The 144,179-nt window shown below is 37.3% G+C and overlaps 2 protein-coding genes and 1 pseudogene across 4 annotated transcripts; all 3 read left to right on the top strand.

Annotated features, from left to right (window-relative positions):
* Positions 1-9,889: 9,889 nt before the first annotated feature.
* On the top strand, positions 9,890-15,224 carry Ripply2 (ripply transcriptional repressor 2). The gene is made up of 4 exons (XM_003474745.5): positions 9,890-10,017; positions 10,180-10,255; positions 10,546-10,610; positions 13,707-15,224. The coding sequence occupies exons 1-4, from the start codon at positions 9,899-9,901 to the stop codon at positions 13,852-13,854; spliced, it is 408 nt and encodes a 135-aa protein (XP_003474793.3). The 5' UTR covers positions 9,890-9,898; the 3' UTR covers positions 13,855-15,224.
* Positions 10,059-105,702, top strand: LOC100725594 (cytochrome b5 reductase 4). 3 transcript variants are annotated; one of them, XM_063233163.1, is made up of 17 exons: positions 10,059-10,252; positions 10,546-10,610; positions 24,362-24,515; positions 40,573-40,673; positions 50,495-50,576; positions 70,410-70,439; positions 71,252-71,312; positions 72,545-72,602; positions 74,059-74,152; positions 76,151-76,183; positions 77,533-77,655; positions 85,080-85,220; positions 86,731-86,883; positions 89,263-89,413; positions 89,796-89,882; positions 96,788-96,952; positions 102,293-105,702. In XM_063233163.1, the coding sequence occupies exons 3-17, from the start codon at positions 24,389-24,391 to the stop codon at positions 102,345-102,347; spliced, it is 1,461 nt and encodes a 486-aa protein (XP_063089233.1). In that variant the 5' UTR covers positions 10,059-10,252; positions 10,546-10,610; positions 24,362-24,388; the 3' UTR covers positions 102,348-105,702. The 3 variants fall into 3 exon arrangements, with proteins under 3 accessions (XP_063089233.1, XP_063089232.1, XP_005006001.1); XM_063233162.1 differs by having other exon boundaries at positions 10,191-10,255; XM_005005944.4 differs by lacking the exons at positions 10,059-10,252; positions 10,546-10,610 and adding an exon at positions 16,158-16,373.
* LOC111758282 (eukaryotic translation initiation factor 5-like) lies at positions 98,066-102,320 on the top strand (annotated as a pseudogene).
* Positions 105,703-144,179: the final 38,477 nt, after the last annotated feature.

A 144,179-nucleotide genomic window follows, 5' to 3' on the forward strand; every position in this document is an offset into this window, starting at 1 on the left:
TTAAATACATCTGGAAGTCTTCACCAACAACCTTGTATTGAAGAGATTTCCTTCTAATTTCTTCTACAGAACTCTTACAGATCGGTAATTATCTCCTTTGTATACTTATTTTCTGTCTCTTCACTAGAATATAAGCATGGTAAGAGCTGGAAAATATGTACATTCAAAGCTTACTCAATGCCTTGCTTATAATGGCTAGTAAATAAGTATTTGTTAAATGAATTTAGTTTTCTTCTCTATATCATCTTTCATTGAGATTTTATATTATATTCTGAAAGCAAAAATGTAAAATAGATAAATCTTGATGTGTATCAGATTCTAGTCAATGATATTTAACAATATAAAATAGTAAATTTATACAGCTAATAGACATTAATATGAAATGTCTGATGTGATAAAACATGATAAAATAAAGTTTTATTATGGGAAAGATAAATCTTCATTTAGTTCACATGGTTGCATTTATATACACTGTATTTTTATTTTATTTAATTTGTTAGGTGTAATAAATTAACTTGTTTGAAGGTAACTCAGAGGGTTAAAAATGTCTAGAAGTTAAGCCCATCAAAAATAGTTTATTTGTCCAAACCTGAACTTCTGAAAATATTTTATGTATTCAGTATACTTGAATTAGAAATATATCTTATGAAATCTGTCTTTGTGATTTTAATAACAGATATACAGTTAAAACCATAACATGAAGCATGAAGTATTTCAGACCAATACATATTATATTTTATTGTAGTTATTATCCAAGTAAAACTACATGAGAAGCACAAGATTAAGTATAGCTGTTTTTCATGGAGATATTCCCATGTATGAGTGTGATTAGCACAGACTTGCTAAATCTCTCTCTGAGCCATCTGTGAGCACCTTCTTGGTTTAAAACAACACATGCCAATTCTGCTCAGTTCTGAGTCAGTTTTTCCACAACTGTTATCTTCATCTTAAATCTGGGAACATTCTCCAGTGTGTGAAGCTTGGAACTGCCACTTTTAATTAAGAATCCAATCCTTGAACTAAAAAAGATTTCTATTTAATGAAGTACCTTAAAATTTTATTGGCATAAAGTGTTGATCATGGTTACAAATTCCAATCCATCTGTAAGAAAAATTAGAATATTTTGGTTTACTGAGTTTCTAAAATATTCATGTGTTTAATCTCCCAACAATCCAAAATGAAATTCTTAGTTACTTGAGCTCACTTTCTAGGTCTTTAGCTCAATCTCTAGTGAGAAGGGTACAAATTTTCCTCTGTAACTACCACTCGGGTCCTGTCTTCGGAAATTGTAATATTGGAGTTTTACTAACAAATGCCTGACAGTAGCTAATGCACTGCATAGCCTGGTGACAGATGTCTTTAGAGCAGATCAAATACAATCATTTCTGCAGGACTTGTTCTGATCATCGTGAAGCAGGACATCCACATGGAGCATTTGGAGGAACGCACTGCAGCAAATCTACCCTACTACTTCCCAAAGACCAGTGCAATGCTATGTGTACTTGAAGACAAATATAACAAGCATTACAATCATGTTCTTTACTAAAGATGCATTTATTAAAAAATAACATGCAGGTAAGAAACAATTAAGATAGGTTTATTTCTGATTACGGTATTTAGTTCCACAATTTGAGTATGGCCAAGAACCAATCCCTTAATGTTGCGCTGAAGATTTTTATATTCAGCTGTACTCTGATACAATAAAAGTTATGAAGTTTCTGTAATTTGATGACATTTAGTAATCTTATAGAATTGTGCTGCTATCATCAAAATCCAATTCTATCACCTCAAAAAATATATAGTATATCTAGTTTTTTTTTCTTTACCTTTAGCTGCACACACTGGCAGAAAATTCACTGTAGGGAATTGGTACATGTTCACAACATATTTCAATTCTTTTCCTTTTCCTTCCTGTTTAGGTTTTTATGTTGAATTTTTATCCAATTTTCTGGGAAAACATAATAATAATATATAAATTGAAACAATTCTAAAAACACTAATAAATTTGACTTTGTTGGCATCCAGACCCACCTGAAGCATATTTTCTATGTATAATTTTAAAATAAGAAATATAGCTAATTAGGTAGGTATTATAGTCTTCCTTAAGTAATATTCAAAACATTATGAAAAAGCACATTTTATTGAGGTAGGATAGAATAAATAAAACATAGAAAAGAGACAAGGAAATCGTAACTAAAAACTGGACTCCCAAGGAGACTGCAACTTTTGGACCTCAGCTGGTTACCAAAGCAGTCTGTAGCAGCATTCCTTTGGTTGAATTTACACTCCTTTGCTGCCAGATCCATCACACCCAAAATGCCCCAAGAATACTAAAAATCCATAAGTCAGTTTAATTGAGAAAAAAAAAGGATCCTGATCCTAAGATAAAGGATCATGTTGAGAGAATCCAAAAAATCTTAGGATCCTGATCCTAAGATAAAGGATCATGTTGAGAGAATCCAAAAAATATTTACATAAGGAAAAGCAATCCATAGCTGTAGAATAGATTAACACCTTCTGGGGCATTGGTCACCTTTTCCTGGACTTTCCACTCCTTCAAGAGAAGTACAGATGTCCCCTATTGCAGGAAATAGTGTGTCTAGTTTTTCTGAGTGTATCCTAAATCTCTGCTTAATAACCACTTCCATACCTCTTACTGATACAACCTAAAAATTCTTGTTTTCTGCCAAGGGAGTCAACAAACATGCACACTTTTTCTACAGAAGGGTGGGTTAAATTCCTTTATTTCAACTTTGGGAACCTCCTCAGACCAAGCACAGTGACATTACGAACTTTGCTCTTGTTACAAGAAAACTGGTATCATCAGGCAGCACACGGTGGCAATGCCAGCTGTGCGTCATTATAATCCCTGAATCCTTTCACACTTGGTTTTCACCTTAGTTTCTAAGTGGGTAATTAGTTCTGCCTCAGCTGAGGTCATCACGTCAATCAGAAAGTGTTGAGAAACACGATGTCACATTCAAAATGGGAACCTAGTTCAAGCTGTCATTTTTAAAATTGTTGATTGCTATTTTCTGGATAATATATGGGTAATACATATCCATGTCTTAGAAATATGGCCATAGTTAGGTATGGTGGTGCATATGTGTAATCAGAGGAGTTGGTAGGATCACAACTTAGAAGTTAGCCTGTATTATATAATGAGTTCAGGGGTAGGGCCTGGCCTAACCTGCCTGCTAAGAACCTGCCTCCATGAATCCATGGCCTTGATTCCTTCCCTGCTTTCTCCCCAGGTGTCATCCAGAATTTTTTTCCAGGATACATTATTTTTCTCACCGCCCACCTAAATTGCAAGATTTTTTTTAAAAAAACACATTATTTCATATGTACAATGTAAGAGGCGAATTTTTAATACTTTCTCTTAGTAAAAAAAATTTTTTTTGGTACCAGGGATCAAACTCATGACCTCCTGCTTGCCAGGCAGGTGCTTGTGCTGCTGAGCTAAACCTCCAGCCCTCTCTTACTAAGATATGGAAGTTTGTTAGAATATAGCTTCATGAAAGTATCATAATCACGTCTATTTTGTTCACAGATGAAGCCCAAGGTCCTCTTATGGACACATAAGAGCTGTCCAAAAATACTTGTTTAATAAATGAGATATATTAGTCAACTTTCTCCTTCCTGTGGCAAAGTACCATACATACCTAACTATAAGGAGGAAATAGTTTATCTGGTTTCAGAGGATTTAGCCCATGGTAAGCTGATTTCAAGAATGTGGTGGAAGGGTACAATGGAGCAAAGCTGCTCAATTCATGTTATCTGGGAAGTAGAAGATAAGGGAAGAATCCCCAGGGAAACATACCATCCAAAGGCATGACCCTGGGCCCCACCTCTAACCAGAGCCTATTTCCTAAGAGTACATTCATTGTGAAGACCACTGGATTAATCCACGAATGAGCACATTGCCCCTATGATCCAGTCATCTATTCAGGAGTCTCTCAATCCAGTCAAGTTGACAATTAAGATTAATGGCGCAAGACATTTTATGTATTTCATTCCTAATGGATTATTGGTCAATCTAACTCACTGATGTGTTATGAAAAGTATGTGATGTGATATATAACGTATGTATTTTAAGTATATAAGTGAAATTCACTATAAAGTAAATTTAAACTGTACGATATGTCATACTATGTTTTATATTAAGATTCTATACCTCTTTAATTTACAAAACTTCATATCCTTGTACTAAATCAATATTGCTTATGAAATATATATATATATATATATATATGTATATGTATATTCATTCATTCTAAAATAATGATGTCCCTGAAAATTACATTGATTGCTTTGGTCTTCTGGTACTTAAAATTAATATTCCCTTCCATGTTTTAGCTAAAAGATCCCATTTTAAATTAGAAAATGATAAAATATATGGAGCCCTTCACAGCAAATTAAAAGATATATAGCACTTTAACACAGCCTCAGTAGAAATCAGCTTCAAGATCTGTGCAAACTGATGACATAAAATAGAAATTGCATATACATGGAAGAGCTAGGATCTCTCGTTCTAGTAGTCCACATTTCTATTTACCAGCTTACATTAATTGGATCAAGTATAAATCTTGCTATATTTTTATTAATTGTCCCCTTTGTTTCTTTACAGTAATATTCTTTTTTTCCAACTTTAGGACAATTGACGTTCCCTCCTCACACCAAATTTAGTTGAACTTGATTGAGCTGACTTCTCAGAAGTTTCCAGACCTGCCTTACTATTGTTACTCCTCAACCTCCTGAGGACCCTCCAGGGCTACTGCTATTTCTTCTTTCCTCTTTACAGACCATGAGCCCTCTGCCGGCCCCTAACTCCACACCCCTCTCCTCTCTTCATTTTAAAAGCATATTTTTGTTTCTTGCACCCAAGAAGTGATCCAGGACTCCCCTGCTTCTCTTTCCTCTTTAAGAACAGTAGCCTCAAGTCACTTAATATACAATTTAGTTTGCTGTGAAACAAATTCTTCTGTACGTATGTACTCAAATGGTGTTCTTCTAAAGTCACTTGTGAGGCCTTAACTGCCATGTCCAGTAAGATTTATCTTATTTGGGATCTTGGTAGCACTTAATGTTTAATCTCTTTTTTGTTGGAATTATTTTACCCCACTGTTTCCACAACAGCTGACCTATTGATTCACTTTCTACTGCTATCATCTTTCTTTTTCATTTTTTTTTTATTTTAAAGAGAAAAAATTACAGTTAAACCATTTCAGAACAGGTCAGTAGGAGAGTTACAATAATTACTATATTGTACATTGTTGTCTTTGTAGTAGTTATTCAGAGTACAAAACATAGGCATGACATCTTGTCCAGATAATATTAGCGCAAACCTTTCCTTTCAATGAACTAAGAGAAACTAGCTGTATAACTATCTTAACTATCTTGTGTATAGATGTCTCTTTTTCTCTTTCTTCCCTTTCCTCCTTCACAGTTTGTCTTTTCTTTCGAACAGTTTCTTCCCAATTCAAAGTACCTGTAGTATGTTTTGGATTTTACTTACTTTTTCAGTTTCTTATATTAGTGAGACAATACAATGTTTACACATGTGGGTCTGATTTATTTCATTTTTGAGTATGCTCTCAATTGCATCCATTTACCTATGAAAGCCTCCAGTTTATCCTTCTTTATGACTAAACATACTCCATTATATTAAAAAAAACCCACATCTTTTTTATTCATGCCTTTATTGATGGCATTTGGGTTATTTCCAAGAGCTAGCTATTACAAACTGTACTACTATATACATGGTGCACATATGTCACTGTGGTATGATGTTTTGAATTCTGGGAAAATACCTGGAAGGGAAATATCTGGATCAAATGGGACCTCTAATCCTGTTTTTTTAAGGACTCTCCACACTGATTTTCACAGTGGCTGCACCAGTCTATACTCCCATCAATAGCGGAGAAGGATTGCTCCCCCCCCTTGCCCGCCCACAGCCCTGCCAGCACTCTATTTGTTTTCTCAATGATAGCCATTCTCTCTGGAGTGAGATGGGTGAGATAAAATTTGCATCTCTGGAATGACCAATGATGCTGAACATTTTTTCATGTATTTATTTGCCATTTGTATTTCTTCACCTGAGAAGTGTTTATTCATTTCAGATGTCCATTTTTGGATTGGGTCTTTGAATTCAGTGGGTTTGATATTTTTTTCCATTCTAGATAAAAGTCCTTTGTCTGGGGGACAACTGACTATAATCTTTTCCGACTCTGTGTTTGGTCTTTCACTCTGTTGATGATTTTTTTGTTGTTGTTGTGAAAAAGCTTTTTAGTAAGGTAAGGTCCCATTTGTTGTTTCTTTGTAATACTTCCCTTATAATATGGGTTTCATTCATGAAGTGTCTGCCTATATCTATGTTTTTGAGATTTCTACTTATTTTCTCTTCCAGTAAATTTAGTGTTTCTCTTTTAATATTTAAATCTTGAGCCAGGCGTGGTGGCTCACGCTGTAATCCCAGCACTCGGAAGGGAAGGCTGAGGCAGGAGGATCCTTGTCAGTTCAAGACCAGCCTGGGCTACAAAGTGAGCTCAAGGCCAGCCTGAACTGCATAGCGAGACCCCATCTCAAAAAAGACAAAAAAAAAAATTTAAATCTTTCGTCCATTTTGACTTTAGTGCATGGTGATACACACAGATCCAGTTTTAGTCCTCAGCATGTGGAACTCCAGTGTTTACATCAAGCACCATTTATTAAAGAGACTGTTTTCCTTCCAGTGAAGATGTTTGGCTTCTTTGTTGAAGGTAAGGTGGTTGAGGGTTGCATCTGCATCTTCTATTCTGTTCCACTAATCCTTGGGCCTGTTTTTTTCCCATTACCATGCTGATTTTATCACAGTAGCTTTGTAGTATAATTTGAGGTCTAGGATTGGGATGCCCTGACTTTTCTATGTTTCCCAGAATTGCTTTTGCTATTTTGGGTTGCAAATGAATTTTAGGAACATTTTCTCTAGATCTGTGAAGTATCATCTTTCCTTTTCAGTGAAAAAAAAATTTGGTGTGCTTTTTTACCTGATGATCAAATGCTGAATCGCTGAAGCTCTGTCTTTAGTCCTGTTCTCAAGCTGCAAAATCTCCCTGGGAAAAACAATCAAGTGGATTATTTTAATGGTCACTTCTTTGCTGATATTTTCCACATTTAAATCTTTAACCCAAAACACTCTACTGAAATCCAGAACTTGTGTCTCTTATTGGTCTCTTATTGGTCTCAGAATATCTTTTTTGCATGTTACTAAGCCTTCTGAAATCATTTAGATCTCTTCTGGGTTCCTTTCCTTGGGGTGACTGCACATAGGAAGGAAAGAAACCTGAACATTCACTCCATACCCAATGGTGAGATTATAGTACCTTATATGTTACTTATTTATGTTTCTTCTCTTTGGGGGAACATGCAGACATGCATTTTCCTACTTCTTTGCAATTGGGTCTGTCATAAAATTTGATTTGGCCAGTGAAATGTATTGGACATGACGTGTGTCAATTTAGGCAAAAACCTTTAAAAATGGACATAACATTTTATTCTTTTTTTCCATGTTAACTGACAATATTCTAGAAAGGCCCCAAGAGTTTAATCCTTAAGTGAACATGTTCTAGAGGTAAGAAATTAAACTTTGCTATTTTAAGCTTGTGCGATTTTAGAGTGATTTTTTTTTACTGCCATATAGGTCCTGACTGATTGAAAAGCCAAACCAAATTTATTACTTTTTCCTATGCATTATTATCAGAATAAACATCACAAAAGTATCTCACTTGCTTTTTCCCCAACATCCCCTGTCTCTTTGTTTTTCTTAGCCATTTATATCTATTCACCTAACCAGGATAGAAACTTGGAAGCAAATCAAAACACTTTCATGTTCCCATGCTTCTCATAACTCAGAAAATTCTTTAGATTCCTACATTCTAAGAACCCTTCAAATCTATCCATTCTGGGTATGTACCTTACCGTATCTTGCATAGAGAACTGCAGTGATCTTAAAATGTTCTCCTTCTCTCCAGTACTAGACTCCCTAATTCTACTTTCTGTGTGGCTTTCACGGTTACTTTTATAAGATGTAGACTTTGACCATCACACTCTTGTATGTTTCCACATTGTTTTTAAAGTAAAATCAAAATGTCTTAGAATGGTATGTTAGTCTTTCTATCTTTTTAGCAATATCTCTGGTTCACCAATACATTGTTTCCATTTTTTCGGCCCCTGTTCCACACACATATGGAGACTATAATACTCTTTGACTAATCTTTCTAAGCTTAGGTTTCATTTACTCTAAGAAGATTGTCCCCAAAAGACTTCTTAAGTCCCTCCTTGTGTCACTTCTCAGCCTAAGATGTGCTTTTATTACTATATGTGTCCTTTCTAAAAAAAAAAAAAAATCTTTGCTTATAGGGTCACTGTAATGGCCAGAGAGGGTAGTGATTATAATCTTCTTGAGGATGGGGGACTATATTACCCACCATTCTGTCTTGAAAGTTCATTACTGAATCATATTACAGACATCAAAAATGTTATGAAATTGAAATAAGAAGTCATTTTATCAGACAACCTAATATTTGTAAAGAGCTTATATTTTTTACATAGTTTTTAATTTGTTGAGGACTAACTGTGTCGGGCATGCAGAAACTTTCCACACACTTCGCTTTATTTAGTGTAACAATAACTCTCAGCTATTGATACATGCACAAGGTATCTATCCTCCTTGATTTCATTATTCTGAGAAAATCAGACCTCATTCTCTTGGCATGTGAATGTTCTTGGCATGCCTATGTTCTTAGGCAGTAACTGGATGTATTATTTTCTTATGAAGTATGTAAGTGGATGTGTATCAGAGACACTGTAACTGACATTCTCACCTACAGCCCTTAAGGGAAAATTCAGCTCCATTATATATATCATATTTCATCTGAAACAATTTTTTAAACTGTTTAATGTGCCTTTATAGATAAGTGAAGGTTTACTTAAGAGACGCAAGAACTAAATTTTTTTAAATTTTAAAAAAAGGAGAGAAACAGGAGCAAAACAGAATGACCAACTTGTTTCATATAACTTCCCAAGGTTCATTATTAGTTCAAATATCCCTCAAAGAACTTTCAAATTATCCTTAAATGACAGAAATGTATACAGGACTTAAGGGCTTGACAAGATTTGAGGAATTACATAGTTATGGGAAGATATATTATTATATGACTAACTCACACTGTTTTAGTCTCTGTCGCTGCTGGCTAGAAAATTCAATCTCCCAATTCACCTCTTGTTGCCTATGTTTTCCATTATCCTCAAATAGCAACAAGCATGTGTGTACCTAGCTTATTAATATTTTAAAAGCCCAATATTTCTTTCTTAAAGAGTTCATGGATTCACCCAATATTCAAATATTGTTCCACAGAGAGAAATTCAGTCCATTGCTATTCATTTCAGTGCGCGTTTAGCGTTGAGAATGCGGGATGCAGAACCAGCTGCGTTTGCCAAAGACCAAAAAGCCCTGCGATGAGCAGAGTCAAGCAATTACCAGCCACTTGGTCTTTCTGCAGAAATACACGAAAAGTGTAGAATCGCTTAATTTTATCCCCTCCTAACCTGTTCACATGGAAATTGGCTGCTCGGGCGAATGTTGTTTTTCACCGCAGCCATGTGTGGAAGGGCGATTAACATGAGCTCGACAAAACCCCTTCCAATGCCATTTGGGAGTTGCACGCGTTCACACCCTGGGTTCAACTCGGTGCGCCTTCACGCGCAGCCTTTTTGTTTATTCGAGGACAGAGGGGCGGAGAGGGTGTGAACCTCTAAGCATGCCGGAGACTGCAAGGGTTATATAAAGCCCGGGCTCGGACCCGGTGGGAGAGGGCAGGACTGCCCGCGAGCTGCTTCTGCGGACCCTCACCGAGCCATGGAGGCTGCAGGGAGCGCGGAAAACCGGGAGAGCCGAGCTCCGGAGCGCGCACGCCGCAGCCCGCAGCCGCTCCAGGTCCCCGAGCGCCCTGCGCAGCGCGGGGCTGCAGACTCCGGGTACAGCGACTCCGCGCGGCCGGGAGCGCCCACCCTGCCCCCCTCCCTGCGGCCAGGCCTGGCTCCTCCCCCTCTCTGCACCCCGCTCCCCGCCGGGCTCCGCTGGACTCTCCCGGGTCTGGGCTCACGGCCCCTCCGTGTGCTTTGCTCCCCGTCCCGCAGATCTGCAGGCTTCTGGAGGCCGTGGGAAGCCCGAGGCCGGCGGGAGGACCGGGCGCCGCGCCACGCTGCGGAGGTGGTGAGCGCGGGGGGCCGGCTGCGCTGCGCGCTGCGGAAGGTCCGCCGGGCTGGGGACGCCGGCCTGAAGGACACGCGCGCAGCCTGCCCAGCTACGGGGGCGCGGGAGGGCGGCCTGGCGGCTTTGACGTGGGCGGGTGTGTCCTCCAGAACCACTGGTTCACGCGAATCGGACAGAGATTGGGGCTGCTGGGAGGCCCCGGGTCACAGTTCCTAAAGGGGCGCCCCACATGTTTCCAATTTCTTAGAAGGACGCGTGGATAACGGCGATTCATCTCCTTTCATACCCAGATGCCCGGTGGCCATGGAATGATCGCAGCCCCAGGAAAGCCTTCCCAATTCAGACACCCGCTCAGGTGAGTGACAGGCCTCACCCTAGGTCTCCTGCTCCTCCGGCACCAGGGAGGAGCCAGCAGCTTCCCCCACAGCCCAGCTCCAAAGCTGGTCCTGCAGTTTTTCTCTTAGAATATGTTTCTTCAAGGTTACTCTTGTCTGATTCAAAGAGGTCGATTATTGAACTGTTAATCAGTGAATACTTAGAATGTGTTATGAACAGAGGAAGTAAGTGATATAGTAAAAGAACTGTGGCACCTTCAAACTGAACAGTTTTTTAAAAATCCTAACGGTCCCGATGAAATTGAACTTGACATCAGCCTATGTATATTATTCTCTTGCACAGCAGAAGGAAAAATGGGGCTAACAGTTGCGATTTTACGGCAAATCAAAGGTTGACAAGAGAAAATGGAAATGTAATGAAAACCATAAAGATTACCAAAATAACCCAAAAAGTATTCAAAACCTATTTTAAATAAGAATGAGCAAATGTTTACTGTTTTTGTTTTGTTTTTGCCACAGGGAGTCAACCTTTCTATGAGTTTTTCTGTAGATTTTATTCATGCAAAATGTTAACTATGCAGTCTTCCTGCTCATGAGAACTTTACACGGTCTTATAATCTCTGTGAAGTGTTTTTAAGAAGCATTACTAGTCAAACATATTAATTTTCCACTAGCACTAGTTGAAGGACACAGAGAACAATAATCACAGCACCTAGCAAGTGTTGCAGTGGAGTTTACATTGGTCAGTGTTTACAAGTATGGACAGGGCATGAAGTGGCCAACTCTGAGGACCTGGAAGTTGCAGGCAGTGTATTTCATAGGTTGTGGTTGACTGAGTCACCACAAAGGTCCCTGGAACAGCATGGTTAACGAACAGCAAGGTGCTGGAATTTGGGTGTATGAAGTTATCACGCTAGTGAGGTAGCCAGAAGTCAGACCCTGTAGCCTTTATACATAAAACCCATGAGTTATACTCTTATCTTAGGGTTTTTCAAGGAATTTTAGCCAGAAGAGTAGAGTGATCAGGTTTGTCTTTCAGAAAATGCAATACTGACTTAGAAGCTATTGCAATTGTTCAGGTTAAGAGCCTTTCAAAGATATTGGAAGTGGGGGATGGAAATAAGTAAATGTGGGAAATATTTAGGAAACAATTAGGCTTTATAACATATTTGATATAGTAGGTGAAGAAATAAAATCTAGAATTTTCCCCAAGTTTGTGGATTTTGAGTGCATGAATGTTGTACCAAAAGGATGAATATTAAATCTTAAAACACACTTGGGGAACAAGTTACTGAGTATGATTTTGTATTTGACATATTTAATATACCTGTGAGAATCCAGGTACAGATATCAGGTAGAGAGCAGCATAATATGTCAGGAATCTAGAGTTAAAATCTCGTAAATACAGGTTTGGGAGTCTGTGGTGAATAGAAGATCAAGGAAATCATGACTGTAAGGTCATCCTAGACAGTGCAGAGGAAAGTGTTGATCATTCCCAATGAAATGGTGAGGGAAGGTCAGCCTCTCGCCATTATGTGGAGAAAGTCAGGTCCATGAAGGAGACACAAGAGTTGGAACAGGGAAGAATTCAGAAAGGATGGAGTCCCTGGAATAAAAATGATACACAGTGAGAAATTCTGGACAAAGTATGATGATGATGATGACAACTAAACAGCATTCCTTGTTTGGCAATTTTAGTTATGTATTAGAAGTATAGTTAACTTGATAAACAATTTCTTTTTTTGTCCCGGGGATCGAACTCATGACCTCACTCTTGCCATGCAGGTGCTTATGCCTCTGAGCTAAACCCCCAGCGCAGCAATTCCTTTCTTAACAATCACTGTTACAATTTAATTGTGCTTAAGTTTATTTTGCTTTTAAACATTTCTAACTTGGCTAATATTCTGTTTCTCATTATTTTTACTCAATTGACAACTTCTTGACAGTAGGAAGCTTGATATAATCATTCTTCAAATTGTGAATTATTGGCACAAGAAATTATTATTTATCAGACAGTTATTTAAGCATCAGAATTATAAAATTTCTAGATGTTCATGCTAGAAACATCTAAAAACTTCACTGTCTAGTTTTCTTGCTTCTCAAACTGAACATACTGAAAATAATATATGAGGCTATTCACTCTACACTAAAATGATTGCACTTTAGTTGATTCAGCCTGTCTCTATTCTTTTCTTTTCCTTGGATGAAAAACAGAGGAATGACAAATTAATATTTGTCAGATTTTTAAAACTCTGAGGTAATCATACTTATACGCCAATATTTTTATATGAAGCCTGTATCGTTAGTCAATATCTTAGTATAATGCTTCCACATTTGGTTGCATGGGGAGAAGAGAGAGAGATGGAACCAAGATTGGTGCCACAGGTAGCCTTACTGTGTCAAGCTGTGAATATGTAAACAGACTTAAAACTGCTCTTAGTATGTTTCTAAACTTAGATTACCTACATTTGTAACTAAGAGTTTTATTTGTGAATTTAAAGCAAGACAATAGGTGATTACTGCCTTTGTGGAGGGTGCATAATATTTGGTCATCTTTATTAGGCTGACTTTATCAGACTTTTTAATATAGAGGTAGAATTCATATTTTTCCTAAAGAAACTTGAAAAATGAAAGAGAAGCCAGGCATGCTTGTAACCCCAGCACTCAGGAGGCCGAGGCAAGAAGGATTGCTGTGAGTTGGAAGCCAGCTTGAGCTACAAAGTGAGTTTAATGCCAGCCTGAGCTGCAGAGTGAGACCCTGTCTCAAAAAAGACAAAAAAAAAATAGAGTTCTCCTATACTTTGTAAGGCTAAGAATACACATAATGCTAGAAGTCAGCTAAACGTTGATCTTATGCTTATGCAAGGTATATTATGAATTTGATCTAATTTGTAGATCGAATAAAGATTTAAAATAATCACATATTTATGGATACTTTGGCAAGCTGATTCCATAAAAGTTATAATAGTAGCATTTTAAAACTTTCTATATAAAGGCTGTATCTAATGCATAATAAATTGTTAAACATATAAAATACTTGAAATTTGAACATATCATAAGGATAAGGATTATGAATGTAAAAAAATAAAACATACTATGTTGTCTGCATCTTTCAGACTGTTATGGCCAAAATCAAAATGTTATGATTACTTATATCAAGAAGCAGAAACTCTTCTGAAAAATTTTCCAATTCAAGCCACAATTTCATTTTATGAAGATTCTGATAGTGAAGATGAAATCGAAGAGCTGACCTGTGAAAATTAAGCTAATCCTGGTGATATTTAAGGCTTGTAGGATTTAAATTTAGTGTAAAAATGTATCATATTTTTAAAAACTAATTTATTTGTATATAAGTTTTTAATAAAAGGAAATCTTTTGAAATTACTATGGAAGTTGACCTTTTTAAAACTCCCTACACTAGAACTTGATGTTGGAATTTAAAATAGGTGACATTTACAAATATCTTAATTGTGTTATAATTATGTAGTTAGGGCTTACAAAGCATAGTTTTGGTCTTTTTATTAAATTACAGATTTATCTTTAAAATTTTGCAAAGAATGACAGTGTTTAATTTATCAAGACCTGATCTTGTAACATCTGCACTTTCCTATTGATCTTATTAGATGTTGTAATTGCAGATAAAATTATTCATACAGACTATACTATGTATTTTAGATAATGAAGAAAATCATCTTATGTTACCAGTCACACATTTATTATTACGTGTTTGCTAGCAGATAGTAAAAAGTCATTATCTATAATTGAGAATGTAAGTGCATTTTAGGACTCTTAAATTTTAGAAGTTATAAATAAATAATGAGTTAAGTAATTCTCATTTCCTACTTTCTACTATTTTAAAAGTAAAGTAGCATGGGTGTTCAATGTCCATTATATTACTTAAGGGATCTTTATAATTAAAAAGAAATGTTTCAAGAGTTATTTACATAGAACCTAAAAAATTGGAGCCTAATGACAAGAATTCAAAAATATTTTTTATGTGTGTTCAAAGAAGAGCTAAGATATTTGGTTGATATGAAATATTCTTCAACCTTATCAACTTTCATTTTGTTCTGGTTACCAGCTCTTGATACTCACATTTGAAATTTTTACCATGGGAAGTGAAAATAAATGCTCAGTGATTAGTTTTTCTTACATATTTGCAGAAAAATGCTTCGTTTAATGAGACAGAAAATGAGCATTTTAAAAGGTTAAGGTTATTATGGGAGGGGTGGGGATACAAGTGGCACAAGCACCTGCCTGGCAAGGCAAGGTCGGGAGTGCGATCTCCAGTACCAAAAAAAAAAAAAAAAAAAAAGATACGGTGATATCGTAAACTACTGTCGTAGAGTTTGATTCATATACAGTCTTCTCACAATAAACAGTTCAATGCAGGTAAAAATATTCCTATAATATTCTAGAATGATAATGGGTAGAAATGACACCAGAAGTAGCTAGATAGCTAAGATATGCTTCTTGCTTGAATGACCACAATATTTTCCTTATACTATAAAATTATGCAAATATAACTTTGATTTCCAAGCACTTTGAGGACTAGAGAGTTGTAATAAATTTCAAATCGTGACAATGTGTTGAGTCAGGAAAGTTAATAATAAAAAGAATTTGTTTTAAAACTGTTTTGTTTTTCTTCTGAAAACTTTCTGTGTCTAATGGATTATACTCTCAAAATCTGTGCTTTTCCTGAGGGACATGCAAAACAGAAATCCCAGCAGTTCACCAATACGGGCTTTGAGCGTTATGGAGTGGTGTTTATTTGAGCAGCGTTCATATTTTTCTTTTAATATACTGGAATTGTACAAAGAGCCACTGCCATTTATTGAGTGCCTATGACAAAAACCACACACTACTGTATAGTTTAAATATGATAATTTGGTCTTTATTAAAACCTTTAAGCCATCATACGAATGTGGAAATGAAGCTTTAAGAAACTACTTGCACAAGAGAGCTAAGTTATTAAGTACAGGAATGGCATCAAAATCAAGTCTGTCTCAAACATAGCTGTTCACCACCACAACTAGAAGTGAGCCCCATCAGTGCACAACTCCTTGTATGTTTCAATGAAGATGTAAAGTTACTGAGGAGGAAGAATTTGTGAGTGACTGAATTAGAGAACAAAGTGATTAAAACATCTTTTACTCATCTGTCAGTCATCCGTGGAGGTATTTAATGGTAAACTTTTTTATGCTCTTGTAGTTGCTATTTGCATTTGATTCATTAGCTTGTAAAGTTGTGAGATTTTCTTTCCTGTACAGCCTAGTATCTTACAAGACATAGTTTTACAGAAATCAGAAGATTTTAATAACGTTATTGTAGTCTATATTTCAAGTAGTGTTCTGGGTTAGGAGGTCTGTGTAAGAATTTATTCTCCGGTTCTATCAGCACCAGGGCTAAAGAACAGCTTCACTCTAATCTTTCCCCGAAATAGCTGTCACCGGCTTCTAGTGCTGAAGTTCAGGACGCAAAACTCACTGAGCATGCGTACTTCTCACCGCCACCCTAGCGGGCGGCTCCTTGCATCTCGTTGGCTCCACCCCTCACGGACGTGTCGCGTCATGACGTACCTCACCCTGGCGACCCCGGAAGTGGGTCGGGGGCTTGGCCTCTCTGGGGCCTCCGAGCGGGAGCGGGAGGTTCTTGCCTGAGGTTTTATAAAGAGTGCCCGTAGGGCAGCGGGCCCCAAGAGATTTAAGATGCTAAACGTTCCTTCCCAGTCTTTTCCGGCCCCCAGTTCTCAGCAGCGCGTGGCCTCTGGGGGGCGTAGCAAGGTAAGTGGGTGGCACCTTTAGTGTCATCCAGTGCTCTACTCACGCCGGGGATTGGCGCTTTGGCACCCGCTATTCTTTCTTTTTGTCCTTGCTCCCACCTCCTGGCCCCCTGTCAAGTCTTCGTTCTTTCCTGCCTTTGCTGGCGTCCGCTTTCTGATCCCACGCTGTCTCCAGTTTGTCTCGCCCGCCCATCCTCTCACTGCTCTCTCCACTTTTCCGCTGCCACGACCCTTTCTTCTCGGGCTTTCCCCGCTAATTCACATCTGTAGAACAAGACCCGTGCTAGTCTTATTGTAAGTACTCAGTATCAGCTTCCTTCCTTAACCTGTCCGGTCTCCGATCTTTTATTCTTACCTGTCTGCAGGAGTTGTAGATGATGTGGGTTCCATGGCAGAAGGGGAGGCTGAGAAGTGGCGACAAGAGATTTCCTTGTAGGGGCGAGGACTTGTGGAGCTAGGGAAGTTTGGCGAAGCGAAGACAAAGGCCCGTAAACCTCCAGTCAGGTTTACAGAGAATTTTCTTCAAAGTCATACTGCTTTTCTCTGGTACCTGATTGTTTCAACATCACCTTTTCTACTGGTGGTAGTTGCTGACTTTGAAGTTAATATAATATTTATTCTTCAGTATTGTTGGGAATAATTATTGTTAGCACACATGGAACATAAATGTATTTCATATTTTCAAATCTTAATAAAAACTGTGTTCACGACAATGTGGATCCTGCTTGGTTCCGTTATTTGGTGCTTCCTTTATCAGTAACCACATCTTGTTTTGTTTGTGAGACTTCCACCTACTTGGGCCACTTATTTTTCTTTTCTCTCTGGACTCATTTGAGTCTTGGCATCATTTGAGACTTTCACCAACTTTCTTGTTTTTCTGTACTTAGACCTGAGGTGCTGATCCTAGATTAGAACTTAGGTTTAGGGAACTTTATAATTTTCTTTTGCTTTCTATATGTGTGTGTGTGTCCCTGACTATAATAATAATATTGAGATTCATTAAATGCTTATTGATGACCATGTATTTTTTAGTTCTTTTCCTGTATTACCTTGCTTACTCTTTGCAATGATCCTGTGAAATGGGAGATGCAGTATCCACTTCACAGAAAAGGAAAGTGCTTTTAAGAAACATTGCCTTAGAAAATACAAGCTTGTGATGCAATTTTTTCTGTGACATTTCACTTATTGCCATGTGTGTCTGTTATACAACTATTCAATCTTGCTGTCTTTTCCTTCCTGATCTTTGAATTGTTTTTACCTTAAAGTCAATACTTGATTGGGTAATATATACTTTGCAGAATTAGAGTACAAGTTGCTGCCCTTCTCCATTAAAATTGCCAACCATATTTAAGGGAGACAGTTTGGAGACAAAGACACAAAGTCACATGGGTGGTGAGTCCAAAGAGAGAGAAATTTATACTGAATTATCTTGACTTATTAAAATGTGAATAATACCTCTGCCTTAGTCCATTTTGTGCTGTCGGACACTGCACAACTGATAAAGAACAGAGATTATAATTCTGGAGACTGGGAAGTTTAAAATCAAGGGCCCCACACCTGGTAAAGATCTTCTTGCTGTGCTATATAATATGACAGAAAATGTCACATATTGATGAGTGCCTGGGATAGAATTTGTAGCCTCCAGCCCAAGCCTTTTATAACATGCAAACCACAGCAACTTCTCATCTAAAAACTTTGAAAATATACTTTGTGAAACACAATGGATACTGCAAACATCCAGTTATTAAAAGGAATTGGCACACTTTTCTACAAAATACAGTAGTGCCTTCTTACCCATTTTTTCACGGTTTGGTTTATGATTTCAGTTCACAGGCCCCTGTGATTCAGTTACCCATAACCAGCTGCAATCTGAAGATATCAGAACGTTCCAGAAATACAGAAATAATATTTTTAATTAATTAATTAATTACAGAAATAATTAATATTAATTAAATACAGGAATAATATTTTTTAAATTAGATGCTATTCTAAGTAGTATGACAAAATCTTGTGCTGTCCTGCTCTGTTCTGCCTGGCATGTGAATCATGCCTTTGTCTAGTACATCTACCCTGTATGCATCACCCACATGTCCGTTACGTAGTAGTAGCTTTCTCAGGTATCAGATTGACTTTGGCAGTACCACAGTGTAAAAATTGTTTTTTAATCAGTGATGGTCCCAAAGTGTAAGGGTAGTGATGCAAGCAATTTTGGTATGCCACCAAGTCCTTCCTTTAAGTGAAAATGTGCAGGTTCTTAATAAAGGAAAAAAGTGACATTTTGAGATTGCTAGCATCTAAAGAAACTATGATCAGGCCAAGGATTTAGTTCAGCAGTGTAAGTGCCTGCCTGGTGAGCGTGACAGCTACATCATGAGTTTGATAGTTTGATCCCTGGTACCAAAAAAAAAAAAAGAAAGAAAGAAATTGTGATCTATCCATGACATTGTTAAGAAGGAAAAATAAATTGTGTGTGTGTATGTATGTATAAACATAGTGTATTTTGAGGTTGAAATTAGCCTTTATTGCAGGAGCTATGTCTTGGAATGCATGCCCAGTGGATAAGGGAGGCTACTGTATTTTGGGCTTTGAAGCCCTCCTTTCTCACCACTCCATATAAAAACTATTCTTAGCTCAGGACTGCATAGAAATAATAGCAGAGTTGGCCCCCCCAAATTTGCCAACACTTTTTCTACAGTTACTTTCCCTTATTTGACAATCTTTGTTACTCATTGGTGTCTTATTTTCTTGTTTCTGGGACACAGTACTTAACACTTAGAATTTAAAGGAGGAAAGGTTTATTGTGGCTCACGGTTTTAGAGGCCCAGGCTACAGTTGGGTGGCTCCAAGTAAAGACAGCATGGCTGAAGGTGTCACTGAAGAGAAGTGGCTCATCACATGTAGTGGAGAAGCCGAAGGAAGCGTCAGGGAAGGAAGAAGGGAGGTATACCCTTCCAGGCCATGCCCCCAGCCTGACCAGGCTTCATACTACATTTAGCTAGAAACCCTACTGTGGAGTCATCCAGGGATAAGTGTCAGGCCCCTGTGATTCAGTAACCCTACCCTGAGAGCAGTAGTGGCTTTCAGGGGATGTCTAGACATGAATTATAATCCAGCCTAGCCTCCAAAAGACTCATAGGCATCCCTTTATGCATTTAGACCCTCTCTAAGAGATTCCAAAGTCGGAACAGTTTCCATATTGCTGAGAAGTCCAAGTCTGTAATCTTTGAGATTTAGGGCAAACTCTTAGCTGGGAGTTGAATGCTTCCAACACATAAACAACTCAGAATAAATATTCCCATTCCAAATGGGAGAAATAGGGAGATAGGAGTAGTACTAAAGCCAGGCTAATATCCAGCAGTGTAAATATTAAATCCTGTAGTTCTGTGTTCAATACACTGTGCAAATTGTGGTGAGATGTGATCTTCAAAGAGATTGGGTGAGTGGACCTACCCTGTTGTAATGTCTATAGTCATAATCGTCATGGCTTCTTTCTTGCACTGGCTTTGCCCACTCCTGTGGTTTTTCTCAGATGTTCCATGTTTCTAGCTTTTTGAACATATTGAAATCTCAACTGCACTTTTGGCTTTACCTTCACAGCTTCACATACTGCCCTGTCATCCCCGTGGCCTGACCTCCCAGGCCTTCTGAAATCTGGGTGGATATATAACTCTGGCATTCTTACATTTATCATGGGCATAAAACCAGCCCTGAATGGAAGGTACCAAGATCTGCCACCACCAAAAGCAGAGGCCGAGCCTTTTTGCATCTTGCTGTGATTACAGATGCCTGTCTGGCTGGGTAAAGGAGACTGAATCCCTGGAATTCAGTTCCCTAGGCAGCCTTCTTCAACAGAGTACCCTGGGATACTCTTTCAGAGCCAAGTCTTGGTCCAGGGATATGGCTCAGCACTGCTGCTGAAGTCCTGAGTTTGATTCCTGGTACCTAAACAAACAACAAACAAACCCCAACAAAACAAACAAAAAACAGTGAAGTCTTTCACTGTTAGAATTTAGAGCCTTGGAAAAGTGGCCTTGATGGTTCTGCACATACCCCTTAGCTATTTTCTTACTGTCCTATTCCAAAGCACTTGACTTATTTTTCATGCTAATACTTTTAGCTCTCCTTTGCCGCGTTTTTGCTGGCCCCGGCTTTACTAGAGCTGCTTTTCCAGCCGAACACAAAGCTTTCTAATCATTCTCCTGGATTGTTTGCTCCTGATTCTCAATGTAGAGTTTACTAAAAGTCTCCTACAGTACCTAAGCTTACATACTTGGCTGCCTTGAAATTTGCTTTGCCAGATTAATGATCCTTAATCTCAGTCTCCATCAAAGTTTTGGGATGTGAGCAAAATGTAGACAGGTTTTCCATCAAAGCATAACGTACAGGACCTGGGTCCAACTGCCAATGTAGACCTTATACCAAACTCAAACCTCTTTAGCCTGGTCTTTATAAGCTGCATTTCTGTCAGCATTCTGGTCTTCTGAATTCTGGCCAGAAGTTTCCATCAAGCGTGGCTTACACTATTCTAGGATTGCTTCACCAGCCCTGTCTCCAAATCTTACCAAGTTCCTTCCAGTTCCTGGTACCCTGTTGTAGTGACTTTTGTCATCACTGGGACACGGTACTGGAAAATACTCATCACATTTCATGACTCTTGGAGCACAAAGGATGAGTGATTACTTGGAGTCCATGGCCAGTTTATAGTCCAAGAAGGCCTGGATGGACTGTTAACTGAGACCCACCTGCCTCCCCAGCATGAAAGGGTCTCAGGAAAAAACAGCCCCAAATGGAAGTTTCTATGCCTTTTTATTTTTACTAGTACCAGGGATCAAACTCAGGACCTCACACTAATCAGGCAGGCACTTGTGCCAGTGAGCTAAATCCCCAGCTATGTCTTTTTATTGATAAAATGAAGCAAGACAGAAGGATGAAAGAAAGACGTCTGGCAGAAATTCTTGTAGGGGACAGGGAAAGAACAGGAAGTACAGGGTGAGTCTGTTGCATGAGTAAATTTAGAGCTAATCTGTCTTGGTTACTTTGCTCTTACTACTGGAACAAAATACCCAACACCCGAAATTAAGAAGGAAAGATTTATTTAGCCACAATTTGTGGAGGTTTCAGTCCATAATTAGCTGACTCCAAGGCAGGATGGCATGGCACTGGGGCAACTTCAAGGCAACAGCAGTGCAAAAAGGGAAAAATAAGCCTCTTCTCTTCCCTTATATTGTACACAGGCCACCCCACCCTCTTCCGGGTGGATGCAGCACTCACAAAATCTTCTTGCCCTCCTTTGCACAGGATGAGGATATTTATAAAGAACCCTGGCTTCTTGCTGAGTCTCTCAATTAAATTTCTAAACTTCTCAAGTTGACACAATGTATAAACTAACAATCCACTCCTTGTCCACTTAGCAACCAGACATATTTCTTAGCCAAACTCAAAACATTTTAAATCATCCGGCTGGGCTCTTTGCTCTTGATTCGTAAATCAACATAAATCTGGCAAAAAGCTCCCAATAGTAGACATGCCACCACCTCAACATTAGACTGCCATGAAATTTGTTTTGCCAGGTTAGTTAGTCCACAGTCCTTAATCTTAGTCTCAGTCAAACTGGACACTAGCAAAATGCAGACAAACTTTCTGCCAAATTATAACACACATCATCTGGAGTCCAGCACACAATGCAGTTCTTCTTCCCAGGCTGGTCTTTACAGGCAAGATTTCTATCAGCTTTCTGGTCTTCTGAGCTCTGACCAGAATCTCCCATACAGAACAGCCTAAGTCCTCCCAGCACTGTGCATTCATGCAACACCTCCAAAGCTTTCTAAACTCTTCCCACAAGCCATTCCCAAAGGCTCTTGAATCACGTGGTCAGGTATTGTCACAGCAACAACCACTCCTCTGGTACCAAATTCTGCCTTGGTAACTTTTCTGTCATTACTGGGACTAAATACCCCACACCCAAAATGAAGAAAGGTTCATTTAGCTCACAATTTGTGGAAGTTTCAGTCCATAATCAGCTGGCTCCAAAGCAGTATGGCATGGCATCGGGGCAACGCTTCAAAGCAGTAGGCAGAGCAAAAAGGGAAAAACAAGCATTTTTTCCTGCCTTATATTGTACATAGGCCACCCCCCAACCCACCCTACCCCTTTCCCCTCACCTCCCACTTCAGGGTTGGTGTGTAGCACTCCCAAAATCTCCTTGCCCTCCTTTGTACAGAAAGGATATTTACAAAGTAAGACCCCTGGCTCCCTGCTGAGTCTCTTAGTTAAACTTCTAAACTCAGGTTGACACAATGAATCAAACATAACATAATCCAAGTAATTAATTGGAGTATGGGAAGAACAAGGGCCAGAGCATACATTCCTTAAGGTAATGTGTTTTCTTCCTACTTGGACTTTGGCTCTATAGGCTATCTTTTTAATTTTGAACCATGGGTTCTGGGTGGTCTGGACTTTGGGCTCCAAATGACTTTATCTCAGTGTATATACCTTACACACATATGTCTGGCTGGTGCCTGCACAGACACCCACAATTTAAGGGTGGAAGCTTTATTTTGGCTCTTGTAAAGGTTTTAGTCCATAGCTAGCTGGCAGAGAAGTGGCTCATGACTTGATGGTGGGAAGCAGAGAGAGAGAGAGAGAGAGAGAGAGAGAGAGAGAGAGAGAGAGAGAGAATGAGAGAGAGAAAGAGAGAGGACAGAGACAGAAGACAGAGACAGAGACAGAGACAGAGACAGAAAAAGGGAGAACAACCCTTCCAGGCCATGTGTCCAACCCATCTCTTCTAACCAGGTTTTACTTCTCATGATCATATTTAACTATAAACTCATTAGTGTACCAATCTATTGATGAGTACCATGCTCCCATGATCCAGTCACCTCCCAAAAGCCCCATCTATGAGTGCATGAAGCACTGGGGGACAGGTAGGTATAAACCATAAGAACTGGATTCTTAGTAAACACATTGCTGCATTACTACATAGTAATTTCTAGTGTTCTATTTAAATTGATGATTCAGAAAAAGTCAACTTATGCCAATTGTTTGATATATTTTATTCTACAAGTCTCTCTTTTTTGTGTGCTAGAGATTTAACCAAGGGCCTTTACACTGAGCTACACTCCCAACTCTCTCCTCACTCCTTTTTAATTTTGAGACAGGGTCTCAATAATCACTCAGTTGCCCAGGCTAGAGTTAAATTTGAGATTCTCGTGTTTTGGCCTCCTGGTGTGGGGAGATTACATGCACCATTACACCCAGCTAAATTTCTTGTTTTTTAGTGTGAAGAAATTGTGGTCCATATTGGTGACTAGTGTAATCAGTGACAGAGCCAGGAACAAGATGTGTTTTTTGACCTTAGATTCAATTCTTTCTTGTTACACTATAATACCTCCATTAATGACATTTTGTGAAACAGAATTTCTGAGTTCTACTTCTTTGCCCAGTGTCTTAGTTATTTTTTACTTGTCACTAAGACAAAATACCTGATGCACCAAGTTGGGAAAGGAAAGGTTTATTTCTTACAGTTTTTGGAGTTTTCAATCCATACTCAGTTGGCTCTAAGGAAGGGTGGCATGGCGGGGCCACAGTTCATGGCAGCTGCAAACTGCAAGGTGGAAACTGACAAAACAGTAAGACACACCTTCTTCCTGCCATTAGATTACATCCTGGCTCCACCCCTATGTGGGTGTAGCACTGACACCATCAATCCAAGCACTAGACAATGAACCAATCACAAATACACAATGCAAACCCATGAGGCCGGGGGACACAGACATAAACCATGACAACCAGGTTTTTTATATACGTCCTATTTATAATTCTGATAGAAAAATAATTTTGACATGAGCTGTGAACATTTATAGAATTGATGGATTTGAATTCTGGTCTTTTAAAATAGTAATAAACATAATGAAGTAGCCTGAAGACAAGCAGTAGGAATAAAAGACACAAGAAGAAGAAATTATGTTTAATTTTTTTACTTTTTAGGTACCTTTAAAACAAGGCAGAAGTCTTATGGATTGGATTCGATTGACCAAAAGTGGGAAAGACCTAACAGGATTGAAAGGCAGGCTAATTGAAGTCACTGAAGAAGAACTTAAGAAACACAATAAAAAAGATGACTGTTGGATATGTATAAGAGGTAGGTCTTATCATTAAATATTTTTAAATTTTTGTGTTGACTTTTCAATTGTAATGCCATATAACCCTGTAGGCATGCTATTTTGTGATAGGATTCAGAATTAGATTTAAACACATGCCTATATAGGACAATGAATGAATAATGTAGTTCTGAATTTGGACAATGCCTTTTCCTTTTATAGGCATTTATATATATATATATATATATATATATATATATATATTTTTTTTTTTTTTTTTTTTTTTTTTTTTTTTTTTTTTTGTCTTTTTCCTGTTTATCGGTACCGGGGATCAAACTCACGACTGCCTGCTTTCAAGGCAGGCGCTTATGCTGCTGAGCTAAACCCCCAGCCCCAGGCATTTATATTTTAATGCAGAAAATAGTGAACTTCAGAAATAGATGTTTTTCAGCATCTCTGTATTATATTCTCTTTAAAAGGAAGTAAGTATCTGCCTGGCAATTTAATATCAAAGTTGTATAATAAATTATATAGAACTTTCTATCTCAGGGTCTTTAATTCTGTTGGAGAAAGAATGAAAGGAGACCAGAGAGCGAGCCATCATTAAACCAAAATTTTCAGTTTTCATTTATAGCAAGGCTTATTACTTACTGTATGTTTCTTAGAAATATTATTTTCCTGCTTTTTTTAGTTCATAGTGTATTAAAAATTACAAATGGGAATGTTGAAAGAAATAAGTAGAGAGACAGGAGCAGGTAATTGTGCAAGTTAATATTAATTGTCAGCTTGAGTAAGAGACTTTTGCAGGGATGATTGGATCATTGGGGTCCCACACCTATCAGTGGATTACTGAATGTCCTTCATATTCATAGCTGAATATGCTGTTAGGAGGTAGAACTCTGTTGGAAGTGGGTGTCTGGGATTTTTCTTTGGAGGGTATAGTCCTCCCAGTTACTCTTCCCCTGTACTGTGTTTCCTGGCTGCCATGAAGTGAGCAGCTTTGCTATCCTGTGCCCTTGAAACCATGAGCCAAATTAAAACTCTTCTCCTTTAAGTTGGTATTGGGTATTTTGTTTCGATGACTAGAAAGCTGACTAAGAAGAAAATTACTATCAGAGAAGTGGAATCTTTGCTGTTACTGTACCTTACTATGTGGTTCAGTAAACTTTGGACTGGTTTTGGGAGGAATTTAGAAAAGTTTGGAGATGTGGATTAGAGAAACTCTAGGATGCAATATACAAAGACTGATGTGTGGTTCTCGTCAGAACTCAGAAGACAAGAATGTTCATAAGCATGTGGATAGGGAGGGCCAAGCTCATGATGTTTCAGATGGGGACCTTACTGGGAATTGAAGTGGAGTTCATGCATGTTGCAGTCTGACAAAGAACTTGTCTGCATTTTGCCCCTGTACTAAGACTTTGCTGAAGGCTGAGTTGAAGGGATACAAATTAATTGCTCTGGCATAGGATATTTCAAGGCAGTCCACATTTTACACTGTGGCATGGGTGCTGCTGACTGCATTTAGCCAATTTAATGATGAGAATTGGGAGCAAAAAAAATGCTGAACAATTTGGAAAACTTACATTTTAGCTCAAAAAGAAGCAGATGTAAAGTTGGAACCAAAGAGGTGTGATTGCTGAATAGCTTGGTGTTATTAAAATGAAATCAAGCACTTTCAGCGAGGCTGAGAAAATAGATGCAAGAAGTCAGCATTGACCCCACTCATCACAGGTTCAAATGTGCAAAACTATAAACCTTTCATTTGAGAAGACAGTCCCCAACCCAAACTTTCTGCTTCAGAAGGGCCACTAAGGGAATTGGTTCTCCCAGGTTCATTTCATGGTGATCGGCCATCCAGGTACCCAGAGGCCTCTCCTATCGTGATTGAAGGAGACCTGGCTTCTTCTGGCTTCATCAGATCTTTACATGTTTTGCTTGCTAGACATAATGCTTTAGCCAATATTTTGGAAAAAATTTTCTTATGCAGAAGTTTGCTTAAAATATTTAAAGAGAGATATTCGAGGTTTTTGTTGTTTCTGCATCAATTATGTTTTACTCAGTGAATTTATTTCTTCTCAATTGTCAAGTATTTTGGCATAACATTGTTTCTAATACTTTTATTATCTCTTCAATGTTTAGATTCTGTAACATACTCTGTATCCTCTTTCATTCTTGATACTGCTAATTGTTTGGTTTCTTTTTTTTCCTTCATCATTCTTGCCAGGAGTTTTATCAGTTTTATTAATTTTTTCAGAGTACTAATTTTGGTTTTGATTTCTCTCATTTTCTACTTCTTATTTGTACTCTTTCTCTTTCTCTTTATTGGGTGATACAGGTTTTTGTTTGTTTGTCAATCACTGCTGTGAATCTTGGACTGATGTTTTCCTGCAAAGAGAAATTCTTCAGTCATTTGCAAATGCATAGCCTGGGATTCTCTTCCGGAATGCTAGAGGCTGATGATGTTGGGAAGTGAATTTTGACTTGTAGAATTTTGCTTTTGGTTCAGAACTCTCCTATTCCTATTTCTGTTTTCCTCGGTGTAGTGTCTTTCTGGTTTGTGCTTTCCAGGAAACGACCCTATACTTCTCAGAGGGTTGCTTTAGGAGTGTTGTCATCTGGTTGTATGGAGTATGAAGAGGAGATGGGAATTATACTGTTTCTTATATTGAAATTGAGATCTTCTCAATACCTGGACTTTCACACCTACCTGGAATTTTAAGATTCTTGCACCTTTCAGGTCTCTGATGGAAAAACTGGCTTTTAATAGTATGGCATATTAACTAGCAGTCAACTTGTAACACCCAGCTGATCTGAATCTGTGTGGTTTTGGGTGTTGAAGACCCACCTGAGTATTGTTGCCAATAGCATGAAAGGAAACCTGGAGGAGAACTACTGTTGATTCTCTTGGAGAAGTTTGTCATGCTTGTTTTCCTGATATGAACTCAGCTATTCTGATGAGAATAGCTCAAAGGAGCTTGGGTCCTCTCTGTTGCTGAGCTTTGGGCAAGCTCTGGTCTTTACCTTGAGCATCGCTTCCTGGCTTCAGTGCAGATCTCTCAACCTGTGGCACAGATCCTTTATCATGCTGATGCAGACTTTCCACTACTGACCTTTGATCCTTTGCAGTACAAATCCATGAAATAGGCTCACATGAGATATTGTCCAGGACATTGGGTTGAGGACATTTCCACGGGCTCTAGGCCTTCTCTGGACTCTTTGAATTTCTGCTGTATGGACTGCTCTCCTACACTCTTCTGCATTTGACTCTTTGGGTGAATAATATAAAATAACACTATAAATTATGTGGCCTGTATTAAATCTATTCCCTTGGTAACCCTGACGACAACAAATAGATTCCCCTCTAACTTATACATGACTTAAGTTTTCACCTTTCTTCATTCTGTGTTATGATTCGTCTATTTGGCTTTCAAACTTCTAAATATTGTAAGTAAAGGCTAAGGATATATACTGTAAATCTCAGAAGAATCACTGAAAAGTCAATAGATGAACTGAAAAAAATTTGATTAATCTAAAAGAAGTAAGGAAAAGAGGGACACAAACAGAAAACTTGTGGCCTGGAGAATCAGTAAAAAAGGCATAAATTCAGTCTCAGTAATTAAGTTACATGTTAGTGGACCAAACATTCTAATTAAAAGGTAGATTGTTTCTCTGTGTGTACATGTGTATTTATAAGTATGTGTATTATCAAGTTAAGGGAAAAAAAGATCTCCATGATGTCCGTGAGAAGCATACCTTGAAGACAAATAAGTTGAAAGTAAATGTGTGGGAGAAAGTATAGTATACAAACAGTAAGGTACATTACTGATTTGACCTTTTGGCTGGCTTATGTTACACTCAGATAAAAACTGTATGTCTATGGCCCCCAGGTCTCATGAGTTTGCATTGTGCATTTGTGATTGGTTCACTGTCTAGTGCTTGGCTTGATGGTGTCAGTGCTACACCCACATAGGGGCGGAGCCAGGATGTGATGTAATGGCAGGAAGAAGGTGTGTCTTGCTCTTTGCTGGTTCCTGCTTGCTGTTTGCAGCCACCATGAACTGCGGCCCAGCCATGCCCGCCTGCCTTGGAGCCAACTGAGTGTGTACTGAAACCTCCAAAAACTGTAAGAAATAAACCTTTCTTTTCCCAACTTTGGGCTTCAGGTATTTTGTCTCAGCAATGAGTAAAAAGTAACTAAGACAGAATTTGGTACCGAGGAGTAGGGTCATTTGCTGTGACTATACCTGACCATGTTTTTCGAGAGGCTTTGGAAATGGCTTGTGGACAGAGTTTGGAAAGGTTCGGACATGTCTCCTGGATGCATAGAGCTGAAGCAGCTTAGGCTGTTCTATAGAGGAGATTTTGGTCAGAGCATAGGAGACAAGAAGGCTGATAGAAAGCCTCATGGTAAAGACCAGGCTTGGGTTGTTTCTACTGGAAAGAAGGACTGCATTGGTTGTTGGACTCCCCATGATTTGTGTTATGGCTTGGCAGAAAGTTTGTCTGCATTTTGTTCATGCCCAGAGACTTTGCCTGAGACTGAGACAAAGGGCAATGGACTAATTAATCTTGAAAAAGAAATTAAAAAGCAATCAAACATTGAGGCTGTGGCATGGCTATTGTTGGGGGCTTTTAGCCAGCTTTATATTGCAAATCAAGAGCAAGGAGCCCGGCAGGATAATTTGCAATACTGTGAGTTTGGCCAGAAGAAAAATTCCAGGAAGGCTGTGGATTGTAAAGACAGAGTTGAGATTTTGATTGTTGAGGGGAAAGAAAGAGATAAGAAAGATGGCCCCAGGGCATCCCAGGAAGCGGGTCCCCACCCTTTGCAGCCTAACTGCAAAAGTGAAAGAATTTGCTCAGAGGAGAAGGCTGCAGAGCACCATGCTCCAGAATGGCGACAGAGGCCACATGAGGTTCCAGAATGGCGGCAACATAGAGAAGCTTTTCCTCACAATTGGGTAAACAGAGCCCTGTGATCCAGGCAACTGACCCCTACAGGCAAGAGAGAGAAAAGCCTGGCTACTGCTTCAGCTGGCAGCAAACCTTGGCGGCATCCACAAGGTGCTGATTTTAGGTGTAAGGAAAATGCACGAATTCTGAGGGTAAGACAGCTGCCACCTCGATTGCAAAGGGCCTGGGAGGCCAAGCAGTGTGCCCCTGAGAGGGCAATTTGTGAAGATGTAAAGGTGAAGCCAAAGGTGCAGTGGAGACCCCAGAAGTTTGGAAAAGCCAGGAACGTGGATGATCCAAAGAAAGCTCCAAAAAGGAAGCAGAGAGGATTTAAGAGAAAAGCTGTGGGAGCCGAAATCCCTGGAAGTGCCGTGGGGTTGGAATCAAGCCTTTTGGAGCTTGCAACCACATTGCTTCAGATGCTGAGCATGGACATTCATCCTGCTGGATGTTGGACTTGCTTGTTTCTAATGCTTTATATTCCCCGGTTTGTAACTTTTGGAATGGTAATGTTTATCTTGTGCCTTTGCATTTCAGAAATGTTTAACTTTGTTTCATTTATACAGGGGGTTACAGTTAAGAGTTTGCCTTAGATTTTGGAGGAGACTTGGGACTTGGACTTTTCAGCAATGCTGAAGCTGTTAGGATTTTGGCAACTCTTAGCGGTGGACTAAATGTCTTTTGTATAAAGGATTTACACGAGTCCTGGGGGTCAGGGGTGGAATGTCTTGGTTTATGTCTGTGTCCCCCAGGCCTCATGAGTTTGCATTGTGCATTTGTGATTGGTTCACTGTCTAGTGCTGGGATTGATGATGTCAGTGCTACACCCACATAGGGGTGGAGCCAGGATGTGATGTAATGGCAGGAAGAAGGTGTGTCTTGCTCTTTGCTGGTTCCTGCTTGCTGTTTGCAGCCGCCATGAACTGCAGCCCGGCCATGCCCGCCTGCCTTGGAGCCAACTGAGTGTGGACTGAAACCTCCAAAAACTGTAAGAAATAAACCTTTGCTTTCCCAACTTGGGCTCCAGTTATTTTGTCTTTTCAATGAGTAAAAAGTAACTATGACACTGTAGCAAAGGATTTCATGAGATCAAAAAAGACTTCATAATGTTAAAAAAATTAGTTTATTACAATGATTGTTTCTATGCAAAAAAACAAAACTTCAGTGAATACAAAGCATACCTTAGTGGAAATGACGGGTAGAATTGAAATCCAGTTATAGTTGAATATTTTCATACCTTTTAGCATTTGTTAGAACTAGATAAAAACCAGTAGAAATAAAACAATAAAAATAATGTGCAATTTCTTTACTGAACACAAGATGGCAAAGTAGTCCTAGTACTTAGAAAAATTGATCTGTACCTTGGTATACAGTGAAGCATGCTATGATTTTACCATATGAACATCTTTTTTCCTCTAATATTTTGAAGCTAACAAGATGAACAGTGATTGAAATAAGTAAAAATACTGCATTATAAAGATATACTACATGCGTGATAAATATAGCATGGCTCTTTAGAATTACACATTTGAATTTTAAAAACCAAAAGGTATGCTTTAATCTGATTATAAAAATACTGCTTTTACTTGGTCCACAAACTTTCTTGTCTTAAGATCCCTTTACTGTCCTAAAAATTATTGAGGACCCCAATGTATTTTTGTTTATGTTCTCTACTAATACTTATCTTTAAACATTTAAGAAATTTAAGGACTATTTTAAAATTACATTAAAAATAAAAATAATAAACTCACTGTATGTTTTCATAAATAGTACTTATGGTTATGAAAAATAACTATTTTTCAAAACAAAAAGTGGCATTGCCAGCGAAGGCAAGGCCATGAGTTTGATTCCTGGTACAAAAAAAAAAAAAAAAAAAAAAAAGTGGGATCTGGAGCTGCCACATGTGAGCTGAAGGCCTCCACAGTTAACTCTACCTAGCTGTGTAGCAGTTATTTCCCACAGAAGGAAAACAGAATCAACACAATTAAAATAAGTTGGTGCTGCACCTAAAACTTCTAGAAAAAGAAGAGCAAGTCAAACCCAAAGCCAGAAGAAGGGAGGAAATTATAAAAATAAGAGCTGAAATCAATGCAATAGAAACTAAGAAAACAATACAAAGAATTAACGAATCAAAGAGTTGTTCTTTGAAACAGTAAATAAAACTGATAAGCCCCTAGCCAACCTTATTTTTTAAAAGGAGAGAAAAATTCAAATTTATGCAAGAAGGATGAAAAGGGTGAAATCACTAGAGAACCTGTGGAAATACAGAAGATCATCAATACCTACTTTACTCTCATAGGTTTGATAACATAGAAGAAATGGACAGAGTCCTAGAAATATGAATTACCAAAGCTGGATCAAGAAGATGTAAAACTGCTGAATAACCCAATTTCAACTAATGAAATTGAAAATGTAATTAAATCTTTACCAACAAAATAAAGCCCAGTTCCAGACGGACTCACTGCAGAATCCTACAAGAAATTCAAAGAAGACTTAATGTGATACTCCTCAAATTCTTCAATGAAATAGAAAGGAAAGCAGTTGTCCCTAACTCATTCTTGGAAGCAAGTATTACCCTAATACCAAAACCAGAGAAGGAAAAGAGAACTACAGGCCAATCTCCCTAATAAACATAGTGCAGAAATCCTCAGTAAACTACCGGCAAACAGAATGCAGCAAGTCATCAAGAAGATTATACACCACAGCCAAGTGAGATTCATCCCAGGAAAGCAGGGGTGGTTCAATATATGCAAATCAATAAGCATAACACATCATATCAGTAGAGCCAAAGATAAGAATCACATGATCATTTCAGTAGATGGAGAAAAATCTTTTGATAAGGTCCAACACTCATTCATGATAAGAACCCTACAGAAAATTGGAATAGATGGTCTTTACCTCAGTCTGATAAAAGCCATCTATGACAAACCCAACAGATAGCATCATATTAGATGGTCAAAAACTGAAAGCTTTTACTCTAAAATCAGGAATAAGACAAGCTGTCCATAATCATCACTCCTATTCAATATAGTGCTGGAAATATTAGCCAGAGCAATTAGATAAGAGACAGAAATAAAAGAAATAAGGATAGGAAAAGAAGTCCAATTATCATTTTTTTCAGATGACATGATACTCTACATAGAAGACCCCAAAAGTCCTTTTTTTTTTTTTTTGTCTTTTTCATTTTTATCGGTACCGGGGATCGAACTCACGACCGCCTGCTTGCAAGGCAGGTGCTTATGCCGCTGAGCTAAATCCCCAGCCCCTCCAAAATGCCTTTGAAAGACTTCTAGATGTAATAACTAAATTCAGTAATGTAGCTGGATACAAAGTCAACACTCAAAAATCAATAGCATTCCTATACACAAACAACAAACTCACTGAGAGAAAAATAAGAGAAACCATATCCTTCACAATAGCATCCAAAAAAACCCAAATACTTAAGAATCAATCTAACAAAGGAAGTAAAAGATCTATTCAGTGAAAATTTCAGTACTCTGAAAAGAGAAACTGAAGAGGATCTCAGAAAATGGAAAGACATTCCCTGCTCATGGATAGGAAGAACAAACATTATGAAAATGGCCCTTCTCTCAAAATTGTTATACAGATTTAATGTAATTTCAATCAAAATATCACTGGCATACCTCATAGATCTAGAGAAATCATTCCTAAAATTCATCTGGAGCCAGAAGAGACCTACAATGGCAAAGGGAGTTCTGGGCAACAAAAGCAAGGCAGGAGGCATCTCAATTCCCTGACTTGAAGTTATACTACAAAGCTACTGTGATAAAATCAGCATGGTACTGGTATAAAAACAGACCTAAAAATCAATGAAATAGATTAGAAGATACAACCATAATTACAAACACACTTAGCCACCTGAGTGTGGGGCCAAACATGTTCACTGGAAGAAAGATAACCTCTTTAAGAAGTAGTGCTGGAAATATGGCTTTCCATACGCTGCTGAAAACTAAAACTAGACCCATTCCTATCACTATGCACTAAACTAAAGTCAAAATGAATAAAAAATTAAATATTAAAACAGAAACACTATATCTACTGGAAGGCAAAGTAGGTAGAAAGCGTCAAGACATAGGAATTAGCAGAGAATTCATGAATAAAAATACTGCACAAGAAATACTTCTCAGAATCAACAGCTGAGATCTTGTCTTATTAAAAGGGTTTTGCATGTCAAAATAAATCCTAACAGAGTGAAAAGAAAACCCAAGATTTGGGAAAAAAAATCTTAGTCAACTGTCCTGCAGAAAAAGGACTCCTATCTAGAACATACAAAGGAGTTTTTTTAAAAATCAGGCCCCCAAAATTCAAAGACTCAGTCCAAAAATGGGCATCTGAGATGAATACACACTTCTCAGCTGAAGAAATACAAAAGGCAAATGAATACATGAAGAAATGTTCAGTGTCATTGGTCATTAGAGAAATGCAAATTAAAACCACACTAAGATTCCATTTCACTCCAGAAAGAATGGTCAGGACAAGAAAACCACCTATAATAACATGTGGTAGAGAGTTGGTGGGGAAAAAGGAACACCTCTGCATTGTTGGTGGGAGTATAACCCCCACTGCGGAACCCACTGTGGAAATCAGTGTGGAGGTTCCTCAAGAAGCTGGGATTGGAGGTCCCATTTGACCCAGCTATTCTACTTCTGGGCATGTTCCCAGAAGAACTGAAAACATCATACTACAGTGAGATATGCACCAATGTTTATTGCAGCACAATTTGTAAGAGCTAAATCTTGGAAACAACTCAATTGCCCATCAACTGAGGAATGGATAAAAAGGGTGTGGTATTTTTACACAATGCAATACTACTCAGCTATAAAGAAAGACCACATTAAGGTTTTTATAGGTAAATGGATGCAATTTGAGAACATACAAGAAAAATAAATCAAACTTACATGTGTAAGTACCGTATTATCTTCCTAATGTAAGAAACTTGTAATGAAAGAGTAAATAAGATACAAAATCTTCAATAAATATTATGAAATGGTAAGAAACGGTTCAAAGAGGAAAAAATAACTCGGAAAAGGAGAAAAGAAGGAAGAGAAAAGAAAAAAGTTATAAATTTGTGTATGTACATTTAAGATTACTAAGATGATTGTACCACTAATTCTGTTAGTCCTTGAAACAAAACAGTTAACATCTGTAGGACTAGATCAATTTTGCATGACTATATGTGGTCATTCAAGTAAAACTTTTGAGGATAACTTTGCAAAACAACAAAATTTGTTATGTTCCTACCACCTTGTTTTGAAAGCCTTCATTGTTATTGTTTTGGGCTCTTTGTTATATTTATTTATTTGACTCTTGTTTCTTGTTTTTCCTATACTTCGTTTTTTTCCCCCTGTGATACATAAAGGATAAATGTACATACATAGGCTTATATCTGTCTAGAACTTCACCTAAAGAGTTTACAATTGATTTTATTATGTGTGATGTGTGAACAGCTACAATAAACAAAATAAGACCTTATGGTAGACATTGATGATTTCCCATCATTTTGTTTTGAAGTCCAATAATGGTTTTATTCTTGGTTTTGATTGGTTTTACTCATTTTCAATAATTTGATTTCAGTATGTATGAAGGTATGGATAGCTGTTTTGAAGAAAACGAGACATTGTGGTAGCAACTATTGCTTTCCTAGTGTCTGATTGTGAAGCCCTCTTTTGATTGCTCTTATACTATTTTGATTTGTATAAACTTATTGTTAACACAATAAGTTAATTGTGTGTGAAGGTATGGACAGCTATTCTGAAGAAAACGAGACATTATGGTAGCCACTGTTGATTTCCTGTTGTCTTGTTCTGAAATCCTATGTTGTCTGCATTGTTTTGCTCTGATTTGCTTTGTTTTATTCTTTTTTTAAAAAAGATAACATTCCTTTACATCTTGGCAAATCTTTAATACGTGGTTTAATAGGTGATAATTATATTTATAATTATTATATATTATAATTATAATTATAATTGTCATTTCATTTTCTGAAGTTGATATTTTATTATGTAGTCTCTAGAAATTTCTGTACTTTTGAAAGAATATGCATTAATAAAATCTTGGTAAAATCTTAAGTTTTACAATAAAAATTTTGGCTTTGGCCTACCGTAAGTATCCTAAGCTCCCTTAAGAGTTCCTGCACAATACCATGAAACTTGCTGACTTGTAGAAGAGAATAAAGAAGTGAAAATTCATTAGTGGGTATGTAGTATGAACCATGGTGTTCATGGTGGTTTACTCTTTATTAATGGATAATTGTGGTCCCATGTATCTTTATTTAATCTGAAAATTATGATAGCTTTGGGAAGCAGAGTAATAGGTATAAAATGCTATGAATATTATGTTGTGATGTCTTTAAGTGCTGTTGTATATATCAGTGTGAGATATAGTTGATTGTGCTGCAATCCAGTTCTGAATTTAGTTCTCTGAGATATGTGGCATGTTTATCACTTGTAAGAATGGAAAATAAGTCAGGGTTATTCAAAAGGTTGAACATAAAATACTATGTATGTTTTCTGTTACTGTGACAAAATACCTCTGGTAAAAAGGACGAAGCGTTTATTTTTCTGAGTTTCAGATGTTTTCATCCACCATCCATTGGCTTCATTGCTTTTGGTACCCTGCAAGACAGTATATATATGGTAGGAAACAGCAGTGGGGGAAGCCCTTTATCACATAGCAGCTGGAAGCAAAATTTGAGATAGGAAGAGACAGGGTCTTAATAGTCCGTTCAAAATCAAGTCTCAATGATGCAACCTCCTTCCACTAGGCCAACCTAATAGTTCTACTACTTGTCAATAGTGCCATGTGCTGGGGACCAAGCCCAATCAACACATGGGTCATAGACCCTTCTTTTCCTTTCCTTTCTGTCTGTCCATCCACCTGTGTCTGTCTTGTCTGTCTGTCTTTCTGTCTTCATTCTGTTATATTACTAAGAATTGATCTCAGAGTCCTGTAGAGGCTAGTCAAATGCTCTACCATTAAATGACATCCTTAGCCTTTAACTATTCAAGATCCAAACCATAGCACTCTATGTCCTACCAATTTTCCTCCTAGCTATGTATGTCCCAAAGAAATGGAAATATGTAAATCTTCACAAAAACTTGTATAGGTGGAAACAACCTAAATGCCCATCCATATGTGAATGGATGAACAACATACAATATATCCATGCATGTGATATCTAGCTGTGAAAAGAACATATTTATACATATAAAATTATGTATTAATCTCAGACATGGTGAGCGAAAGAAGGCAGTCATAAAAGACCATGTTTTGTGTGAATTATGAAGGGCCACATGGACAATTCTCCTTGAAAGAAGAACAGTCATCTTCATTTTGGTAAAACCTGGTCCTATTTCTGTGTATTGATATGTAGTCTTATGGCTATGACTTTTCCTTATCCCCTCAATTGGTTTTAAGCAATGCAAGTGGGTCTAGCCAAGGTGCTGATGAGTAGTCCTTAAAGCAGTGTGACAAGTCAGTGAAGCCTTGCCCACAGCTACCCATTACCATGGGTGAGCTGGGCTGTGTAGCCACGCCGTTGGCTGAGATCAAGCCTCTATGTAAGAGGCTATGACTTCTCAGGGCATAAAAATTTACACATCAGAACTGAAGCACTGACCCCAAAACATTAGATACTGCCTCAAATAGTGTTATGCATGTTATTGTTCCTGTGTGTCTCTCTGTCATTCTCTGCATTTTGCTGAGGTGATTTTAGGCCTCCCAGCTAGCCCAGCTCACAGCACATGTACCTCCTGTGGCAGTCTTAGTCACTCACCCCTGATCCACTTCCCTCTTCACCAATTAATAAAACCTAGGTTCAGCCCTGGGCTGAGGCCTTTGTTCTGCTTAGCCATCATACTAGCTAGACTTAGGACCCCCTTAGCTGCCCACAGCTGCAAATATGCCTTAGTGCTTTATTCTTGCCATGCATTGCAACGGTAGGTTAGAATTAACTTATTAGAATTCCAACAACTTTCCTTGGACCGTGGCAAGGTCCAGAAGGGTTTTCTATATGATTCTTTTTATATGAAATGTCTAGAATATTCTAATCTATTCACACAGAAAAGTCAGTCATTCCCTAGGGCTGGGGAAGAGAGGAAGAATGTTTCCATATGTTGTTGAATTGTGATATCTATTATGTGGTCAATGTCATCTTCATAATTCCTCACATTATCAAGATAGTTTTTCCCTTTTGAAGTGCTAATGTGTCTTTCTTTGTTTTATCTTAGTATTTTTTTAAGACCAGAGAATAAAAGCACCATTACTAGTGTTTCTTTTGGCCTTGGCTGCTAGAAAGTTCAAAACTATATTAAATTCTCAGTTATAGTAGCATTGTTAGGGAGGTTAGGCAACTGGCATATTTTCTTGCACACATTTTAGAGTGAGTTTTAAGTTTTTACACACAAACTTAAAGGCAAATACTTAATCATATGGTGCCTGCAGTCTTTACCAGAGACACTTGGTGATTTAAGTTAAAAGTAAATAAAAAATTTACATGAAAAACTATAAGGCTTTGTTTTTCAAGATGGAAGTGATACAGAGGAACAAAACTCTTAAACTACTAGATGTCCAGTATGAGTTTATGTTCTCTAAAACTGAAGAATGAATTTTAGGAATAATGGAAGTTAATAGCAGAATATATTTCTTCAAAGAAAAAAAGTTCCTATCTAAGAGAAACAGAACCTGAGTGGGTTGCCAAGGACCATGTGTTTTCTAGGAATTTTATAGAGCAAAACCACAAAGGTGGGGAAAATATGGGAACTCATAAAGTGAGCATGAGGTGGGACACAACTGTGGTTAACCAGTAAGATTAATTGTTTAGGCAAAGTTGGTTAAATTGGGGACAAATGGGGAAATGAGTCATGTAACAAGCAGGTATGCTTAGAGAGCAGCGACTCTTCCTGTAGGGGTTTGGGATGGTGACTCCTGGCTGTGGTAGAGATCTACTTAGAATATCAATTTTTTGATACTTGTCCTTAGGAAGTGTATAGGTACATTTGATTTATCTTTTGTGTTGAGGTCTGGCCCACAATGAAGGTGTTTATCTCTCCCACGGTGGAAATGTATGTGGACTTCTGCACTGGTTCCTTCAATGGCCTACCCCTGTCTCACTGCCTATAGGATTTTTATCTAACTCAGCTACCTGTAACAGGAGTATTTTCTGTGTAAAATGATGGCTTTCATTTTAGATATAAAAACAATTTAAAAATTGTATTAATATATGTTTATGGTAAAATATTCACTGTGGGGAATTGGTGCATATAGATATCATATCTTATTTATTTTTGCTTCTTCTTTGCCTCACTTCTCTCCCATCTGGGGCTGGGGAATAAAAACACTGATGATCCTTAACCTTAGTTTTGTAAAAAATGATGGGCACCCATATACTGAAACTGTTCAAGCAGATGCTGGATAAATTATCTATAGGTAGAGATAAATCCTGTACTAGGTGAGAGAACAAACTAAGTGTTGCCTGAAGCTAAGTCATGAGTATTATACTCATGTTACTACCAGTTCATAGCTTCTCAGTTTAACTGTTGTTCTGAATATGTGCTTTTAAAAATTGTGTGACACAAAAGAAATTACCAGCATAAAAGAAGGGATTGGATGGATGCATGGGTGAAAATAATCTTCCTTAAATCCCTTTGTGCCACTGAAAGTCACTTATCTAAATGATCTCATCTACTAGTTGTGTTATGATAGGAATATATTTGGTTATTAATCACTTCTGCTCCTAATGTTACTATTTATTAAGATCCCAGCATCAATTTGAGATCATGTCTTTTGGTTCACAAATATTAATTCTATTTAATAGACATCTGGTACTCAAGTGTACCACACCTGAGCAATTAGCAACAGAAATAAATACAAAATTTATGTCTTTAGAAAAAGTAGAGAGTTACAAGGTTAATGTTTTAAAATCAAGTACTAAGGACTCATAGCAGGCTAGAACTTTTTACATGGGAGCTTTGCTTAATAAAATCCATGTATAATACAAAGAGAGGATAATAAACTATGTGAAAGAAAAGCATAATGTGTATTTATTTTCTTCTGTCGTATTCAGGGGTCCAAATTTTTAATTGTAAAGCAATGTCTTTGAAAAGAAATAAGCAGATGAGAGAGAGGAGAAAGTTACTGACAGTGAGGTCATGGCTCAAAGTAAAAAACGTAAAAGGGCTAGGGATGTAGCTCAGTGCAAAGGCTCTGATTTCAGTTCTCAGTGTGAGTGTTGGTGGGGGAGGCCTCTGTGAGTGGGACCAGTTCTGTTTTGTGATTGGTTTATATCTCATAATTAGCAGATTACTAACAAATTCCATGTGCAGTTCAATCTTCTGTCTTTGACTAAAATACTATCCGATAATCTTAACTGCTTATTGTGAGGGATCTTATAAATAAGCCTTTTATAGGTGTTTTTTGTTTGTTTTTGTTTTTTCTGTCTGAAGAGGATAGGACGTTTGTCTCAGTTACTTTCTCACTGCTGGGACAAAGTACCAACACACACAAGTTAAAGAAGACAGTGTTCATTTTAGCTCATAGTTTGTAGAGTTTTCAGTCAAAATAAAAAATATAAAAAGTCAGCTGGTCCAAAGCAGCGGGTATGCCAGTGGGGCATCACAGAAGAGAAACGGTCCAAGACTTCTTTCTTCTTTCCCTTTTTATTCTGTCCAGGCTACAAGCCTATTGGTTGTTCCACCCACTCCCAGGTTGGGTCTTCCTTCTTGAGTAACTCCACCACCCATACCCAGAGCTGTGCTAAACCATTCAGTGCACTGATTATCGCACACAAGGAGCCAGTGTCACACGCCTATGATCCAGTCACTACCAAAAGCCCACGTATAAGCACATGACCTTTGGGGTAACATCTAGATATAAGCCCTAACAATATTCTTCCTATCTGCAGATTGGTCCTAATGTATGAGAAAGGAAGTAGAATTATGAGAGGTTAAGTGTCAATCTAAAGGGTTATGAAGTGGCAGAGAACATGTCGGGTATTTCAGGCTTTACATGCTGGTGAAGATTTGTTACATAAAATTATTAGAAAAGATATATTGGAACTTCCATTTATAGGTTTTACAATTTTTTAAAAATTTATTTATAATAATTTTTCTCCTTGCTTTGATACAGGGTTTGTTTATAATGTCAGCCCATATATGGAATATCATCCTGGTGGAGAAGATGAGCTAATGAGAGCAGCAGGATCAGATGGTACTGACCTTTTCAATCAGGTGAGGTACTAGGAGTAATCAAAGTTAATACAATGGCAGGATGCTCATCGCTTTGGCAGTGTAATATTTGTAAATAGAAAAAAACTTTGTTTCAAATGTCTTGGCTTGAATTTTAAAATATAGACAAATGTTCACAAGTAGCAACTGTTCATTTAGTTTGTTTTGGGATTGCTATGTTAAAAATTTAGAGATGGTTTTGTATCTCTGGCGTTCTTTTAGCCTCCTTTAACAGACTTATGAGAAATAGTAGCATATGACAGATGGAACACTATGATCTGCTGCTAATTTGCTGAATCAGAACTCTGCTCATTGTCTTTATTTGGGATTACTATGTATTTATCTTGACTCACTGTGTTGAATCTGCATTATCATTTAGAAAGTTAAATGAGACTGCATAATGAATAGAAAACCTGCTTTGTTTGTAGAGTGATACCAGAGATTCTTTTATCTCAAACAGTATTTAAATTAATTACTTTCCCTCTTACATTTACATAAGCATTAGTTCTTATACTAGGAGCTATGCAGACTATAAGCTATTATCAATTTACTAAACTGGTAATCTAAGGTAGCTAACAATCCTCAGAAGGATAAAAATTTACCTTTGCCTTTACATGTGCTTTATTTTAATTTTAATGATACTTACCCACTTTATAGTATTTAGGTTTTATCATTCAAGACATTTGAATGAGACCAAGTCATTTTATAGTTGTTTTTAAATACAGTTTGATTCCTGTTCATACTGTCTTCTCATTTATGTGTGTGTGTTTTTCACCAGAAATATAATTTGTATTATACTTGCAAGTAGTATTTTGCATTGACCTAAATGGCAAAGTCTCATTGGATGTTTTGATGTTCTTCCTGAGTTTAAGTCATGTTTTCTTACTGTAATAAGATATGATAACATTCTCATTAGGGAGTTCTTCTTACTGTTTTAAGGTAGGGTCCCAGTGTCAACTGATACTTATTATTATCTAGCCATGCAAGCCAAATAGAAAGGAACGTTTGCCCAAAAACTTGTCTGCCACATTTTTCTCTCTTTTATTTGCCTTATAAGTTTTGATTATTTCTTCCACAAGAATAATTGTCAGTAAAATCTAGGTTTATTTATGTTCCACAGTGTTACGAGTTTACATGGGCCTCAGGAGTGTGAATTTACAAGGGCTTCATTTAAAGAGAACTTGTCTGGGAGATGTCATGAGAAGTGTTATATTGTTAAATTCTGTAGTAGTAAAAATTATGCTTTGCTTACCAAATTCTGTATGTCCCTTGGCTTTACGAGGCTAGTAAATGTAAATTATTTATGACTTTTATTTACTATGGAAGTAAACTACATTGTATTCTAAAAACTGGTGAAGCTTCTTGGATCTTTCAGTATAAAACTTTGCTTGTGGCTAGTATTTGAATTGTCTGAGGGTATTAATCTTTTTATTGTCATATTTTTATCTCCAGTTTTGATCCCAGTACTGGTCTCTTATCTTGCATTTCCAAATACCTGATGGGCAGTTTGATAACCTATGGGCACTTTTTCAACTCCGTATGTTCTCAAATAGTATCAACTTTTCTTTCCTCTTTTTCTTGGCTTTTGTTCTGATAAAAGGGACTTGAGCCTATAAATAATTGTTGTATGCCCTAGTATTCAGTTATTGGCCAACTCCTATGATCTTTCTTTAAATGTTAAGTTTTTCTTCCTTCTTTTACCTTTCTCCTGTACATAACTACTTAAATTCTACCTAAGTATTTTTTCAAAGACAGTGCTTTACACTTTAGTGTATACTCCATAAAAATTTGGTAAATAAAATTTCAATTTATTGTGTATTATCAAATGAATGTCCATTTATAAATACATGTGCCATTTTAAAAACATATGTGCTATTTTAATATTATTTATTTACTCAGGATCATGCTATAAATACTTGTATCAAAATTTGAAATGCAAATTTTAATGTTTATATAATATTTTATAAATGTTATAATTTTTTTCTTTTCTAATATTTCTACAATTAAAGAATTAATTTGTTCCAGTATTTTGGTAATTTAAACAGTGCTATGATGAATATCCTAGAGATATGGGAAAAGTAACTTACAACATGTTAGATGTCAGATAGCTCATGTTTGTAGTCTCACGACATCTAGGAATGAAGTCGTGAACCCCAGGGTTAGAGTTTAACTGAAAATGAGAAAGAAAAATCCTGCATTTCTAGGAGGGGTCCTGAGAAGGTGGCTACTTTGCCTCTTAATCCAGAGCTACTTATAGATAACTGGAGCACAGAATTTCTCAGTTGTTTAATGGACAGCTATGACAGGTAGTTCTGGATTTAAAATGATTGATTGAATCTCAGGGTTTCTAACCTAGTTCAACATATACAGTTTAAAGGAAAGTAAAATTTTAGAAAAAAAATTATTTTTTATTATAAATTCCTCAGAATTTAGTAGAGTAGTAGGGAGTGATTATGCCTTCTTTTGGTAGGAATTAGGCTGCATTCCATGCTTCCTGAGGAAGTTCATTTTTTGTCCAGAGTCCTAGTTCACTGTTTATTCTTATTTTAGTTCTTATCAATAGGAGTGGATAACCATCTCTGTCTTGGGCTTTTCACCTAGCTAGCTGCCTTACTCAAAAGCTAACTAAATAAACTGTTTTCTACACTAATACTTGTGTGTTTATGTATATACAGATATTTTCTTGGGTGTTAGAGTATTCTGGCTTAATAGACAGGCAAAAATTACAAAATGAACAGGTTTATTGAGTTGAGGATGTGGAAAGGAGCACACAAACCATGGCATTTGGGCTCTCTCCTTCAACCAGATACAGAGGTAGAGGGTTATATGACCTCTGATTGGAAATGGCGCATGGGTGGATATTGGTGATGTGTGAGGAACCAATTGGAATTCTCTGTGTGTGCAAACAGGAAGGGGAATTGCAGTTGGGGCTGAAGAAGAATTAGGAAGTGGGAGAGGTTCCCACTTTGGCCTTCCACCACATTAAACCACTGCCATAATTGTACAGTAATTTATACTAGGGCAAGAACCTTTCATTCCTATCTTGTATTGTTAGGAAAAGGGCGAAGACTGTCTCTTACTACTTCATGTTAGACAGGGGCAACATGTTGGGGTCTAGGGCTTGACAGGATGACAATTGATGCTCATGTAGAAACTGGTACCAGGTGTTTCAGCCAGGACAACTTTATCTTTGGTGAACACTCACATTCTAGATTAGAGAAACAAAAAGACAAGGTGCCATGAGGAGACAGGCCACTATCGTATTTAAAGGACCCAGGAGAGGTAGAAGGAAAGGTGCCCTGGATTCAAATCTGTTGTTCCATGAGGGCCATGGTGAAGTAGAATCTGAAAAATAAGCATGGGATTGAGAAGGGTAAAGTTATGAGAGGTAATTATTTGAGGTAATTATTCTCTCATCTGAAAGGATGAAAGTTAAAAGTGTAGGTAGGACTTGTTGTTGGTCCAGGAGTTGAGCTGCAAAGAATAAGAAGCATGAGAAACATAAGGCCTGACAGTTGAATCATGTTTAGGAATTTACAGAGTAGGGGTGGGAAGGGCCAAACAAGATCTTAGACCTACAGGAGTCTCATGTTTAACTAAACAGCTGAGGGTGGAGATAACTAGGAGAGTGAAAAAATCAACTAATAGAATTTAAGGGATCAGGAACCAAATAGGATAACAAAACATGACCTAGCCTGAAAAGTGTGGCTGAGGGGCCTTGGTGAGATGGAGATAGGAAATGAGATGACCACTCAGGATCTTTAGAGTCAGGGGAGTGAAGGTTAGGAGGGCAACACTCAGCTTGAGGGATGTGGAACCAGAATGGTAGTCTAGTGAGCTTGACCACCGTGGAAGCTCTGAGGAAGATCAGATAGGGGCCCTCCATTTTAGTTGTAGTCCTGTTGAGAGATCTGAGAAATAAAGGCTCGACCACTGTCTGACTGGATACTCTGAGGTAGACCAAAACTTGGAGTGATTTCTTGTAATGGGACTTTAGAAACTATATCAGCAGTCTCTCTGGTTGTGGGAAAGGCTTTTATCCATACTGAAAAAGTGCAGACAAAAGTGAGAAGATATTTGAAAGTTTTGTGGTGGGCATGTGTGTTAAATTTATCTGCCAGTCCTGACCATGGGTGAGTAGAAAAGGAAAGGGGTGGTATGTGTCCCTGAGGAGAGGCTCTAATATAGAGATGACAGGTGTAAGTTGTTGAGACCTGAGAGTGTCTAGGTCAGTCTACATAAACACAAAGTACTCCTGACAATGAGGGTATGGGGGGATGGTTAAAAAAAAAAGCATCTTTAAAGTCTAGGACTATAAAGTGAGTGGTGGAGGGAGGGATATGAGAGAACGTAGTACAAGGATTCGGCACCACTGGGTGAATTGGAGTAACAGTGTCATTGATTACTGGAAGGTCTTTTATCAGACAATAGGACCCAGTAGGCTTGAGTATTGGGAGAATGGGAGTATTTTAGGGTGAATGGGTAGGTTTAAGAAAACCATTGTCTAAAAGACACTTGATTATAGATTTAATCCCCATAAATGTTTGGGAGCTATAGGATATTGGGGAATGCAAGGAAAAATTGAGGGATCCCTGAGACGAATTAAAACAGGCAGAGAGTGCATGGGTAGTGCTGGTGGGGTTGGAGGTGTTTTAAACTATGGGGCCAACCAGAGAAGAGAGAGGAGCGGATCGCTTTACCACACATTGTGGTGTTGTCTGGAGGATAGGAGCTGTGGGGAGGGAGAAGGTAAAGGAGAAATTAAGCTTTTGGAGAAGATCCCTACCTAAAAGGGATGTGGGACATGTTGGAATTACCAGAAAGCTATGGGTGAAGAAGAGAGAGAGTGAATAAGTTTTGTTATCCTATTTGGTTCCTGATCCCTTATTAGTTAATTTTTCACTATAACTATCTTAGTTATCTCCACCCTTAGCTGTTTAGTTAAACATGCAACTCCTGTAGGTCTAAGATCTTGTGTGGCCCTCCCCATCCTTACTCTATAATTTCCCAAATGTGATTCAGCCTACGTGGAATGGGCCCTGTTTGTAGAGGCTGTGTAAGTTGGCTGTCAACATCCTCTACAGAGACTGAGGATTTAATATAATGGCCTGAAAACTCAGGAAGAACATTATGCATGGCCTCTGTGTCTACAAGTACAGAGTGTCGTACCTGAGACCTCCAGTGAGACTTGGGGCTCTGAGAAGGATTCCTTAGTGGGAGCTATGGCCCCAAGTCCCATCAGTCTTTAGCAGCGAGTCCAAGTAGATCAGCCAGTGATGAATCCAGTGGTGATGAGATCTCATGTGAGGACAAGCAGTTAGAGGATGGCTTACCCGCTCTCTGGCAGCTAGGTCAGTCGCTCTTCCAATGGCCCTTGAGATTGCAGAAGAGGCACTCTCTTGCCCAGCATCCCTTTTGTTGCACTTGAAGCATGGTCCAGGAGGGGCTCAGGCAGCTCCACCTTGTCTCAGTTTACCTGTCTTACTGCTCTAAGTGTCACTGCTAAAAGATCAGATTGTTATTTTTGTCTCTGTTGTTGAAAACACAAAAAGCCATATTAAGAAGATCTCACTATGGGGTCTGAGGGCCAACCGTAGCCTTTTGTCCTGGGATCTGTCCCACAGCAGGAGGTATCCATCTCCTCCAGAGTCACAAGACATCTGGTCTTCTGTGCTGACTCTTTTGAGGCCCTAGTCCTGTCGGACTGCCTATAATATTTTTAACTGACTTAGCTGCCTGTAACATTCCTCCTCTGAAGAAGTAACCCAAACTGCCATGAGTTAATGGGTGATGACTGATCTGGCTTTTTTAGGCTGAAGGGTGTTAGAAGTTGTTGAACAGCAGTCAGGGATATTCTGTAGGGCTTTTAACTAGTGGCCCTCAGTAGATAGCAGGCATTTTTATCTTAGGTAGGTGTATAGCTTTAAGGAGACAAAGGCAAAGAATCAATTTAGTATGCAGGAGCCAAATAATAGAATTAACAGAGTATTTATGAGTATAATTTTAGTAATGGCTTCCCATAAGGAGGATAAGGACAAGGTCCAGGGAACTTCACAAACTGACCTGTCATTTATTTGTCATACACACATTTAGGTTTTACAATTGTATATATACTTCTTGTGCTGTTAGAATGTCTAATGCCATCTGATTTTGGAGGATGGCCTGTTTTATTAATTTTACCTTTTTTTATTTATGAGAGAGATCAGCTGTGATGTCATTAATTATGGCCCCAATATGCATCCTATAATGTTTTTCTGGAAAAGATATGATGGATCTCAGTAAAAGGAATCTAAAAGGAATTTATAATTATCTCTTACTTTTAGTTGTTGAACATCCAGAAGAAAAGATTGATAATAGTACAGTATAGTAAAAGCAGTAAGCTTAACATAGAACATTAAATGCATCTGCTATTTTTTATTAACCTTGGGTGTTTTAACATTTGGGCACTGAAGAAATTAGTGATGTTGTTTGGACTGCTCAATATTTAAGCATCTCTAAGTATAACATACATTACATAAATTTTTGTTTAAAATTATCAGTTGATTGGTGACCTCATGTTGGTTTGACATGGCTTTCCTGGCTGGAACACAATTAAAAAGGCAGATGTCTGGATCTGAAAGAAAATATTTATCATCATAAATAATTCCAATTTTATATTTGAAGGTATGAATATACCATAAGATCAGCAACAATGAATTATCTGTAATGAATTATATGTAAATTTTAGTTGGGGTATCTGCCATGAGACTATGGAGATTTTTGGGACCTCTGATTAATGAATAACAGCTGTTTAAAGTTACCAGGTGGCCACTTTCTTTCTTTCTTTCTTTTTTTTTTTTTTTTTTGTCTTTTTCCTTTCCTTTTTATCGGTACCAGGGATTGAACTCACAACTGCCTGCTTACAAGGCAGGCGCTTAGGCCGCTGAACTAAATCCCCAGCCCCCAGGTGGCCACTTTCTTATTCATCAGTTGAAGTCTTGTCCACATTCTCCTCACCTCAAGGGATTTTGTTTAACCAGTTTTAGCATCATGTTGGTCAGCTGACAACCTAGGTGGAAGCATGCCTTTTAAATCTATAACCCCCCCAAAAACTTGATTAATGATCTGAAAATGTAAAAGAAAAGAAAAAAAAAAGATTGTTGAGCGCAAATAAAAAAGGAGCAGCTGTTTACAGAGCAGACAAATGGACAAACATGGACAGATGATCCATACAGTATAAAGACGGACAACAGATATATAGACTGACAAACATCTTACAAAACCAGAGTGCCCTCAAATATATTTGGCCAATTTGAACTACAATAAATAGATTAGTGTAAACCTTTTTTTAGGTTAATTAATATAGATCTCTTGAATTAAGAATAACAGAAAAGGAACTAACTTATGGTTACTCTGAGATAGGTCAGTTAGGGGAGAAAAGACCATGCATATGACCTAGTTCCTGGGACCAGCCTGTTGGTAAGGGGGAAAGGAAGTGAGGCTGAGAAGACTGGGCACAGTGAGCCGGTGGGGAAGATGGCCACGCAGGAGTAGGGCACAAAAAAGAGCTGTCTGTCGGAATAGATGGCTCAGGTGGAGGGGATGAGAAATCTGAGACTGGGGAGAGAAACTAAGGGAAGGATTGGAGGCCGCTGGGGTGAGGAAGGGGGAGAGGATGGCGCAGGGGGCACGGAAACCTCTGGCTGAGAAAGCTGCAGCGTTTGGTCTTGGAGATATGGTGGAAGAGCCATAAAAACAGGAGATGCATCATCTGAGGGGTCCAGTGGGGAGGGAGGGAGAGTTCCTGATGGAGCAGAGCGAGCCAGAAGTATTTGGGCCATCATACAAGACAGAGCCAGAGAAGGACACATCCTCAAAGAGAAAAAGATCTAAAAATGAGGATTTTCTGTCAGCTTGCCACCATTGTGACAAAAGTATAAACAAAAGATCAGATTTTTGGTTTTTTATAGCCTTCTTGAGGCCAAAGCACCAAGGTTATGAACCAGGCACCTCAGAGGTGTGTTTTTTGGGGGACAGGAAATGGTCCCTATGACTGAATTATGAGTCAGCTGAGGGAACAACTTTGTCTGGGGACATAGGAGCGTTAGCTCCCCCCCCCAAGGAACGTGGAAGCTGTCCTGGATCCACTTATCAAAAGAAGTCATCACCTGTTTTGAAAGTATGACACACTCTCATCGGCCATCACTGAGGAGTGCGGGGCAAGGTCCCAGAGAACAAGAGGGTAACAGTTTTTCCTCATGCTGTCCAAGGAATGTGAAAACTACTATCTCTGTCCAGGGATGGCAGTGGGTAGGTTTTCTGACTCAGGCTAGCGAATTTTAGGAACAGAAACAGAAAACCCCAGGCAGTAGCTCTCCTGTGATGAGTCATGAGGGTCCGTGTTACATGCAGATTAGCGGTGACAAATAAACAGGTCCCAGAGGATAAAAAAGGTAATTCATAGGCAGGATAGCTGGGACTGGGAGTGACTCACAGGAGCTAACGCACTCTGCCATAAGGTCTCAAGGCACCGTAATGTTAGAGTGTTCTGGTACAATAGAAAAGCAAAAAGTACAAAATGAACAGGTTTATTGAGTTGAGGACGTGGAAAGGAGCACACGAACCATGGCGTTTGGGCTCTCTCCTTCAACCAGACACAGAGAGGCAGAGGGCTTATGATCTCTGATCCGAAGGGGCGCATGGGGTAGATATGGATGACAGTGAGGAGAATTCTCTGTGCATGTAGACAGGATGGGGAGGTGCAGTTAGGGCTGAAGAAGAAGCAGGAAGTGGTAAGCGTTCCACTTTGGCCTTCCATCATGTTAGACCACCGCCATAATTGTACAATAAGGAATACTAGAGCAAGAACCTTTCATTGGGTAAATTCCTAAATATAGTATCCAAATGAAAGGACTGAACATTTTAAGGCTTTTATGTATATTGAGAAGGTGCTTTTTAGAAAAGTTGTTTAAATTTTACTCCCACTTTTAGCAATAAATGGCTGTCAGTTGTTTTCCTTAAAGTAATCATTTTACTTTGTTGATTTTCAAGAAAACACCTGTTAAATCAGTACCAAAGTTTGAATAACCAGTTTGTTCATCAGTTACTCTTTCATGTGTTAGTGGCCCCTCAAGAGAAATTCCATTCAATTTGCAAATCAGACAGTTGGTAAGGTTTTTTATAAGGTGACTACCAAACACATCATTGACGTGGTTTTGGGGAATTTCCTATTTTGTCACACAAATATATGAAAACCTATCCTAATTGTCCAGATTTAAGTAAATTAATAATTTTCCTATTTTCTGAAGGACCCTGTTAAATCTCCTTCCAACCTCACAGTGATGAAAAATTACTACCAGTGCAGTTTGGAATCACTGTCTTGATGTGCAGTTTACCCACCATTGCTGATAGAATCATTGCAAATCTGAAAACTAAGGAAAAGCCAAATACAGTAGTACCTCTGTTCACAGACAATTGGTTCTTAAACAAAAGTGTTTGACCAAATTTTGCTTCCATTCACACACTGCAAACAGAGTGACAAAGACAACCACAGCCATTTCTCACACAAAGCCTAAAGGTGTCCATCTTCTCCAAAATTGTAAAACAAATTAAACTCATCAACCGAGGTTCCACTGCAACATCTTAGTATTCTCATGGAAGAAATTGAGACCTCATAGGTACCTAAAAGGGTTTCAGAAGCCTTCAAAAGTCTGTAGGCTACACTTTAAGAACACTGCTTTTATCTGTCATAGAGTGTTCAAGAAGGTTTAGTTTTGCTAGTGATAAAATAAGAGAATCTTGCGGAATTAGTCATGTTACTTCTCTGTGTTTATCTCCCGTGCCAGGTTCACCGTTGGGTCAATTATGAATCCATGCTGAAAGAATGTCTGGTTGGCAGAATGGCAGTTAAACCTGCAGTTCCAAAAGGTAAGGGCTGGCACTAAAACTGGAATAATGATGGGTGATGCCCAAGAACCTTTCTAAGTTTAACTTGGATTCAACAAATAGATTTAAATAAATCACAATATTTTTTCCACTTTTAAAGATTTTACACTAGTGAAACTATTCCACTCTAAAACATACTATGAATGTACCATACTTAGCTTTCCCATCACTGGGACAAAGTATGTGATACCCACAATTTAAAAACAGATTTATTTGGCTCACAGTCTCAGAGAGTTAGGGCCGCAGTCTGCAGGTTCTGAGGCAGAAATGACATGGTGAAAGGACCTGATACAGGAAAGCTGCTCATCCCATGCAGCCAGGAAGCAGAGGAAGGAAGGGCCTAGGATAAAAATATACCTTTCCAGGTCATACTCCTGGGAGCTCACCTCCTACCAGACCCTACCTAAGTCATTAGTAGGTTAATGCATCAGAATTTTGGGTGTGCATTTAAGATTAAACCATAACAAATACTAAGTAAAGAACTTGCTGTTTATTATAATCCTTTATTTAAAAGATATTGTAGTTTATATTATGTTTACAAAGATTTATCATTGATGAATAAAGAAGAAACTACTTGAAAGATAAGGGTCAAATATTGATAATCTATGTATATATCTATACATACTTTGTCTCTGCCCTTATTCTTTGGTTGTCATTAATGTAGCTGCTAGTCACATGTGGCTACTGACTGCTAGGCTGTGCATAAGGCAAATTCATTTATGCTATAAATGTAAAATACAGGCTGGATTCAAGTCTTACTATACGTGGAATATCTCATGAGTTTTCATTGATTATACATTGAAATGATAATATTTTGGATATGTTAACTAGAAACATTAAATTTAATTTAGCTTGTGTTTTCTAATAACCTGTTGACCAGGTTATTAGAAAATTTTAAAATATACTTGTAGCTACATTATATTTCATTTTTGGACAGTATGGTTCTATACATAAATGTGCTTTTTAAAAATTTTAATATCATTTTAAAAAATGGTATTTGCCAACAGTGTACTGCAGTCTCAGAGGTATTGTCACTGGGCTGGATCTGGAAGGTCTCCTATGCTGAAATAAGAACATCATAGTCTTTTAAAATAGGTTTGCAGGTTCACTTATTCCCATCAGGGAAAAAAAAATTTTCAGTACATGTCAGTGAAAGAAACATGAGAAGGGTTTATTAGATGTAGACATAGGATGCACTCAGGAGCAGAGTGTGAGTACTCAGAGAAGTGAGGCACAATGCAGCTGGAAACTGGGGATCTGTTTTGAGTAGTGGGAGTATGTGGAATTTGCTCATCTGTAGTCTGTCTTGTCTATTGGGGTTGGAGAGGATGGCCCACCTGTGGTGAGATAATGATCCAGTCGTCTGGGAAATCTCAACAGTGTGGCCCACTCATGGGGGAAAGGGGACCATTTCCAAGTAAACAGTGAAGGGGCAAGCCCCTTTACTCTGTGTTGGGAAAGAAAGAAAAAAGTAAACAGGGTTTGTTTTTTGAACCTGCAGTTTTTCTTCAAAGTATAATTTTTTACAAATTCCAACTTCCTTATCTCCTTTTGATCTAGTTTTCACTTCTATCTTACCTCAGTATTGGTTCTAATTTCTCATTTATTGTAGCTTTGTTATCATGTTTTGGAGTGCTGAAGTCCTCTTCTGGAGGTGGTTTCTAGGTTCTTTTTGGCCTGAGCAAAAAATTGGCACAAAACAAGCACAAATAGCAAAATTTTATTAAAAGTAGGAGAAGAAACAGGCTCTGCAGAGGGAGATAGGGCCAAGTAAAAGTATGAAAAAAAATATATCCTACAGCATGAGAATGTGCCACCATGCAAGGCAGAACAGTAGCCAAAGCTCAGTGTGGATCATCTTTTTTGTATCTTCCATTCCTCAGGCTGACCTCAGGTCAGGGCCTTCCTATGGAAAACTCACTTGAGTACTCAGGAGAAGTCCACACGCAGAGCTTTGGGAACTGTTCTGGGCATCCATCCATTCCAGGATCCTGGCACACTTATCATTTAGGGATAACATAGGGATGATGTAGGATGTGCAAATAATCTAAATAATATAAGGAAAATATTATAACTCCAAATCTGTTAGATATCTGATACACTGACTTCGTGTTCCTGAAAACTGAGGAATGAGTTATAGGGAATAATAGAGGTTAAGAGCTGAAAGTATTACCACAAAGAAAGCTTCTAAGAGAGACAAAAGGGGTCCTGAATGGGTGGCTGCAGTCGACATCATTTTCTTCAGTTGGCAACCTGGGTAGAATCATATCCCTAACTCTAATGACATTTATAAGCCAACCTGAGTTATAGACAAATATTTTAAACATCCAAAAAGGCAAAGTGAATAAAACAAAAATAGCTGTATTGTAATGTCACAAGTTGAACAGATAAACAGGCACACATGACAGTTGTTAACAAGCCAGAGTGCACTCAGATGTATTTCATCATAACTTCTTTTACAATTTTTAAAGTTTATAACCATAAATATATTAGTGAGAACATTTTGTAAGTAAATTAACAGTGATCCTTTGTAGTAAAAATCAGTAAAAACAAAGAAACTTTTTAAAATGGACCCTCACCCGATGGTTTATCTGATTAGGCTATCTTGCTATATAGGCTTCTCATCATTGTTTTGATAGTCACGTGTAGGGCAGACTATTGAAGGTAATTTTAACTGTTTTCAGGAAGCCCACGTTTGGGTGTAGAAAGAGAGGAGGTGGCACTCTTAGGGGCTAGTAGGAATTTAAAACAGCAGGAGGAAGAAGGCCTGCCATGGCTTCACTTTGTCCTGCTATAGGTCCACCTGTGACAGTCTTAATCATTTTGCTGTGACTCTTAGATTGTTCTTAGATATTGGCCTTTTATTTTAGAGTCACAATTGTCATATCTTTGAGAATAGAAGCTAGCCTGGCAAGATGGTTTGGAGAGAAATCACAAAGAGAGGCAGTCCCCTGTGAACCGGGGCGGTGCCTAATTTTTAATCTTTGTTTTCATTTAAAACTGGTAAGCTCATAAGATTCCCTAGGAATGTTTTGTTTTATCATCGAGCTTATCTGTGTTATAAAAATCAGTGGGTCCTGTCCTATAAATACCAGTCAGCATCATTCTTGAGGAAAGAGAGTAGTAGAAGAAGTTAAGCTCCAGTTTTGTCTAAGACCTAAAAGATAGATAAACTTGGACTAAAATTTGCACATCTGTTCTTCAAGAGCTTCAGGATTAAATCTAGATACGTTTTTTAAATATGATCCAGATATAAGTGAAGATCAGTTTTACTCTGGAAAAGTACCAGGGAGGGGAAACTCACCATTCTGGAAATGTGTTCCTGAAATTCAACAGCCACAGAGGAGAAAATTGTTTTGGGCCAAATACTGCTATAAGCTGTATTATTTTTCGGGGGCAGGGCAGTAGAAAAGGGACAGAAGAATGACTCCAAATATGAGCTAAAACGTAATCATCTCAGGTGCAGAGAGACAATTAAGACTAACAGCTTTCCCAGAATGGAGCTCTAATGCTTAGCAAAGCATGCTTCCAGAAACAAGTTCTGATTGATTCCACCTATCCTGCCAAATTGAAAATGAAACCAATAATCAAAGGTCCTAAATGACTGTTTTTTAACCTTTTGAAAGAGAGAAAATGAAAGTGTTCTAATTATCTAAGGCTTATTTTCTAATAAATGACTCTAAATTGAAAGTTTCAAATCTCAGCCTGCAAAAGAGATCTATTGCCTCCTGGGACAGACAAAGGCAGGTAATAGCCCAGGAAAAATCTTGGCCCTAGAACAAATAGGTCTTTGAGACATTTTGGGTTCTCTGTCCAGTCACCTAGGTAAATTTCCTTTACAACAGTGCTGGCTAGGCTCTATTTAAATCTATTCTGAAAATATGTATCCCTGGATATCTGTAATATACTCAAGAAATTCAGATTGAAGTCTGTACCCATTGTCTTTCATTGGCATTCAATGATTTAAGTTTACCATTGTGTCTCCTCAACTAAGTTCATAGGTCTGAGTAAGTGCTCTAAAACCTTAATGTACTTATCAGGATCATCTGAAAAACTTTCCTAGATCTTGCCTAATCTGTTTCAGGTTACTGAGAGTAAAGGGTCACATGAACGAAGGTAGTTCTGAATTCCCTGTTTACTTTCTGTAAGGGATATTGACCTTGAGGAGCTTGAACAAAATCAGTTTAGAATCGATACAGTCTCATGTTTAATCATAGTTGGCCTAGAAGCTTTACATTAAGGACCCAAAAGGCAAGTAGTTCTTGAGAAGCCTCAGACTCAGTAATAGTGGGTAAGCCTTTGCTTAAGGTTGTCTGGCAAACCTTGTCCTCAGGCTCCAAAGGTCTAGGAGGAGCACCCTCAGGCTCAGAGATAGTGGATGTTTTAAGAGGCAAGAGGTATCTAATTTTCCTGTGTCTCATATTGACATTTTGAACAAAAATTAAGGATTATTTCTTAATTATTTTTAATGCAAAGAAAGTTTGGACATAAGGCAATTTTGACCATATTTCCTCTCTGTTAAGTACAATTCTAGTTATGTGCATTGAAATCAATACTTTCTCTGCTTTATGTCTTGGCTCTGCTGGGTAGACAGGCCATATGCAGGTACCGAAAAGTAGTAAACTGCTCTTTTTTCAGTGTGTCAGGATGAGATACTTTCCAGTGCTTAAACATACATTCCAAAGGAGTAAGTGACTTTGACAGTGAGCTCTCCAGCAAAATCAAAAAGAAAACGTCAGTGTCCCTTTAATTTCTATTTGATTTCTAAACCCTCATGGCATCCTTCAAGTTCATTTCACTCCAGGGCAGGTGGATGCTGTCTGGAGAAATACCAGAAGATAAAATTCAACCAGCCTACTCATCCTCATACTGGTACTTAATTTTATCTTACCAAGGACTTTAAGGAGCTTAGATATTTAACTCCTGTAGGTGTTTTTATAAACAGAATTTACATGTGATGCCAGCTTTAACAATCATGTTTAAAGAAGGAAGCATTCCTTAGCACTAAACCATTGTTTTCTAGTTCTTTGAAAAGGGGCAAATACCAAAAAGTGAGTTGGAAATAGTAGAAGCACTTCTCAGACTGTAAAGGAGATTACCTGTAGAGACAGAACCAACAGTGGGCTTGAGGGATTCTGCCCAGGGCTATGGGGCATGGAAGTCTCCAAGACACTTGTGTTACCTCAATCCCTAGTCAACCTTTCGCAGCAACAAGACAAGACTGTACCTTTTAAAGTCCATTTTAAAATGTTTATGTCTCTGAAGCTCACAGGTTAAACTTATGTCCATCACCTACCAATCAGAATTTACATATTAGTAAAGACATTTTTTTTCAGTCTTCAACGTGTACATGCAAGAAAAAAAGCTAAAATCTCTTTTTTACTCCTAGTTAGCATGTGCAAGGCACAAATATAATCATTCACCCTGATAGCTGCTTTCCTTTTGAAAGGCAAACAGTTGTTGCAAGCTGGTGATATAAAGACAAGGTGGTTCTCATTAATTCCCAGCAAATTGGAGAAAACTTAGGGAGAGTTTCTAACTTACTAGAAAAGAGAGAAAAGTATGAGAAATAGTAGAAATTTTTCTACTAGCTTCCCAGTCAGGCAGTCAAGAGCCAGTTTCCACTGAGGAACCTTTGGGTGTCTGCCAGGGAGCAGCCCTGGCCATGACTCCTCAGTTTCTACTGTTCTGTGTAACTAGAGTTCTGTCTCCAGAAAGGAATCCAGAAATGCCTATCTTGTCAACATTCCATTGCCCATTAGGCACTGGGGAAACTTGTCCTTTGCTTTAAGAGTAGCAGCTGCAGTAAGAGCATTTAACCAGCTGGCAGATTAACCACTGTTTGTTAAAGTTCTCTAAGGGATAGATAATAATCCAAGCAAAAATCATTATATGGCATTTTAAAAGTTTACAGTAAAAGTTTTAAAGTTGTCAACTTTTTACCAAAGTATTTTCCTCTCCTATACATATAAATGATAGCTAGATCTAGGAAGGGAGAAAAAAGGTAGGAAATCCTCCCTTAGGCTAAGTGTGTTTCTTCCCGTAAGTGCGGTGCTTTGGAAATAGTGCCTTTTGGTTCCACCCAGAAGTCTGTGCTTTCCACATGGTTTTGGGTGCAGTCTCCTGAGGAAGACTTTTGCCCACAACACTAAGACAGGACATTGCTTTTATGTGTGTTCTGGACTGGCAAAGTTCCAATGTCATATGCGACCCAGAGATGGCCAATGTGTGCTTCGACTAAGATAAATTCCCTGTCTTCGGCATTAACAAATCATCATTCTGTGGGTTTTATGTAAAAGTTATTAGTTGTTCAGGAGGAGGAAAAGGTTGGGGTAATTTAGAGTTCTTCTCTAACCTTATCTGCCAAAAAAAAAAAAAAAAAAAAAAAAAAAAAAAAAAAAGGGAAGTACAAAGTGAGGGGGAAAGACCAGAAATGAAATTAGAGAAAGTCTTGTCTTCTCATGCTCACAGTGAGTCATGGAAACAGCTTACCCGTGAGTCGTTACCATCAGGCTGGAAAGATGAGAATGGAGACTTCAGATTGTCTCCTCACCAGCAGAACATCAGACCAGAAAGGAAACTGAGGCAGAACAGGCTCAACAGGACCAGTGTGTCCCAGTGTGTCCCAGGACCAGTGTGTACCCCAAGTGTTAACCTATCACCCAACCTATCACCTTTTAAACTGGTGGTAGGGGGTCCCATGGTTTATTAATAGGTATATTAATAGTAAATAGTAACTAGACTTCATGGAAAGACCATTTTATAGCATTTCATGTCAAAATCCAGTAGGGGGAACTCTAAACACAACTTTTCCCTATTGCTGCTAAGATAAACCACAGCAATCAAGTCAAATAAGGGACACTGGTAAGTTCAGCAACCAGTCCAAATGTAATGTATACAAAGCAAGAATAAAATATCCCATTAAAGAAGCATCATAACTTTCCCATGTTTTTAATTTTATTATTTTAACAAAATTATATAACAGAACATGAGCAATTATAAGCAGTGGGCAAAAACATAACATAAAAATTTTGATTCCCTAAGTGAGTCAAAGTCCAAAATCTAAGCAAACTCTTAATTTTGTGCAGTTATCTTAGTGGAGACCTGCAAATGATATAAAGGAAAGAAATTCTTGACCTGCTAAATGTCCAAAGTGCAGAGATTGTGTTCTATAAAACTGAGGAATGAATTCCAGGAACAGTAGAGGTTAAGGGTAGCAAGACTTTATTTTTTTTTAAATTTTTTTATTTTAAAAAGATTAAGATAAAAGAGGACATAGCAAAACATATCAGAGCAGAACAATTTAAGCAACATAGTGTTTAACCACAAGACAGTCCAACATACCAGTAGCTACCACAGTGTCTCTGTCCTTGAAATATTGGAATATACCTTCATATATTATAGTATCAAACATAACAAAATAGTATAAAGCCATTCAAGAGAATGAAAGTATTACAGGGCATTCAGAACCAACTAACAGAAACGAACAATGGTTACTATATTATCCCCTTGTCCATAAAAAAATTTGTTTATACTATCACACATAATAAAATCCAATAAGATACAACATGATAAAACTGATGGAGACTGAAGAACCAAAGCATGGTAGGACTGTAAAACAAGATGATATTAAATCAACACTAGCTATTATAATGTCTTGTTTTCCTCAGAATAGCTATTCATATCATCACAGACAATAAAATCAAACAACCCAGAATAAAACAATTCCAACTAATGAATGTAAACATTATAAGGCTTCAAAGAAATATAATGAAGAATCATGATTACCATATACTTTTATGTATTCTTACCATTTCTTACACTAGGAATACTATATGGTATTTATATATGTGAGTTTGATTTATTTCACTTATGAGTATGGTCTCAAGCTGCATCCATTTATTTATAAATGTATCAATGTGATCATTCTTTATAGCTGAGTAGTACTCCATTGTATAAAAATACCACAACTTTTTTATCCATTCCTCAGTTGCTGGACACTTAGGTTGTTTCCAAGATCTGGCTATTACAAATTGTGCTGCTATAAACATGGCTATATCACTGTGGTATGATGTTTTCAGTTTTTCTGGGAATATGCCTAGAAGTGGAATAGCTGGATCAAATGGGACTTCCAATCCCAGCTTTCTGAGAAATCTCCAGACTGACTCCAAAATGGTTGCACCAGTCTACACTCCCGTCAACAGTGCAGGAGAGTTCCTTTTCCCCACAGCCTCTCCAGCATTTGTTGTTGGTAGTTTTCTTGATCTTGGCCATTCTTTCAGGAGTGAGATGAAATCTCAGTGTGGTTTTAATTTGCATTTCTCTAATGAGTAATGATGATGAACATTTTTTCATGTATTTAGGAAGTCTTTATTGGAAAAAAAAAAAGCTTCAGTCTGAGAGACACAGAAGGGATCCCAGAAAATGGGTTGCCTGCTGACTGTTTTTCAATGGTGTTTTATTGAGCAAAGCCACGATGTAAGACAGGTTCAAGGTGTGACAAAACTATAACAGCTACTAAGATTACAAGTATTGTTACTTAGGTAGTGTTAATCCAGTAGGAAGTCACAAGGTGTGTCTGAAGTGGGAGAAAACTTAAGATGAACCAGTAAGATTATAACAAGTATGGTTACTTAGGTTATATTGATTAAATGGGGATCAAATTGGGAAGCAAGTCACATATCAAGAGCGCATGGGGTGGACAAGGACTTTCCTGGATGGGGTGGGTGGGTTAAGGAGGTTTTGGTCTTCTACCCTTGCACGCTTGACGCCTGTTTAGAATATCGCTTTCTGCTGTTCATCCCTAGGAGAAATATGTGGGTGTAGTCATCTCTCTTTTCTTGATGCCTGTCCTTTAATGAATGTGCCTCCAGCTACCGTTGTCTTTTGCACTGACCTTTCCAGGCCCCAGCCCTTTCTGACTGCCCACAATATTTTTAAATAACTTAGCTATCTATAGTAATAGCTACACACAAAGAGAGGAAGGAGCAGGCCCAAAGAATTTCAGATCTGATATGGCATTAACCTCTCATTTAATATCTTGCACAGCCATTGAGATGTTAGCAAAAAGACCAGGAATGTATACACATTTATCTTTTACAATTGCACAAGTGCCCCCTTGTGCTTCTGTTAGAATGCCATCCAAGTTTGGAAGATGCCTTGCCTCATACTTTTACTTTTTCATTAAGAGAGAGACTGATCATTGTGTCATTTAAGGCCTACTGAGTGTAGTTAGTTAAGGCCTCGGTGTGTTACATGACATCCTCTAGTCCTAGGGAAGGGACAAAACGGCAGCCAAATGATCATAGCAGTGAAACACATTTCTGGACCATCCATGCTGTAGGTGGGGGAAGTTTTCAGGTTTGTTGATACTTTTGATACTCCTGCCTTGTAACCACATAAGTTCCTTCATGCATCTCCTGTCCGTCCATAGCCACAAATTGGCTCCACAGGACTATAAGTGCTGTTAGGGGCTTCTCATCTAATTTTAGGGCCATTATACTAGTCTGTTGCAAAACAGTCTTTAACATATAAAGTTATTCTGTATATACGGTGCTCAGGGGATGTCTATGCCACGTATTTAATAGCATTTGGGCCAATAAGGATAACAGTGATTTTTTTGTTGTTGTTCCCAACATAAGGGGTCTTTCTATTAATTGTCCTGTAGTTGTAGTTACTCACATATAATCATCATCATATAAATATTGACCTTCTTGTGCTTTACTGAGATGTAAAGTTCTGATATGAGTTCTGTTAGCTGAGCACTATCGCCACAGGCAAATGAGGAACTTTTAAAAGTCTGATGCAAAATCACTACTGCATACCCTGTCTTTTTGTTCTGTTTGCCATCACAGAAAAGGATCAAATCAGGGTCAGGGAGGGGTATGTCTAACAAATATTTTCTGGCTGCATATGTATGAAAAATTACTTGTTTGCAGTGATGTCTTTCAGCCTCAATTTTGTTTTTCTTGTAGAAAGGTGGCAAGGTTTAAGGATAAACATGTTCTTCTAGAAGTAGAGCTTAGTATTTAAGAAGTTGGTTATCTAATAGCCATAAGCTCACTTTGAAGAAAAAAGAAGTCCTGCCACATTGTAGGGTTGTATGCAGTGAGATCTTTGCCTGAAGTCAGCTTGGATGCCTCTGGCACCAAGAGAACTATTGCAGCCACAGCTCTAAGGCAAGCAGCCTATACCTTTGCAATAATGTCTAATTCATGACCCAGATACTCTACAGGCTGTCGAGCAGATCTTCAATCCCTGTGTAAGCACTCTACAAGCCATGCCTCACCTTTCATCAACAAATTGAAATGATATCCTTCTCATAGGTGCAGTGCTAGAGCATTTAGAAATGTTAAGTTTCTGGATTGCAGTTTGGAAATCAGGTTAAAGTATGGATATCTATCTTTTGGACTTCCTTTATAAACTGATAAAGGGGTCATGCAATCTCACCATATTCTGCTATCCAAAGGTAACAAAAGCCTGTAATTCCTTGGAATCCCCTTAGCTGTTTTAGAGTTTTGGGCCATAGGAAGAAAACTGTTTTTATTCTTTCTTCTCCCAGCATTTGGGTTCTCTTAGATACAAGGTTCAAGTATTTTATCTCAAGGCTTTAAAGTTGTGTCTTAAACTTAGAAACCTTTTAACTCCTGTCTGCTAGGAAGTTCAGCAGAAGGTGAGTGACTTGGTAGATTGAGTAGGCACATAACAGTAAATCATCTGTATTTTACAAGACCATGAGCTGGAAAAATTCAAAACACCAAGTTGTAGGAAAGCCCTTGTCCTCCAAAATGAGGACTGTCTGTGAATCCTTGTGGAAGCACAGTGCTTGTCATTTGAGAGGCCTGCTTGTAAGGATTTTCAAAAAGAAACTAGAAATCTACATGTAAAAAAGAGAGCATCTTTTAAATCTAACACTGATAATCAGTTGGCATCTTCTGAGATCTGAGAAAAGAGAGTGTACAGGTTAGGTACTAACTGATGGATTGGCATTTATCCTATACTAATCTTTATACTCTATTGGGATTTTGAACTCCCAAGATTGGAGTGTTATAGTGGCTACTGCAGACTTGAATTTAACTTTGTGCTCTTAAGTTATCAATTATAGACAATAATCTTCTCTTACGGTCTTATAGAGTATATTGTCTGTGGTGAGAAAAAAGTAGGATCTTAGAGATACACTTGCACTGGAGTAGCTCTCACTGCTCTATCTATTCTACCTGTAGTTGTCCATACTTCAGAATTTATTTCTATCTCCGTGAGGGGAAGGCAGTGTGCCTGACCTGGTCACATTTATTACAGTATTCAAATCAGATAAATTATTTCTCCCCAGGAGGGGAATTAAAATTTTAGGCATAAAAGGAATATGGAATAAGAAAACGATTCCAGTTACAGCCTAAGGATTGTGAGAAATAGCAGTTTACCTCCTCTCCATTAACTTCTTTTCACTGAGATATGACAGTTGGGAAGGAAGACCAGGGTTGAAAAGAGGGCCCAAGAAACACGCAGCAGTGCCCGGCAATGGACTGGTTTCTGTTCTCTCTGTATTCCTGATTACCTGCTTATCTGCTGTGGAGATGACAATTTTGCCAGCGGAAAAAGGCAGAGAATGCCCTGAGGCCTTTAGTCTTGCTGCTGGACTGGCTGGTAAGAGGAGCCTGAGCTCTGAGACTTTGCTCCTCAGCATTGACTTCCAGTGGCCACCTTTGCAATCCTGCTGTGGCTCAGGGGCCTCTTATGGCTGTCCCTCTTAAAGTGGCCTGTTTTTGTTTTTGTTTTTGGTGCCAGGAATCAAATTCAGGACCTTGTACAGTGAGCTATATCTCTGGCAAGGTGGCCTGGTTTTTTGCAGCAATAGCAGGTAAGTTTAGTTGTCAAGCTCTTCTTGGTGCCCTGAGAATCAGACTTAGGGTCTGTTTCTTCTAAGTCTGTGACAAAGGCAGATATCTTCTCTTGGTCTTCTTATTTTTTTCCCTTTACTTTCTCCTGGCTTCAACTAAAAAATGCTGAAGAGGCAACTCTTAACCTAAAGTATCAAGTGAGCTATTTGGAGCAAAATCCATTTTTTTTTTGCAGTTTTTTTCTAATATCTAGGGCTTACTGGTATAAACTTGTCTATAAAATCAAGAGCTAGGGAAATATGTTTCATCAGTATCTCTCATAAATTATCTAAGAAGGCAGAGGGATTTTCATCTTTACAGTGATGAATAGTTGACAGTTTAAAACACCTGACAGCCTTAATTTTCATCCTTAGACCTTTAAGAATATATGTCTGAAAGTATCTCCTGTACCATCTTCTGTCTGGTAGTGGGCTAGTGGGGGTTTTGTATAGGGACTGCTTGCTTTCCAGTAGGAACTGGCTGTTCCTCTGGTTGCCTGTGTCTCCACCTTCCCAAATTAATATGCTGTTCATCTCTAAATATGATAGCAGCTTGTAGTGCTGCTTGTCTGTCACTAAAAGTCAGTGTTTGATTTAAGAGTAACATCACATCTTTCCAGTCTGGTTCATAGGTCTGGGTAAGTCCTCTAAAGACCTCAGTGTACTTATTAGGATTGTCTGAAAATTTTCTGAGATCTTGTTTAATCTGATTTTAGATCATTGACAGAAAAGGATCCCATGTGGGGAGTTCAGTATTTGCCATTCATTCCCTGTGGCTTATATTTACATTTTGAACACAAATAAGACGTACTTCTTAATGCAAAGAAAATCTGAACACAAGGCAATTCTGATCACCCATGTGATTGATGCCTATTTAGACTATGAATAATTAGTGTTTATCCTTAGGGAAAGTATGTAGGTGTAGTTATTCTGCCTTTGTCTTGATGTCTGACCTCTAACAAATATGCTTCCACCTACAGTTGTGTCCTTATTCTCTGCACTGACTCTTGAGGGCCTAACCCTGTCTGGCTGCCTATAATATTTCTAACTAATTGAGCTGTATATAGTAACATCTCCTTTCTTGAACGATTTTCACCACTCCATACCTTCATATCTAAGTTTCAATTACTTTGTGTTTAGGTTTCATCGCCGTTTCCTAGCAGTTAATGACAGTAAAGGATTTAGAGCCATAGATGGTTGAACAGTTAGAGATAGATTTAGAGATGGTCTATCACCCTCCATTTAAAAGGGTTTTTTTTGTTTGTTTGTTTGTGTACTGGGGATTGAACTCATGACCTTGCACTTGCCAGGCAGACCCTTGTGCTGCTGAACTAAACCCCCAACCCCTCACCTCCATTTAAAATTACAGATACTGAGGTTTAAGGACTTGCATATCTTACTAAAGAATCAATGTTATTTAGTCAGACAAGCCCTCTTTTTTTTTAAAAAAAAAATGTGTTTCTTTTTGTAAGGTGTAGAATAACTTTATAATGTGGGAATAATTTCTTTTCCTTTGCTTCTTAACCACTGGCAGTCAGTGGTGGTTGATTTTGCTCTAGTTGATGCTTGGCAATGCTTTCAAGACAGTTTGTTCGTTTATCTGTTAGCAGGCATATAGGCTGCTTCCATAATTTAGCTATTGTGAGTTGTGCTGCTATAAACATTAGTGTGTGTGTGTGTGTGTGTGTGTGTGTCACTGTAATATGATGTCTTTAATTCTTTCAGGAAGATACCCAGGAGAGGTATAGGTGGGTCAAACAGAATTCCTAATTTTAGTTTTTTGAGAAATCTCCATTCTTATTTTTATAGTGATTGTACTAGTTTACATTCCCACCAACATTGTTGAGGGTTCCTTTTTCTCCATGACCTTCCCAACATTTGTATTTTGAGTTCTTGATGATCATCTTTCAGGAGTAGGATGGAATCTCAGTGTTGTTTTGATTTTGCATTTTTAATGGACAAAGATGAACATTTTTTCATGGCTTTATTAGCCACTTGTATTTCTTCTGAGAAATGCCTATTAATTTCAGTTGTTGATCATTTGATTGGATCTTCCTGTGGGGTCTAATTTTTTTGAGTTCTTTGTATATTCTTGGTATTAGTCCTGAGTCAGAGAAGTAATTGGTAAACATTTTCCCCCATTCTGTAGTTTATCTCTTCATTCTGTTGGCTGTTTGCTTTGCTACACAGATGCTTTTTAATTTGACTTAATCCCATTTGTTAATACTTGGTACTGTATTGTATCTTGTAGAATTGGAGTTCTGTTCAGAAATTCCTTGCTATGCTTATGTCTTTTAAGAGTTTCACCAATTTTTATTTCAGCCAATTAAATGTTTGTTTTATATTTAGGTCTTTGATCTATTCGTTTTCAATATGAGGTAAAAAATATATATCTAAATTTATTCTTCTGCACATGGATAATGAGTTTCTCCAACTTCATTTGTTATGGAGGCTATCTTTCTTCAAATACATCTTTTTGGTACTTTGTCAAAAATCTGATAGTCAAAGGTGTTTGGTGTTTTTTTACATCCTCTAGTATATTCCATTGGTAACACATCTGTTTTTATGCTGTACCATACTGTTTTTATTACTGTAGCATTTTAGTGTAATTTGAAGTCCAGGGTTGTAATGTTTTCTGCTTTGCTCTGGTTGCTTAGGGTGTCATTGGCTATTCTGAGTCTCTTCTGGTTTTATATACAATTTAGCACTTTTTATCCCCTAGTTTTGTTGAAAATGCTTATGGGATTGTAACTAGAATTGTATTATATTGATATGTCATTTTGGTAATGTGACAATTTTGACAATCTTGGTTCTAACTATCCAAGAACAAGGAATTTCTGTACGTTTTCTAACGTCCTCTTCAATTCTTGTCTTCACATGAATATAATTTTTATTATAAAGATCTTTTACTTCATTAAGTTAATTCCTAGTTTTTTTTGCTTTTTGTTGTTATTTATAGCTTTATAAATATATATATATACACATACATATACATATATAAATATATATACATACACACTGGGAGTGGGATGTTACTCTTGATTTCTTTTCCAGTTCACTGTTGGTGTACAAGAACATGATTGAATGTTGTGTGCTGATTTTATTTATTATTTCTAAGAGTCTTTTGGTAGAGCTGTTGGATCTTCTCTGTAAAGGATCATGTTTTCTGTGAATAAGGATAGCTTAACGCCTTCCTTTCCTGTTCATATCCTCTCTTCTTTCTCTTGCCTGATTGCTCTGTCTAAAGCTTGAAGTACTGTGTTGAACAGGAGTGGTAAGAATAAACACATTGATCTTGTTCCTGATTTTAGAAGAAATGCTTTTTAGTTTTTCCCCATTTTGCCCATGATGTGATCAGTGGTCTTGTCATAAATGGCTTTTATCAGTATGATATAAGGACATTCTGTAACTTTTTTTTTAATCAGGATTTTGTTTTTCTGAAGAACGGATGTTGGATTTTTTCAGAGGGTTTTTCTGTGTCTGTGGTCAAGATGTGTCATGATCTATTTAATGATTTGTTGCCTTTGGTTGGAAGTGTTGTTGATGATTTTTGTATCTGTTTATTTGAAAAAATTGTCCTATAGTTTTCTTTTTTTGTGAGTCATTCTCTGGTTTTCATATCAGGGCAAGACTAGCTTCAAGGAATAAGAGGTGTGGTGGCATTAATGTTTCCTAAAAGCTCTGTCATAAACATTGTGTTTTCCAAAACAGGGTCTCACTATGTAGTTCAGCCTGGCCTTGAACTCACCATGGAGCCCAGATTGGCCTCCAGTTTTCGTCAATCCTCTTGCCTTAACCTCCCAAGTGCTGCAATTACAGACATGCACTGCCACATCCAGAGAGTTCTAGAAAATTAAGTGGGAAAGCTGTCAGATACTGAATTTTTCTTAATTGGTAGAGTTTTTATTGTGGCCTCTAGTTTGCTATTAGCCTGTTCAGGGTTTATATCTTCTTAAGTATTAGTATTCATATCTGTCTAAGAACTTATCCATTTCTTCTAGATTCCCTAATTTATTGGAAGATATGTTTTAAAAAATAGTTTCTTATAATCATCCTCTGGATTTCAGTGTTGTCCCTTGTGATTTTATCTTCTTAATTTCTTATTGCATCTCTTTCTTTGGTATGTTTGGCTGAGGTTTATCACTCTCACTTATCCTTTCAAAGAACCAACCATTTGATTCATTGATCCTTTGTCTTTTTTCCTCAACTTTATTAATTTCTGCTCTGGTATTTATTGTTTTTTCACAAGTCTTGGATTTGAGTTATTCTTGTTTTCCTGGGAACTTGAGGTCCATCATTATGTTACTTATTTAGGGGCACTTTTTCTAATGTGAGCATTCATGGCTTTAAACTTCCCTCTTCTAGTATTTTCATTGTGTCTCATAGTTTTGGATATTGTTTGCCATTTGAGACTAGGGACTTATTACTTTCTTCTTTGATTTTTTTTTCTGTGTTCCATTGATTTCAGCTGTGAATTATTCAATTTCTATGTGTTTGTATAGTTTCTGTAGTTTCTTTTGCTATTGATTTCTAATTTCGTTGTAATATCATTTCAATTTTTTTTATTTGCACATGTTTTATGACTAATGTGTGGTCTGTTTTGAAGCAGAAGGGGGAAATAGGGGTTGAGGCTGAGAATGCTGTGGAGTGGGAGTGTAGATTGCCACTGAGCAGCCAGTCATCCAGCAGACATCCAGCGGTTACAGGGAGACTGACCATAAAATGACCACTTGTCAGCATGTGACAGGGAAGCACAAGATTGTGACTCGTTACCATAAGACCCACAACGGGATGACTGCTGCTGAACACATGATGAGGGACTGCATGATGATACCTGACCTCCTTGTGAGCTGCAGCAAGATTGCTGATGAGGAGCATATGGCTTGGGACTGTGAGGTGGCATTTGAGCACCATGCTGTCTGCTAGGCAATTGAAACCTGTGAGACCCAGTATGGTGAGCTGGCGAGGAGAATGGTGACACAGGAGTAGCGGGGACAGAAGAAGTGGGGCTGTCTGACAGGATAGATGGCTCGAGTTGAGGAGTTTGGACTAAAGGAGAGAGGAGCAGTAAAGACAGGAGGCACACTGTCTAAGGAGTCTGGTGGGGAGGAAGGGAAAGATCCTGGTGGAACAGAGTGAGCCAGAAGTATCTGGGCTGCTGTACAACACTGAATGAGAGAAGAACACATCCTCAAAGTGAGAAAGGCCTGAGCCATAAGGGGTTTCTGCCAACTTGCCACTGTTGTGACAAAAGTTATATAAATTTTGAAGGATAGAGGGGTCAAACGACCCTCCCTTAGGACATGGGCTGCCATTAAGCTGCTAGGTTGGCCAAGCCACCCAGCAGTGAAAGATCAGGGTTTTTTTGTTTTTGTAGCCTTTTTTTTTAGGCCAGGAGCACCAAGGTTATGAACCAAGCACCCCAGAGGTGTGCTTTTTGGGGGACAGGACTGAATTAGAGGTGAGAAACTTTGCCTCTGGATGTAAGAACTTTAGCCCTCTCCACCAAGGACATAAAAACTGTACTGAGGCACACTTATCGAAAAAAGTTGTCACCTATTTTGAAAGTGTGACAAGAAAGGTCCCAACATCCATTTTCATCAGCCATCACTGAGAGTGTGGGTCGTGGTCCCAGAGAACAAGAGGGTAACAGTTTTGCCTCAGGCTGTCCTGCTCAAAGAGTGTGAAAACTGCTTTGTCCACGGATGGCAACAGATAGGTTCTCTGACAAAAGCTTATGAATTTCTAAGGCTGCAAACAGCATTGCCTTGGTTATTGGAGGAATGTGAAAGCTGTTATCCACTGAGAAATTGAAATAGTAAACCTCAGAAAATGGTATCTCACCTGTGACAAATGAGGTGGGTTGGTATTGGATCAGACTAGGAGCATCAAATAAGCAGGTCCTGGAAGAAGGAAAAGAGGCTCGTAAGAGGAAAAGAGGCAGAGGAAGCTCAAGACCGGAGGTAACCCCCAGGAGCCAACACACTCTGCCAGTTTCCTGGGTTTCGGCACCAAAATGTTAGTTTTCTGGTGCAGTAAAGAAACAGAAGAAAAGCCAAGGTGAAAATGGCCATTTATTTGAGGACATGGGGAGGGAGGAGCCCACCATCCTCAGAGGTGTGGCTTTCTCCTTCTAAACAGGTACAGAGGGACAGAGGTTATATGACCTCTGATTGGAAGTGGTGCATGGGGCGGGCATTGGTGACATGCGAGGAACTGATTGGAATTTTCTTAATGTGCAAATGGAAAAGTAACAATGTGGGCTGAAGGGGAAGAAAGAGGAAGTGGCCAGTGGCCGTCAGGGTGAGCCTTCCCCCTTTGGCTTTCTGCCATGTTAGACCATTGCTGTAACTGTGCAATAATTTATACTAGGGCAATGACTTTCACCTTTAACTCACTGAACTGTGGCTCTCTGTGTCCAGTTCCAGGTTTCTAACCAGGACTGTGCCCTTATTTGTTTCTTTCTCAACAGCTTACCAGTGCAATTTCAGTCACTGCCCTCTGAATGATCCTATGATTTTCAATTTTTTGTCTAGTGCCCTAATCTCTATTTCCCAGAAGGAGGAAGTTAGGACAGAAAGGCACTAGACCGTGGCTGCTGGGCTGGGTGCCAGCTGTCACAAGCTGGCTGCTGCTGCTATGCTAGGCTTTTCCTCTTGGTTAGATTTTTTTCCAAGATGGCTTATTTGCTGGATCTCATGTGCATGCAACATATCAAGGATGGGCCCTGCTTCTTTTTCCTAAATATCCTTGACACTGAAATTCTTGGTGGGGAATTCTTCAGATTGCCTTCTCATTCCCCCATTTTCAAGTATGTGTGCTTCCCAGGGTGCAACTTCCAGGGCGAATACTGCTGTCTCTATGTTACATGATGGGGTCTTGAAATTTTCATTCTTAAGTGAGGGAACTGGATGATAATCTGTTCTATATTAAGATCTTTTTTAATTATAAAATTTTGGTAAAATGAGGAAAATGAAAAGGATGGTCATCTGGTATCTTTAATTGTGATTGTGGATAGTTATCAGGTCTCCTTAATTGTGATTGTTTTGTGACAGATGAAATAGTATAGGTAATTATAGAATTTCTAATGGTTGGAAAATATGATACCAAAAAATTTAAAGTTTTAAGTACATTACTTTCTTTGTCTGTGAAACATGATGATTAATGTTAACAAGTAATGTCTTTCAATTTACTTAAATATTAGCCTATTATCATTTTTAAGTTGTTTTTTTTTAATTCTAACAACTTGCTTGGAGTTTATTTTGACCATAATGAGTATCTGTAACTTTGTGAATTTGCTGCCATCCTGAAAATACCTATCATTTTTCCCTCTGGGCCTTAACATATATGTATGTATGTATGTATATATGCATAAACATATTTTCATCAATTTAGCCATGTTAAACTTATAACAGTGTTGATTTTTAAGTGTTAATATTAGTAAAACAGCCAGATAATATCTCTTTGGTTGGTTGGGTCATTGACATGTGTGTCCTGTTTTATAATCTAATAAATTCTATTTATTTAGATTAATTTAGAATATGATGACCTGGCAAAACTTGGGATTTATATGCTTTCTAGAGAAATTGACTGGGGGTCTTGAGCTCAGTGGTAAGCTCTTATGTAGCATTTCCAAGATCCTCTGTTCATTTACTGTACTAGGTGGGAGGGGCAGAGATTAACAAAGATAACCAGAAAAAAAATCTCAAAGAAGTAGAAAAGGCCCAGTGAAATGAGACTCTAACATCTAGAGAAATAACATGGTAATTTTTAGAGGTGAAACTTACTTATTTGAATCAAAGGCCACCAGCTGTATTCTCAGACATTAGAAGAAAGCTCTTCAAGGAGGGGCTAATATGGTTAAACCAGTAAAATGTTCTGATAGGCTCTGACGTTGTAGTAATCTTAACTAATTTTTTTTCCTTCAAATCACTATACAGAATGTGATGAAGAAAAGAGAGCCTTAAATGGTGAGTCATATTAATTTAAAATAAAAATTTCTTCACAGAATTGTGTGGAGTAAAATTCTTTTTAACATAAAGATATGTTTACTTGCCCAAACGTAGAGGATGACAGAAATTTATGGGCCCCTTATCCCATCCATTACTCTTAAAATAATTCCTGTTTGGCATTGCTGAGCACATGTTCGTCTGCCCAAAGCTTGAGTAACTTTAATGATTAAAAATGTCTGAATAGGTCATCTCTCTGGGCCTGTGAGGTCACCTCCAGTGTTCGTACATAAATGCTAAAGGGCGTGTTAATGTAATCTTCTGGGCTGAGCCACACTGACTTCCTCAGCTGTTCAGTGTGACTTGCTGTTAATGTCTGATACTGATCCCCTCTTACCAAAATTTGAAGTGCTAGTCAGTACTGATTTATGAAATGCCTGTGGCTTCTCCGACTGAACTGTATTATTGTACATTTAGAAATAGAATCTAAAAAGAAGAAAAGTTATAGAAATGCAGCTCACAGCTTGATTGCCAGATGAGTTACCATATCTTCTTTTGAAATGGTCTATGATTTCTTCCATATGAAGTCAAATAGGCAAAAACTAATCATAGTGTTAAAAGTCACATTGGATATCCTTGGGGGAGGGGCACAGAGAGGGTGTTGGGTACAAGGATTTGGGTTTGACTTTATGAAAATTCTACATTTATAATTATGTACTCTTATGTATGTATATAATAGTTCAAGAAGTTAACTGAAAAGACATTTTTTTAGAGAAAAATGTAACTGCTTTGTATGTGAATTGTTGCTATTTTGTTGTTGTTTCTCTGCCAAGGTATGTTTCCCAAGACCCAAGTGGCACATACACTTGCCGAAGAAGGTCTTAATTCCCCAAGGTATATACTCCTGTTTTACTTTTTAAAAATTAATAATATCTACACAAAAATATACACATTTATGAGATGGAACCAGCTCTAGCTTTAATTATTATTAATCATTCTTTTTTGACACATGAACTGTATTATATAGTGCTTCATTGTCAGATGTTGGAGACTGAGCTGTGCTATAAATGTGAATTGGAAATGTAACTGAATTTGATTCTTTTTAAACATATAAATTTTTGAATTTTTTTCTGATCATAAAAATACACATTCATCATAGAAAATACAAAGAAATACAAAAGAATGTGATAGAAGTATGTGACTCACCAACCTTAGATGTAAACTCTTAAGATTTGACTTCTTCCATCTAGTTTGGCCAATAATAGCAATGCCTACATGACATTATTTTTTGTGTGTTTTGTTTTGTTTTGTTTGTCTTTTTGAGACAGGGTCTCGCTATGCAGTTCATGCTAGCCTTGAGCTCACTTTGTAGCCCAGACTGGTCTCACACTCATAAAGATGCTTCGGCCTCAGTCTCCTGAGTGCCAAGATTACAGGCATGTGCCATCACACCTGGCTTATGTTAAACTATTTTTATAATACTGACATTGTAGTGTATTCTTCTGTGAGCAAGTTTCTGTTTTATTATATATTCTGTGTAACATTATGTTGCATTTTTTCATATGGTCAGTCTATAAATTCTTTTAGCTATTCAATTTTTTATATCTGGCTTGGTAATATAAGTTTTAATGAACATATTTGAAAATTACTGTATCAATTAAAATAATTATCAATTAAGTAGTTAACACTAAATTTAATAATGCATATATATTTTTGCTAATGATACTTCAAATGCCTTCAGATCTATATGTTTTCTTTATAATTCTTTCTCTTACTGCCTTTCTGTATCAGTACATACTATTTTATTCTTAGCAAAACGTACTATATGCTGTCATTGCTCTGATAAAAGATTTTAGTAGGAAGGTGTATAACTTTTCACAAAAAATATCTTAACCATATTATTTTGTTTTTTACCCGAAAGCCTGGAAGTATAGATATTTTAAATTTAGAAATAGTTGTCAGCTGTTTAATAAAGAATGTAAAGTATTATGGCAACTATTTAGATAAAGGTTTAAGCTAGGGAAATATATTTCTCACTGAAAATTTTAATCATATAATGATTTTTATATGCATTAATGCACACCATTATCAATATAAGTATTTGTTTTCTTCTTAATATTTTACAGCTATGACTGGTTCCAAACAGACTCTTTAGTAACCATTGTCATATATACTAAACAAAAGGTAAGCACATTATTAAAAATATGGGGAAAAAGTAAATAATAAATGTTAATAAAATGCTAATCATGTGCAGTGCCAAGTCCTTTTTAAAGCACTTTTCTTACATTAGCTTATTTATTCCTTACAACTCTGTGAGATAGAGACTATTATCTCTAGTTTACACACAAGCAGAAAGATTAAATAATTTACCCAAAGGAGCACTAGTGTTCAGAAACACAACAGTCTGATTCCTGCCTGGTGTATACTGTGGGCTCTTAAATTAGACTTGAAAGTATTTAGTATGCTTCTCTGTGAATTTTTTAAAAACATGGGCGAGAAAAGCAAAGCATAGTTAACTTCTTAAGAATAAATTTTCTAGAATATAAATTTGGATAAGAAAGACTGCACTGCTGTGGTTTATATGTTTAAACCACTAAAGGTGTTCAGATCCCTTTTTATAAACGAAAGTAAGTGAAACAATTCATTCTATAAGTCTTTGTGTAACACCTTTATGTTAAGTGTTGTCAGGAGCTAGTAATGGACTGGATACATAGAGAACTGCCTTTCACAGAGCTCACAGTTCAGCTGGAGAATTGAATAGATAATCAGATAATTTAGTATATATCCAAGCACATCTTCCAACAACTGTTGACCCCACACGTGGATTAAAAGGTAAGTTTTGATAGCTAGGAATTTACAGAATTTATACTACTTCTGTGGTAGCAGAACCACCCCGGAACCCATGAGCTCCTATGACTCTTGCAGCATGATCTGACCATTCTGGAGAGGTAACAGCTTTTGCCTAATACAGCCAAGAGGTGCAGAGAAACTGCTTGGCCTGCCTTCTGCTTCTCACTATTGTCTCCTCACCAACATCCAAAAGGAAGACAGCAGGGTCTGGGAAGGTTGGGGTCCTTCCTCTCTTACTGGTAATAGAAAGTAGTCAGTCGCCTTCTAGAAGGTAATAAAACAGACCATAGAAGGTAGCTGCTAAGAGAGGGGGAAGGTTTTCTATGGGCGATAACGCTTTTAGTTTATACCGTCAATGATGGGTGCCAAAATGCCTTGCATCAAGGCAATGTAGAAATTAGACATCTAAAATTTGTTGGTGAATTTCTTTGTAAGCTGAGGGTGAATGGCTGTGCAATTTCTCTAGTATCACATAATAAAGGAATAATTGAAATAAGTGCAAAATCTTGGTTTCTGGTCTAATTATACATTTTGCCATTGTGCTTGTTTTTGCCAAATATTTATTGAGTATCTCCTAGATGTCAAACGGTGCTTTAACGATATCCCCTTAACTTAAAGCTTATAGACTGCTGGGTAAAGTGATATTAAACAGATACATGTATAATTAAAATTGTGATAAGTACTTTGAAGGAGAACTAGTTTGCATAAGAGAAGTGAAGATAGAGTTGTGGGAGTAAAGAGAAAATTTTAATTTTTAATTTTTCTAACTTTGCTTTGCTTTCTGTTTAAGGATATCAGTTTAGATTCAGTAATAGTTGATCATCAAGATGATTCCTTTAGAGCAGAAGCAATTATCAAGGATCATTCATATTTTATACATGTTGGTGAGTACCTTGTTTTTATTAATGGAATGCCTCTGATTATGGCAATCACATTCTACAGTCTAGATAGCTATAACATTTTGTCTACTGTTTTCACTTTGTTTTGTTATTTTTTGATCCATTTTTTCATGTGATTTTAGTACAAGTGCTAACAAATGGCAGCCTGAGCTTACCTTTCCAACTTAAAGCAATTAGATACAATCAGAATCCATAATTTATTGGACTCCTTTCGGTTTCTTTCACAAGCCTGACATTTCACAAGCCTGTGGGGTTTGGTAGTCATGTTTGTGCTGCGCAGCCCTCGCTAGGTGACCCATCCTGTTGGCCTATTTCTTGCCAGCTCTGTCGCAGGAAGTCTGAGGCTGCCACAGAAGAGCTGGGCTTCACGTCTGTCCTATGTCCTTTGTCCTGCTTTCTCCTCGTGGTCCAAGCGTGCCAGCTCACTCACTTCTGTCAGTTTTGAAAAATTACAAATCTATTAGAAGAAGGAAATCATGAATCAAAATCTGGATTCAAAGATAAAATTTAATCCAGTTCTCACCTATAATAAACTCCACTTCAGAATTTCACTATTTTCTCCTTTTATGATATTATGGTAATCTTTTTAGTTAGAAGGTAGAAATAGCACACTCAAATACACAAACAACACAATACTAACAAAAATAATCTTAGTCATGGAACTTTAAGTGTGCAATTTTTACATAAAGAAGATTTTGGTTAATTTGCAAACCACAGGCTGAAATTCTCCGTGCTCAGATTGATTTAGGTTTTTGCTTACCACTATGCTACATAAATGAAGTATCCTTAGTTCTGAATTTGGTCTAAGCTGATTCCCCCCCTCACCCCACCCCACTGTCCCCTGGCCACTGCAGTTCATTACATTCACCAACTTAAATCTTTATACTCAAAGTAGTTTTCTCAGTGTTTTGGGCAACAATTTAAACCCCTTAATCAGTCCTTAGAAATATTCATAGCCTTTGGTTGCGTTGAAACATATAGATAAAAACCCGTAGCTGGTTAAGTATACAGCAGTCCAGGCACTTTGTACTTCTCATGCAAGACAAATAAATGGGGAAAACAGGGGACCCTGCACCAACATATATATATATACACAGACAGACAGACAGACAGACAGACAGACAGACAAAAGTTTCAGTCAGACATATTAAACTCCTGATTGTCAATACTGTGTTGGAAATGCCAAAGTTATGCCAAGTTCTAAGTCTCATGTGAAATTCAGAGCAGATATTAGTTTGGCCTGTCTCTCTCTCTCTCTCTCTCTCTCTCTCTCTCTCTCTCTCTCTCTCTGTGTGTGTCTCTCTGTCTATTGGTTTTTTAAGGCAGGATCTTACTATATAGTTCAGGTTGACCTTGAACTCACTCACTGTATAGCCTAGGCTGACCTCCATCTCGAAGCAGTTTTCTTGCCTTAGGCTCCTAGGTGCTGGAATTACAGGCTTGCATCACCACGCCCAGCCGGAGCAGATATCTATAAAAATATTTGTTACATCTCCCATTTCTAGAATGTAAGTTCCATAAAGACAGATAAATATTTTTCTCTAATTCTTTGTATTCATAATAATTGGAAGGTAACTGGTATACATGGATTCTCAAGACAAATTTTTAAAATATTATATTCCCATGTGCATGTGAAATCACATTGGGGGTGCATGTGTCACCCTAACCTACTCCCTTCGTGCTTTGTAGCTCTGTCAGGCTGGGACCATGCTTGAACTAGTGTGAGTTATTAACCTGTGGGCAATTAAGTATTTGCTCTTCAGGTGATAAGGAGATAAATAGAAAAATGGAAGAAATACATACTTAAATAATTTGACTCAATTTTGTTTATGTATAATTTCTTTCTTTTAGTCTCTCAGAATGTTTTCATTGTCTAGAGGAATTTGAAATAAAAATGATTGTATAAAATGATCTTATATGATATTCATAAACTGTATGGACTCATTCTAGATTTTTAACAGAAAACATTTTTGTCTATTCCAGGGCTAAGCCATGAGGTTGAGGAAACTTTTTCTGGTAAGTTCCCAAAAATTCATATATGTGGATTTGCTCAAACAAAATCCATGCACAGAGAGAGAACTCTGCATTTGTCTTATTTTTCATCTGTATATTTTCATATTGCAAAATAAAGATGTGTGTGATCTTGTTGTTTTCTATATGAACAAATACATAAATTTCAAAGTACACTCCTGTTTTTTTTCTTCCTCCTTATTCTTTTCAACTATTTGTGTACTTTTTCTCTTCTTAAAAATATGAAAATAAAAGTTCCTGCATCCTTTCCATTTCTCTTTCCTTCTTCACTTAGGTCCTCTCTGATATATAACCTTTAGATATATACTAAACCAGACGGTTTTTTCCTGGATGTGTTTATTTACATGGTTAATGTTAGCAGAGCATTCTGAAACTATTATGGTTGCTGCATATATGTGTGCAGTGTGTATTTTACACAACTATTAACAACAGAAGACTCTCCATAGAAGAGTGGTTTGTTATTTCCTGGTATCCTCACAGTAAATTACACTGCTTTAATGCCTCACTTTTTGTATGTATTGCAGTAAGCTTTGTAAAGTCAGGGACCATTTTCTATTTTGGTTATACTTCAGAACAGTGATCAAAAAACTGAATTCATTTGACTACTGTATTTTAAAAGCTGTTAAATTGTTTCTGGGTTCTGAGGAGGAGCAGATACATTTCTAAAAAACGAAATCTTTTATATCTTTAAAAGAATCTTCAGCTCACAAAATTCAAATCCATGTGGTGAATATGTTTTTATTATACCCATATAATCTAAACTGTTTAGCCATTCAAAACGGAAAAAGATAATCTAAAATATTTTTAATTATCAAAGATTCACAGACACTTTATTCATTAATTCCATATTCACTAGAAACTAGTAAACCTAAAGCTGTTCTTGTGTTCTCAAGCTCAGTAATTTTCCACTGAATTTACTCTTAACCCCTCAAATGCCAACTAAGAAATATTAAAAGGGGAGTTAATTAAGTTTATTTTTGTTGGTTTATTCAGTGGTAATTTGTACATGTCTGTCTCCCACTCCCTGTTTTTAGTTGTATGTTGATTAGTTGGTATAGCTCTATTTGAGATTGGTTGAAAATTAGCAAAACAACACTATTAGTTTTGCCCTTGATAAATTATGAAAGGAATTCAGAATCCAAACAAATTAAGTAGAGTTTAATATCACATGTGGCATCAATCATTTGATAAGTATATCAGCAAATTTTCATTTTTCCAACCAATAATCAGTTTCATTGTAAAAGATCAGAATTATTTGAATGAGAAAGATTGGTCTTAAAACAAAATATTTTAAGTAACGTCAATTATACAACTTTAATTTATTCTCCTTTCAGTGCGAGTTGTTGAGAATGTGGGAAAAATAGAGATTGTCCTTAAAAAAAAGGGAAATACTTTATGGAAATGTCTTGGCCTTCCTCTGGAGAAGCATAATGTCCTTATTCCAAAGAAAGATACAGGTATGCTGTGCTGTTACTTTTTGTATAATATACATATTCATAAAATTGTTATATTACTGGCAGAATTCTTTCAGAGACTGAAAAATTTCTTTGGAATGAATTTAAAAGGTTGTTTGTTTCAAAGAGATTAAATTAGTTTGTACTATCAGTATTTAGGTATAACAAAATCATCAGGTAATAATACTTTAAATGAAGAAACCCACTTTTGCTTAGACTTGTTCAACCATTCACCACTATTTCGAGGACTTTTTAGAAAAAAAACAGACAAACAAGTTTGTAGTTTTCCTTATGTGCATCGGATTTTTTTTCTCTAAAAGGTATGTTTCAATATGTTTCTGCTTAGCAAGCCAGTTTTCAGTTTACTCCTAAAATGTGCAGATACTCATTTCCTTTTTTAAAGTTTTTAATCATAATTAAAGTGTGGTATATATAGTATAAGTGCTCTACTTTATAAAATTTCACAAAACTGTTAGGATTTGTTCTTGTTCCAAGTGTTTTGAAGTTTCGGTGGCCATAAGGTGGATTTTATTTTTAATCCTTCATGCTATGTCCTCACCCTTTGTTCCAATGTTTCATTTTTGCTTTCTAGACATATTTTGGTACTGAATTTCCATAGCCAGTCATGTAAATACTTTCTCTTCTTAATTGTGTCTTTCTTTCTTACCTTTTTTGACAGTTCTTCAGCTGTGTCTTTTAGCTCTTCAAGTTACTTGATTTTATTTTTAACGACTTTCTTAATTTTTGTTCCTTTGTTTTACCATCTGTTTTTTTCACGTCTGTTGTATTATTAAGAATTGCTGATAATATTTTAGAGTTTTTCTTTCCCCTGTATGATCTCCATGTTCCCAAATTTTGATTTTTGTGCTTGTTTTACTATCTTTCATGTTCGGTGCTTTGTTTGAGTGCTTGCTAGCCCTTAGTTGTCTTCTGGTTAAGCTGATTGGAGATTGCACATCTTGGGGTAACTTTTGGCCGTATTGTTAATGATACAGTTGGTCATTTCTTTGGGAAACATGTGATTCCAATTCCTTGTCAAACTCCGCATAGTGAATAATCTTGCATCCAGCCTTTTGAAACCTGTGTGGGGAAAGACGACTGAGATAGCCATAGTTTCCTTTTTTAAAATTAAAATACTGTATTAGTCTATTGACAGACTTAATACAGACCGAGTGACTTGCAATATAAATTGATTTTCTCTGTGGTACTAGTGCTTAGAAGTCCAATATCAAGATGTTGGCAAGATTGGTCTCTTCTGAGGCCTCTCTCCTTGGTTTGCATAGATGGCTGTCTTTCTGTATTTTCACATGGTATTCCTCTGTGTCATTTCTCCTTATAAGGACACCATTAATGTTAGATTAGGGCCACCCTAGTGATTTCATTTCTTAATTACCTTTCAAAAGATGCTGTTTCCAAGGATAGTCACATTCGGAGGTAGTAGGTACTGTGACTTCAACTTGTGATTGGTGGGTGGAGGCGTTCGTCTATAATACACACAGTGACCACGTGTTTAACCTTCTCTAGAGAGTAAAATTCTATTTTGCGAGTGTGAGAAGGGTCAGTCATATGTTTCAATCACACCTTTACCATTCTTTTAGTTGAACTGTACAAAGTTGCTCATGTTGCAGTTTTTTACTAATAAAATGGTAGGTTTCATGTATTTGACGTGTGCTTTCATCAGGGTTTCTTAGCTCCTGACACCACACACACACACACACACACACACACACACACACACACCACATGATGGAGTATTGCCCATACTTGCCACTGTCCTTTTCTGCACACTGTAATCAGCATTTGACTCGGCCTTTCTGAAGGGCATGTGACCCTACAGCCACGCTGGTTGTCTTCATATTGAGCAGCTTTTTTTGCAGGTATGTAAAGAATAGCTTTTACTCTCCCCGCTCTTGTCTGTGCTGCCATATTTCTTTGCTGCCTTCAATGAGCCTACATAATTACTAGAAATAAATACATATTGTGTAGGTCAGATAAAAGTTTCACTGTGCTTTGTTTTCTCCTCAAATTGCCTATTGTGCTGAGGCATGAAGTTGTTGCTTGCGTGGTAACTGCGAGAGGTTTGCTATCTCCTGTCATATTCAGGGCTGTTGTAATGGCTGAATATGAAACCTGAAGAAGCACAAAGTAGTGAAGCAATAATCAAATACAGAATTCTTCATTATATTAAAAGATAAAAGTTTAGAAACAATTCAAGTGACTCAAGCACTTTCTTGATGAAATTAGCTGAATTATTAGTTCTACAACATGAGGGAGAGGGTAATAAACATTAAGTGTTTAAATTTAGTGGCAGTCTTGCTAAATAGCTTTGTTACTTTAACAAAGCTCTGTTGAAACTAGTCTTTGAGAAAGCGTTTCCTTTCTTTTAAGGCTGATCTTTAACTTTCCTAAATCTTTAGTTTGAGAGAATAATTCCGTTTTATCAGTCCACTTGTAGTAATTAAACTTTTTTTTTTTTGGTCCTGGGGATTTAAATCACCACCTAGTGCTTGCCAGGCAGATGTTTAGGCCACTGAGCTAAATCCCCTGCCCAAAACATTTTAATACACTTTAGGAATATTTTTAATAATGTTAATTAAAAAGGAATCAATTTTTTTGTCAACTAAAAAATATTAATTTAAAAATCTTACCCAGTCTTTGAGCATTCTGCTTCATTGTGTCTTTAGTATTTGAAGATAGGTTATGAATGTGTGTGTGTGGGGGGGTTGCTTTGGTTGGGAATAATAAAATAATCAAGTAGAAGTCTATTAATGAAAAGGCTGTGTAGTTAGAAACAAAATACAGCCAGGCAATGTGGATCCCATCTATTAGGAGGATGAGGCAAGACTGCAGAATTGAGGCCAGCCTGGGCAACTCAGAGAGATTAAAAAATACAAAGCAAAACAATTGAAAAACAAAATGAAAAACCAAAATAATGCCATTATCTGATACTTTCAAAAGTACATAGTACCTGAGACTTTATTTCTTCAGTATAGAAAAGTATCCTGATAACTATGAATTTGACTTATTTTGTCAATATTTAAAGTGTTCATCAACATTTTTAACTTTGTCAAAAAAATTCTTCTCAGGTGTTCTGAACATCTTCCTTGTAGTCAGCTTCACTGCTTCCCAGTCACTGTCCTAGAAACAGCCAAACTCAGCTGACCCTCTGACTTGCAGCCTGACCGAGTCTAAATGGAACGTCTTTTCTATCACCTAGCTATAGGTTGTGGATTTTTTTATTCTGTGTGGATTTTTATTTATTTTGCATTGAATCTTTTTTGCAGATTGCATTTTTAAATGTAATTCCATTAATTAAAAATCCTGCATTGACTCAGGAAGTTCCTGTGTAAATAAATGAGAAAGGTAGATTGTTATTAGGAGATATTTAAATAACTGAAAGTAGTAAAAAGTGCTCAAAAAATATGATTGGTCAGGAGAGTGAGCTGGGTCTGGTGGCCAAGCCTGCAATCTCAGCGCTCTGAGACTGAGGCAGGAGGACTGCCTTGGGTTCACGGCCAGCTTGGTTTACATGAGGGAGTTCAAGACCAGCCTGCACTATGGAACTACATAATGAGACCCTCTGTGTCTCTCAGAAAAAAGGCAAAACATAAAACAAAAAGAAGTAGAAGAATGGGGATATCAAAGAAGCGAGCTCCCTGCCAGGAATCTGGACTTGCTGGGCCGAATCTTTAATAACTTCTTCCTCTGTCTTGCATCTACTTCACCTGCCATGTAATCTTGGGTGAACTTCTCAACTTCTGTAAGCCTGTATTTCTACTCAGGAAAAGAGGGTGATTAAAGGATTTAAAAGTATATTAAGAGCCTGGTACAGTAGTTTATACCTGTAATCTCAGCACTGTAGAACACACTGAGGAGGGAGGATCAAAACTTTGATTCTTGCCTGGACAGCTGAGCCAGACCCTGTTTTAAAGTTTTTAAATGAATAAATAAATGAACAAATGAATGACTGGGAGGCAGTTCAGGGTGAAGGTCCTGAATTCCATCCCCAGCACTGCAGCAAGAGGGGACTGAGAGGAAGAAGGGGAGAGGGGGAGAGGGAGAAGAGGGAGAGAAGAAAGGAGAGAAAGGAAGGAGAGAGGGGAAGGGGAAAAGGAAGAGACGGAGGCCGGCAGGGAGAGGGAGGCCGGGAGTGGGGCACGGGAGACGAGACCGTGATTAAAGGTGGTGTGAACTCCTGTTGAGAGTTATTTTCTCTCTCATTGAAGATTTCGCCTATATTTTCTATTTTAGCTTTGTGAAATTCTCTTTTTTTGAAAGGAAAACATAGTTTCTTCAATATTAGGAAAAAAGTACACTCCAGTTATCACATCCTCGGCTTTAGTGTCGCCCTGAGTACCCCATTATTATATGTATTTTATTAAAGAAGTTAGACTTTGGGGGCAGAAATGTTCCCAGGATATATTTTTGATTTAAAATATTATTTTAGCTGGGTGTGGTGGTGCATGCCTGTCTGTAACCCTTGCACTTGGGTGGCTGAAGCAGGAAGAGAATCACCATGTGTTTAAGGCCAGCCTGGCTACATAGTAAGACTGTGTCAAATGAAAAGAAAATACTATTTGCAGTCTTCTCTTTTTCTTATTTAATTATGCTTACAAAGGCAAAGCCAACATGTAAGTACATGGTATCTTCAGACTGAAGCAGCCGGCACATCTGCTGTGTGCCACTCCTGTCTCCTATGCCGTGGTCTGGCTATCTGTACCGTCCTGCTCCTCAGTAAAATTTTATTTATTGTATTTATTGGTACATTTTAGGCTTATGTAATGACTGCATGCATTACAGGAAATCTGTACCTGTAACGATATAACTTGATTCTTTTTTCCCATTCCCCTGCTTTCTCTTCAACTCCTGTTCACCTCGCTATTTATGAAAACTTTGTTTCCATCTTTTTCTTATTTTCTCATCCTTTTTTTCTTCCTTTTCCCCTTCTTCCTTTCCTCCTCATCCTTCCCTAGTTCCCCTGCCCATTTGGACTTTCTTCCAACTTCACAAAGTCGGTTACACATTTTGGTCCTTATTTACATTTCACTTTTTCACACCAGAGAAACCATGCAGTATTTACACACATGTGACTGGTTTACTTCACTAAGAGTGTGGCTCAAGGGGCATCCATTTACCTTAGGACCGTCTCCCGCTTGTCCTTTATGGAAGAGTAGTACCATTTTATATTAAAAAAAAAAAAACCACATCCTCTTCATCCAATCATCAGTTGATGCTCCTTAGTAAAATTGAAAGATGAAAATTCTCTAAGTTTTTCTTACAAGTTTTAGAACTTGTGATTAGAATATGTGTTTGAAATTCTGTCAGCCGTTTGTGGGAAATCATTGAATTGTCTCAGAGGTGTTAAGTGGCAAGAATGGTATGTCAGCTCTAACAAGAAAGTCAGTAAATCACTGTAACAGTGTCTTACAGAGGTAAAAAGCAGGCAGGCAGTGAAATGCAGGTCTCCCTCCGCTTGTCACTGCATGATGCTTTGAGGAGTTTGAGAATCTTCAATTTGAAACCAGCTTTCTAGGACATTATGAAAATATAAATTTAAAGGTGCAGCACAAATATTATTGGCAGTTATTTGTCTGATTTATACTTTTTAACTAATGAGATATGTAGCGTGAGTCTTTGGTGGTTTTCTCAACATGGACGCTGGACAGACTCTGGAGGAAAAAGGGATAAGAAGATTGATTGAACTTTCATTTTTCCTTATGGATGAGCCTTGTCATTTGACCCTGTGGTTAGGCCTTCTGGATGCCTTTAACGTGGTGCTCTTAGCTGTGCCTTGGCACTAGAGGGAGCCAACCTGAAGTGATGTCTCCTCATGCAAAAGTGCACCCAAACTTACTTCCTGTTAAGCTACCATGGTAATAGTGGAAAGGTCATTTGGGGACACAGGAAAGGGAATTTTTTGATTTAACTGTAGCCAAAATATTTTCTTAGGGTTATATGTGCTTTTCAGGTTTCAGTTAAACATTGATTGTCACCTTTTGGGCTTTTTCAAAATCTGGAGTAAATTTTTTTTCTACCTACTTAAAAACTTTTAGGTGACAGAGAATATAATGAGGATAAGAAATGTATTATCAAGACTGGTTCCTTTATATTTCTGTAAATACTGTTTTGTGAGACAGGAAATATTTCAACCACTATCATCTGTCTATTCTAGAATGTTAATTATTAAATATGCTGTAGCACATATATGCTACATATATATGCTACAGCATATCTAGTATGCTAACTTGTAAGGAGAATTTACAAATCAAAATATTAGTGGTTTTTATAAATTCTGTATTAAATTCTATTATAAATGGTATTCTGATTAGTATACAGATATTTTCTGAGCATAGGATATTCATTTTCAGTATTTATAAAAATAATTATTTTATTGCAGTCAATTTATATTGGTACTACAAACTTAGCATCCTTAGTTTTTCACTTCAGTTAGCTTTTGAGATACCAAAACATACAACCTTAAATTTAAAGTCTATTTTTTAAGTTGGATGTGGTGGCACATTCCTGTAATTCCAGCATTCTCACAGGCTGAGGCAGAATTGTAAATTCTAAACTAGCCTGAGCAGTTTAGCAATTTAGAGAAACCTTGTTTCAATGATTAAAATAAAATTTAGTCTAGCATAGTGGCACACATCCCAGCACTTGGGGGGCTGAGGCAGGAAGATTACTATGAATTTGAGGCCTGCCTGGGCTTCGTAATTCAAGGGCAGCTTGTAATACATAGTAAGACCCTGCCTCAAAAATTGTCAAGAAAAAAATCTAAAACAAAATTTAAAGAGTTGAAATGTAAGTGCAAAGACTTTGTTTTAATACCACAAAAAAGTTAACTTTTTTGTTTTGATCATCTTAATATTTAAAATCTATATACATGCATAATATACACACACACAGAAACAAAGAATTTTTCTTGCTTCTGTCAGATATTTCTACAATTGTTTAATTGTGCTAATATTGTTAAGCTTTAAATACTTTAATTTTAAAACTTTTTTGTATGATTATAGAATGTAAATTATATATTAAAGTACCAGATACTTTTTATATATACAGTTAACATAATTGCAAAAATAAAGCTTAAAGGATGGAATTACATAAAAAGTAAATTTATAAAAAATTATGTTTTACTTTCTTAAGATGTAATGATTTTGGCATGCTATAGTAGCAAATGAAATAATGCTTATTTCAATTATTTGTTTTTCAGATGATAGAAGTATTTACACATGTTAGAAAATAGATGTCTGAGGAATAAAATGAAAAAAATAATGCCTTATAATTTCGATGAACTTTTAGAATGTAATGACATTTTAGCAGAGTTGAAGTCTCGTAGTGAGCAAAGCTCAATATGCGCTTCACTCAGTGATCTATTATTTTTAGTAAGGTGTGTGTCAATAAGAAAATATACTGTTTTCTAGGTTTGTACTTCAGAAAGTGCCAGTTAGTTTCCAAGGAAGATGTCACCCATGATACGAAGCTTTTCTGTTTGATGCTGCCACCAAGCACTCATCTCCAGGTGCCAATTGGGCAACATGTTTACCTCAAGGTAACTATCACAGGTAAGGCGCCTACAGGCTTTGGAGGGACATTTTGCTCCTTCACAAGCAGTTCAAAGGTACCAGTCTGTTCTGGAAACAATTATCTAAGTAATTAGTGTTTGCGGGCAGCCAGGTGGATTCAGTGTAAGCCAGACCCTAGGTTTGCAGTGTCTGCCACATGTTAGAACTATGGTTGTTCCCATTATCATGTGGAACAAAGAAATTGCCCTAGTCAGATAATTCCATCAGCCTTGTAATTTTTACTGACAAAACCCTGAAGAAAGAGGAAAAGTATCTAACGGTCTTCTGAAAACTACTACTAGAAACTCAGTAGTACTTCTTACTAACTCTTGTGGCTTTATCACTTATGAAGTTGAAATTTTAAAGTGAATGATTATGAATTACTTTTTACATGAGCCACCAGTATAAGGAACTCTAAAGGTATACTGTGTTATTTCTTGTTGAATTCTTTTTTTCCTTTAGTTTCATCCCCAAATTATCCCACTTGTTTTAAATGCCCTTCTTCTTGTTATCCAATATTTTCTTGACCTTTTGAAGTTGCAGAAGGTAAATTCAGGTGCTAATCATTGTTTTCCCAACAATTAGTCTTAACAGATTACTAGCTAGGTTTTGGTAGATATGGTATATTACAGTGGTACCCTTAGGTTTTCCTCTTCATTGTCACCAATTCCAGAGTACCACTTAAGAGCTTATATCTTCCAGTGTATTTATTGCCAGTGTAATTTAATTTATGTGTGACTAATATACGTTAAGGACAGTGTATCAAATATTGGTCTTTAAAATGTGTGGTGACTCTTCTCTTGGAAAGTTGGCTAGCTAAAACTGCAGTGTGAATTCTTATTTTACCTTTTAGAAAGTAAGGTGTGCTTTGAAGTAGTTAAATTAGTATTTCTTTCATTCACTTACCAATGTGTTATATGATATGTCAAAACATAAAAATAGTTGAAAATATATAAAATGAAAAGTAAAATTCCTCCCTTTCTCTGAAAATGATCTCATGACCTCCAATAACTATTATTAGAGCCAGGAATATAGCTCAGTGCCATAACACCTGCCTGGCAAGCACAAGGTCCAGAGTTCAATTCTCAGTACAAAAAACAAAAAACAAAAATCACCAAGGTACACTTTCCAATAACTATTACTTAATATTTGGTATATAATTAAAATTATTATGTAAGTACCTTCTTGTACTCCATGGGAATTTTTTTTCATTTTGGTGTTGGCCCTTTACAAAGTTTATATGCTGATGGAATAGACAAATTTGTTAATGCATGTCCTATGAGTTTAGACCATATTTAATAAAAATAGGTTGTCTACAATATGCTTAAAGTATTGATTTGGTAAAATTACTTTAGGACTCACGACTGCCTGCTTTACAAGGCAGGCGCTTATGCCGCTGAGCTAAATCCCCAGCCCTGCATATTAGTTTTAAATATTGATAGCATAAAATTTATGTGTTTCATCTTTAAGAACTTAAGTTTTTAAAATTCTTTGTTTTGAATTTTTTTAGGAACAGAAATTGTAAAGCCATATACACCTGTATCTTCTTCCTTACTCTCAGAGTTCAAAGAACCAGTTCTTCCCAACAATAAATACATCTACTTTTTGATCAAAATCTATCCTGCTGGACTTCTCACACCAGAACTTGATCATCTTCAGATTGGTTAGTAATTCTGCATTTTGTGAAACCTCATTTGTGCTCTAGTTTGAATCAGATGCCCTCCACTTTGCTTCATATGGGAGTCTGTTAAACATCTTAACCCTCACCATGTCTGCAGGTTCTTTGTCTTGTACTCCATGTCCCCTTTCGTTGTTATGTGTCCTTACATAGTCTAGAGATTGGAGTCACCCAGGAGTCTCCTCATTTCTTTCTCCCAGTTCAGTCAGCTGCTAAGGTCTGTTGAGTCAGCCTCCCAGCAGATTGTTATTCATTCTTTCCTGTCCCTTTTGCCATCCTCTAAAAGCAAGCTTTCATCTCCTCTGTCACGCCCTGCAGCTGGTTGCTCCTGTTTGACTTTTAGCCAATCTCTTTCTCTGCCTCTTCATTTGCATTTTCCAGTTGTTTCTCCATAGTGCCCTGAGAACAGACTTCATCATGTTGCTCCACAATTTTGAACCCTCTGATAGGTCCCTGTTATTTACACTGATTAAGTCTTCTGCATGCCCTACAAAAACTTTGATGATTTCTCCAGTTTCATCTCTTGCTATGCAAAAGTACTGTTTAGTTTCACTAGTTTGTCATCTGTATTCATAGTATAAGCAGACACCTAACCTAAGATGTCTGTAAACCCTTTGTCTCTCAAGGGCCTCTTTTTAAAGACTCAAGCAAGATATCATTTCCCTTTTTTTGGCAAAGTCGCATACGCTGGTCTTGAACTCAATTTGCCTAGGCTGTGGAACTCACAGCAATTTACCTTCCTCATGCCATGAGTGCTCATTTCCTTTTTGAAGCCTCCCTCCTCTGAAACGCCCGGTAACTATTTAGTTGTAATTCCAAGGATAAATATATTTCTTCTTTATTAGGGTTTAAGAGCAGAAATTATCTTACTTATATTTGTATTCCCTATCTGTCATGACAGTTGGCACATAATAGGCTAATGTGGCAGTTGGCACATACTAGATGTACCTTAAAGGACTGAATAAAAGAACTATGACATGTGTTAAGATTTTAAAACCTTTCTTCTTGCTTCAAATTCTTTTTCTATATCTTCTAATAACTTTCCTCTATTGCCTTTCACTACTTTTTTATCTATTTGCAAAAGTGTTCTAACACAGCATTAGCAGTATACTGGGGTAACAACGAAGGGCATCACTAAAATTTGGAAGCAAATTGATTCTTGGAAGCAAAATGCTACTTTCTGAAAGTTAAAGGAAATTACTCATAGCAGATATAATTATCAGTGCTTACATAACCCAAAATACTGTATATAAATGTGAACTTGATGTAGTTTGGAATACACACAAGTTATGAGAGGGTTATCACCTTGTAAAGGAAAGATTGGTACATGACTATAATTTAGTAAGTGGAAACTTAATGATCAGTGTTATAACCTATTTAAAGAGATTTTGTGAACACACTAGAGAGTTAGTGTCCAGACAATAAAATGAAGTGTTATTTCAGCTTCATCCAGGAACTATAGACATGTCACAAACTATGTCACTTAAGAGTTATACACTTTTATGAGGCTTTATCTTGGCCTAAATGGATTCCCTTATAAAATCATCCATCTTTTTGTTTTATTCCCATGTTCACCAACAACCTTTATATCATTAATTTAGCCTTTGCCTGGAATGTTTAATGTTTAAGGCTCTAGATACCTGTACTAAGTTGAGGATACCACATGCACCACAGGATACCACATGCACTTAGTAGTCATGTGTTACTGTTTTGTCATGAGTACTTCGTCATGGATACTCTTACCAGCTACACTGTATAAACTGGGTACTGATTTCTTATCTGTGTTGATTCTAGATTGGAAACCAATGTGCTCCAAGTATAACTCATTGCTTTTGACTCAGAATGGCTCTTCTTATTTTAATTGATAGATATTTCAAAAATTTGATGGAAGAAAAATGAGCATATTTACTGATGTAAGATTTTAAAAACACTTGCTTTTAATTTGCTTTCCTATTAAATCTGGGCTGTATAATCAATATGTGAATAGCCAGTATATTCTGTACCATGTATTGTGCAGGACAGATATAACTGGATTCTGCTTTTGAGATGCTTATAATTTAGTTAGTTCTTATTGATCACTTGTGGACAAATACTTTGCAGTAGTTTATAAATTATAGGCTTTAGATTTAGAAAATAATGGTGGGAGATGATATAATTAAACTTCATTTTTAATTTGATTATAGTAATATAATCCATACTTACTTGGAAGCCTGATTATCTTTGAAACTCCTTACATATATTAAAGACTGATATGTAGTCAGCAGATTAAATATTTATTCTGTTAATCATTGATGTTCTAAATTCATCCTTCTCAGTTTTTCTACTGGGTTGTTCTTCTGATTTACTGTATATTTTATTATTTAGGAGATTTTGTTTCTGTAAGCGGTCCTGAGGGCAATTTTAAAAAATCCAAACTCCAGGAATTAGAAGATCTCTTTTTAGTGGCAGCTGGAACAGGCTTCACACCGATGGTTAAAATACTGAATTATGCTTTGAGTAATGTACCCAGTCTCAGGTATGTAATGTTACCTTTAATTACTGCTGTTTGTCAGGATGAGGCAGTGTGGTGAATCTATGGCATATGTGCTGCAGCCAGCTATTGTTATCATTGACAGCTCTATAAGGTTTACCATCATTAGAAAGGTATTCTAAAGTGTTACTTGGACTTTGTTAGATTTGTTCTCATTCTCTCATTCATCATTTTTTACTCTGCCTCGTGTAGTGATAGCTATTTTATTAACTTGGTTCTTTTATCTCATTTCAGTTTTTGATATTTTTGCTTACCTAATCACTTCTAAAAAGAATTCACCCTAGGTTAGTTAAGATGTTCCACTTAAAATTTATATTTTAAATGTAATTAATTAGTTACATTACACTCTTTGTTTTTTTCTTTTAAGGAAGTTGAAGTTATTGTTCTTCAATAAAACAGAGGATGATATAATTTGGAGAAACCAATTGGAAAAATTAGCACTTAAGGACAAAAGGTATTACACTGGTGTTTAATTCTAAATAATTATATCTGTGTATTAACTCTAGGCTTTGTCTAAGTTTTGAATTGACCAGGAAGCTCTTCAAAGAAAAATACAAGCTAATTCAGCCTTCTAAAAATGTAAATAATGTAAAAGCCTCTATGTCCAAAGAAATACTGCCTGATAAAAATCTAGGTAATGTATTATGTAAATATATATACTGCTGGACTTGAGTTTCATTGAAAATGCTTCAGTGTAAGCAGTTTGTTAATTTGAGATTGTCTTGTATAATGCAATAGATAAAATAAATCTGATAAGGTTAGAGTAAACAAAATTAAAGGTATCACAGGGTTTTTTAGAGCCTTAGTTACTCCCCTAGAAGATCTCTTAGTGATTTTTCTGGAAAGAGATTTATTGTTTAGCAAGATTGTCTTCATTTTTGTTATCTGTGTTAACATTTATATATAGCCCTATTACTAACAATTCTAGTCAAACGGAGAGAAAACAGTTTTAGTCAAACTGAAGTCAAGAGACAGAAAGGACAGCTAATTGAAAACTTGTTTTATTGAAGAAGAGTCCAGCAAAATCAACTAAAATAATTTAAGCATATACAGCAATTTCCTTTAAAATATTTGAAAATAATAAGAAACTCAAGAACAAATGTCTTTTACAAGAATGAATTAGACAAGCTATCAGACTTTGTAAAGCATTTTTATCATTAAAAGCTAGAATTCAGGGCTGTACAAGTTGTACAAAGTATCTGAAGTGAAAGCATAATAGTCTCATGTAAGTAAAATTCTAGGCCTTTGTAAAGTCAACTTAGAAACTTAGCTGTCATAAGGGTTCTAGGTTCTTATAAATATTTCTTTTCTTGCTCTTTTAATTACTTTCATAAAATTAAGGCTAAGGTGAACCTTTTTATCCCTATTGAATAGTTTCATATATATATACTTAAAGCGTAAACCCAAGAGTATTTACTATATTTAGGTAACTGTATGGCAAGTTAAAGAATTCCTTAAAGAAATACCAAGTCTTAGGTTTTCATGCATCTTTTGCACTATGAAGCTTTTTAGAAACCTAAAACCTAAATTCAAGTTTCCATTGTACTCAAATTTAAACTTTATGACTTGAGACTAATCAAAATTATGTAGCTCTATGGGCCTGTCTCTTTATCTTCTGAATAAAATAGTGACGCCTTTCCTGTTTCTTTCATTAAGAAATGTGAGGTTTGGAGAAGATAATGTAAATACTCTGAGAACTGTAAAGCCTTTCCTCAGATGTTTGGATTGTGGTTACAAAAGTATGTGGCTTCTATCTTAACTATTAGAGCTCCTCTTTCCCAAACCTTAATCCAGTTCTGTGGGAGATTGAGGGAGTAGGATTAAAAGTTGGAGTCCGTCCTGGGTGATTTAGTGAGGCTGTCTCTCAAAGTAAAAAAAGCCGGAGGATATAGCTACTGCAAAGGCCCTATGTTCAATCTTCTTTACCAAAAAATAAATAAAAATTTAAACAGGCAGTGGTAGACTTTGTAAACTAGGTTTTAAAAACTGTATCTCTGGCAGGTTTTTCACAGTAATATTAAGATAAATTCCCTAAAGAAAAATTCATAAAATTTTTAAAGAGATTTATTGTTATTTTACTGAATAGCCATTGTACTTTTAATAATTTAATAGAAGTGAAATGTGGTTTACAGATTAACTCATAAAAAGGAATGTGTTGGCAGCTTTTGAACATAAGTGTCTTTTGACAAAGTTGCTTGTGTGTTTGGTTTGGTTGGGTTTTGGTCTTGTAACTGGGGTGGTGGAAGCAGGTTGGCTGGAGTGCTGAGGATGAGGAAAGGCCCCTTGTTTTCACCTCTGGATGCCAGGCTATAACTGCACTCACCAGGTGAGTGGTAATTTCCAGCTTGCTGAGAGAAGTGATTCTAGCCTGCGTCTAATCTTCCCTCTTCTGATCCCTCTCTTCCTCTCCTCTTGGTCACCTATGCTTGTTTTTTGTGTTTTTTCCCTCCCCTCCTCCACTTTTTTTTTTTTCTTTTCTGGAGATTTAGCACTCCTTGCTTGAGGGCCTAAATGGGCATTGTTTAATTTAGGATCTCTGTAAAGTCCTGGCCTTTTATTAGTGAGATTAGTGCAGTCACTCATCAGAATGCTGAAGGCCACGCTCATACAGATGGTTTTGGAACATTATCAGGAATCATAGGCTGAGTCTGTATGTTGGAATCTGTATCTAGCCTTAAAGGCTTAGAGTTGAGTTTGAGTAATGTTCTTCAGTCAAATCACGATTGTTTCCCACACATAAAAGGAAAGTAAAAGCTCAGATTTAGTGTAATTTTAATTAATGGTATTGCATGTTCTAGTATTTAAGGCCGGTAATGTTTAAATATATATTAAATTACCCTTTCTGACATCTTGACCATCGTATGTCACTTGTAGTTTTAGTGAGAAAGTGCTGACAAAATTTGTTACCATAACACATTTTGTTAAATTATACTGAATTATGCACCTATAAATTCTCTGAAATTTTGTATTTAAAAAAATTGAAATGCTGTCTTAAATTATGTCTCATCCTTTGACTCTGCCCTAGTGCTGGCATTCTGAAATGTATCAGTAAAAGTTGATGCCTTCTAAGGAATAGACAATGTGTGGTGGAGGTCTAGGGATAAGAAGGGGTAATTGTATTTTTGTGAGAATGAGGATACAATATCAGAGCTGCATGAAGGAAGGTTTTGAGCTGGGCTTTAGAAAATAAATTAGCATTTCTGTGAACAAGAAAGGAAGTGTGGGTAGTAGAATTACACAAGTAACAACATGAGAGCCAGAATGTTCTGATATTTTAACACAGAACAGAGTTCAGTGTTGTACTTAGTACTTTCCATTAACTAGATAAACTAGGAAAATCTGGGACCCCAAGTACTGTGAAAGTTTAATTTGAGGGCAATGGAAAATTACTGCAGTTTTTTAAGCAAAGAAGTAAGGAGGTTGAATCTGGGTTTTCAGAATTAATGTGGCAGTGGAGTGTCAGACAGATTATAACTAAGATATTAAGAGTAGTATTTTAGACAGGATGTACGGGCCTGATTTGGTGTTGTAGCAGTAAAAATGAGGAAGTGGGAGGGCATCTGTGAGCAATATGAAGGAGGTGGATGTTGGAAGCTGAATGGCTGGAGCAGGAGGAGAGGGTAATAAAAGTTGCTGCATATGCAGGATCTGCATATGATTTGAAATGAGTACTCTTGTAATCCACAAATGAGCCCCCCAGAGTCCCCAGCCTCAAGTCCAAAAATGGGGCAAGACATGTTTTTTTTAAAAAGCAGCGCTGATTTATTTTATCCTGGGCCCAGTGACCCAGTGCAGTTGGAATTTGCAAAAGCTGTGTGTCTCCCTCAAAACTTTTCAGACTTTTTGTAGAAAGCACAGTTTACAAAGTAAGGGATAAGGTGTGGATCAGGAAATCTGCTAAAGAATGAGGAAGACCTTTGTTTCCCTTTGCAGAGGACAGAAAAGCCTAGCAGGAATTAACAATCCTTTGTCAACTTATTTTAGCACAACAGCTGTTATTTGTAGAGGGCAACAATGGTTAACATATCAATTAGGTCAGGTTCCCAGGGATTTATAATTCTTTACAGAGGGGAGCATTGATTAACATATCAATTAGGTCACCCAGAAAAAAAGACGCATTCAGAACAGTACAGTACAGGCAGAGTTACAGGTACTTTGGTCATATAACTTAAGCATAACACAAACATAACAAAGCTCTTTTTGCTACATTTGTATTTCTAGTCTTCCTCGGAGACCACTGACGGTCTACTTGAAAATAAAAGCTTTGACAAATGTATTTACTTTCATTGATAGTTAATAACAGAGGCATTCTTCACAAACTTTCTCAATCTTCTCTGGCTCTTTTGAGATCATAGAGCAGAGAGGAATTTCAGGATGTTTATTGATAAGCTCTCGCCATCACATTAAGTGCTGTAATTATTTCAGACAGTAAGTTGGCTTTCATTCAGAAAATTCCAAGAGAAGATGTGTATCTTGAGATAAGAAGTCCTTCATTAAGGAATTCTTTATTTTGGCTTAGAATTATTCTTGCTCCTGTTTAAGCACTTTTCTCTTTCTGTGAAGAAGGTGATATGCAGAATAGCGGCCTCTTTGCAGCATCCTTAAATTGTATTCATGCCATCTGTTCACTTTTTCCATTAGGTACCTAAAGTTTTGAAAGCTCAGACCCTGGAATAGAACCCAAGGAAGCAAGAAATTAAAATTTGGGGAGCAAAGGCTTTATTTTAGGCCAGGCCTGGTGACACAGCCTCCAGGAGCCAATATGGAGACTGCGCGCCTTACAGCTAAAAGGGTTGGGTTTTAAAGCTGAAAAACCACAGGAATGTTGTGAACTTTGACCCAGTTTGATAACTTCCTTGTAGTTAAAGGTTTCTTAAGGACAGCACATTGTATTGCAGATAGGCTGAAGGGGGGTGGGGGGGATTACAAGAAACTGAAACTTAAAGCTTACTTAACCTAAAAAGAATGGGGAGCGGAGGGAGATTTACAAGGAGCTGAAACTTAAGTCTTTACTGGAGATGGAATTTTAATCTGTATTGAAACGGCGCATACAGAACAGAAAGGAGGCGCATTGGTTAGAACTAGGTTACAACAAAAATTATAACCAAGTGACCATTATGTAAATAAATACAAAATGCATAAGAAATGTATGCTTTTTATATGAAGGTCCTGGTTACATACTACCTGTCTAGTAGATGCCTGCTATTGATTAGTTTTTTTAAAGCATCTCAGCAAATAAAAATTGTGATTAGGTCTTTACCACAGATTACATAGATTTCAGCATCAATTTATATATCTTATTTTATTCCAATGATAGGCTCATTAGAGGTAGATCTATGAGAGACCACTGTTCAGTTGTAATTTAACCATGTACTTCCTGTCTCATCCCAATATATGTATGTAATTGGGAATTTCTTAGGTAGTGGTTCTATAGCTGCTTTTGGGAATCCCTTTGATATGCTAATGAAAGATTAGAAAGCTTATTTCCAGAAAAAAGTACTTATTAACTTATATACATTTATGTATATAGTTTCATATATGACACCATATGATCTTGTTTTTCCAAGTACAATTATAAATTTTAGCCAGTATCTCTTCTTTGTAAATAAGTTCTTTTATTCCCTGAACTATTTAAGGACTAGGAAGGAAAATCTAAGTTAATGAAGTAAAGTACTGATTGACTGTCCTTTATCCAAAATGCTTGCAACTAAAAGTGTTTTAGTTTTTGGTATTTTGGATTTTGGAAGTTTTGAGATATGACATTATGTTCAAAAAGTTTCATATTTTTGGAGCTCTTCTGATTTCAGATTTTCAGGTTAGGGCTGCTCATTTTGTATTTGGGAAAACTATTGTCTATAAAATAGATTAATACTAACATTAAATTGGACCTCCAAGGTAAGAAATATAGTTTTATAGGGTTCTGATTTTAAAATCATAAAATATTACGAGTTGTGGGAGATTACATAGTTTTCCTCCCTTCTTTCACAAGAGAATCTCTGAGGTTTAAGGACAGTTCTCTTGCTGGTGCTCTTATTTGGTCTGTGTGTGCCAGGCTTATCAGATATTGGGAACTTTAATCAAGGCAAGGCATATTAATATGCAAGCAGCTGTTTCAGACACATTTTTGTTCTGTTCCTTCTTAGTTCCTTTGTCTCCTCAAATGACAAGCTGTTTGCATCAACACTTCTTAAGCTTTAAATTAATGGGTAACCAATACCTACAGTATTACTTTTCAGGAGATATCTTAGTTACTCACTGAAACACGCAGGAATGCATTTGATTTGATGCTATTGAAAATGTTAATAATTACTTTGTTTGCTAAGATAGAGCAAACAGAACAGGTACAACACAGAATTTTGAATTTATTTTAGCTTTTCAGCTTTACTTAATAGTTTACTAAGCCTGTGGAAAGGTACAGTCTATGATTACATTGTGAGATTTAGCCTCAAATTCTTTCCCATGTTAACTCTACACTTTCTTTAGTTTATTTTATTCATGATGTTGGAATGTTCCTTTGTGACACAGTGATAGCCAAAACAGACATGATTCTTGTTCTCATGGGGTTTGTAGTCTGATGAGGAATGTAGACAATAAAATAATCATTGAAGAAATACATACTTACAACCTGAAATAAGGTCCACAAAGGAAAAGGAAAATCTCTCTGTAATGTAATTAAGGATTCTAGGCTGGTGGGGCTGCAGCGCCTGCCTGTGGACATGATGTCGAAATAAGAACTGATGAGGAGGGTAGTAAAAGCTTTACAGAAAGACCAAAAATGGGCAGGACAACTGCAACGAAGATTGAGAAAAGCAATGAGTTAGGAGCTAGGGCCTGGTAATACATTGGATGTGGGTGGTGAGGCAGAAGAAGATTCCCAGGATAAATCCTAGATCGCTGGCTCATATGACCGAGCCAACTGGTGCCCTTTGTAGTTAACATCAGGTAGGGGCAGGGAGATCACAATTTGAAGCTGTTGGTCTTGGAGACAGCAACAGCAAGGAGTCAAACAGACGTCTTGGTAACATTGGTTGTAAGGGCTTGGAAATTACTGGAGAATTTTGAACCAGAGATTAAAATACACATCACTGAAAATTGCTCTTTATTGTGAGCATTATTAAATAGAAGCATGGAGTCCCTTGGAAGAGATCCCTTGGAATTCTTCAATGAATTCAGTCAAAATACTGACTTACTTTCTTGTCTACAGCATAAGCTAATCCTTAGTAAATACCAGTTTACTTGTATGCCAAGTGTATCAGTCTTGATATTTTAAATTATTCTTTAGGAGAGGTGTTCCACTGAATTTGAAACTTGCTAATAACATGCTTCAAATAATAGACTGTTCAAACTCTCTTTGCCTAGATTTGATGTTGAATATATTCTCTCAGCACCAACGTCTGCATGGAATGGCAAGCATGGACAAATTTCACCAGCTGTTCTTTCTGAATTTTTGAAACGAAGTTTAGAAAACTCCAGAGTCCTCCTCTGCATTTGTGGGCCAACACCATTTACAGAGCAAGGAATAACGTGAGTAGCACTGTGATGGGAAGCCATGCACCACAGTCTAAAGATCTTCATAAAAACTGGTTCAGTTATTTCTTGGGTCTCCCTAATCATACAAACATACACCTTAATAATCCTTTAACAGTGTTTTTAATCTTTATACAGGTAAAGGATTGGAGGCCAGAATTTGCATAGTGTTTATCTAGGTGCTCAATAGCAATATATAGCCAGCGGTCAGTGTTCCCTGCCTGTGACTGGCAGTATGGACATTCACAAGATTGGTGCCACAGTCTTATTTGGGACATTAAGCTGAACCTCTTCTACCAAAGCTTGATAATGCAAAAAGTAACGGATAAGCCATGTTAATCTCATTGTGATTTTCAATCTGTATTTTTTGCTTCTGGGTACAAATTAGTAAATAATAAAAACAATGATCCAAAACCAGGCAGCAAGATATAAAAGATGTACTACAATACAAATAAGGCAGGACTAATAGTTGAACCCTGGAAAACAAAACAAAACAAAAACAAACAAACAAAAAAAGCCCCAGTGTTTTGACTGCTGTATTTTAAATTCACTTTGATGTGATTTAACTCTACAATGACTTTAAAATATTTTAGTACAGCCATTATTGAGTTCCAAGATGTTTTAAAATATACTTGTGTTAAATTTCCTGTTTTCTTGTTAGTGTGTAACTGAACCTAACATTTCCTAGATTTAGCATGCTGTTTTGTTTTTAATTACAAAAAGATTGGCCCTAATAAAAAATTAAAGGAGTTTAATTTTCTGTGAACAAAAAGGCTATGAGCTACATTGTGTTCTGTGTGATACCACTGTCTTAGAAGTACTGCATCTCAATGAGTACTTTGTAGATTGCAGGATGCTAATACTTTTAAATGATTAAATCATAAACCCTTCAGCATTAAATGACTGGCTGAGTAGCATTGTCTTTTGGAAGTACTATAATATTACTAGATTTTCTTTCTCCCTTGCATGATGGTCTTCTTGAGGGCTGGTACTGTCATTCATTTTAATTCCTGTTATAGTAAACTTTATCTTCCCATACTGGTGCCTGAGTACACGTGCCTCAATAGTCTTCAGGGTGTATGGCACACATCTATAATCCCAGAACTTGGGATGCTGAGGCAGGAGGATCATGAATTGAAGTCTTCCTGCCCAGCACTCCCGACCTTCCGCTATGTAGCAGGGAAGGTACTGCCCAGCAGCCTGTGGGGCTCATAGCTGTGTCCTGGCTATTTTTCCAGGCTTGTTGCTGTCATTGTGGACACAGATGTCACTGGGACAGCCCCTCTCCCTGCTTAGCCTCTTAGCTTGCGACCTGTCCCTCTGCTCTGGACCAGTTTCCATTACCCCTTCTTCCCAGTCCCAGACAAGGCACATTGGCTTTATTTCTTTATTTATTGAAATTTGTGCCTGTGTTGGAGAAACATAGCATACAAGCAAGAGGCTTACAGCCTCAGTGGCACAAATTTCTCTTGTCAGAAACCAAGAACTGTAGGAGCCATCTATGTCATCCTTTCTTCAGACAGAAGATACCAAAAAGTTACCATTAAGGATCTATTTATTTTGATAACCTACTAATAAGCCAAAATGTCTTGTCAGTATCAACTGCAGCATTTCTGACCAGTTCTGGCACTAGAAGATGCCCTCATGTGTTTGCCAAGATTGAGGACAAGAGAAATGGAATCAAGACAGTTATAGTCAACATGGTTGAATTCAGAGGCAGTTATCAACTTCCAGTATATCCTGCCATGTACAGTAGTACTTTGGTTGTGATCTGGGAGCACAAACACAGTTTGGGACAAAGGATATCGGATCGGTACATTACCAGTGGATCTTGTGAGGCAGATCAGCTGGAAGACATGTTGGGTGGATTTAAAAATTTATTCTCTGTTCCAAGTGCAAGATCCCTAAACCAGGTCTGCATATGAATCTGAAGAAGCAGTAGGTAATTCTTGTAAAGTGTGTAACTGTTCTAGCATGCTTAGCACACATCACAAACTCTGTACATTCATTCTCAAAAGCCTATCTGAGAATAGCTACAGTGGTACAAAAAGAAAAGTAGGACAAAGACAAGGAAAATGGCTTTGAATCCCACAGAGAGGACCCACCACCACCACCACCACCACCACCACCACCACCACCACCACTTCTAAGTGAAATGAGTCCTTCCCTATGTGCTGTGGAGGCAGAGGAGGAGGACGGCTGGGGGGAGGATACAGCTGAGGAAGAAGCAGGGGCATGGAGTGAGCGAAGTGAGTCAGAGGCTGCAATCCTTGACACTGTGATGATTTGAAAAGAACTGTAGAAGAATGTATGAATACCCTGTTGATTTTGTTCAGGAAAAGAGAGAAGAGGACATTATTGAATCATCTGACAAATTGTTGCTAAAGCAGAGAGACTAGATGTAAAAGTTCTTACTGAAGTTCTTTTTAATAAGAAGGTGAGAAAAAAATTAAGAAATACAGAAAAAGAGTCTACCACAACAAAGCTCAGCGGTACCGTCTTCATGGTTCGGAGTGTGTGGGACCAAAGCATCAAGCCGAGCTCCTCTCCACTGTCCCATGTGTCTGGAAGGAGATGCATGATGCAGACCATTTAGAAGAGGAGGTCATCATGAGCTGGGCAGAAGAGGCATCTAAGAAGTACATTTCAAAAGAGCTTGCCAATCAGACTGATGTCACACTAAAGCCGTTTATAGAATGGTAGACAGAAGCAGAGGAAGAACCTTTGGCAGCAGTGAAAATGATGAAAAAGATGAAGACGGGAACACCGAGGAGGTCGATGTGCTGCAGGTTGAAACTAAAGTTTGACAGGACGGTGACATTGATACTGAATGCCATGTAAAAGGATGGATGCAATCTACGTAGATTAAAGGTTAATGCTGTAAGTGTTCTCCATTATCAGCCACATATGTGCAAAAGCTAAGAGGTTTAAAGTCATGCTACACTGTATACCTAAAAAGCAAAGTAGTCATAATCTTATGATTATTGTATTTTTAAAATCAATTCTGAGCTGTATAACTCTTAATTTTCCCACCAAGTTAATTTTTTAATGTTTTACTAGCTGACTTACCCAGAAATTCATTAATCATGTAGAAATTTCTAATATTATACTTGAACATGCTGCATAGAGTTGCCTTTTGACACGTTTCACATCAGTACTTGAAACTCACACCATCTACTTTGTGATTTTCATTTTAGAGCTCATCTTGGATTTTCTTGTCCTTTCAGTCTTAAGGGATGTAACATGTCTTTCTTAAATTGAAATTTACATGAATTTCTTATGGTATCATTTGATTGATTTTCTGTAAAAGGACTTGTTCTCTGACATACTTGTTCCTACTACATTTAAAGTTAGTCTCAAGTCTGCCACATAGGTTGCAAGTATCCATATCTGCGAATTCTGTATCAATGGATTTAAACAACTGGTAGATGAAATTTTTTTTAATTTCAGCTGTACTGAACATGTACAAACTCTTTGGGGTGCATTTGTCCCTAAACAATATAGTGTATCAACTATGTATATAGCATTTATATCGTATTGAATATTTTAAGTAATCTAGAAATGATTTAAAGTATAATATATGTGTATATATTGCATCCTATATATACATACATGTATATAATATTTATATATATATTCTGCCATTTTATGTGGACCTAGACCCAGTCCTCAGGATGGAGAAACAAATGAATAATCACTCCAAAAATACTCTCCATATTTTGTGAATATCTACCAGTTTGTATGATATAATAACAGGAAAACTTAGAAGCCAATTTAAAACAAAATAATACAAACAAGATTCAGAAGCCTATTTTTTAAAAAAAAGCTCAACCAATAGTGATCCTTTGATCCGCTGCCTAAATAGACCTTGATTTCTCCAAGTTTCTAACTGTCTACTGGTGAAAACAGATACACGTAATGGTAACTAAAATATGACTCAGTTCATAAGTATTCCTACTAGGATAAAATAGAGATGTTAGGAAAATTCAGAGAGAGAAAAGTTACTGTTATCCAGTGGTATGTATGTTGAAAAGACAGCAGTGGGTCAGAAAAGATCTGTTGGATGATGACTAAAACATTACTAGTTAGAAAAGATAGGGAGAGGCAGAGAGAAAGAAGGAACAGATGCATTAAGAGTAGATGTTTTCAAAAGACTACACAAGTTTGGCTAGAATGCAGCCCTCTTCCGCTGGAGACAGTGCATAGCTAGAAAGATAGGATGGGCCCAGATAATGAGAGGCTTAACAATTGCTTCAGAACTCCTGTACCCACTGGCCCTTTGTCTCAATTGGGCTTTTAATTCCAGTCTTACCCCATATAATCATCGTACAGTCATTCACTGGGTATCCTGGGGTCAGCTACTTTTAAACTTACCTGTAAACAGGAATAAGTAATAATACTTAAGCATTGAAATGCCTAGCATAGTGACTACATATATTATTACAAGGAGTACTAAATAAATGGTTTTTAGTTCAGCAGCATTTTAAACAGAGCCACCTCTAAGCGTTTAGTCTCACTTTATACCATTTCCCAAGTTGAATTCTCTTTCAACTATACTACGTGTCTGCTTTTCCTGTTCAATGAGAGAATGAAGACAGGCTGCTAGTAGAATTAATTCCTCAATCTGAAACTGATGAATAAAGGAGAAAATATAGTAAAGCTTATTCTGCCCTACTACTAGATAACCACATAATAAGTGAGTATGCATTTGTCTTCATAGAGTTCCTTAGCTGATTAAAGAAGAATGATAGAATGTCATCAGTTTTAGTCCCTAATGAACTAATGGATCTATACTCACCTCATGAGTGATTGCTAGCATCCATCAGAAAAGGTCATCATATATTATGTGCTGCTGGCTAGAAGAACAAAACCTATGAAATGGTCCTGTCAAAAAGAATTAAATCTGTATCCGATCAAGCATCTAGATTTAGTTGTTAAATTATGGAAATAAGTGGACATAGGAGTATGTTGTTAAAGAGTCCTGCAGGGATGCTGCCAAACGAGGACTACAGGAGATGCAACAGATAAAAACCTGCTCTTTTTTCAAATGTATAAATTACAGAACACAGGAATGATTGGGAATGAGAAATATCTTCTAGATTGAAATACACTTAAAAGACAATCAGCCTATTTCAATAACTGTACAAATTTGAACACTGATGAGATCTTCAATGATTGTAGGAGTTATTGTCAGATTTTTAGAAGCGATCTATGTGGATTTTTTTCAGTATATATGAAATGGAGAAAATGGAAAAGGACAATAGCAGGATGGTAAACGTTGATCTTATTTGCTTTCAAACACATCCCCTACAAAACATGTGTTCTTTTGTTTTTCAGGTTGCTGCATGATCTTTACTTTTCCAAAGATGAAATCCACAGTTTTACAGCATAATGAAGAACTGTCATTTTCATTTACTTCAGCTAATTTATCTATATTTGTGATCGCTTAGAAATTTTTTAAGAGAAAATATTTGTAAGTACTACAAGGTTAACTAGAATCCAGTTTTCAGTTTCTTAAATGAAATCAAATATTCCTTCAGTACATATTACTTGTTGGCTTTATTTTATACCATAACTTATTTTACTATTAATATTTTACCTGGAAAGGCAGTCATAGTTATAGATACATATAAGATTCTTTATTATGAATTACAAATTTCCTTAATGTTGAAACTGTATCACTGTTTTAAAATAAGCAGCTATGTTTTATGACATAATAAAGTAAATGATCACTTTGATCACATTTCTATGCTATAAATTATTAGCAATACAGAGTGAATTTTACATTGCACTTTTAACTCAGGAAATGATCATTTATGTCCTTGTTATTATTATTAAAACATGAAATTCTGTAACTTATTGAATGATCCAAGTAATTTTGTGTATATATTTGGCATCGAATCAGAATAAAATTGTACTTAAGTACTTCTTAATCCTTGTGGTAAAAAATGTGGTTAAATGCAACAACATTAGGCTAATGTCTTAAAAAGAGAATTTTTTAAAGCACCAATAAAAGATACTGGAGATATTTCATACATGCTATTTTGGACTAGTCTGTTAGAGAGCTTTAAAGGGGCTTAACAGCTATTTTGATTCTTAATCAAAACCAAAGGCATCAAAAAGAGAATGGAAAAAATTTTTTAAAAAAGAGAATGAAAGTGTACTGTTTAGTCTATGGCCTAAAATAATCATATTGAGCTTTGGAATGAGTTACATTTTAATTCTTTTTGAGCCCATCCAAAACACCTAGGAAATGATAACTATGCAGTCCTAGATTTGGCTTCTCTCTCCAGCGGGCTGCTCTTTCCCCAGCTGGCAGTTCGGCAGGGAGCCCTCTGAGGCTCTGCTGGGTTGGGCAGCTCACTCGGCTTGCTGCTGTGCCAACCTTCATGTCTTCCCTGACTGGGATTCAGCAAAAGATGTAATCAAAGTCACTGGAAGCTTTCCATGAAGAAACTTGAATGTACAGATAGCTACAACATAAGCTAAATTGAATTTTTCATTTCTTTTTATTTCTCATTTTCTTTTATATGTAGGTCTTTATGGGACAAGGAAGTGGATTTTCAGATTTAAACACTGAAACAAGCAAAATCAAATTAGTGTTATCTATAAATGAGTATTGAATAGAAAAATAGTATTTAATATTTGGAATGTTGAAACATCTCAGAAAAACCATGTGACATTATGTTTGAGGCAACATTTGTGTAACTCTCATGTCCAGAGAAAATGTTAGTTTTTAGTTATGTTATATATTAACTTTTTAAGTCAGGAATTCCACAATGCAAAATAAGTTCAGTTCAGTGCTACGAAAGTTATGCAGAGATGTAAACTCTACTGCTAGACAAACCTGGAAAGGCAGAATGCTTACTAAGTATGTGATAGTAACACAAATATCAATAAAAAAAGCCCAACAGTAAAAAAATTGTAAGTATCAATATAGCTATCTTATTATAGAAACCATAGTACCATCAGTCAAAAAAACAAGATCATTGTTTTCATTATTCTTTCTAAGTCTTTTCTATAAACATAGTGGCTACTTGTTATTTTTTATCCTTAATTTCCCTGTAAACAAATTTACTGCTACTGAGCCCTACTTTCTAACACATTAGCATCATTTTCCAATTGTATTAATGAAAACGCATCAAAGCTTTCAAAGCTATTAATGGTTTCATGGAACTTTAAAATCTAGTTCTAAGTAATTGGCTAGTGAAATTTATTTGTAAATAACCATCGTACACCAATGTTATTATCAAATGTAAACATGGCACTTAACATGCTTACAGTTTTTTAAAAAGCTGGAATATATACTTTATAATATATCTGAAACATTATCAAATATTTTGACAGTGTTGTTACTAATACACTTTATGTGTAGCAGTAAAAATAGAAATTTTTAACCAGAGTACATTTGTCAAAACTGAATTTTAAATTTTCTTTTTGAATTTTTCATTTTAATGCAGCAACAGTGTTTGCAAGAGGTGGAGGGTAAGCCAGGCATGGTGGCTCACGCCTGTAATCCCAGCACTCGGGAGGCCGAGGCAGGAGGATCGTTGTGAGTTCGAGACCAGCCTGGGCTACAAAGTGAGCTCAAGGCCAGCCTGAACTGCACAGTGAGACCCTGTCTCAAAAAGACAAAAAAAAAAAAAAAAAACAAGAAGTGGAGGGTGGGAGGAATCTCCAATTTCTCTGTAACTGATTTTGTAAATTACTAAAGCTTCACTAAATGATGGTGTATGCTCAAGAGGAACACAATATTAACATTCCCTAAATTACAAACACCCATCTTGTAAAGTTCTTCGTGTGCAAATGGCTGGGTAGAAATGATCAGTTTTTCCTGTGCTTCCTATTTCTGTAACCAGGTCCACCTTTAATGTCATTATCCCAGCAGCAACCTGGCTGTCCCAGGCCGGCAGCACATTGTGGTGGCTAACAGGAGGATTCTAAGCTGCATGCCCCTCTATCACCTTATCTTTTTTTTTTCTTTCTTTCTAAAAGACATCATGGGCCAAAATCGTTTTGTAATTATTATTTTGTAATTATCAATTATTCGCTACCTTAGCCAGCCAGTCAACCTTTCAAAGTTTTTTCTCTTCAGTCCTTTTCTAGATACCATAGCCTTCTGTTATTCTTTCTGTATATCTTTCTATATTTAATTTAGTGTATTTTGCTTATTTATTTATTTATTTATTTATTTATTTTTGCAGTGCTGGGGAATCAAACCCAGAAGCTCGTATATACTAGGCAAACCCTGTACCACTAAGTTTTCATTGTGTTTTAAAACAACACAACTCAAAGCCTATAAGCATCTTTTGGGTTAATCTCTGTTCACATGAAGATTGTCAATTATCGGTTACATGTTAATAATTCCCAGGTTGTGGTCTCTAATTTGAGAATCTACTGAGGTTCTTGATTAGTTTTCAATATCCAGTTACCTCCTAAAAACCATCTGGATTTCCCATAAGCTCCTCAGGCTCAACATGTTCCCAAGTAAACGTTCTCCATGATTATCTCTTCCCAAATTTGTACTTCCTCTTGTATTCTCTATTCTTCCTACTCAGCTCTTCAAAAACTATTAAGAATCAACACCAGTGTCTCTTGCTGTCCAATCTGACTCTATTCCACACCAGCTAACCCTCTCCCATCATTTGTCAGCTAAATTAATATAGTGCCCTGATCATTGGTCTTCCTGTTGTATAGTTTACACTATTTGGATTTGTTGCTAATAAATTATAAAAGTGAAATCATAATCAGTCCCCTTGTCTTGGTATCTTTTGGCTTAGGTTTTATAAAGGTGAAATCATGTTCTCTGAGTCTTCATACTATTGAAATCCATTCTCCATTCCAGTGTGTTCTAGAAGGATTTAAGGAAATAACTCCAGGCTTTCTTTGAATATAGCCATTTTGTAGGGTACAAAGGCAGGATACATGCTATTATTCTTGAGCAAAGAATGCTTGCTTCCTTCCTTTATAAACACCTACTAATTTCCTGTTGCTGCCAAAACAACTTACTACAAACTTAGTGGCTTTGTGGCAGAAAAACCAGTGTCAACCTTATTGGAAGACTTTGTACTGAGGAGTCTAGAAGACAGTGTTTATTACGCTAGCAGGCTAGGTAGGACCACATCCAAATAACGAGCAAAGAGCCAGCTTTGAGTCCAGTTTAAATATAGTTTATAAACAGGAAGTATAAGACATTACATGATTGGTTACATGGATTGAATTGTTATATATTGTCAGGAAAACTATATTTGCTTAAAAGGAATTGTTTATCATAGCATAGGAACATTCTGGGGACAAAAGGAGGGAGTTCAAAGCAGAGTTAAAAAGTATCCTTGACTGGGTTACTTTGCCCCAAACAAAGTCCTTGAAGTCAGTTAGAAGCAATATATTTTCTTAATTAAGGGAAACGTAATCTGAGAATAGTCAGATTGGCCCAGCTCATTATCAGAAGAAAAGCAGCTGGATCCACAGGGTCAAGGCTGACTGAATCCAGCAGGGTGTTTATGTGACAAGCAGCAGAAACATAAGCAAAAGCTACAATTTTATTTATTTATTTATTTGTTTGTTTTAAATTATTATTATCATCATCATTATTATTATTTTGGTACTGGGGATCAAACTCAGAAACTCGCACTTGCCAGGCAGGCACTTGTCCCATTGAGCTAAATTCCCAGCCCACTATTGGATTTTAACTTTTTATTATAATGTTTATAGGTGTGTTATTCTATAACTATGCTTTCACTAATCATATAATTGTGCCCTTACAACTTAACACCCATTAATCGGGTAATGGTAATGCATACCTGACATCCCAGCACTTAGAAGGGTCACATGTTTGAATCCTGTGAAAGCAGCTTATCAAGACCTGTTTCAAAATTAAAAAGGCTGGGTATTGCCTTAACCTGCATGAGAAGCAAGATCCTGAGAAAAGGTGGCAGAAGGTTAAGAAAAAACTAGAGACACATACTAAAAGGGACGCTGGGACCAGGTGGGACCTGACCTCCCTAATGGAGAGGCAGTGACTGGTCTGCCTCTTTATTTATACACTTGTAAAAGGGACAGGCATGCAGTGGGGCTGAAAGCACAAGGTCAGTGTTTTGCTGAGAACCCTGAAAGCCAAACATCGTAGTCAACAGGGAAGAACACCAAGAACAGACACCTGCTGGACTGGCCTTGCTCTAGTCCCAACAACTTGTTTACAAGGCTCTGACTCAGCCGTGGCTCTGCCACTCTCTACAGATTGTAACTCAGAGCGGAGGCCCTGGATTCAACCCCTGTAACACAGAGCAATAACACAGAGCAACAACAACAACATCGAGAGTCTGTTCAAAGTCTGAGCAAGGCGTGTCTCCACTGGATTCTCATCAGGCTGAAGTCCTTTTCCAGCTAACTGGACACTGAGGGGACACAAGGCACTCGGGGAAAGACTGTTTTAAAAAACTCATTCAAGCTGTTGGAGCCCTGTAGTTGTAGGACTGAGTTCCCACTTCCTTGCCAGCTATCAGCTTGAGGTCAGTCTTTGTTTCTAGCAGCTGCTTACATCTTTCTCATGCGTTCTGTAGGATTCCTTTCAAACACTAGTGGAGAAAGTCCCTCTCAGGTCTCGAAGTTCTCTAAATTCTTCTGCCATGTATTTCTCACTTCAGTGAGAGAATGTTCACTGCTTTTAATGGTTCATGTGTTAGGCTGGACTCTTGCAGATACGCAGGTCATCTGTTTTCAGATATATAATCTTAATTATGGTTGCAAAGTCCTTTTATCCATCTAACGTTGAAAGCTTGAGTGCATTATGGTGTTGAAATATTTCATTGGCCACTTTATCTTATCACAGTCTAAAAAGAAACAAACTTTTAGACTCCAAAGTAGATGATTAGATTCTTTTTAGATCTCACTACAGACCTTCAGTTTTTACCTTAATAAATAAAGCATGAAAAGAATTGTAACACTTTAGAATACTCACCTTTTTGCTGGCAAAAGCTTGACTTATAATTTCTGTGGTCTACCTTCTCAGCCCCATATATTGGTCCTGAATTAGACTGGGACAGAACTTGTTGGTAATCACAGAGCACCTTTGTGCAGATGAGCCAGAGTCTGGGTGGTTCACTATACTACTTAGAATTCTATGTCTCTTAGTATCTTTCAACTTGGGTTTTATAGTGAAGTTCTCTTCTAGATTTGTCAGTTTGGTAGACCTCAAAACAATGCCAGAGGGATTATCTAAAATTTAAAAATGTGGTCCCTTTCTTAGTTAAAATTCCCTCCTATGTCCAGCCCTCGCTCATGAAAAAGGTGCCGTGGCCTAGGTGCAGTATTATTCATAAAGCCAAAAGATGGAAATGTCCCAAATAGGCATTCTTGGATAAATAATTTGTGACAAACTCATCTAATGGAATACTTGGCCATAAAAGGAAGTAAAATACTAAGACATGCTACAAAATGAATGAAGTGAAAGAAGCTGGTTATAAAAGATCACATGATTCATTTATATTAAATGTCTAGAAAAAGATCTGTAGATACACAAAAGTAATGGTTGCTTATGAGGTACAGAAGTAGGGAATGATACGGAGTAGTATGGTTCTTCCTTGAACATATTCTAAAGCTGATGGTAGTTATGGTTGCACATACTTGTGAATATACTAAAAACCATTAAATTGTACACTTAAGTGAATGAATTATATATTAACTAAGCTCAATAAGAACATAAAAGGATGTGTTTAAACATTAAACAGGATACAAGATCAAATATGTAAATTTTCATTAAAAGAGTGAAAACAATGTAAATCAAATTTTAAAAAGATTCAAGTGAAATAGTAAATTTTGAAGATGGGCAAGAATGTTCACTATATAAATAATATTAATCTTGAAGATAAAAATCAAATGGAAAGTAACAAGTAGTAAAAACTACATGCTAGGAAAAAAAAAAAAAAAAACTTCCTGAAATTAACAAGGAAAACACTGACATGAGACTGGGCATGGTGATGCACACCTACAATCCCAGCCCTCAGGAGGCTGAGGCAAGAGGACTGTGGCCAAGTTCAAGGTCAGTCGAGCCTCATAGTGAGTTCATGGCCACCCTGAGCTACCCTTAGAGATCCTGTCTCTAAAAACAAACAAACAACAACAACAAAACAAATGAACATTGAAAGCTCACACCAGTGAGTAGTCAGTCACTCAAAGAGACCAACACGAAGATAAATTTTAGTAAAAGGACTGAAACTCAAAAAGCAAAACTCTTTAGTTATCTAGACCAAAACAAAGTAACTTGTGACTTAAAAGCATAGAACTAGATCAGATGTTCCTGCAGCTTTGCTTTATCCTGTAAGAAAGTATTGTGGAATATTTAAGGTGGGGAAAGTGAGCCAAGAATTTTTTATAGTCAATAAAAATTTTGGAATATTACAGGCCTAAACCATAGCAATGCAAAAACTGAAGAAATATTCTTTTCAAAAGCCTTTTTTCCTAAGGAATCTGCAGAAGATTAGACAACCAGGAGGACTAGAGAGACTGATAAAGGCGTGTTGGTGAATGTCAAACTTGTAGAGCTAAGATTGCGAGAGGGTTGAAATGAGAAGGGTGTAAGTCCTATGCTGTGACATGGGAGAGAAAACTATTAAGACAATGAGGACGATACAGGGGAAAACCTTTTTTTTTTTTTTTTTTGGTACCAGGAAACTCAAGATCTTGTGCTTGCCAACTAGACGCTTATGCCACTGAGCTAAATCCTTGCCTAGGGGGAAAAAAAAACTGTCAATAATATCAGCAATGGTTATATTAGTAATTGGTAATGTGAAATAAAACATGTACCTAATTTAAAAATAAAATATCTGATCTTTGTCTTCTTCTTCTGATTTAAATACTTTGTGGTGAAGTGGATTAAAACTCCCTTTGTAATTAGACTTTGAGAAAACATTTCACAAAAATCTGAAAGAACTGGCTATACAATACAGTCAAGGATTCATAACACCACCTCTCGTCAAATAATGCAAGACCTTTTCCAAGGAGAAAACTCAATAATTTTGTGTTGCTGCCCTTTAAGGCACAGTTCGCTCTTTCTTATCCATTGGTACTTTTCTATAGTCATGGTTTATGTCTGTGGCCCCCAGGCCTCATGCGTTTGCATTGTGCATTTGTGATTGGTTCATTGTCTAGCGTTTGGGTTGATGGTGTCAGTGCTACACCTGCCTAGGGGTGGAGCCAGCACACAATGTAATGGCTGGAAGAAGGGGTGTGTGTGTGTGTGTGTGTGTGTGTGTGTGCGCGCACACGTGCGCCTTGCCGGTTTCCACCTTGCTGTTTGCAGCCCCCATGAACAGCGGCCCTGTTAAGCCACTCTGTGTTGGAGCCAACTGAGTATGGACTGAAACCACCAAAAACTGTAAGAAATAAATCTTTCCTTTCCCAGCTTTGGGCATCATGTATTGTCTCAGCGATTAGTAAAAAGTAACTAAGCCACTCCCAAAAAATAATTGTGTCTGAACCAGGGGAGATTTTTTCAGTGGTCAAGTGCATCCTGAAAAATGTGGCTTCCATGAGTAAAGTTTGACAAAGTGCAACAGGAACAAGAGGTCCTGTTAGCAGTGCAGGTTTTGGTTTCCAATGTCAGTGCCTTCAGGTTTGGTTAGGATAGGATAGGTTTGGGAAAGGGAGAGAGGGAGGGAAGGAGAGAGAGAGAGAGATTAAACCAGGCTTGAGAAAAAATACTTTACTGTCTCAGGGACTCTGTTCAAAACTAAAACCCAAGTAGACACTGGGAACTGAAATAGGAGTTAAGCACATGAACCCTCTAGGTCAGTGATTATGAACCTTTTAGAGCTTTAAATGGTAACAAACAGCTGGATGGTGTATATTTTAAGCAAATACCTGCCACCACTGCTCTAAATGTTAATCTGAGGAGGAATTAGAGTAGCATTCAAACAAGCAAAGAATAGGACCAAAGACCAGATACAGGCCAGTTGCTCCTCATTCAAAACAAAGTGAACTTTAAAAATCTAATACGGTATTTATTCTGGAGTAGAAGACCAGGATGGACCTCACTGACCTTCTCATTCCTTTTGTGGGCTCTCCTAAACGACATAACTTACCATCTTTATAACCATCTAACACAAATTATTATTTGGCTTAATGAACACATTGCTTTTTTCTAAAAAGCTGTTATTACATTCCTTGCAGTAATTAGAAAATGGGTTGATTCCAGGCACCTACAAGGACAGAATGCTCAGCACTACAGAAATCATGACTAACGAATCACTGCTTTCTCATTAAAGTATTGAATTCAAATTATATGCAGTAAGTCTCAAGGTACTGTCTTAGACCATACCCATGCAATATGGAAACAAAGCCTCACAAGATGGCTTTTCTAGGACACCAGCCTGCAAATGGTGATTAAGTCACCAGTGCAAATAAGTTCTTGTTCTTTCTTCCTGATGGTTTGACCACTCAGCAGAGATATTGTCATTTGGGGAACTTAGGAGAGAGAAAAGGGCTGAAAATTAGCAGAGATACACTTTATAGACCGCAATACTTTCAGAAAATGTCTCTTAAAAACTAGTCACCTCCTTTCTGAATGGCACGTAATATTTTCTTTTTAAATCATAATCAGTGTTGCTTTAGAAAACTGCATTTACTAACCTAGTACTTCTGAATTTGTTTTGATTTTAAAGATGGTTTTCATTTTAAGCAAATACCTGAACTTTCCAATTGTATTTGTGAACACTTTTGTAGGAAACATTAGAGAAGGAGAAAAGTGAAATCTTACACTGTCCCTGGTTGAAAAAAATAAAATTATGAACTTCTGTAAAGGAAACCACAAAATACATGGCTAGAAGTGTGTCTTCTGATGAATCACATACCTCATAGCAAATTCATCCCCATTACCAATTACCAAAACTGAATTTCCCAGCATATTTCTGGTAGCCTTACAATTTAATATAGTTCCCTAGTGCTCAATTAGAACTCAGTTTTTGTCTGAGTCCAAATAAATAGTCTTAGTCATTAAACTGGTTGTCTCTTTATCTTTGTCTTTTTAGTAGAGCTAACATTGTGCCTCACACATAGTACCTGTCAGGATATTTTGTACTCATCAATTAAGAATATATCAGGGACTTCTGGGAGAACATGGAAGAGAGATAACAGCAGCTACAGAGGCTCTCTGAGATAGCCAGCTTAGATTCCAGAAATGGTGCGCTGTGGAGAGTCCTAAGCAGGGGGAGATATACCCTGCTGACCCAAGAATGAACTAAGCTGAGAGAAACCAACTGGAAATGCAATCCTGGTGCTATGACTGGAACAGCTAAAGTCTCAGTATCACCACAGGAACCTGTGCCACTGGAAACCGTGGCTTGAATTTCCTGCTGCTGCTGCTGCATCTGAATTGGCACAACAGGGATAGAGACACGAAAGCTCTGAGAGCGGGAATTGGCAAACTGAATCGAGAGCAGAGCTGGTGGGGAGCCCTGCATTGACCTGCAGTGAGTGAGAGGAATGGGGACCCTTCCATAGACTAGGAGACTCCAACAGAGGACATTCTGGAACCAGGCCGACTAGCTGGAACAGGACGCTGCAGTGACTTCAGTCACATATTCCCCTCTCAAGCGGGATTGGTGGGGAGCACTTGACCTGGGTGATGCCACAGACTAAGACCCAGTAGGCTAGCCCAAACCAGATCCTTGCACCTGGCGGTGCACCTTAATGCAGTGAAGTCTTCAGCAGGTTGACTGACCTTGAGGGGTGGGCTCAGCATAGGCTGCCCAGGTCCGTGTCTCCCTCGTACAGTGAAGTGGGCAGGAATACCTAGCCAGCGTGAGATTCAAGCAAACTGTAACCAACAAAGAAAGAAACTGGGCCTCCTATATACACTTGTATGGAAGGAACAAAAAGTATGGGAAGAGGGAGCAACAAGAAAAGGTCCTCAGTCCCCAATCCTGAGAATACTGATCCAGGAAAGGTAAATGAAAAGGAGAATGAGGACATAAAACATGCAATATCAGACATGGCACCAATAGACATAAAGTGATATCTCCAGGACCTCATAGATGAGTTCAAAAGTGAAGTATTTAACCAAGTAAAGCAAGATATAAGTAGAATAGTTAAAGAAATACTAATCACTTCCCAAGAAAAAATAGATGGTGGAATGGAAGAACAGAAAAAAAGGGGAGAATTGTTTGATGGAGAAAATAGAGAAAACGTAGAATACATGAAGCAGGTTCAAAGAGATTACTAAGAAACTAAAAACTCTATTGAAAGCTGGCATAACAGCTTGAAAGAAACTAAAGATAGATTATCTGAACTGGAGGACAGATTTGTAATGTGAGAGCATGAAAGGAAAAAGTTCTTAAAAATAACAAGGAAACAAGCAGTAACAATTCAAAGGCTAGAAGATGATAAGAGGATCTATAACTTAAGAATTAAAAATGTAAAGGAAGAAGCAGGAATACAAACAAAGGAACTGCAAAGGCTATTCACAGAAATAATCAAGGAGAACTTCCTAATATGGGAAAAGGTAAAGATACTCAGATGTATGAGGCATACAAGACTCCAGCCACCTACAACCCAAACAGAGCTACACCCAGGCATATAATAATCAAAATTCCAGAAGTCCAATATGAGAACAGAATATTAAAAGCTGTCAGAGACAAGAAACAGATCACTTACAAGGGAACACCCATCAGAATTACAGCAGACTTCTCGGCACAAAAATCAGATCATGAAGCGTGTGGGGCAAAATAATTCAAGCTTTGAAAGACAATAACCTCCAGCCAAGATTGACATATCCTGCACAACTGTCCCTAGAAAATAATAGAGAAACAAAGTGCTTTTAGGATAAAGAGGAACTAGGGGAATTTGCAACCACCAATTCAACTCTACAGAGAATACTGCAGGATGTTCTAAAAGAGAAAAATACCAAGATTCCAGAAACAATGGCAGAGAGGCCACAATGAAAGGAGCAGAAAACGAAATGAAGAAGACAAATTGACAACTAATGACAGAAAAAGAGCTCAACAGAAATGAGAAGGTTGGATGGTATGAACAGCTATTTTGGAGAAAACAAGACATCATAATAGGTACTGGTGATTTAATATCATCTTGTTTTGAAGTCCCACCAAACTGTTGTTCTTCTGTTTCCATTGGTTTTGTCATGTTGTATCTTACTGGATTTTATTATATGTGATAGTATAAACAAAAAACTTATAGGCAAGGAAATAATAAGATTTCAAGGAAAGAAACACTGTGGTAATTACTTTTATGTCAGGATATCTTGTGGTGAAACACTATGTTGCTCAAATGGTTATGTTCTGACCTGTGCTGTTTTGTAGTTATGTCCTCTTTTATCTCAATCTCCTTTTATTGTTATTTATTTTTTTATTTTTATCTTCTTAATTAAGGGAAAAATAAATAAAAAATAGCAGGATATATTATAGTAACCCACTCTGATTTCCTGTTAATTTGATTTGAAACCCTGTATTGCTCTCACCATCTTGTTTTGAATGATTTTACTGTATTCTGTTTTGCTTGATAGTACCAAGTTTGAGAGTATAAGCAACAACTGTGAAGACAATAAGATTCACTATGATGCCCATTCTGGTTTGCCTATTATCTTCTTTTGAAGTCCTTTAATGTCTCCAATGTTTTGGTTTTATTGGTTTTGTTCTTTACTATTTTGTTCAATTTTATTATAACTGAGGATATAGGCAATTCTTTTTAAGATAGCAAGAGGCATTATGGTAACCATTGTTGATCACCGTGCATTCTGTTTTTACATTATGTATTATGTCCATCCTTTTGATTTGACTGACTCTGTTTTGTTATGTCACATTTGGTTTTATTCTCTTCAAAAAAAAAAAAATAAGAAGAACTGTGGGAGTAGTAAAACCCAAAATGTGTAATTGTCATTGTAAAAAAGAGAGGAAAAGAAAGTGCTCTAAAGGACATAACTGCATGTATATCTGAGTGTATAAGATAGATAACCATATTACATTTGTTGGATTATTGAACAGAACTGTTTGCAGTCTCAGTGTTTGAATGTCCACTTTATATTCTTTAATTTTGTAACTTAAACAACTATTTCTAAGATGACAGTATATAATCTATTAACTAGTGATTTCCTACTGTTTATTTTTTTAAATACTGTATAACTTGTTCGCTTTTTGTTTTTTTTCTCCGTAAGTAAAATTTTTTAAAAGAAGAGTGTACCAGGCCACAGATTGTTACCATTCAGTAATGCTTCTACTCCTAGTTTAAATCCCTACTGCATTACACAAAATATTAAACTTTGTATAAAGTTTTGGTGATTTATTTTGTGAATTCATATTTTGACTAATCCTTGTACTTTCTTATTTCATGTGTAAGTGAAACAAAATTTCATGACAGTGATAAAAGAATAAGAATAGCCAATGTAGTCATTTATCATTATCATCAATGTAATTACTCAGAGCTCAAGACATAGACGTAAATGATTCTCTGTTAACAAAGCACACCAATAATTGTTTTGTTCAAGTGACAGTGAGGCAGTGTCTAAGAGAGATCTCTAACCTACAGTATGCAGATGAAATAGAAGGTGTCAGGTGGTCCTTATGCCCACATAATTTATCCACCTATGTATGGTTTCTTTTACAGTGGAGAAAATAAAGGTCATTTTTATCATGAAGAATATATTTTTGAAATTAAATGATTTTCATCATGTCTTTTACAAGTTAAAATACTTTGCTTGAAATGCTTTTCTTCTAGCATATTTTCTGCGTGACATTTTTAGAAAAGAAAGATACTTTTAAGTATGAGAAACAAAGAGTTTTAAATCAGTGTTTATTGATGTATAGTTTACAAGTATTTTTAAAAATCTATTTTAACTATACATTTTGAAGAGTTTGGCAAAATTCATTTTTCCACGTAGCCACCACTACAATCCAGATACAGGACATGTCCACTGCCTAAAAGTTCTCTGTGGTATATACCAATTCATTCATTTCCTATCTGGTCCGGGCAGGTATGGATCCACTTTAAACCATGCTAGATTAGAGTTTTCATAACTTTAGTTTTATATAGATGGTTCCAATATATATGAATTTGTGTCTGGCTTTTCCCTGCATATTTTTGAAAGATTCACTCCTATTATGGGTGTCAGTTACTTCCTTATTGCTTAACAGTGTTTCAGTGTATTGCAATACCATAATTGATTTATCCTTTTAGGTGCTGATAGACATCTGAATTGTCTCCAGCTTTTGGCTGTTTTGCTGAAAGCTGCTAATAGCACCTGTCCTAATTTTTGTGTGAATATGTTTTTATTAGAAATGTAATCACTGTGTCATCTGTTAACTATATGTTTAACTTTGAAGAAAAAAATTTTTAAACTGGTTGTACCTTTTTCATTCCCTCCTGCTTGCAATGAGAATTTCAGTTATTCTACATTCCATCAATGTGGAACTACAGATCTTTTAAATTTTAGTGTGTGATGGTATCTCATTGTGATTTCAATTTGCACTTGCTTGGTGTCTTTAATTTTGCATGCTTTACCATGTACTCATTGGCTACTGGTATATTGTCTTTTCTAAGGTATCTGTTTAAATCTTTTGGCCATTTTTTATTTGTGTTGTGCTTCTTATTATTGAGTTTTGTGTGTTTTTATATATTTTGGATACAAATCATTTTTCAAATATATTTTGTGACTATTTCCATTCAATTTGTGCCAGCAAATCATGCCTGTACTTTCACAGTTACAGTATTAATATATAGAGCAAAATTCTAGAGATATGTCAATTTAGATCTCACCAAAATAAATATATACAAAATAAAAAATAATTCAGGCCACAACTGTGGAGTTAACATGAAAGTGATTGAAATTAAAGGAGCAGTACTTACAGGGGCACATTTCAAGGGATGAGGCCCCCAGAGGCAGGCAAACAAAGACAAACAGAATCATGAGATGCTTTCCATTTTGGTTCAGTGAAACATGTTAAATAATGAAAGTTGCAAGTTTGGAGCAATGAAGGCAGGTAAAAATGATCTAGGCTTTGTGTGCATTTGGCTGTTTTAGGAGGAACAAACCACTTACCTGTTGTAGTACACTGTGTCCCTTGCTTTGGAGCAACTGAGTCCTTTGAAGTAAATCTGAAAATGAGTTGGCAGCTTTCTTTCTCTAGCTGAAAGAGTTTGTGTCCTGACTTGGGATTTTTTAATCAGCCCATGGTGATTAGAACAGCAAGTGGAGTGTTTTTATTGTTTGTTGAGGCAGCTTGTGTAGGCACCACAATTCTATTTCCTCTCATTTAGAAAATGCTTAGAAAAAGCAGTTGTTTGTGTCCTGCAATTGGTCTTTACACAGGTCTAGGGAGAAAAGCTGAAATTTTCAGAAAAATACATTCAGGTGTTTATTATGCTAAAGATTTCCCATTCTCCAAACAAGTTAATATTACTATACAAGAATTGTAACAGACAGTTCTCAAACTACCTAGGTACATTCTTGAGAAATCAAATCACAGAAAATCATTACACAGTATTTAGCTTTCTAATATAATATTTCATACAGTACATGAAGTTTTTAATGGTAAGATGCCACAATATTTAATGATAACATGCTTATCTTAAGTCTTGAATTTATTATTCTTAATCTTCTGTGAGGTGAGAACACTATATGATAAACCATTGGGAGAAGGTACTCTGTCCTGTACCCAGAGAGAAGTGGCAAAAGAAATCAAAAAGTTGCTTACATTCAAGGTGGTGTCAGGAAGCACATACCTCAGATTCAAAAGTAGCAAAAGATGCCACCTTCTCCTGTAGCAGTAGAGCCCTGTCCTCTGCTCCATTGTGCTGAGCTGCCTTTCAGACAGAACTATTAGTTTCCTGGGCTGAGGATGCACAAGCCATATCTTCAGTCCCTAGAATTGCATGGGAAAGCAAACAAACACCACTAAAGGCTATTTCAAACCCAGAGATATAAGCACAGGTTGCAGGGAAAGGCCTTAAATTCGTGCACAAGGTATTTATTGTAGAGCAACATTCTACTGGGAGGTGCTTTTGCTCCTTAAAGTTCTTTACTTCCTGAAACTTCTCTGATTCATGCAATCTTAAATAATAATGGCTTATTTTTATATAATATTTTTCAATTAGCAAAGCAACTTTTAAAAACCCTTCAGTGATATGCTGGTAAATGTTTAGATAAACAGACCTTTAAAATTTAAATACCAAATTTGTAGAGTTTACCAATTTCTGTGGTATAAATACTACCATAGTGGTTTCAATGACTGTTCTCAAAGAGGTTGTGGACAAGCTCTGAGCAAAAGGGTGTTGTTCATTTAACTCCCACAGACAAACCCACTGAGGTATTTTTTATCATCTCTTTTGCTGATATGGCTTAAGGAAGCTTACAAAGTCAGAAATTGGAGGGGCAGAACTAGAATTCAGTCACTCTGATAAACTTGCTTGGGATCACACAGGCGAGAAAAGTCTACTTCGTGTCAAATTTGCATACAAATGCTGTCAGAGCATATAGATGCTGCCAGAGCATCTATACTTGCCTACTGTAGGGAGCGGCTGTAGCTGGAGATCATCACATGTGTGGGGCTAAAGCAAGGCCAACACTGAGAGCATGGAGAGCCCAAAGAGAGCTAGCTGTTCCAGCTCCAAAAAGGCAAGATACTTAGGCCAGCTAGGCAAGCGAGCTGCTGAGCAGAGAGGCTGCCACTGACATCATTCTCCTGAGTGTATAAATAAATGTGCTTCTATGGTTGAGCAGTTCCTTCTCCCCCATAAGCAGACAGGGCTCCCCTAACCTCAGGTTTTATCTCTTTATTTTTCCATCCTCTCACCATCCTTCCCCTCAGAAACGTCAAGAGTTGCTCTGGCACATGGCAGCCTACAAATTATTTCAAAGTGAAAAAGAAAATAGTAATTACTCACATAGAAGGAACAGAATAGAATTTAGAGGAGCTGGAGCCAACTCTGTCTCCCATAAGTTGTGTGGCTGCGAGAAATTGACATAATCTCTTGGCACTCTGCTTTTCTCTTAGTTGGGGTGGGGTGATTACTGTCAGATACAGATGCTTGGTAAATGCTTGCTTGATAAATGTTAGCTGCTACTAACTACCTCAAAAATTTTCTGGCTTTTTATATATTTGATGAGACACAGAAGTTGAATTTTGTACAGGAAGATTCACAAGTTACTTGTAAATGCAGAAACATGGGATAAATAAAAAGTAATTTATAAATTACTCTTAACACTACCAGTTGATTATTTCAGGGTTTTAACAAATCGGAGAATTGATATTTTTAGTTGAATAATAACGATGCAAGCTCTTATTTTTTACATAGAGATCAGCTATGTCAGACATACAAAATGGTACAAAAATTCAATGAATGGATAATTGTCATCCACCCAGCTTGAGAAACAAAAGTATTTAAAGTATTTAAGACTCCTGGGGCCCATGCAGGATCCCCTTTCCCTCTCAATTACCCCAGGGTTGACACCGTCTTCAATTTCACATTTATTATTTCTACACATGTATTGCCATTTTCACATGTGTACATGGGACTAAATAATACACCTTTTCAAGATGAAGAATTGTCTTATGATTTAACCTTTGCATGGATGATATTGCATGTGGTCTTTTGCTATTTGCTTTCTTTTAAGTGGCATGGTTTGGGGATTGATCCATGTTCACTCAGTTTAACTGTGATGAACTGTGATACAACACCAATGCTTTTATTCAGTGCTGGGGACTGAATCCAGGGCCTTCCACATGATAGATAAGCACTTAACAGCTGAGCTACTTCCTGAGCTCTATAAATTTCTTTAGAAATTTAGAATTTAGAAGTTATCTTATTGATAGATATTTCAATTTTATTGTCCCAAAATGGCAACATTCTTGCACATGTGAGGATTTTCGCTGAACTTGATACCAAGGAATAAAATGTCTAGGTCATTTTCAACTTTATTTGGAAAAATCTTATTTTCTCACATTGTCATTTTACCTTTTCCCTACCACTATATTGACATTCTCAAACTTTTTCATTAAAAAAATATTCCAAATCCAGTGAATGTGAAATTGTCTTAATGTAGCTCTAATTTGCATTCCCCGATGAGTCAGGAATTTGCCCCTGCACCCTGAGGTCCTATTTCTTCCTTTCTCCTCTTCTATCCAAGAAGGGAGCCAATCCCTCAAATGTTCCCTGGCTCCCACTTACATTCAGCTACTGGAAAGCACTGATGGGATATTGGCAGAGGAAGCCAGTATCATAATCTTTACTCTGCTTCAAGTGAGGTCCCTAGCTGGACTTCATCTCCTCCATAACCCCAGCTCCTGTTATGCACCCTCTGATCTGACTCCAAGTCTTACAAAGACCACTGTGCACCCCTAATCCGTGTAATCTGGAAGTACTGTTATCTCTTTTCTTTCCTGACTATGGTATCCCAAAGTTACTATCTTAGTTTTCTCAATGCTGAGACAAAAATACCAATACCCAAAGTTAAAGAAGGAAAAGTTTGCTTGGCTCATAGTTTGTAGAGGTTTCAGTCCATAGTTGGCTGACTCCAAAGTAAGGTGGCATGGCAGAGGGGCCTCATGGAGGAGAAACAGTCCCCGGTAGGCAGAAAGCAACGCAAGTAGCAAGCATCAGGCCACAAGCTAACTTCCTTTCCCTTCACATTGCATCCAGCTACCCATCTATCCAGCTGTCTGACCTCAGGATGGGTTAGCACTCACACCTGTGGTGGGCACCTTTAATCCTACCCAGAACTGTGCCTGACCAATCAGTGGGCTAATTTAGTAATCATACACTCTTAATCCCAACATTGCATATTCTATGTCTGCCACCTTGTGCCTGGGGGGGATCCAGGAACAAGTTGTAACAATTATCTCTTGGTTGCATTGTCTTGGGGTTTACGAAGCCTGTGTATTAAATTTCCTATATCAAACAACTGGGTGTGAGTAGTTTTCCAGACTATCACTGATGATACATCTAATGAAAACCAAGCTTTCTTTCCTTCCCTTCCTTCCTACCTTCCTTCCTTCCTTTTTTCTTCTGCCATTTATATCTTCTCTGATGTTAATTGCCCTTATCTTTGTCTAATTTTTCACTAGGTTGTTGATTTATACAAATTCTTCAAAAGTTCTCAATATATGGTTGTAAATATTTAATTGTGGTCTATGGATTGTATTGTTTTTAAAATGATGTATGTTATGGCTTGTATCTAGATGTTCCCCTGAAGTACCATGTGCTCATAGGGTGGGGCTTTTTGGAGCTGACTGGACCTAGGGTATGTGATAATGGGATTAGGGGATGTGATACTAAATCAATCTACTGGTTGCAACTAGCATAGTTCTACGGGTGGATAGTAGGGGAACCTACCCTGTGTGGGGGTGGTGCCACCCAAAAGGGTGGTAGCCTGGATGGATAAAAGGGAAAGGCAGACTTTCTTTGAGGCTACTTCTGCTGCTGCTTGCTACCTTTTGCGGGGTACTTCATGGACTGTTTGTGGTCTGTAATGCCCCTGGTGCCATGCACTCTGCCTTGGAGCTATGGATTGAAACCTCCACAAACTGTAAACTAAAATAAACCTTTCCTCCTTTACGTTAGGTGTTGGGTATTTTGTTTCAGCAATAAGAAACATATGATAATTTTGTTTTTGTTTTTGTTGTTATTTTGAGGTAGGATCTCACTATATAGTCCAGGTTGGCCTTAAACTCACTGCAATCCTCCTGCCTCAGCCTCCCAAATACTAGGATTATAGGCTTGTGCTACCACACCTAGTTTAAAACAATATGTTTTAATGCACAGAAAAATTTATTTTAATATAATTAGATGTAGTGAATTTTCCATTTTTGAATTATTTTATTTTAAAATCCACTCCTACCAAGAAGTCAAGAAGATATGTTCATCTTTGTTTTTGCTTTTTTACTTTTTATGCTTGTTCACTTTCACATCTGAATTTGTTTTCTATATTTCTTGATTTATTTCACCTAGAATTAATTTTGATATATGCATAATATAGAAGTCTGAGTATTATTTTTGCACATGAATGACCAGTTTTCCTAGAATCAGTAGTGTGTGTGACACTGCTTCATACAAGATCATAAGAATCTATGATTAAATTTTGTGAGCTGGTCATTTGTATTGGTCATGGAATATTTTATAGTATAGTTAGACAAACGCTATGAATCGACTTCCATTCCAACTTCAGAGAACCAGTTGTTTAGTATGCCAGTGCACACCACACAGAATTCTGAAAGAACCTTATTGTGGGCTGAGGCGATTACAGTGCATCATTCCTGAGGCCCAAGGTTCACTCCTGACCACTACAGAACAATAACAAACAAACAAACACAACCAGTTAACCAATGCACTATAGCTAACTAGTACATTTTTAAAACTTAAAGGTCACAGCTGTATAGTAGTTATGAAAAACTTTTTGTCAGTTGAAACACAATGGTTTTTCATAAAATGAACCCAACTGTAATATACCAGAATGTGCTACACATGCTTATGGTAATGATTTTCCTTGAATCTTCTGTTTTAATTATTTGTATATATTCAAGTATGAACAGATATCTGGATATTTTGGATTGTAGTGTAAAATAAATTTCTTATTATGAATTGTTGGTAAACCATAATGTGGAACACACATTTCCTTTCTTGCAAAGCTACCTCTGTCATATGTTAGGTTTTCCTCTATGAATACATTGGTATCTGAGTTCTCTATCCTGTTCCCAAGTCTGTTTATCTAGCCCACCGGCCCCATACCACACTACAATTGCTTCATTCTCTTGGCTTTGGGAAAGTCTGCATACATGGTACGACAACCATCTTCAACCTGAAGTGTTTAAATTGTTTTTTCTACTTTTGATTCTTTGCTTTAAGAAAAAGTCATCAAATTCTGTGAGAAATATTGTTGAGATTTTACCTGAATTATTATGGCTTTATTTCAGGGAAAATTTAGCATCTTTAGTCTATTTTTCTTTAATATCATCTGTATCTCTACTTATTTAAAACTTCTTTCATCTCTTGCAATAAAGTTTTATTGCCTGGAATGCAGCTCAGCAGCATAGCGCCTGTGTGGCAAGCACAAGGCCCTGAGTCCAACTCCCAGTGCCAAAAAATAATAATAATTAAAATTTTAAAAATTAAAATAAGGTTTTATAATTTCCCTTATAAATATATATATCTTTTCATTTCATTTTTGGTGCTTTACATTTCATTCCTATTAAATAAATATAATGTGCTTTAAAAATCATATATATATATGTTTTGATACACATGAACCCAGTTGATTTTTATATATTTATCTTATACCCAACAACCATTCTGTTCTCAATTATTCTAGTAGTTGACCTATTTTTCTCTTGAGTTTTCTATTTAAATAATGAGAATATCTGTGAATAATGATGGATTAATTTCATCCTTTAAAATTCTCATGCCTGTAATTTCCTTTTTATTTCTTCCTGTACTTTGAGTTAGCCAAAGAAAACCAATGAGAGGGATAGTGGAAAATCCTTGCTTTATTATGCCTTCTTAGTTTTAAAGAATGATTTCTAATTAATAGTCACAATTAAATAGGATACGTATTTGATGTAGCCTTACTTACACTTTTGTGAGTTTATGGAAGCTTGTCTTTACCATTGGCTTGCAAAGGGTTTTTAATTATTATAGCTGGATTTTTATTCTGTGTTTTGTGGTGCTAGGACTGGAATCCAGCATCTTTAATGTGCTAAGCAGATGCTGTATCACTGAACTATAGCTCCAGCTGATCAACAGTGTTAATTTTATCAAATATATTCAAAAATCTTTTTTTCTGTAAAGCATAATTTTGCTATTGTGTTAAAACTTTTATTTAGATTAAAGAAATTTTCTTCTATGCTAAATTTGCAAATAAATGTGCTGATTTGAATCATTGAGTTTTTAGAATTATTTTTCCTCATCCATTGAGATGATCTTTAAGCTCTTCTTTTTTAGTTATGTAATGATCATAGTTAAAATCTATCAATAAAATTGATAGATTGTTCTATACTTAATTGATACTTCTATTGTTGAGATAAACCCAGATGGAACACATTTTAAGTGCTTGTTTAAATGTTCTTGCAAAGCTTCTTGTGGTTGTGTGACTTTTCAAAGGTGGCTGGACCTAGGATGTGTGATGTGGGATCAAGGATGCAGTGTGAGAATTAAGGGTGTAAGGTGCTACCTACCCTAAGGATGGGTAGGCCAGATAAAATATAAGAGACAGAAAGAGGGTCATGGGATCATCATAAACAATTTGCTTTAAGCTGGCAAGGCCAGCAACATACCTTCACTGTCTTGCCTCAGGGTTACATTAACTTGCCAGCCCTGTGTCACAACTTAGTTCATAGGGATCTTGATCACTTTTCTCTACCATGTGATATCACACTGGTTCATTACATTGATGATGCTCATTATGCTGATTGGGCCTAGTACGCAGGAAGTAGCAACTACTCTGGATTTGTTGGTACAGCATTTGAGAGCCAGAAATAGAAAATAAATCCAACAAAATTCAAGGTCCTTTTACCTCAGTGAAATTTCTAGGAGTCCAGTGGCGTGGTGCATGTAGAGATATTCCTTCTAAGGTAAAAAATAAATTGTTGCATCTGACTTCCAATACAACCAAAAAAGAGTTTGGTTCTTTGGATTATGGGGCTCTTTTGATTTTGGAGACAACACATTCCTCACTTAGGTGTCTTGCTGTGCACCCTTTACCCAGTGACCCAGAAGGCTGCTAATTTTGAGTGGGTTCAGAAAAAGAAACAACAGGTCCAGGCCACTGTTCAGGCTGCTCTGCCCCTGTGGCCATGTGATCCAGCAGATCCAATGGTATTTAAAGTGTCACTAGGCCAGGCCGCGGCTTCCTGTCAGGACCAGTGAGTCCGGGTGAGCCACAGAACCCTATCCCAGCCTGGTGGACCTCTCTCTCTCACTTGGAACAATACTTGAAGCCCGAAAATATAGGAAATGACAAAACAAAAGACCAAAATGCAATCTCAAACATCCAGCCCATCCTAAGAAAGCCTAGGAGCCATGTGCATAGAAGACAACACATGCCACATACCTGAAATACCTGAAATAATAGTAACTGAAATAAAGAAGCAACTCTGGAAAGTCTTAAAGGAATTCAAACTAGAAATAATCTCTCAGGTAAAAGAAGAAATGATAAAAGAAATGAAAGAGATGCTGAACATATCTAAAGAAAATACAGTTAAAAATTGGAGGAACTAAACAAAAAGATAAAATCACTGGATGAACAATATAATAAACAAACAGAATATATAAAGCAGATGCAAAGAGATATGCAGGAAATCAAAAACTCCATTGAAAATTGTAAAAACCGTCTCAATGAATGTGAAGATAGATTTTCAGACCTCAAAGACAAGATTGCAGCCAGTGAACAGGAAAGGAAAGATCTTTTAAAAATGAAATCAGGAAATAACAATTCAGCACCTGCAAGATGATGCAAAGAGGAGCAACATAAGATTGATAGGGATAAATGAAAAAGAAGGGGACAACATAAAGGATGTCAAGAGGATATTTAGAGAAGTAATAACTGAAAATTTCCCAAACATGAGATTGGAAACTGATGTCAAGATAAATGAAGCATATAGAACTCCAAATAGCCATAACCAAAATAAAACTACACCCAGACACATAATAATGGCCATCTCAGAATTCAAACAAAAGAATAGAATATTAAAAGCTGTCAGAGAGAAAAGATAGATCACCTATAAAGGAAAACCTATCAGAATCACAGCAGACTTCTCAGCACAAACAATAAAGTCAAGGAGAGCACAGAGTGAAGTATTCCAGATCCTAAATCAAAATGATTTCCAACCTAGACTGATGTACCCTACAAAACTGTCCTTCAAAATAGATGGAGAAATAAGATACTTCCATAACAAAAAACAGCTGAAAAACTACATGATCACTAAGCCAACCCTGCAAAGAATATTGACAGACAGCCTAGATACATTTAGGAAAAAACCACTAAACAAAGCAGACAATTAAATACAACAGAAAGATAAAGATGCAACAGCAGAAAGATAACATGTCAACAATAAACCAATATATAACAGTTATAACCATTAATGTAAATGGTCTAAATGCACCAATTAAAAGAAACACTGGCAGAATGGATCAAGAAACAAAATCCAACCATATGTTGTCTATAAGAAACCCATCTAACCCAAAAGGATACTCACAGACTGAAAGACCAAGGATGGAAAATAGTACTTCATGCAACAGGAACCCCCCCAAAAGTGGGGGTAGCTATTCTGTTTGCAGACAATGTGAACTTCAAGCCAATAATGATCAGAAGGGATAAAGAAGGTCACTACATTCTGGTTAGGGGAAACTCCAAGAGGAAGAGATAACTATCTTAAATATATATGCACCAAATTCCAGAGCACCCAGTTATATAAAACAAGTACCAACAGAAATGAAAACCCAAATTAGCAGTAACACAATTCTAACAGGAGATATTAACACACCATTGACACCAATGGACAGATCAACCTGACAGAAAATCAGCAAAGAAATAAAAGAACTGAATTGCACCTGTGAACAAATGGACTTAATAGACATATACAGAGTACTCCATCCAACAACAACAGAATACACATTCTTCTCTGCAGTACATGGGTCATTCTCTAAAATAGACCATATATTACTTCACAGAACATATTTAAATAAATGCAAAAGGGTTGAAATTACCCCTGCATGCTATTGGACGATAGCGCTATGAAATTAGAAATTAACGATAAAAGATACTGGAAAATTCTCACAAACACATGGAAATTGAATAACACACTCTTGAATAATCAGTGGTTCACAGAGGAAATTAAAGAAGAAATTAAACAATACCTACAAACAAATGAAAACACAAATACAACTTACCAGAATCTGTGGGATGCAATGAAAGCTGTCCTGAGAGGAAAATTCATTGCACTGAGTTCCCACATCAGGAAAACAGAATGAATACAAATAAATAACCTGATGTTACACCTCAAACATCTAGAAACAGAAGAGTAAGTCAAACCCAAAGCCAAAAGAGAAGAAATTATAAAAATCAGAGCAGAAACAATGCAATAGAGACTAAAGAAAAAAAATCCAAAAAAATCAATGAATCAAAGAGTTGGTTTTTTGAAAGGATAAATAAAATCAACAAGCCCCTAGCCAACCTTATTTTAAAAAGGGAAGAAAAAGCTCAAATCATACAATAAGGAATGAAAGAGGTAAAATCACTATAGACCCTACAGAAATACAGATCATCAACATCTATTTTGAAAACCTCTACTCTCAAAGGTTTGATAACATATAGGAAAATAGACAGATTCCTAGAAGCATTCGAAGTACCAAAGCTAGGTCATGAAGATGTAAAACTGCTGAATAACCCAATTTCTATTAATGAAATTGAAAATGTAATAAAATCTTTACCTACAAAGAAGAGCCCAGGCCCAGACAGATTCACTGCAGAATTCTACAAGAAATACAAAGAAGACCTAATGCCAAACTCCTCAAACTCTTCAATGACATTGAAAGGGAAGCAATCCTTCTTAAATTGTTCCTAGAATCAAATATTCCTGTAGTAGCAAAACATGAAAAGGACCCAGCTGAAAAAGAGAACTACAGACCAATCTCCCTAGTGAACACAGATGCAAAAATCCTCAATAAAATATTGGCAAATAGGATGCAGCAAATCATCAAGATCATACACCATCCCAGGCATGCAGGGATGGTTCAATATATGTAAATCAATAAATGTAATACACCATATCAATGGAGCCAAAAGTAAGAATCACATGCTCATTTCTATAGATGCAGAAAAATCTTTTGATAAGGTCCAAAATTTATTATAAGAACCTTGCAGAAAATTGGAATAGATGGTCTTTACCTCAATATAATTAAGGTCTTCTATGACAAACCAACAGCCAATATCATACTAAATGGCCAAAAATTTAAGGCCTTTACTTTAAAATCAGGCACAAGACAAGGATGTCCCTTATCACCGCTCCTATTTAATACAGTACTGGCAATAATAGCCAGAGCAATTAGACAAGAGAGAGAAATAAAAGGCGTAAAGATAGGAAAAGAAGAAGTTATCATTATTTGCAGATGACACGATACTCTATATAGAAGATCCCCAAAACTCCATTGAAAGACTCCTAGATATAATAAATAAATTCAGTAATGTAGCTGGATTTAAAATCAATACTCAAAAATCAATAGCATTCTTATACACTAACAACAAAGTCACAGAGAAGGAAATAAGAGAATCCACACCCTTCACACTAGCAACCAAAAAAATGAAATATTTAGGCATTACTCTCACGAAAGAAGTGAAAGACCTATACAGGGAAAATTACAATACACTGAAAAATGAAATTGAAGATGATCTCAGAAAAATGAAAAGACATCCCTTGCTCATGGATAGGAAGAATAAATATTGTGAAAATGGCCATTCTCCCAAAACTTTATACATATTCAATGCAATCCCAATAAAAATACCATCAACATACCTCATAGAACTCGAAAAATCACTCCTAAAATTCATCTGGAGCAAGAAGAGACCTAGAATAGCAAGGACAGTTCTAAGCAGCAAAGGCAAGGAAGGAGCTATCACAATCCCTGACTTGAAGTTATATTACAAAGCAACCACAGTAAAATCAACATGGCACTGGAACCAAAACAGAGCTGAAGATCAGTGGAATAGATTAGAAGATACAACCACAACTACAAACACACTCAACCACCTTATCTTCAATAAAGGGGCCGAACATGGTCACTGGGAGAGCGACAGTCTCTTTAACAAATCGTTCTGGAAAAACTGGCTTTCCATATGCCGAAAACTAAAACTAGACCCATGCCTATCACCATGTACTAAAATAAACTCTAAATGGATCAAAGATCTAAGTATTAAAATAGAAACATTAAATCTATTAGAAGACAAACTGGGTAGAAACCTTGAAGACATAGGAGTAGGTAGAAAATTCATGAATAGGACTCAAACCGCACAGGAACTACTTCCCGGAATCAATAACTGGGATAACCTCTTATTAAAAAGTTTCTCCATGTCAAAGGAAATCTCCAGCATAGTGAAAAGAAAACCCACAAACTGGCAAAAAATCTTACTGAACTGCCCCTTAGACAAAGGACTTCTGTCTAAAACATATAAAGAATTTTAAAAAATCAGACCCCCCAAATTCAAAGACCCAATCCAAAAGTGGGCATCTGAGATGAATAAACAATTCTCAGATGAAGAAATACAAACAGCAAATGAATATATAAAAAAAAGTTCATCATTATTAGTCATTAGAGAAATGCAAATTAAAACCACACTGAGATTTCATCTCACTCCTGAAAGAATGGCCAAGATCAAGAAAACCAACAACAACAAATGCTGGAGAGGCTGTGGGGAAAAAGGAACTCTCCTGAACTGTTGGTGGGAGTGTAGACTAGTGCAACCATTGTGGAGGTCAGTCTGGAGATTTCTCAGAAAATTGGGACTGGAAGCCCCATTTGACCCAGCTATACCACTTCTAGGCATATTCCCAGAAGAACTGAAAGCATCATACCGTTGTGATATATGTGCACCCATGTTTATAGCAGCACAATTTGTAATAGCCAGATCTTGGAAACAACCTAAGTGTCCATCAACTGAAAAATGGATAAAAAATTTGTGGTATTTTTATACAATGGAGTACTACTCAGCTATAAAGAATGATCACACTGAGACATTTATAAATAAATGGACGCAGCTTGAGACTATACTCATAAGTGAAATAAACCAAACTCATATGTATAAATACTGAATAGTTTCCCTTAGTGTAAGAAATGATAATACATAAAAGTATGTGGTAATCATGATTCCCAATCATATTGCTTTGCAGCCATATAATGTTTTCACTCGTTAATTGCAATGGTTTCAACCTAAGTTGTTCGATTTTAGTATCTGTGATATTACGAATAGCTATTTTTAAGAAAACAACACAACATAAAAGCTAGTGCTGATTTAATATCATCTTGTTTTGAAGTCCCATCAAGCTGTTGTATATCTGTTTTCACTGGTTTTAACATATTGTATCTTATTATATTTTACTATATGCTATAGTATAAACAAAATTTTTTGTAGGCAAAGGGATAATATTGAAACCGTTGTTCTTTTTCTGTTAGCTGGTTCTGAATACCCTGTAATTCTTTCATTCTCTTGAATAGCTTCACACTGTCTTGATATGCTTGATGCTATAGCATACAAAGTTGTGCTCAAATAATTCAAGGAAAGAGGCACTATGGTGACTACTACTATGTTAGATTATCTGGTGGTGAAACACGATGCTTAAATTGTTCAGTTCTGATCTATGTTGTTCTGTTACAATGTCCTCTTTTATCTCAATCTCCCCCCTTTTTAAAATTAATCTATTTTTTTCTCATTTTTTTCAGGTAAGGGAAAACTAAATTAAAAAATAGCAGGATATATTATAGTAACTTTTTTGTTTTCCTATTAACCTGATTTGAACCCCAGTATTGCTCTCCCCACCTTGTTCTGTCTGATTATACTATATTCTATTTTGTTTGATAGTATCAAGTTTGAGGGTATAGGCAACCACTTTGAAGGCAATAAAATATACTATGATGCCCATTATGGTTTGACTATTATCTTCTTTTGAAGTCCTGTAAGGTCTCCAGTGTAGGTTTTATTGGTTTTGTTCTGTACTGTTTTGATGAATTTTATTATACCTGATGATATAGGCAACTCATTTTAAAAATAGCAAGAGGCACAATGGTAACCACTTTTGATCACCTCGTATTCTATTTTTGCATCATGTGCTATGCCCATCCTTCTGTTCCAACTGACTCTGTTTTGCTTAGTCACATTTGGTTTTATTCTCTTCAAAAAAAAGTAATAAGAACAGTGGGAATAATAAAACCCAAAAAGTGTAATTGTTATTGTAAAAAAGAGAGGAAAGGAAGGTGGACTAAGGCATATAATTGCATGTATGTTTGAGTGTGTAGGATGGAAAACCATATTACTGAGCTTTTGCTGGATCATTGAACGGAACTGTCTCCAATCTCACTGTATGAATGTCCACTTTATATGCTTTAATTTTATAATTTTGACAACTGTTTCAAAGAAGACAATATGTAACCTATTAAATACTAGTGCTTTCTTACTGTATATATTTTTTTGAAATTCTGTATTACTTGTACCCTTTTACTGCTTTGTTTTTTTATTTCCTTTCTTTTTTATCTTTAAAAAAAAGTGTCACTAGCAGGTAGAGATGCTGTTTGGAGTCTCTGGCAGGCCCGCATAGGTGAGCTGCAGTGGTGGCCTTTAAGATTTTGAAGCAAGGCTCTGCCGGCATCTGCAAACAACTACTCTCCCTTTTAAAAACAGCCCTTGGCCTGCTACTGGGCCTTAGTGGAAACTGAAGGCTTGACCATGGGACACCAGGTCACCATGTGACTGGGTTGCCTATCATGACCTGATATTATCTGACCCACCAAGTCATGAGGTTGGACATGCACAGCAACAGTCCATCATTAAATGGAAATGGTTTATTCATGATCAAGCCAGAGCAGATCCAGAAGGTAGAAGTAAATTACGTGAGGAAATTGCCCAGATACTTATGGCTTCTACATCTCCTCTACTGCCTTCTTTTTCCCAGAGTGCACCTGTGGCCTTGTGGAGTGTACCGTATGATCACCTGTCAGGGAATGAGAAGGCGAGGGCCTGGCTTATGGATAGCTCTACACACTATGCGGGCATCACCCACAAGTGGACAGCTGCAACATTATGGCCCTCTTTCTGGGACATCCCTGAAACACAGTGGTGAAGGGAAACCATCCCAGTGGGCAGAACTTCAGGCGGTGCACTTAGTGCATTTTCCTGGCAAGAGAAATGGCCAGACGTGTGACTACATACTGATTCATGAGCTGTAGCCAATGGTCTGTCCAGATGGGCAGAAACTTGGAAAGAACAAGACTGGAAAAATGATAATAAAGGTGTTTGGGGCAGAAGTATGTGTGTAGACCTCTCCATGTGCATAGAGGATGTAAAAATATTTGTTTCCCATGTAAATGCTCACCAAAAAGTGCAATCAGCAGAAGAGGACTTTAATACTCAAGTAGATAAGAGGACCCATTCTGTGGATAATGGCTAACCTTCTTCTTCAGGGACCACAGTCATTGCCCAATGGGCCATGAACAGAGAAGCCATGGTGGCAGGGACAGAGGGTATGCATGGGCTCAGCAACATGGACTCCCACTCACCAAGGCTGATCTCACTACAGCCACTGCTGAATGCCCAATATGCCAGGCCAACACTGAGTTCCGATATGCCACCATTCCCTGGAATGATCAACCTGCTACATGGTGGCAGGTTGATTATATTGGGCCACTTCCCATCATGGAAGGGCCTGAACTTTGTCCTCGCTGGCATAGATATGTATTCTGGATATGGATTTGCTTTTGCTACATGTAAGGCTTCTGCCAAAATTCATGTTTGTGAACTCACAGAATGCATTATCCACTATTGTGAAATTCCATGTAGCATTGTCTCTGATCAAGGAACACATTTTACAGCCAAAGAAGAGGCAAATGAGCTCATGCTCATGGAATTCACTGGTCTTACCATGTTCCTCACCATCTAGAAGCAGCTGGATTGATAGAAAGGTGGAATGGTCTTTTGAAGTTGCAGTTAAGGCACCAGCTAGTTAGAAATAGTTTGCAGGGCTGGGCTAAGATGCTTCAAAGGGCTGTGTATGCTTTGAATCAGCCTCTACTATATGATAAATTGTCTCCCATAGCCAGGATTCATGGATCCAAGAATCAAGGGGCAGAAGTGGAATGGTACCACTCACCATTACCTCCAGTGATCCACTAGCAAAATATTTGCTTCCTGTCCCCATGACCTTATGCTCTGTTGGCTTAGAAGTTTTCGTTCCAGAGAGGGGAAGGCTTATACCAGGTAGCACAACAATGATACCATTAAACTGAAAGCTAAGACTTCCCCCTGGTCATGTTGGTATCTTCATGCCACTGAGGAAACCAGCTAAATAGGGAGTCACAGTGTTGACAGGGTGATTGACCCAGATTGTCAAGGGGGAAGTTGGATCACTACTGCACAGTGGAGGAAGGGAAGAATATATGCGGAGTACAGGAGATTCCTTAGGGAGCCTCTTAGTGTTACCATGTCCTGTTATTAAACTCAACGGGAAATTAGAACACCATAATATAGGCAGAATGACAAACGACTCAGAGCCTTCAGGAATGAAGGTATGGATCATTCCACCAGGGAAAGAACCAACAGTTGCTGAAGTACTAGCTGAAGGCCAAGGAAATGGGTCGTGGAAGAAGGTAGTTCTAAATACCAGTTATGAACCTGTGATCGGCTACAGAAAAGAGGACTGTAACTCTACTACATTTCCCCTAATATGGTTCTAAGGTAATATAATGTTGACAGCCTTAACACTGGTTCTTATGTGTCGTTAAATTAAAATGATAAGAATGAGCATCACCTAAGGAAAATTCACCTATTCTGATATGGGAATTATTATGTTTTTGTATGCAGGATAGTTACAACATATTAGACATAATTATAAATGTATATTCATATCTGGAGACTGATCTAAAGAAATACACCTGGCTGCAAGGTGACAAGGAATGGATTATTATGCTTTGTACACTGTGTCAACTTGAGAAGTCTGGAAGCTTAAGTAAGGGATTCAGCAGCTCTACACCCTGGGATGTAGAGAACAAGCAGTTATCATTCTAGGATATTGGGCACTGTGTCAATTTCAGAAGGTTGGAAGTTTAAGTGACTGAGCAGGGGGCCAGGGTCCCTAATTTGTAACATCCTAATTCTATGCAAGAGAAGGGCAGGCAGATGGTGTGAGTGCTACACCCACCCCAGGGGAGCAGCCGGCGTACATTTAAAAGACAAATAGGAGGGACTGCTTGCTTCTTCTTCAGAAGAGCTCCAGTCTTTGCCTTCAGCCTTGGGTGTCATCTCCTGGCTTCTGGCACAGACTGTTTGGCTTCTGCCTGGGACTCTCCAGCCTTTGTCATAGACTCTTCAGCCTTTGATCATAGATTCTTCAGTGTTCTATTGTAGACCCATCGGCCTCCTGATACAGACTTGAACAGGACACTGTAGTAAGCTGCTGTCCTTGGGCTGGACCCTTCAGCCTCTGTGAACAGACATCCTCTGCTTGCTGCCTATTCAGCTTTGAGGCTGACCACTGTAAGCCAGTCTTGTAATTTGTTATGCAGTTGTATATCTTGTGCTACATTGTTTCTCTAGTCTTCCCTGACTGGTACAGCTGCTTGTCACTCACTTGCTACCTTCTGCCTGCCCTAGGTTGCCATGGGCTGTTTCTCCTCTGTGATGCCTCTGAGCCATGCTACCCTGCTTTGGAGTCAACTATAAACTGGAACCTTTACAAACGGTAGAGCCAAAAAAAAAAAAAAATCCTCCTATAGCTTTAGGTGTTGGGTATATTTTGTCTCAGTAATGAGAAAAGTAATGCAAACAATTCTTAAATTTTGTTTGCTGTTTTACTTACGTTTTGGGGGTTGCCTGGTAGATTGATTTGGGGGGAGGTTTTTATTCCTTTGGTCAGTGTACGTAAATGAGATTGACATGTTATTTTCATCCTTGTATAATTTTCCCCTGATTTTAGTATCTAGTTCCTACCAGTCATACACTGTGTTTGGAGTAAGCAACGCTTCATCTTTTTTGTATTTTAAGGTACAGTTCCTAAATGACAGGACTCTGTTCCTTCCACAGTTGGTAGACCTCCCTGATAAAACTATTTCACATGCATATTCCTGACCCAATGCACAGATTTTTAAAATTCTTGACTGTCTTAATTATTTTAAAGTCTATTTGGTTCTGTGATTTTTTGCCCCTCTGAGTCAGTTTTGCTACTATATGTATGTGGAAAATGGTTTCTTGTACCTTTTCTAATTCACTAGCAAAAAATGTTCACATGTATTCCTATTTTTCGTTCATTTTTAGATCTGCAGTTAAACATGTGTTTTTGCTCCTACTATTTACCTGTTCTCTCATCAATCATTCAAATTTCTTTCTGTATTTTAGTAGAGTATTTTAGAGGCTCTCTAATTTTGTCAGTCCTCTCCACTATATGTCCGTCTTTATTTTCATTATTTTGCACTCCTCTTTATCGAATACTAACCATGGCAGCTTTACTCGACTCCTTCCTTTTTTCCAGAACTAAGCAGTGGAGCTGGACAAACAGGAAGACGGTGTACTGTCTGTCCTTAAAGCGAGACTAAGCCAAGAAGAACTGAGACGCATTTCCTCTGAGCAGTGCTAAATCCCAGTTGTTCTGAAGAAGGTGTTTCTAATCCATCTTTAGAGATATTTAGAAATCCCTGGAAGTTATATTCCAAGGGAATATTTTCAGAGAATGTTAATATTTTTCACTGCATAACAAATATCTATTCAGCCGAAGAAGCAAGAAAAAAGGCTCTATTTTCTTTTAATGTCATTACAGAGCTCATAAATGCTAAATCACTTTGGCAGATAATGGAATAGAAAATAAAGCAATGATTATATCACTTATTTCTAGGTCAAAATCTGTGATTTTTAAAATAAAAAATTGTGATAGATCTTGCTGAATCATCCAGGTTGGCCTTGAACTTGAGATTTGCCTGCTTCAGCTTGCCAGGTAGGTGGGATTCAGCCTGCACCATTGTGGCTGGCTCTGGGCTTAGTTCTTTTAGCATCTGGCACTTTGCCTGGCTGATGGGCCCTTACTTGGAAGAATCTGTCTAAATGTCTTTACTGCCACTCACCATTTTGATCCCTTCAGTGACTCAGAATTTTTGACTTTTTTTTGAGCCTACTCTCGGCTGATGCTTCCATTTTTCTTTCTTCTCTCTCTTCCCCCCTCCTTCCTTTCGCTTCCCCTCTCTCCCTGCATCTCCAGGGGTTCTGTGTAATTTTTTTAAATTAAAAAACATTTTAATGAACCACACAAATAAGTAGATCAACAATTATGGTTCACAAATAAACTGTATATTAAAAATACACAAAAGGCGCTGTGGAAGGAAGAGACAGAACCATCATTAAGGAATCATAGCAGGATGCCGTGACAAGCATTGACCCTTAGGTTATATGGCAGGTGGAAAGGTCCTTGGAACAGGCCTGAGTGGGTAAGGAAGGTTATGACCAGGAGGGCAGAGGGACTGATGGGCTTCTCCAAAGGCGTTTAGGTCAGGCCTACAGAGGAGCCGTGTTCCCATGTGCTGAAAGATCCAGTCACAAGAAAGGAGACAGTCAAGGACTGGCAGTGTGACTGGTGGAGTGCACCTCCTGGTAACTGGAATGACAGGGCTCCATTCTAGCTCAAGAAATGTATTCTCAACTTTCTGCTCTCAGTTCTCGGTTCTCACCTCAGGGAGGACAGAGCTGCCCCACTGGACCAGAGCCACGGCCAGCATGAGAGAGTTATCTGCTCCGTCTCCTGAGGTGCTTCCCATCTGCCTGCACCTGTTAACGACTGATCTGGAGAAAAGGGTTTTCTCCCTGGGTTAACCATGCCCTCTGCTGGACTTTTCTCTTCCTTTCTCTTTTCTAGAAGACAAAAACAGGCCAGGGATTTAGCTCAGCAGCATAAGCGCCTGCCTGGCAAGTAATAGGTTATGAGTTGAGAGAGAGAAAGAGAGAGAGACAGAAACAGCTGTGCAATTGATGTCTGGACTGGTTCAGTCAGGGTAAGCCAGGCTTTAAGACGTGAATGAAGACCTTCTCGCTTGTCAGCCTGCTGACCCCCCAAAGTGGACCTCACTTATCAGCCTGCTGACCCCCCGAAGTGCTTGGGGACAGGAAAGTGGGGAAGGAACTTAAACATCTCATTGAAAGAATGGTCTATTTCAAAAATAGCTTCAAAGCTACTGCCCTAGAAAATAGAAGAAAATTGTGTTACAATTTCTCCTACTTACATCAGTCTGTATAAAGATCTTAGAGTAGCCTCACTGACGTTTGTATATGGACACCATGTCCCTCGTTCAAAGTGTTTCTGAAGCAGAGAGGCTGCAGTGAACCCACAGGAGACCCTATCTCATGAATCACTGCGTAGCAGATATTATAAAGCACTTACTAAGACTGCATCTCATTTTTTACAATCCACTAAACTGGCTGAGCTGCTTTGAATTAGTAATTCTTACTTGGTGGGTGGGAAGTAGATGTTAGGAGAAGGTGTGCCGGTAATCACGTTGCTGAGCTGGTGAGTGTAACATGCAGGATCATAGCAGACCTTTAGATCCTGAGCCACTGTTTCCCTTCCAGAGACCCTGACCCTGATTAACTCTCAAAAACTTCTCTTCGGCTTGACCGCTCAGAGGTAGGGAGGTGCAGGAAGTCCAAACCTTTAAGGTCCAGTATACAAGCACAATTCCAGTCAAAAGCTGAAACAGGAGGGCCGAGGATGTAGTTCAGTGGAGGAGCAGTTGCCTGTTAGGTGTGAAGCTCTGGGTTCAAGACCTCAAGTCCAATATGCAGCCACTGCATAATGAACACAATGAAAGAGGGTTAATAGAAAAATCCATGCTGAGCTGATAAAGTGACCTTGCACCGCATTATGTAGGCCAATGCCATTCAGGACAGCCAGATTGTGCCAGCAGGGACAAGGTAGCCCCAGATGGTAGGGTAGAGTAGTAGGCAGGGGGTGGATAATTACACAGGAATTTACTTTTTCATCTTGATGTAAAGTCTGTGCTCGGGCTGCTTGGTGACCTTGGGGAATTCTTCTACTTCTCTAGTTTTGAAATTAATTTAATATCGAAGTGTCTGCTCTGGAGAGTGTAGACATGGTCCCTGTCTTCAAGGTGTTTACCTCTAGAAGACAGACAATGCCTTCTAGACATTTAAAAGACAATGTTTTTTGAAACAGAACCTTGGTATGTTACCTTGAATTCTTGGCTTCCCAAGCCTCCCCAAGCCTCCCAAGTAGCTAGGAATACAGGGGTATATATTGAGCCTGGCAGGCCAACACAGATTGTTATTTTAGAGGAAAACACAGATGTTATTTTAGAGGAAGAACATTGAAAAGGATTTTGAATGGATTTAGTATTTGATACGACCTTTGGTAGGCAGTAGGATTTGAATGGGCAGAGGCAGGCGGCGGGGGAAATGAAATGATCTAGAAATGAAGGGTGTGCATCTTGCAGTCTGGATAGGGGTAAATTTTCTCTCCTCTCTCTTCTCTCTCTTCCCCCTTTCTTCCTTTCACTTCCCCTCTCTCCCTGCATCTCCAGGGGTTCTGTTTTATACAGAACCTTAATATATACCCCAGCTATTTCCAAAAGGGATTTGAGATTGCCAAATAGCCACGTTCAATGTAAACTGTCTTTACATTTTATGGTTAATTAAACAATTTTCTGTTTAAGGCAGTGAAGGACATTCAATAATAGACTTTTGAGTGTTTCCTTTTATTTCTTCCCAATCCGTTGTTTATTTACCCTAGGCCACTTCACACACCCCGTCCTTAATTGTAAACCCATTATTAAAAGAATAGAAACAGTGGAATAAACCAAGATTGAACCTAGGAATCTGGAAATATGATTTTATTTACAAATGATATAATTACTATAAGCACAGCTTACACTGTTGCTCATGCTGCCCTAAGACCTAACTACATCCTGTTTTGTGGAAATATGATGGTATCTCTGAAGGAAACAGGAAGTTGCTAGAGTAAAATGTTATTAAACAAGGATAAGCAGCCGTGTTTGGAACTGTGATAGGAAAGAGGGTATCAAGGAGGCTTTGTTGAGGTCCATAAGAGGGAGCTGGAGAGTAGGGCCATCTTTTCTTCAAGGCTGACAAGTCAGAGCCCTAACAAGAACTTAGTGCCCGGTCTCCCAAATGGCACTCCTGTTCATGACACACAGTTCTAAATTTTCAAAGAACCTAAAGATGGAGCCAGACCCATGAGTCAGCGCCATCTGCTGACTGTGCAGGGAGAGAACCAAGCCCTATGGGAGAAGATTCCTGCCTGGAAACCATATCATTTTCATTGGTTTGTTGGGTTGGGTTTTTATTTTCTTTTATTTTGTTTATGTTAACTCTGATGGCATGACCAGGTACTTAAAAGAGCAAGACATGTTATCGAAGAAGCCATTATGTATTTACTATTGGCTTGTTTTGATGTCCTTTATTGCATTCATTGTTTTGTTTTTATTGTTTGTACTCGAACCTGTTCTGTTTGTTTTTTAATGTCTGAAGGTGATATCTACAGCTAGTTTGAAGGCAGCAATGGCATTGTAGTCACTATTGTTGATTTCATAAGGTTTGGAAGTCCTGTATCACTTATTCTGGTTTATTTTGATTGATTTTATTATGTTTTATTTTCCTTGGTTTTATCTTCCTTTAAATAAAAAGACAAGGAAACTGAAAAAATAAAAAAGAACCTAAAGACCTCCTGTTGGGGCCCATTTTTCTTGTTTGTAATATGACAAGGTGGCAAGAGACAATTCCTAAACTTTTCAGTTCTGACCTTCTGTGACTCTACAATTTATTTTCTCAGATTGGTTCTGTGATTTGCAAGAGAATAAATTGATATTCCAGCAGATCCTGGTTGTTACAGTTCTCTTAATAAATTAAATTAAATATTCATATATTGGCATTAAAATATACATTTGTGGTTCTGTTTAACATGGACAACTTCTCCCTCCCAAACTACCTGCAGGCAAACTTGCCCAATCGCATTACAAGTTCCATTCATCCTTAGCACATCATGTCACAAAAGGGTGTGCATCTGGGTGACTATGAAATTCTCAAAGGTGTCTGTTCAGTGGCATGCTGGCCATTTGGATTTCCTTCCTTCAACAACACAAGGAAAGTAACTTTTTAAATCCTACAACTAGTTATTGTAAAATTTCTGGCCATATACTAATATGTAAAGAGAAAATGCACCACAAAAATGGTGATGACCATTAAAATGTCAGTGACTATTCTAGCATATATATTCTGTATTTCTATACACACAGATATAATTTTTTAATAAATGAAGTGATGTTATTGTTACCAGCCAGTGAAGTTAATATACTCAGGTTTGTTTGTTTGCTACTGATCAAATCAAAGGGGCCATATTTTTTTAGTTAAAAAACCAAAAAAGGATTTATTCAAAGCTAGCTCTGGAAAGATGAAGGGGTCCATTTTCCTCAAATCACTATCTCTCCATGTACAACTGAGAAAGGATCTTTTATAGGAAGGGACAGAGGGCAGGGTTAGCAGAGAGAGATAATATACAGTAATATCTCAGTAAGACCAAATTCAGTTTGCAAACAAAAGCACATGCAAAATTTTGTTTTTGTTCACAAACTCTGCAGCAGGTGACAAACACAACCATGGCCATCTTCTCCACACAAACACAAATGTAGCCATTTTCCCCAAAATCGTAAAAAAACTTAAGTCTGTAACCCAAGGTACTGCTGTCCACATTTGCTTTATCACTTCCTGTCACCTGCAGCTCAGCCTCCTCTTTCTTGTGAGAAGGGGCCTGGACTCCAGCCTTCTGAGGATGTCACTTCTTTTGGACTGAGGAGCAGCCAACAGAAAAAAGTTAAAGAAAAGAGTCTCACTCTTAAAATTCCATAATCTGGTGTCCATGACAACTTCTCCCTTGCTTTTTCCAGTCCTCAATCGTAGGGGTCTTAAGGTGTCACCTCATCTGGGCTCACTGTCTCATGTTGGATTGATATTAGCAACTGGAACACAAGAAAAAGAAAGCCAGATATTCAAGCCTAAAGGAATGACACTAAAACTTGTGTAAAAAAGCCAAACTTAAGAGATATCTGTTTATTACACCTGTTAGAAAGTGTTTGGTTACTTTTTTCTCATTAGTGAGACAAAATATCCAACACCTAAAATGAAGGAAGAAAAGGTTTATTTCTTACAGTTTTTGGAGATTTCAGAGGATAATAGCTGGCTCCAAGTTAGGGTGGTGTGGCTGAGGGGCAATATGGTGGCTGCATCAGAGTCCACAAGCAACAGGTGCAAAAGGGCAAAAATGTGAAGCACACCTCCTTCCTTCCCTCTCTTATATTGTATGCCAGGTACCCACAACTAGGCAGGTGCTGCACTCACACTGCCAATCCCAGTGCTAGATAATGAACCAGTCACAAACACTAGGTTCAGCCACCTCCACGACTGCATGAAGCTTTGGGGGAATACCCAAACACAACCATAACAGAAGTGCTCTTTGTCTTTTGGCAATTATGTATAAGAATCCTCTTTCATGACCTCTGTAATTCTACTGATTTTCTTAGGATGTCACACAGGTGATTCTTTGATGCTTTCAACTTTCCTTCTTGTCTGCAAATGTATTTTATTTTCTTCTAAAGTCTTGTCTCTCCATGTTATTACCAAACTTCCCCCTCTGGATTCTTGTTCTGAAGACAATGAAAAAGTTCATGAACACAGCAGTGAGCAATGACTCTGGTATAAGCCTCTGGTGTAGTTTATTAGAACAAAGAAAAGCTCTTACTAGCTATGAGAGACTCCAAGGGAGGACACCAAGGAGGCATCCAAGTTCAAAGGTTTGTGTGTACTTTTTTTGAGCTATTTTGATGGATCTGTGGAAATGAAACAATGTGCTTGTCATTTTTAGCTAGGTCTCTGGTCAAGGGCAGAGGTCTCTTTAGCTAGGTCTCTTCCCAAGGCAGATTTCAGTGAGCCCTTTTCCCTTATGTTCAAATATTCCCAGCACTTGTCTCCATTTACTGAGTTCCCCATCCTCACTGCCTTTGGTTGTCTACCTCCTGGTCTTAGCGCTGATAGCTTTCTGCAGTCCCCAGCAGTGGTCAGTTAGAACATGTCACATACTGGAGGGGATGTGACAGACAATTGGAGTCAATGTTATAAACCCCTCTTGCCAAATTTGATCAATAATGTAGGAGTTTAGTTTCTATAAGTAGGCAGATAGAGAAGCCTAAATTAAGGTTAACTGGAAAAGTTAAGCGAACAGCCTGTTAAGATTAGAAACATAAAATAATATAAAATAACTCACCCAGGTTAAGAGTTAATTCAAGCAGGTAAGCTAAGTTTAGTGATGCAAAGGTAAACACAAGAGTAAAGGATAAAATTTTGGAATGAGAACAGAGAGATAAGAACACTTCCCTCCAGAAAGAAGACTCTTATCCAGCAATGCTAATAGCCTTAATATCTCCTCCTACCTCCAGACCTAGAGAATAAAGAAATACAAAATAAAACAGTTTCTTCTTAAACTCTTGAATTCAAGCACTTCCATTTATCTTGTGACCTTGGAGGAGACACACATCTCTTGCTGTGGGCCAAATCTCTGGACAGAAGATAAAACACAGCCACACCCTTAAAGTATAATCCTTAGGGAATTGAAAGCTGAACTAGCTGCTTTAAAAATAGAACATCATTTTGACTTGAAAGACTAAGCAATGGGTAAACAAAATATGGCTATTTAGATATGCACAACAGGCAGATTTTCTGAAGATTAGCGAAGTACCCCATCACTGCCACCCCTAACTTTGCATTTTAAAAAAATTACTGTCAAAGTTTTAAATTTTAACAGATTAGCATTCTGGAAAACTTGTATCTTCTATTGTGAGTTCAACAATTTCCCAGTACTGAAAGGTATTATCTATGAGATTTATGATGGTATTAATAAATGTGACTTTTATTTAGTACAATTTTTATGTCAACATGTGGAAGATCTGTATACTTTAGTGAATCGGTGCTTATCAATTAATTATTTTAAAAAATACATACAGCAGTTAAAATATATTCAAAATGCAGGATATGCAAGTAGATTTTATTGTTACAAAGTATCAAAAGTTCCTTAATATTGCTTCAGATTCTACAATACAATTTAGCTTTTAGGAACTATCACTTGTTGAGTTTTAGTATTGTATCAAAGATGCTGTCCACAGTTAAAGACTATTCAAACATTCCTCCACTTCTGACAATTCAAACTTCTGACATGAAGTTTGAATTTTAAGTCAAAAGAGCATATTACATTACAACAGATTGCATGTAGATGCAAATATAAAAATCCACCTTTTTAAAATGCTAGATAATAAAAAAATGTGTAAAAATGAAGAACAATCACTCTTGTTAGTACTTTTTATTTTAAAAAACATTTATCAGTGCTATTTATGTTAACATGAAGTTAGATTTATTATTAATAAATATTTTTTAGTATTTTGCTTCACTTATATGAAAAATACTGATTATATAAACAAATTTCTTTACAAGTCTCAATTATCTTTTTAAAATTTTTTTTATTTTAAGGAAAATAAAACCAAGTAAGATAAAACAGAATAAAGCCAAAGCTTGGGGCTGGGGATTTAGCTCAGCGGCATAAGCGCCTTGTAAGCAGGCAGTCGTGAGTTCGATCCCCCATACCGGTAAAAAGGAAAAAGACAAAAAAAAAACAAAAAACAAAAAAAAAAACCAAAAACAAAAAACAAAAAAAACAAAAAACCAGAATAAAGCCAATCAAAACAAAATAGTGTAACATAGGACTTCAAAGCACCCCCCCCACCCCAAAAGGCTTATTGAAACAGTAAATACAGCATCACTTGACTGACCTTTAGAATCCCACAGACTCATGGTATGTGTGTCATGGTCTCTAACCCTGAACCTGCCTTTCCCAGTGAGAAGCCCCTCACCAGATCTGAGTCCTGGCTTGTCACAAGCAGCCTCATGCTTCCCCATGAGGGTTTTGTGTTGCTACCATCTTGAGACAGAACAGCTTAACAAAGACTTATCTAGGTCAATAACACAAGTGCCTCTGAAACACAGTTGTTTCATGAGGCATCCTTACACTAACACACACACACACACACTCCACACCACACACTCACGAAAGATGATCAGAAGAAGGCTGAGAAGAGCATTCCCTAAGAATAGAAATCACTCACAGAAACAAAACTGAATGCAGGAAACATAAGTTCGTAATGGGAATGAGCATTCTCGTTTACGTTATGAATCATGTATATTTGGGACCAGTCACCCTTCATAAAATGATTAATGGGTTATCTTTTCCATCTGATGTATACTCTATTTAGACACTGTGAAGACAATTTGACAGGGCTTGCTAATGTCAGCCTGTAATCTCTGGCTGGTGTGTACTCAAGATATTTGAATCATTATGATACATTTGAGGTAGTCACATTATATTAGCTGCATCTTCAAATCTCTTCTAGTAGAGTTAGTTACAAACCTTTCTTTTTCATA

The sequence above is a fragment of the Cavia porcellus genome, unplaced genomic scaffold (genome assembly GCF_034190915.1).
Source record: "Cavia porcellus strain 051 isolate PalLab524CR breed Dunkin Hartley unplaced genomic scaffold, mCavPor4.1 scaffold_22, whole genome shotgun sequence".
NCBI lineage: Eukaryota > Metazoa > Chordata > Mammalia > Rodentia > Caviidae > Cavia > Cavia porcellus.

Excerpts from the sequence above, each read along its gene's own strand:
- Ripply2 (XM_003474745.5), top strand. The coding sequence starts at position 9,899 with ATGGAGGCTGCAGGGAGCGCGGAAAACCGGGAGAGCCGAGCTCCGGAG. Across the intron at positions 10,018-10,179 it reads CGCGGGGCTGCAGACTCCGG|ATCTGCAGGCTTCTGGAGGC; the intron begins GTACAGCGACTC and ends CCCGTCCCGCAG. Across the intron at positions 10,256-10,545 it reads CGCGCCACGCTGCGGAGGTG|ATGCCCGGTGGCCATGGAAT; the intron begins GTGAGCGCGGGG and ends TTTCATACCCAG.
- LOC100725594 (XM_005005944.4), top strand. The coding sequence starts at position 16,299 with ATGCTAAACGTTCCTTCCCAGTCTTTTCCGGCCCCCAGTTCTCAGCAG. Across the intron at positions 50,577-70,409 it reads TAAACCTGCAGTTCCAAAAG|AATGTGATGAAGAAAAGAGA; the intron begins GTAAGGGCTGGC and ends ATCACTATACAG. Across the intron at positions 74,153-76,150 it reads TTCATATTTTATACATGTTG|GGCTAAGCCATGAGGTTGAG; the intron begins GTGAGTACCTTG and ends TGTCTATTCCAG.